At 43.3% G+C, this 115,212-nt stretch overlaps 4 protein-coding genes across 8 annotated transcripts; 2 read left to right on the plus strand and 2 right to left on the minus strand.

Moving 5' to 3' along the window:
• Positions 1 to 24,232: 24,232 nt before the first annotated feature.
• On the minus strand, positions 24,233 to 50,572 carry lrrc42 (leucine rich repeat containing 42). Of its 3 annotated transcripts, none has more exons than XM_041208880.1 (8): positions 50,427 to 50,572; positions 45,982 to 46,467; positions 43,828 to 43,959; positions 39,587 to 39,705; positions 37,548 to 37,636; positions 34,591 to 34,704; positions 29,568 to 29,643; positions 24,233 to 24,761 (listed from the first exon to the last, which is right to left on the minus strand). In XM_041208880.1, exons 2-8 carry the CDS (start codon positions 46,446 to 46,448, stop codon positions 24,508 to 24,510), a joined length of 1,251 nt encoding a protein of 416 aa, XP_041064814.1. In that variant the 5' UTR covers positions 46,449 to 46,467; positions 50,427 to 50,572; the 3' UTR covers positions 24,233 to 24,507. The 3 variants fall into 3 exon arrangements, with proteins under 3 accessions (XP_041064814.1, XP_041064815.1, XP_041064816.1); XM_041208881.1 differs by lacking the exon at positions 50,427 to 50,572 and adding an exon at positions 45,062 to 45,325 and having other exon boundaries at positions 45,982 to 46,113; XM_041208882.1 differs by lacking the exon at positions 45,982 to 46,467.
• Positions 50,573 to 50,636: 64 nt separating this feature from the next.
• Positions 50,637 to 59,954, plus strand: hspb11 (heat shock protein family B (small) member 11). 2 transcript variants are annotated; one of them, XM_041208974.1, is made up of 5 exons: positions 50,637 to 50,778; positions 55,743 to 55,849; positions 56,186 to 56,254; positions 56,368 to 56,411; positions 58,496 to 59,954. In XM_041208974.1, the coding sequence occupies exons 1-5, from the start codon at positions 50,684 to 50,686 to the stop codon at positions 58,601 to 58,603; spliced, it is 423 nt and encodes a 140-aa protein (XP_041064908.1). In that variant the 5' UTR covers positions 50,637 to 50,683; the 3' UTR covers positions 58,604 to 59,954. The 2 variants fall into 2 exon arrangements, with proteins under 2 accessions (XP_041064908.1, XP_041064909.1); XM_041208975.1 differs by lacking the exon at positions 56,368 to 56,411 and having other exon boundaries at positions 50,638 to 50,778.
• Positions 59,955 to 61,769: 1,815 nt separating this feature from the next.
• On the minus strand, positions 61,770 to 78,145 carry dio1 (iodothyronine deiodinase 1). Of its 2 annotated transcripts, XM_041208213.1 has the most exons (4): positions 77,370 to 78,140; positions 73,979 to 74,122; positions 72,444 to 72,643; positions 61,770 to 62,127 (listed from the first exon to the last, which is right to left on the minus strand). In XM_041208213.1, the coding sequence occupies exons 1-4, from the start codon at positions 77,698 to 77,700 to the stop codon at positions 62,062 to 62,064; spliced, it is 741 nt and encodes a 246-aa protein (XP_041064147.1). In that variant the 5' UTR covers positions 77,701 to 78,140; the 3' UTR covers positions 61,770 to 62,061. The 2 variants fall into 2 exon arrangements, with proteins under 2 accessions (XP_041064147.1, XP_041064149.1); XM_041208215.1 differs by lacking the exon at positions 73,979 to 74,122 and having other exon boundaries at positions 77,370 to 78,145.
• On the plus strand, positions 77,798 to 90,517 carry yipf1 (Yip1 domain family, member 1). The gene is made up of 10 exons (XM_041208212.1): positions 77,798 to 77,917; positions 80,032 to 80,110; positions 81,315 to 81,478; positions 82,508 to 82,588; positions 83,253 to 83,340; positions 84,461 to 84,577; positions 85,524 to 85,690; positions 86,758 to 86,940; positions 88,257 to 88,366; positions 90,025 to 90,517. The coding sequence occupies exons 2-9, from the start codon at positions 80,080 to 80,082 to the stop codon at positions 88,356 to 88,358; spliced, it is 933 nt and encodes a 310-aa protein (XP_041064146.1). The 5' UTR covers positions 77,798 to 77,917; positions 80,032 to 80,079; the 3' UTR covers positions 88,359 to 88,366; positions 90,025 to 90,517.
• Positions 90,518 to 115,212: the final 24,695 nt, after the last annotated feature.

Genomic DNA, 115,212 nt, shown 5'->3' on the forward strand with positions numbered 1-115,212 from the left:
GGAGAATCTAGCACCAGGGGTCACTGTTTAAAAATAAGGGGTCGCCCATTTAAGACAAAGATGAGATTTTTTTTAGGGTAACGTGTCTTCGGAGCCACCTTCCTCAAAAGCCAGTGGAAGCAGAGTCTTTGTTTTCAAGGCAAAGGTAGATTCTTGATAAATAATGGGGTGAAGGGTTACCAGGGGTAGGTGGGAGGCTACAGTCAGATCAGCCGTGATATTATTGAATGGCGGAGCAGGCTCGAAGGGCTGAGCAGCCTTCTGCTCCCAGTTTGTATGGATAGAAATTTGTTTTGGTGTGTATTGTATTGATAGGTGACCATATGGCAACTTGCTTTGTCATGTACAATGCCAGACCATGTTGAAGGCTTAGATGTAAAAATCAATGTCAGATTGCCAGCATTGAAGACCATAGTTCCAAATTTAACATTGGCAAGATGACCAATGAAAACCTCAAAATATTGTTTACATCTTGCACTGGACCAAAAGTTTCAATAACTTGAGAATTAAAAATAGTTTCTGTGACTTTTAAAGTGAAAAAGTATTGAAACTGGGTCAGATTTTCTCTCTAATATAACTCACCAACATCTGTACTGTACGCAATTTAATCTTGGGGCCTCTGAGCCCGGGCTAATGGAGATAACTCTCTAAGCAAACAAGGTAGATTGATAATTGAATAGATATGGCTGAAATAGATCATTTAGCTCCTAATTGGCAGAAAAGATTGAATAGACCCTGTTGCCTGATCCACTTTCTCAAATGAACAAAGAGCTGATATGCTGCCTCACTGAATTTTGAGGTGGCATTTGAAATGATCAGACTGATAAAATAAGATCTTCAGTGGCAAGTACATTCTTGGTGTCCAGAAAATAGTTGAAATGCATTCTAAATACGAAGATAATATTCGGAAACAAACTCATTAACCCTTTTGAGATTCTGTGATAAATTTAAGCCACAACATCTATTAATCTTCATTCCGAATTATAATTTGCTGACTATTTTCAGCCTTTAATTTCTCTGAATGGAAAAGTATTGAAAACAATTTCTCTCCTCCCTGGCTCCATGTTTGTGATGGTCAGTAAGTTTGACCTTGACACCCTTCAATTACTTCACCAGTTCCTAAATGCCTTTGTTACAAACATATCTCTTGGTTACAGCTGTGTTAGCTACATCATTCAAGTGATTTCAGTTCAGTGTGTCCTATAACTTTCCGCTGCCTAAACTGATGGATTTCCCAAAGCTATAACAAGAGTACACTTTTGTGATATGAACTGGATATTCTGTCTTTTATGCATAAAACTCTAATCACTGAAGGTAGCCTGACAAAACACTTGGTAAAATGAGGTACGTTCTGAATTGGTAAGCTGCTTCATTTCACAGTATGTGAACATAGCTATTACTGGAATTACTTTGTCTAATCAATATAACTTTTGCATGCTGCACAATGAACATGCTATACTCCCTTACTGAGAGATCTTATTTTACTTGAAGTTATTTTATCTCCCCTCTCACATTCTAACCTTATTCTCAGCATTGTTTTTTAAGTAACAAAAGTAACTAAATGTTTTCTGCCTCTTTTATGTACACTTCATAACTAGACAAGGATCTATGCCAGGAAATTTCTGTGGGGCACCCGTGACTTCTGGACACAATGCATTTGAAATGTTTACCAATTACTGGGACAGGTTATCTAATTGCTTATTGTCTACAGTCTTTGAGGAAACCATTTCAATGCATAACATTCAATGCGGTCTCCTCTACGTTGGAGAGACCAAATGCAGACTGAGTGACCGCTTTGCGGAAACCTTCAGTCTGTCCGCAAGCATGATCCAGACCTCCCTGTCGCTTGCCATTTCAACACTCCACTCTGCTCTCATGCCCACATGTCCGTCCTTGGCCTGTTGCATTGTTCCAGTGAAGCTCAATGCAAACTGGAGGAACAGCACCTCATCTTCCGACTCGGTACTTTATAGCATTCTGGCATGAATATTGAGTTCAACAATTTTAGATCATGAACTCTCTCCTCTATCCCCACCCCCTTTCCAATCCCCCTTTTTTCCAATAATCTATATAGATTTTTCTTTTCCCACCTATTTCGATTATTTTTAAATGTATTTCCATCCATTGTTTTACCTCTACCTTTTAGCCTATTTAGATCCCTTCCCCCCACCCCACCCCCACTAAGGCTATCTGTACCTTGCTCGTCCTGCTTTCTACCCTTAATGTCACCTATTAGCACATTCCTTAGACAATATCACCACCTTCAACACTTCTTTGTCCTTTTGTCTATGACATCTTTTGGTTATCTCCACCTATCACTGGCCCTCTATCCAGCTCTACCTGTCCCACCCACCCCTTAAACCAGCTTATATTTCACCTCTTTTCTATTTTTACTTAGTTCTGTTGAAGTGTCATACGGACTCGAAACGTTACCTGCATTCCTCTCCGCAGATGCTGTCAGACCTGCTGAGTTTTTCCAGGTATTTTTGTTTTCAATGCATAACAGATCAGCATTTTTGCCTTCTGTCTCAATGCCCTTTTGAAGCTTGTGTGAATACACTGCTTTGACTCCCAGCATTTTGCATATAACTTTTCCAAATCCATTCTGGTTAAAGGGTAAAAAACCCTTTAATGTGACAGTCCTATTCCAGCCAGTCATACTTGTGCTTTCCAACTTTTACCTCACCTGGTTGGGTAAGTGAACTTCTAAATGGAACCTGCATGCTCCTTATTGGGGGATTGGGGGGGGTGGGGGGGGGGAGGTGGTTGGTGGTGTGGAGGGAGTGGGGGTAGGTGTTAGGGTGGAGAGGCACTTAGCTAAATTTACTGCATAACTTTGCTTATCTGCAGAGATAGGAGTGTTTCAGTTTTATTTACAGATGTCCTTGAAGTTGAAGGCAGATTTAAATAGCTCAGGATAACTATTGTGCATGGAATACATGATGGAACTCATTGCTGGTTGACTATCCTCTGGTACATTCGGGTGTAACCTCACTTGCTATAAGAGTTGAAAGAAGAGGAATGAAATCTGTGCACTAATGGAGCTCCTTTCACAATCTCTGGACGTCCCAAAGGGCTTTACAGCCAATTAAGTATTTTTGAAGTGTAGTCACTGTTAAAATGTCGACACAACAACCAATTTGCAGACAGCAAAGTCTGATAAACAGCAATGTGATAATGACCAGATATTTGTTTTGGTGATATTGGTTGAAGAACAAATATTGCCCAAGACATTGGGGAGAATGTCCCTGCTCCTCTTCAAAATAGTGTAATGAGATTTTTTTTGTCCACCTAAGAGGCCAGACAAGCTAATGGGCAATAAAAAGTAACATTGGTTTAACATCTCATTGCATACCTCGAAGAGGACAATCTTAGTACTGCACTGAATTCTTGGGTAGTTTCATGAAGAGATATTAATGTCAAAAATGTTATTGGAATTTATTTTTAATCTGTGTCTATGTGTTTGAGTGTGCGTCTTAATTGGATTAAAGCCAGCTAGTCTGGGTGCTTTGATGAATAGTAGTTTGAGATGTTAATTGGGTAAACAGTAAGGAAGTTAAAAGGTAAAGTGTATATTTGCATTTGTTGAATAAAGCATTCAAGAGCGGGAGTAAAATCTTGCACCTAGCTGGGAGAAGCCAAGCAATGAGTTTATGTTACTAATAAAATTAGTGAGATGAAAATGTTATTGTTAGAAGATGTGAAGTTAAAAGCCTTGTGATACCATGGAAAGTTTACATTCAAAGGGGAAGCTAGGTATAAAGAGGAAAAGGAGATGGTGTGTGAAGTAGAGGCATTTAAGATCTAACCAGCCTGTAAGCCTCTGTGTCTGAAAAGGAACCAAATTGCTAGGAACCTCATTTTGAATTTGTACGGTCGAATGTGCTTTGCCTGGTGTCTGTTTATGTCTATGGATTATTGTTGCCTTGGTGAAGATTTACCTGGAAGTGATTAATTTGAGGATTTCTTTAAAAGTTATTATGGTAGCAATTTGTAGACATATGTATGTGTTTAATTTGTTGTAAATTAATAAATGTTTAACATAGTTTTATATAAAAATAAACCTCTTAAGGCTCGGTGGTCTTTGTTCTGAATTCAGAGCTGCATCTCAAATATACCAATGGAAATATAGGTTATGACAATTGTTTCAAGTTTTTTTTCTGGGATTTAAACAACTCAGCTTTTACCAACTGCTGTGTCATAACAGTAGATTCAAGGCTCTGGAACAGGGTTGAAACAACTGCCATCTGATTCAATAGGCAAATGTGTTACCAACTAAGTCACTAAGAAGGCATATGGAATACTTGACTTTATTAGCTGGGACATAGAATATAAGAGCAGGGAGGTTATGCTGGAATTGTATATAACGCTAGTTAGGCCACACTTGAGTATTGTGTGCAGTTCTGGAATCCGCATTATAGGAAGGATGTGATTGCACTAGAGAGAGTGCAGAGGAGATTTACCAGGATGTTGCCTGGGCTGGAGAATTTTAGTTATGAGGAGAGATTGGATAGACTGGAGTTATTTTCCCTGGAGCAGAGGAGATTGAGGGAAGACATGATTGAGGTATGTAAAATTATGAGGGGCATAGATAGGGTAAGCAGGAAGGAACTTTTCCCCTTGGTGGAGGGATCAATAACTAGGGGAAATAGATTTAAGGTAAGGGGCAGGAAGTTTAGAGGGAATGTGAGGAAGAACTTTTTCACCCAGAGGGTGGTGGGAATCTGGAACTCACTGGCTGAAAGAAGCCCTCATAACATTTAAGAAGTATTTGGATGTGCACTTGTGATGCCATGGCCTTTTTCTGTGCTGTAGGCCTCTATGACTCTAACCAACGACACAAACTAATTTTGGAAGGACAGCAATGTGGGATGGGGTGGAAGAGAGAATTTTAGCACTGCAAGTCATTTATTGCCATAGTAAAATAAAACCCTGGGTACAATTTAGTAATAATTCATGAAATGCCCCCTTCATTTAGAAACCCCCACAAGAGGCACTGTATAAATGACAGATTCTTTCCCAAGGCATAGGGCAAACTGGTGATTTTCAACAGTAAATGCCTATGTATTAATTGATTGCAGGTTTAGTTTGGTTGTTGTGTTGACATAGAATAAGATGCCACGAAATCAATCCAAAACTTTAGATAAGATCATTCAAACTGCAAACTTCTGCTCACGATCCTTTCAAGAAATGTGTTCAATTTCATGATAGATTCAAGGAAACTTTCACACTTGCTGAAACCAATGGAAAATTGCAGCCAAAGTTCTTGATGCTCTAGCGCAGGAAATCCGAAACGCAAATTTAAATCTCCAACAGCAAGTAGACAGAAATGAGGTATAGGAAAATTAGCTTTAAAAGTTCTACATTTGCCCTGTAACCCCTTTGTATTCAGACTCTTTCAGTTCCTCTCCTACCATAGTTCAACTGGGTGGTTCCATTTTTATAATACTGTAGGGTGTTTTTAGCAGTTGCTGGAGGCCCATGATCTGTGTGCTGCTGTACTGGACAATATTTACTTTGATAAAGTCCTGTCTCAAATTAAATCCATCTATTTTCTTTATCTGTGTTTCATTTAGTTACTAAGTGACAGACAAGCATTGAAAGAACTGAAATCGCTGGATTGCTGTTGCGAACCACAGCCTCCCCAGCAATACTCTAGTCGTGTGGCAGGAACCGAAGACAAATAAATTTAATAAGACTTACCCAGAAAATAACAGCACGGTACCAAAAAGAACCGATACCCTACAGTATTAGTATTACAGTGTTCAATGCAGCATTGTACATATTTTGCTAACATTTCCTACTTATGTTTTCCATTCTTTCAACAAAAAGCGAAGTTTTGATGTCAGATCTTTTGGTTCGACAATATCCATGGCATCCAACAATATCAAGAGAGGTAAACGTGGACAGTGGGAAATTCGGGCTGCTTTTGATTCAAATGCACCATGCATTTCATCGAAGGGTGGATTTTGTAGGAGAATGTGAATTGATATGTGTTTGTTCAGATTGTAGCTGCAGTTCCAGGTAGTGTTGCTGGATCTCTATCATTGTGATGCTGATACTGGGAGTTACTGTTGCTGCCTTGGCATGTGCTGTGGTCTTTGGCACCCGGAAAAATACTCCAAGTTAGATACACTGGCCAGGGCTTTCTGATTTGTGCCCAGATATCAGTGGGATCTGGGAATTAAGTAGCATTAAGGATGGTGGAAATTTTTAATTTAAGTGAGTTATGTCCATAACCACGTTAAGCCTGAGTACCCATGTCATCTTTTACCCTGGTTCACCCAAATTAGTCCCTTCTCACATTCTGGCCACGTCCCTACTTTGGCGTGGCAAGTTTCCGGTGATTGCACCCTGGCATTCACATTGTGTCCATCTCATGAACATTAATCATCTGTATCCGTAATGACTAGTAAATAGTTGAACAAAAACAAAAATACCTGGAAAATCTCAGCAGGTCTGACAGCATCTGTGGAGAGGGATACAGTTGACGTTTCGAGTCCGTGTGACCCTTCATCAGAACTAAGACATATAGAAATGAGATGAAATATAAGCTGGTAGAAGGGGGTGGGACAGGAGAGCTCGATAGGGGGCCAGTGATAGGTGGAGGCTAAGAAGAGATTGCTAAAGATGTCATAGACAAAAGGACAAAGGGATGTTGATATTATCTAAAGAATTTGTTAATGGGGACATTAAGGGTAGCAAGCAGGACAAACTAGTGGCAGATGGCCCTAGTGTGGGTGGGGTGGGGGGAAGGGATCGAAATGGGCTAAAAGGTGGAGATGAAACGATAGATTGAAATAAATTTAAAAATAGGAGGGAAAAGAAAAAAATATAGTTGTAAAAAAATAAATTATTGGAAAGATGGGGATCGGAAAGGGGGTGGGGATGGAGGAGAGAGTTCATGATCTGAAATTGTTGAACTCAATATTAAGTCCGGAAGACTGTAAAGTGTGGAAGATGAGGTGCTGTTTCTCCAGTTTGCGTTGAGCTTCACTGGAACAATGCAGCAGGCCGAAGATGGACATGTGGGCATGAGAGCAGGGTGGTGTGTTGAAATGGCAAGTGACAGGGAGGTCTGGGTAATGCTTGCAGACAGACCGAAGGTGTTCCGCAAAGCGGTCACCCAGTCTGTGTTTGGTCTCTCCAATAAATAGTTGAATCCTGACCCTGTTGTGTTTCTCCTGTTACTGCTGCTGTTGTCACTTTAAATTAGATTGATCTGAATAAATTACAGCAGAGTAGCGCACACTTTTTTGACTTCAATTGACTGCTGGTCACAGGAATTGTGCAGCAAGTGCTGATCAAAGCAGTTAATCAAAGCCAATTGAAAACGAAGGTCAGGAGTTTTAAATTAGTCAGTTGAAGAATGACTCATTACCTGACAATCCCTCTCCTCCTTACGATGTTAGAGAATGCCGTGTTCCAGTCACAAATTGACAACAATTGATTACACTGCTTGATTGCACTGATTCATGAGAGATTTTACTTTCAGGCTACGCTAACTTGTGTGGAAACCTGAGTGTAACTTCACTTCGCAAATCTGGTGTAGTGTTTTGCTGATTGTGCTCCTAGCGGAAACTCCATGTACAGTGCCTGTGAACGCACACGGTCATCCCAATCACAGGACGCAAGCCCTTGGTCTCACATCTCTCTAATCACTTCCACCTTCTCGCTTTATTCTAGTGTGCTAAAATGTTTTTCACCTGTCGTTTTCACCCTCTTTTCCGCTACTGGGGCTACACCCAAAAGGCAGGGGCAGCCTTTCAACACATGAATCTATACCAGGATCTAGTAAATCAATAGCATTAGACTTTTATATTGCTTTCCCCTACCCTAGAGTTTGTTAGCATTGTATCCACGTTGTATATTTGTTTGAAGAAAGCAGTCATACAAATTGTTTCAGGTTAGAAACTGTCCCTTACATTGTGAGTTCTACAGTAGCTGGAAAGGGAGAACATCTGTGGATTTACAATTGTTTATATTGCAATCCACTGTTTCAGGTTAGTTGCACCTTGACTGGGGAAGGTACACATGGGCCAGTGACAATAAGAGCCTAATGGATAGTCTCGGTTAGTCAACACACCAGCAGCCAGGAAACACATTTGCCTCTGCTGGTCGTATTTGTGTTGCCCTTAGCATCTGGAGCTGTCACTGCCTCTGTGGATCTGAAGCCTCTAGAGGCAGCATTGTTATCTCACACTAATACTGGCTGCAGAAAGAGGGGCGGGGGGTGGGGAAGAGTGAGAGAGAGAGAGAATGTAATAGAAAGGCAGTGGTAATCTCACCCACCAGAGAGATTAATCAGACTATGTGAAGCTGGTGTAGGAAACTGAGAAATAGGAGACTGGTGCAGTGGGTACCCTTTAAGAGGTTGTGACTGCTTCCTGTGTTAGGATAGAGCAGGAGCTTTGCAGTGTGTCTAACTATGCGTTACCTGATCAGAAATATTTGATATTGACAATAGTCGTCCATACAAAGTATTTTATTTCTAGCCCTAATATCCCCCTACCTCCTGCTGTGTATTAAATTTTCGATATTTTTATGTTCCTAATATGTATTGCAGAAAAAAAGAGGCTGTCAAAGCTTTTCATCTTGAACTGATCACGACAGATTTGCAAGAATACCAATTGCAAAGGGAACAACAGTTTATACTACATGAGAAGAAGTGTTGATGGGTTGGCAAATGGACCCTGGTAGAGGTGTTGTCATTGAGGATGCACCAGGGAACAATTAACTGCAAAGCTTTTCTTTAAATTCAAACCAGGCAGGTTGAATCTGATTGAATGAGGGAATGGCGGTCCCCATCTATTGTTTAGTTCAAAAAGGTTCAATGCATGGGCATGCTCCTTCTGCCCTGTGTGTGAATATATGTAGCTTCTAGCACACAAGTGAGCCACATTGTCGTCTTCAACAAAACAAAAGCTTAGGGTCAGCCATTCCCTGGTTCATTCCTCAGGGCAATGTCTTGGCCAATCAGAGTTGATCTGCCTGGTTTGAATTTAAATAAAAGCTTGACAGTAACTGTCCCCTGGTGCATTTCCATGGCAACACCTCTACCAATCAGAGTCCACTTGCTAACTAATCAGTACTCACTGCATGAGAAGAATGAATTGTTGCTACAATCTATCCTGATAAATGCAAGACAAAAAGCTTTGACAGCATTTCTTTATTTTCAGCAATACCCAAATTCCGTACTATCAAACAGCTCTTTGATTTAAATATTTAGTGTCAAACACTCTTTACTATTGTTTGATCTTTATAATTTTTTTCAGTGTCTGACTGTCCTCCGTGTGGGCCACAGTCCTGGAGCTGTGAGTCTGTTGTCTCTCAATACTGTAACTGCATTCCCAGACAACTGTGCAGGGATGATGTGCAGCACCATATGGATTGGTCAGATGAATACATCTGTCCTGCAAACTAATACCAGAAGAAGTGGGTACTAATAACATCACAAAGCAAAACAGCAGCCTGAGTAACAATAACACCATATTACTAAACCAGGACAACAGACTTACCTGTTTTGTGGTTCTTATACCTAAGGAATACATGTTTGATCTACAGATGGCTTTGGAAAATGCACCATATCACTCCATACACAATATTTTTAAGCTGTTATGGACTCCAAACTTACACATTTGCAAATCTCCCTGTTGTTGGCTTGTGATTAAGGTGGTTCAATATTGTATGTTAAAACGTTATCGATCCTTCAAAAACTCTAAAATACCAGTGTTGATCAAACTCCATGGATTTATGCCAATGTTTTTGCCTTGTCTACTGTTACCAAGGCCAGAATTTTTTGCTCGTCGGGCGGGCGCATGCCCGACTCAAACGAGCGTAAAATGACGGGTGACGATGTTGGGCGAGTGTCCCAACGTCATTGCGCACCCACATGATACTATGGTCGGCGAGTGCGCGCGGGAGTCGGCAGTGCACCCGCCGACAATTAAAAGGCCTATTAAGGCCATTAAAGTAATAAATAAGTTCTGTGCCCCGGGGAGCTGAGTGCGAACCTCTGCGCTCGTCCTCCTTCCCCTCCCCCACCACCACCACTACCACCACCCCCCCACCCCCCACCCTTCCCCCACAGACAGTGCTGAGCACTGCGGCACGTGTTTCACGTGGGATGGGCCTGAATTAGCCCGCCGGCGTGAAATCGGGGTGGTGGCCCAATTGCAGGCGGCTTCCCGACAGCTCCCGCTCACCCCCACCGAGCCCACCCGGCGAGGGCAAAATTCTGCCCTAAAGTTTCAGCTACTTCACAATTACATGTTCTAAAATGTTTCGTGTATTATGTCAAGTTTGCTTGATATATTTCGTGAAATGGATATTCATCTTTTGATGGAAGTGGTAGTAAAATATATTAGGCGTGAGGAAAAGCTTTTTAACACAATGGGTGGTTCGGGCCTGGAAACATGGTGGAGGCAGGTTCAATAAGGCATTCAAGAGGGCGTTAGATGATATGCAGGGGTATGGGGAAAAGGCAGGGCAATGGCACTTGGTCATAATGCCCAACTGGACAGCTGGTTCAGACAAGATGAGCCCAATGGCCTCTTTCTGTGCCATTAAAATTCTGAGATTCTGTATGCAAATTAGAAAATAAAACAGCATTTAATGAAGCTTTCTTAAGGTGTGAGAATACTTTGTACTGCCACATGGTAGTGTGTGTGTGTTTGAGTGTGTGGTTGGTGGAATTAATATGGAAAGCTGCCTTGAGGGGACCGAGACAGGCATTGAAATTGGTGGAACTCTCAGGACCAAACCAAATAAACTAAAAATTAGGGGACAAATTAATAGGCAGTCCCTTAAAGGGAAACTGCAAAAACAAAAGACAAAATTTAAAGGGAACTTACCAACATTAAGTCAAAATTGATTCGATAAACACCCCGGTCCCTGCGGTGCCCACCAAGCACTGAAGGCCTCGACGGTACTGGTGGACACCACGTGCTCCCTCTCCAGGGTCACCTGGCCGCGAACATAGCTGTGGAAGAGGGGCAGTCAGTCAGTCAGGTCGGATGGCTCCCTCGATCGTCCGCTGCCTGGACCTGTGAATGGCCAACTTGGCCAGGCCCAGGAGCAGGTTCATGAGGAGGTCCTCCTCCCTCCTGGCCCCCCCTCCACACTGGGTGCCCGAAGATCAGGAGCGTGGGGCTGAAATGCAAACAAAACAGAAACAAAACGTTTTCCAAGAAACAAAAAAGGGAGTGACGCCTACAACAACTAACATTTGTGTGGTCCACAGGCTCCACAAGCCGCAGAAACCGCAAGCGTCTTGGGAGTCCGTGAACCGACACATCCTACGGTTTGTACGGGACTGCTGTGTGCAACACCCTCCACCCCAGGTCCCTGATGGAAAGTGGGAGCACACCCCGTAGTGGGCCCTCCACTGGGGACCTCTGCTGCCGGACGGCAACAAAGCACGCTAGGGAGTGTCCAGGCAGCAGGCGAGGGCAAGGAAGTGAAGGATGTGCAGCAGCAGCCCATAGAGGAAACCCCTCCATGCCGTGCTAAAGGCATTTCCGCGAGGCAACTCAGGTTGCGGGGCTCTGGCTCCCGAGGCGGGGTTTGGGATTTGGAACTAATGTAGAATTCTGTCCGAACAGGGATAGAATGGCGTCCGGGCCAGGCACAACCATCCTAAGGTCATGGTTGGCATTGGTCGCGAGCCGGTCCACCGATAAGTGATGTGCAAACTCCTGTGCAATCATCCAGCCCGCTCCTCCGCCACCCAGCACATCCCCGATCCTGGTCACCCTGGCAGCCACAGCCCTCCCCTCTGCCAGCCACTGAAAGCGGCGGAAGCGTGGACTCCCGAGCAGCGACTCTCTGATAATAGCCGCTACTCCTGATGGCGGAGAACTGTGCGCGAGGCGACCATGTTCCAGACTTTGATCAGGACCCGGTAAAAGACAGGCAACGCCTACAAGGAACCACGAAGGCCCCTCAGGTCTGCAAGCAGGAGCTGCACGCCATAATTCAGGCCGCACACCTAGCCAGGGTGCAGCATCTCGGAGGGGGCTCGACGCAAAGATCAGTGACCAGCTGGTACCACAACATGGTGGCAATCAGCTGGTTTATGACCCCGGTAAGAGCACTCTGAACAGTCCTAACCAGCGCTGCAGGCGAATGGTGACTTTGGCCTCCAGTTCCTGCCAGTTCACCAGCTAGGATTCCACAGCAGTCCAGGAGGTGGACTCCCGGGTAGAGGAGGCGGGTCCTGCTCTAGGTGAAAGGCCTGAGCTCCTCGGGTAGGGGATCTGCCACTGACCGACCAGGAGTCCAGAACACTTGTCCCAGTTGATCCTGGCAGAGAATGTAGCAGAGTAGACCTCCTGGCAGTTGTGCAACCTCCGCAGGTCAGCCGGGTCGATGAACATGAGCATGTCAACGGTGTAAGCCGAAAGGACCACCCCGATGCCCGCGCAGAACAAATCCCAACAACCTCCTCCGCAAGAGGTGCAGGAAAGGCTCCATGCAGATAGAATACAATTGGTCAAGAGACAGAAGGTGCTCGTCAGACCAGTTCTCTGGGAAAAATGAATAATGTCCCAGACCAAATGTATATTATCAAAGATGGTGTGGCCCGGGACTGTGTAGGACTGGTCAGGGTGGATCATGTTGTCCAGCACGGTGCCAAGCTGAGAAGACATTACCCTGGTAAAGATCGTGTAATCTGTGCTGAGGAGGGAGACCAGTTCTTAAGGTGGCGGAGATCCCCCTCCTTAGGCAACAAGGCAATCACGGCTCTGCACCGCGAAAGGGGCATCCTCCAAGTTGTGATACTCTCCCCCAGGACCACCACCTAGACATCCCAGAATGCCCTGAAGAACTCCACGGTCAGCCCTTCCAGCCCCTGGGACTTGCCCCTGGAGAGACTGTTGAGGGCGCCGGTCAGCTGCCCCAGACTTATAGGGGAGTCAAGCTTTCCGGTGCCCTCCAGGCTGACCTGAAGCAGGTCCTCCCACAAAACTGCGAGCATCCTCACTGGACGGATCCGGAGAGAACAGGGCAGCGTAATAGTCTCAGGCGATGGCCCTGAGCCCTCCGGATCCGAGACAAGGGATCCATCGTCGGCCAGCAGTGTAAGGAGCTGCTGATGGACCCCGTGCCTTTTCTCCAGTGAGTAGAAGAAGGGGGAGCCGTGGTCCAGCTCCTTGAGGAACCAGATCTGTGACCTCAAGCACGCGCCCCAAGACCCACCGAACTGCAGTTCCCGCTGCGCGCCCTTCTTCTCTTCGTACCCCAGCCACAGGGCCAGGTCCATGTTGGGCTGACGGAGACGTGCCTCCAGGTCGAGCACCTCCTTCTCCAACTCCTAGACCCTGGATTTTCACCTCTTTGTTGACCCCCTCCCGTACTCCTGACAGAAGACGCGGATGTGAGCCTTGCCCACGTCCCACCATAGCCTCAAGGAGGGGAAGCCTCCCCACTTCCTTCTCCAGCCGGCCCAGAAACAACGGAACAAGTCCAGGAACCACTCATCCTCCAGCAGTGAGTTGTTAAAGTGCCAGCGCGTGGACCCTGTCCGAGTGTAGAAAGGAACGAGCTCTGCCCACACCAGATGGTGGTCCGTGCATGGCACCTGCCGCACAGAAGCCAACGGAAAGCAGGACACGAACGCCTTGGAAACCACCCCCCCCCCCCCACCAAGGATGATGCATTTGCCCGGGTCGATGGAGCCAAAATGAGCGGACACTTCTTCAAAGAAGCTTGCTTGCTGCTGCCCGCCCAGGGGAGCGTAACATTCGCAAAGTGAAGCACCACTCCCCTTGGGTGCCCCATAAGTTGCAGCAACCGGCCTGGCACTGGCTCCTTGATCCCCAAGATCTCCGGCTGAAAATGTGGGGCCAACAAGATAGCCACCCCGCCAGAATTGGAGGATAGGTGACTCGTGTAGACCCCCCCCTCATCACTCCAAGAGCCATTTCTTTGTCTCCCGGAATGGTATGGGTTTCCTGCAGGAAGCACACCGCATACTTCCCATCCCCGAGGACCGAGAAGCTCTGGAACCTGTGCTGGGCATTCCTGCTGCCTTTGATGTTGAGGCTGGCTATGGTAGTCTTCTGATAATGAAGTATGTGCTACCGTCACCTAATGCAAAGTGCAACAAGGAGAGGACTATTTTGATCCTTCCTCTCCTTCAAAAGCCCAGCGAGAAATGTGTGGACCCTCCTTTTAGCGTTCCGGTCCAGCCCAGGGGCTTTTAGGGCCTCGCGGGAGGACCAGACCACAAGAGGAAAAAAATGCCACTGGTCCAGGGCCAACTGGGCCCTGTCTCGGCGACCGCGATTACCCGCTAAAAAATCCTGGAGCTCCCGTAAAGGCATGGGGAAAATCGGTGGGGGGCGCCAGGGGATCCACCACCTCTCCCGACAACAACTCTAAGTCATCACCGAAACTCCATCCTCCTCCAGGTCGTCACCTCCCGCTTCCCACCCCTCCCCCGTATTGAGTACAGGGGCTGGTTTGGAGCTGCCAGTCGGCTCCACCTCCACCTCGATCCCATCCCCAGGATCAAGTGTGGAGGGGTCCTCTCTGGTCTTCTCTTGAGGATATGGGCCAAAGGGCAGCGGCAGCTCAGAGCCCCGCTCCACCCCCAAGGCACCGGGTTGCCCAGCGAGTCCGGATAAATCTCCGGACCTAGCACAAAGGCGCCCTGAGCTAGAGGTTTGGAGGGAGCGGGGAGACCTTCCTCGCCACCGCCGCCCAATGACCCAGAGGTCGGGGCCACGAAGGGACTGCTGCAGTCCCCTAGTGGGTCAGTTGGTACTTTGGGGGTACAAGATGGGTCAGGGTGGGGCACCACCACAAGGGTGATACCCTCACTGACCCCCGAGGGGCCCTGCTCAGGGGACTGCAGCAAGGGAACGGGAATTTGGGCTTCTCCTAGAGGGCAGAGTGAGGACTTATGGGGCGGAGATGCCACCACCAATTCACTGGGGGAGGGGGCACATCCAACCTCACGAGTCTTGGGAGACCTCCGTCCGCGAGGCCCCCGCCACCTCATCGAGCCCGTGCAGATGCTCTGCCCTCTGGGGTTTGGGCAGGTCCACCCTCTTCAATGGGACCATCAGCACAGGGTCCCGGAACCTGCGCGGGGCCCAGCACGTGGCGCTGAGGCACACATGGGCCCGGGAGCAGGCGCGGATACGTCACCGGGGCCAGATGATGTTTTTACCCCCGAGCTAGTGTTATCACGGGTCTGGTGGGTCATGTGGCGGGTCTTCCTCCGTGTCTTCTTGTGGCGCGGGGTCTCTTCTTCCTCCCGCCCGCCGGCCTGGTGGCACGAGCAGTGGCAGCGGGAGGAGCGGTGGTGCCAGCCGCGGCTGCCTGGATTGGCAGTGGGGCAGTTGTTACGAATGTGCCCCCCCCCCCCACACCTCCTTACAGGCATGGCACCGCACACCATCCGCAGTCCAGAAGACTCTGGAAGTGGGCCCCCCCCCCACTCATGTTCCACATTAAAGCACCCCCCCCCACCCCCTCCCCCCCACGCACTTCTCCCAGGCCAGACGGATAAAAACCTGGTGCCGGAGGAGTACACGTGTCGGAGAGCCGCACCCTTGAGGCCGAGCGGGGTCGACACAGCCCCTGACCTAACCTCCTCCAGGTGATGGAGGTGGGATAGGAGGGGCTCACTGGGGACAAAGGGTGGGACATTGGAAATGATGATTCTCTGGGCGGTGGCCTCCAAGGGTGCCAGGAACATCCCACCCACAGTGAGCCCCTTTTCCAGAGCCAGGTGCACCCCCCCCCCCCGCTCTGACCTCGAGAAAATGACCAACTTTGCCATACGTTTGAGCCGGCAACCCCAGACAGAGCTCTGGCGCGTGCCTCGATTGTCATTTCTTGGGTGGGTGTAGCTCTTCACCCCCAGAGCCTTGGTGAGGAGGCGGACGGGTGCTGGGGCCGCGGGAGCAGCAGGATCCACAGAAGCAGCTGCGCCCGCATAAATTTTTCTTGGGGGGCTCCGTCACTGGTGCCAGCACCGTTTCCACAGTCACCGGGAAGGTCCAGCTACAGGCGACGCTGTCGCAGCCACACCCACTCCGAGCTCTATATTCAACAATAACACACACACACACACCCCTTCTCCCCCAAGTCTCTGCAGCCGTCTTCCTCCGCCTACAAAACATATGACTGTCTTCAGCCCCCACCAAACAAACGTCCAGACACCCACCTCGGATGTTAAACTAAACAGTTCTTGGCTCCTGGCCTCTCTGTCCTGCATCTCTCTCTCACTCTCTCAGCCTGCAGGGTCCAGGTCCCCAGCAACACAGAGGATGGGGGAAGGCTTGAGGGAAGGCAGCAACACAATAATAGGAACAGCCCCTGGAAATCCCACAGCAGCAGGAACAGCCCCTGGAAATCCCACAGCAGCAGGAACAGCCCCTGGAAATCCCACAGCAGCAGGAACAGCCCCTGGAAATCCCACAACAGCAGGAACAGCCCCTGGAAATCCCACAGCAGCAGGAACAGCCCCTGGAAATCCCACAGCAGCAGGAACAGCCCCTGGAAATCCCACAGCAGCAGGAACAGCCCCTGGAAATCCCACAGCAGCAGGAACAGCCCCTGGAAATCCCACAGCAGCAGGAACAGCCACAGCCAGCACCAAACACAGCCACAGCACACAGCTCAGCAATAACGAGCTGCAACGGACACTAATCAGGATTTTTGTGACAAAGTCCGGGGGAGGGGTCAAAGTGACCAGCTGATTCCACAACATGGCGGCGATCAGCTGGTTTACGACCAGAACTCGACCTCAGTAAGATAGCACTCGGAGCAGTAACAATTTCTGGATTTTTGTGACAAAGTCCGGGGGAGGGGTCAAAGTGACCAGCCGATACCACAACATGGCGGCGATCAGCTGGTTTATGACCAGAAGCACAGCCTGGGTATGGGTGTTAATCACTTGTACGTAATGTTCACTTTTGTCAATAAACTCCTAAGAATGTCTCCCTGCCTGTGGCTCCTTGTTCTGATGATCAGTGTTCATGTCACTCAGATGTGAAACCTTTCTGCACAGGATAAAGACAGGTGTCTCAGTCCAGGGTCTCTCCCCTGTGCTTTGTGCAGCCTTCAGACCAAAGTGATTGTCCCGGCCTCTCACTCCCTGGAAACATTACTGATGCCTCCACATCGATGGTGCTGGTCATTGCTGCCAGAATGTCGTGGGCAGGCGTCACAGAGTTCCATCGTTCTCTCTGTGTGCTCTTAGCACCTTTTAAGGTGGGGCTAGCCCCCATCTCTTCAGCATGTGTGACTAGTGACACTGTGTTCCTGAAGGGGAAGGTGCTGAAGGTGGACAAAGGATCAGGTGCTTGTAAAGTTTCATGTCAGCATCTCTATGATATGACCCTCATCCATTGCACAAGCGAGTTGCCCTCCGCCAGACAGGAGTCAGACATTCTTAGAGGCTATGGGAAGATCTATGGAGTGTCCTCACTGCATGTTGTCATCGTCTTCCTGAAATCGAGTAACTATTAGGGCCTCCATTGCATCTCCATGACAGGAGCATTATCACAGAACGTATGTGCGCTGCCATAAGCCAGACTGGAGTCAAACATTCATAGATGCAATGTGAGGATGTTATAGTGTCTTCTCACTGCATGTCATCATCATCCTCCCGGGCCTCCTGAGCACACATGCCTCATCTGGCCAGTGCGATGGCCTCAACACCATCATTGTCACCCTCGAAGACCTCCTCACTCTCATCACCGTTGACGTCCTCAACGGAGAAGACCTCCAGCACCTGCGTCTCCTCTTTGGCCAGCTCCTCTCTCCGTTGCAGTGCCAGGTTGTAAAGGGAACAGAGGGATGATGCATGACACCCCCTGTGGACTATACTGCAGGGCTCCACCAGACCGGTCTAGGCACTGGAACCTCATTTTCAGCATCCTGATGGTTTGCTCCAAAAAGTTGAGAGTTGCAGCATGAACCTCTTTATACCGTCGCTCTGCTGCAGCCTGAGGCCATCGCATGGGTTTCATCAGCCACATCCTCTGTCATTGAGGAGCCACCCCAGCAGCTTCTGTGGACCCTGGAAGATGTCAGGGATCTGTGTCTGACTGAGAATGTAGGAGTCGTGGACACTCCCTGAAAACCGTGCGCAGACCTGCAGGATGCGTTTGTGGTGGTCGCACACCAGCTGCACATTCAGCGAATGGAAACCTTTGCGGTTGACATCGTTGACTGCGTGTTGAGATGGAGATCTGAGCGCCATGAGTGCAGTCGATGGCACCCTGCACCTGTGGGAAACCTGAGATCTGGGCAAATCAATCGCTCTTGTATCCTGGCTGTCCCGGTCCCGGGCAAAAGGCACAAAGTTGTGTGTCCTTGCAAAGATGGAATCCGTGACCTCATGGATGCATTTGTGGGTGGCGGATTGTGAAATACCACAGAGGTCACCTGTGGAGCCCTGAAAGGAGCTACTGGCATAGAAACTGAGTGCTGTGGTCGCTTTCATGGCCACTGGCAATGGATGCCCTCCACGTCCCTATGACGCCAAATCCTGTAGTAACTGGCAGCTGTGACTGATTAGTTCCCTAGACATGCGTAGTCTCCGGCGACACTGGTTCTTGGTCATCTGCAGGAATGAAGCGCAGCAGCTATAGACCCCGGGTGTCACTATGCGCCAACCAGCAATAGCTTGTTGTGGCTCTTTGGCAGCGTGTGCAGGACCCCCAGCCGCCCCTTCTTCCTGAGGGCGCTGCTCAGGCACCTCAGTCACTCTCTTCTCTGTCGTCTTTACTCTGCGTACACTACGAGGCATGCAGCTAGCTAGGTCACCAGTCTCCATGATCCTGATGTTCGACTCCTGAAGGATGAAAGAGAAAGACACATGGGTTAGCATGAATGTACTAAGACCTTCTCTTGGTTAAGTCTGAAGACCTGTTAACGCATCCCAGGGAGTGCTGACAGCCACTTGGATGACCAGAGATTAGTGTGCTGCATGGCTGCCTGAATTCCGTACCCAGTGGGCACCGTGGGGACTGGAGTGTTTTGTTGACCCCTTTAATCACATTTTGGTTTGAAGTTGTAAGTTTCCTTTAAATTTTGTCTTTAGTTTTACGGCTGACCTGAATTAGGGGCTGTGCTTGATTTGACCTCATTTTGTTGATTTGGTTTAATTGGTTTAACCTGAAAGATTATGGCTGCCTGAAACCCCACCTTCCTCTGCTCCACTCCACTTCACTGGTGGCAGCTTTGCCCCCTGGACTGCATGCTGTGCTCTCAACTCAAGCAAAGGCATTCTCCTAACCCGTGCTGCAAAGCTGCGCTGCTGGCTTGAATCATGGGGAGACTGATCCAAACTGGGATGATGACATTGCAAGGGGCTGTGAGCACCTCCACCAGTGACTGGTCCATGGCCAGCTTTAGCAAGTAGATTGTACAAAGTGACCTTAAAGTCCAACAGGGGTCCCTTGCGAGCGCTGCGCAACGTTACTATGTACTCACCTCCGAGTTCCCCTCAAAACGCAGCCCGTTAAGTGCACACCTTTCACATTCTGTTGTGAAACACTTCGGTGTGATTGGGACAGATGATCCAGTGGGAGATGTGTCCAGCGGGCTAGCCTTATGATAAGCAGATGTATTACAATGAGGTTCCTGGCATCTGATTGTGGGAAACATAGCCCACCATCAATGGGCTGAGCGGACGATCGCAAAGTGGTTTCATGACATTGTGAAACCGAGTTTTGGCCTTCTCATCATATTGTCTGCTTACGCCACCAAACACACCCGACACCAGCGGGCACGGACGATTCCGCCCAATATCCCTTGAGTAATTAAATTCAATGGGTTTGAAAGGACAGAATATGTTCAACACAGCTCCTTTAGCAGGAGAGAATATATTATGCATGGCACAGTATAAAATGCTTCTCCTTCATTGTACTTACCATGAACAGAACCATCAAAAATGTTAATCTCCAGGTCCTGATCAGATCCTCTTGATATAAGATCAAGATACAATCAAACCCACACATACAATTCAGGAATGGTAAAAACAATTTTGATTTTATATTAAAAAATGTGCAGTGCATTGAGAGTCAGACACACCGGTCCATGGAGCCGCAAACTGTGAAATTGTACTTAATTCCTCACCTCAATTGTGCATTGAGGATGTGCTACTAAAGAATCCATGGCTAAGCAAGGAAGTTAAAGATAACTTAAAGGCAAAAACTAAGGCATGCCAAATTGCAAAGGTCAGTGGCAGGCTGGAAGATTGGGAAACTTTTAAAGATCAACAAAGGGTTACTAAAAAAATAGTAAAAAGAGCAAAGGTAAATTATGAAAGAGAACTAGCGCAAAATGTAAAAACTGATAGCAAAAGCTTCTACAAGTATATAAAAGGAAAGAATGTAGCTAAAGTGAATGTTGGTCCCTTGGAGGACGAGACTGGGGAGTTAATAGTGGGGAACGCAGAAATGGCAGTGACGCTTAATCAGTATTTTGCCTCAGTTTTCACGGTGGAGGACACTAGTACCACCCCAATAGTAACAGGTAGTGCAGAGGATATAGAGGAGGAACTTAGAACAATCACCATCACTAGAGAAAAGGTACTGAGCAAACTTTTGGGATTAAAGGGTGACAAGTCCCTAGGACCTGATGGCCTACATCCCAGGGTCTTAAAGGAAATGGCAGCGGAGATAGTGGATGCATTGGCTATAATATTCCAAAATTCCGTGGATTCTGGAAAGGTTCCAGTGGATTGGAAAAATGCTAATGTAACACCCCTTATTCAAAAAGGGGAGAGGCAAAAAGTAGGAAACTATAGACCAGTTAGTTTAACGTCTGTGGTTGGGAAATTGTTGGAATCCATTAATAAGGAAGTAGTAATGGGGCATTTGGAAAGTCAAAATGCAATCCATCAGAGTCAGCATGGTTTTATGAAGAGTAAATTGTGTTTGACTAATTACCTAGAGCTCTTTGAAGATGTGACAAGCAAAGTGGACAATGGGGATCCTGTGGATGTAGTATATCTGGATTTCCAGAAGGCCTTTGATAAGGTGCCACACAAAAGATTAATACACAAGATAAGATCACACGGAGTATGGGATAATATATTAGCTTGGATAGAGGATTGGCTAACTAACAGAAAGCAGAGAGTTGGGATAAATGGGTCTTTTTCTGGATGGCAAGCTGTAACTAGTGGGGTGCCACAGGGTTTGGTCCTTGGGCCCCAACTATTTACAATCTATATTAATGACTTGGATTCAGGGATAGAAGGTACTGTAGCTAAATTTGCAGATGACACCAAAATAGGTGGGAAAGTAAGTTGCAATGAAGAAATAAGAAATTTACAAATGGATATGGACAGGTTAGGTGAATGAGCCAAAATTTGGCAGATGGAGTTTAATGTGGATAAGTGTGAGGTTATCCATTTTGGTCGGAAGAATAAAAAGGCAACTTATTATTTAAATGGGGAGAAACTTCAGAATGCTTCAGTGCAGAGGGATCTGGGTGTCTTCGTGCATGAATCATTGAAAGCTAGTACGCAGGTACAGCAGGGAGGCAAATGGAATTTTGGCATTTATTGCTAAAGGAATAGAGTATAAAAATAGGGAAGTGTTGTTGCAACTGTACAAGGCATTGGTGAGACCGCACCTGGAGTACTGTGTACAGTTATGGTGCCCTTACTTGAGGAAGGATGCAGTTGCACTGGAGGCGGTTCAGAGGAGGTTCACAGAATTGATTCCAGAGATGTGGGGCTTGTCTTATGAGGAGATATTGAGCATTTTATGCCTATACTCACCAGAGTTTAGAAGGATGAGAGGAGATCTAATTGAGGTATATAAGATGCTAAAGGGGACAGACAGAGTAGATGTGGAGTGGATGTTTCCCCTTGTGGGGCGTTCTGGAATGAGAGGACATAATTTTTAGGCTAAGGGCTGGTAGATTTAAATCAGAGATGAGGAGGAATTACTTTTCTCAAAGGGTCGTGAATCTGTGGAATTCACTACCTCAGAGGATGCCGGGACACTGAATAAATTTAAAGAGGAGATAGACAGATTTTTAATTAGTAACGGGTTGAAAGGTTATGGGGAGAGGGCGGGAAATTGGAGTCGAGGCCAAAATGAGATCAGCCATGATCGTAATGAATGGCAGGGCAGGCTCGAGGGGCTGAATTGCCTACTCCTGCTCCTAGTTCTTATGTATAAATATTTCCCTCACAGGCAAAATGACAGCAATGGCAACTCTGAAAAGGCCAGACTACTTGCCTTCTCTTTCGGCTGGCAGAGATCAAACACTCCCATCGCTTATCACCTTGCACTTAATTAGCCAGCAAACAAACAGTAAAACCTGATAAAACAAGAGGGCAGCCACAGCCGCTGCCACCACCACCACCACCCAACTCCACACAAACCAGGAGGTTTTAGACTCCGAACATCTATAGGTGTGAAATACTGGTAGTGACACCAAAAATCATGTCCACCATGATCCAAAGTTAGCTCACAATGAAAGATTGTAGTCCCAGCAGCCCTACGATTGGAAAGCAGTTTAAAAATTTGGATTAAAAAATTGTTCTCCCTATTTTTGGGTTCAGGCCCTTGACACCAACCTAGATCTCTCCTCAATTCTTTGGTGCGGCCCACTCACTTCCTTCACAAGGCCAGTACAACCAATTGCACTGGACTTAAGCCTCTAAATTTACTCCAGATCTCACCAAAGCTTAAACTCCCAGCATAGAAAGTCCTGCCCCTTTTGACACCAGCAAACATGTCAAGGGCAGACAGATTCCTTTCAGCCCAGATAAGGCTGCTGAGAAACCAACTGTGCTGGTTGGGCCCTGACTTATCCGAGTCACAGCCTATTTCCTGGCACTTCTGTTGTACCCCCACTGGAGTTACATTGTGAGTGCCCTGGAAGCCCGCTGTTTTGGAGACTCAGTTCAAATGTCCAGATCTCTTAGCTGGGGCAACAGTGAGCTTCAATTAGCCTCAGCACACCTTTCCTTCTTTTACTCTGCCCCAAACAGTTCCTTAACCCCAACCTCAGTACAATGCCTGCAATTTCATAGAAACATTGAATTAAACAGCTATTTGGTCCATTGTGCCTGTGTCAACTCCTTGATAGAGTTAAAAACACCTAGTCACCTTTGGTTCTTTTGCCAATTACCTTATACCTGTGCCCTCTGATTACTGACCCTTCTAGCACTGGAAACAGTTTTTTCTTATTCACTTTATCAAAATCCTTCATGATTTTGAACACCTTTATCAAATTTCCCCTTAACCTTTTCTGTCCAAAGGAGGACTTTGTACCAGAACAAGTCTTCCTACTTCACACATAAACCTCCCAATGGTCTCTCTCTGGATGAGATTAAATTTAAGCAGCAATTTCAAAACTACCCAACTTAATTCCGTGGAAGACACACAGCTAGCAAAGAGAAGGGGCTTTTATCCCAGCAGTCTAACTCAGCTTTTAACCAAGGTCTCAGGTGAAAAGTAAAACGTGCTAACTCACTGCACAAGCCTGTCACCTGATAATGCATCTGCAGATCATTGAATGAAGCCGTTCCTGAAAAATTGCATCAAAGTTTTGCCACGTGGTTTAATTCACATCTATTCAGAAATAATAGACATTTACACAAAATGAAATTATCCTCAAGGCATGAAACTTTAACTATCAACTTAAACTCAAGTCATATATTTCTTCATTTTAAGACTTAATATCTATCCAAATTCATCTTGAAAAGTCCAAGTGCTGCCATCTCAGACTTTATTTACAAACACCTTTATTACACTGGTTTTGCTTTTGTTTTGTTTTTAGTGAACATTGACAAGTCAGTGAAAAGGCAGGACGGAAATGTGCTCAGTGGGTTTCGATTCGATCCTGGATCCTTCTCTAAATAGGATCAATTTTCCAACATCGAGTACAGGAAGGCAAGGACCACAAGATAAAAAATGCATAGCAGTCCTTGAAAAGGGCTAAATGCTCAAAAAACATCAACACATATTGCCACTGCGGTGGTGAGATAAGAGATTCAATTCTTTCCTCCGCAATTGACCTCTGGTTTTAGCTGTACTACTACGGAGAAACACTACACAGAGGCCAGGCATCAGCCTGCAGGAGGAGTGAAAAATCAATGGACATGTCATCCTTGGGCTGCTGTGGGCTTCTCAGCAAAGCCATTTTCATTTATACCACATGAAAATAAAGACAAAAAGAGGCACACACACTCCCAGAATAAAAGAAAATTGGCAGTTGAGGGACTGTCAGTGGATCCAGCTTGTACAATCTAAAAAAATTTATTACTTGATTTCAGTTTATCATACAACTTGAAAAGCAATTCAACTCCAGAAACTAGGATAGGAAATATGTGTAATCAGAAACATTGCAACCTGACCGACAATACTTTCACCTTAGTCAGGCTGAGAAGGATGAATGTTGAAATTTTCAATTATGGTGCGATTCAGCTACCCCGGCCCTGTTAATGAGGGAGCTATCTAAAATCCTTTTCACACAGCTTGCTTGCAGAATAACTCTTTTAGGGCGACAGGTTTCTCCTCAATAACAGTTCAAAACGTCCCAATCATCCAAGGTCAGCTCAGCACGCTTGCGTTTCACAAGAGGGGAAGAACACCCAGTTACTTCAGCTTGTCCACCACTTCTCTTTCTGGCCCCTAATGTGGTGGTCACAGTGGACTCTGCACAGAGATCCTTACTGACTCTTCTGTGAAACTGCATCCTGATTGGCTCCTTGATTTGCTCAGCATTTGAAAGTCCATCAATTCCTATGTTGATCAATTTGTTTATTCCATCTAGGAAATAAGTGAAATTGATTATGCTTATGTGAATATTTTAAAGCATAATGAGAACTTGAAGTTATTTTACAAATTAATTGAATGGTGTGGCGCTGTAATAGGAGCTGGATAGAGATTGAATAATTGAATAATTCCTTTCATAGTAAATGTCATGGCAATGGCAGGGGAGATGGAAATAAACACAGGTCACAGGATTTCCACACTTGATTGCCATGCACAGATTATAATCGGACAGTAGGTGTATTTGGATAGAATTCCCACTCACAGTCACACCATCTCATTGCCTAGGCTTACATGTGAAGAATGGACATAGAGAGAGATTCTGGAGGGTAGAAAGTACCTGTCAAAGTGTTTCTCAACAAGAACCTGTATCTTTAGGAGAGAAAACAGGCAAACGAAAAACACACTTGAATTGAAGTTGATTGGTAGACATGCTGAATACGACATACATGGATGTGAAACACAGAGACTGATTCTATAATTAATGGCTCCCAGCACAGAGCCTTGTGTGACATGAGATATAGAATATTCAAAAAAGATACATTTCTGTTAGAAAGGAAAACTCTAAGGGAAGGATGCACCATCCAGGATTAACCAAGGAAGTTAAAGACAGTATCAAATGGAAAGATAAAGTATAAACTTCCGCAAAGATGAGTGGCAGATCAGAAGGTAGTGAAATGGATAGTCCTTGTCTCCAGAATGATATCAATGGTTTTGTTGAGTGGGCAGAAAAGTGGCAAATGGAATTCAGTCTGGAGAAGTGTGAAGTAATGCATTGGGGAATGTAAACAAAGCAAGGGAATACTCAATAAATGGGAGGATATTAAGAGGGGTTGAGGAAGTGAAGACCTTGGAGTGCATGCCACAGGTCTCTGAAGGTGGCAGGACAGATGGATAAGGCAAAGAAAGCATAAGGAATGCTTCCTTTATTAGATGAGGTATTGATTACAAAAGCAGGGATGCATTGCTGTAACTGTATAAAACGCTGGTTAGGCCGCAACTGGAATTTTGTGTAGCGTTCTGGTCACCACATTATGTAATTGCCCTGGAGAGAGTACAGAGGAGATTTACAAGAGTGCCAGGGCTTGAAAACTACAGCTATGAAGAGAGATTGGATAGGCTAGGGTTGTTCTCCTTAGAACAGAGGAGGCTAAGGGGCGACCTTATTGAGGTGTACAAAATTATGACGGGCATAGATGGGGTAGACAGTAAAGACCTGTTTCCCCTTGCTGAGGGGTCAGTTACCAGGGGGCATAGATTTAAGGTGATTGGTAGAAGGATTAGAGGGGACATGAGGAAAAACCTTTTCACCCAGAGGGTGCTGGGCTTCTTGAATTTACTGCTTAAATTGGTGTTGAGGCTGAAGTGCTCAACTCATTTAAAAAGGCACCTGGATCTGCACCTGAAGTGCTGTAACCTGCAAGGCTACGGACCAGGTGCTGGAAAGTGGGATTAAAAATGAGTGCCTAGCTTCTTTTTTCTCTTTTTATGGACAGCACAGACACAATGGGCTGAATGGCCACTTTCTGCGCCATAACTTCTCTATGGTTCAAATATTAGGCAGAATATAATGAACAGTAAAGAATGACTAAAATATTAATAAGGTGGGAGAAATTAAGATTAAGAGAGAAAGCTAGCTAGAAATATAAAAACAGACTTTCTACAGGATTTAAAAAGGAAAACGAGGTGGCAAAGTGAGCTCTAGAGAGTGAGAATGGGGAAATAATAATGGAAAATAAGGAAATGACAGATGGAACTGAACAGATATTTTGTGTCCGCCTTCACTGTGGAGGATACAAATAACATCCCGGAAATAAGTGGGCATCAAAAGGTGAAAGGGAGGGAAGAGCTTAAAACAATTCCAATTGCCAGGGAAAGGCTACTAAGAAAATTATTAGAACTAAAAGCTGACAAGTCCCCAGGTCCTGATGGACTTCGTCCTAGAGTCTTAAAATAAGTGGCTACTGAGATAGTAGATGCATTGGTTTTAATTTTCCAAAATTCCCTAGATTCTGGAAAGGTCCCACCAGATTGGAAAGTAGCAAATGTGAGTCCTTTATTCAAGAAAGGAGGGAGACACAGAGTAGGAAAATGCAGGCCAGTTAGCTTAACATCTGTCATAGGGAAATTGCTGGAATCTATCATTAAGGAGGCTATAGCAGGGCACTTAGAACATCTTAATGCAATCAGGCAGAGTTAACATGATTTTGTGGAAGGGAAATCATGTTTGACTAATTTATTGGAGTTCTTTGAGGAAGTAACAAGCAACGCGGATAAAGAGGAACCTGTGGATGTGCTGTACTTAGATTTTCAGAAGACATTTGACAAGGTGCCACATCAAAGGTTACTATGCACAATAAGAGCTTGTGATGTAGGGGATAACATATTAGCATGGTTAAAGGATTGATTAGCTAACAGGAAACAGTAGACATAAGTGGGTCATTTTTGGGTTGGCAAGATGTGATGAATGAAGTGCCACAGTGCTGAGGCCTCAACTATTTAAAATTTATATCAATGACTTAGATGAAGGGACCGAATATATGGTTGCTAAAATTTGCTGACGACACAAAGATAGGTAGGAAAGTAAGTTGTGAAGAGGGTATATGGAGTCAGCAAAGGGATATAGATAGGTTAAGTGAGTGGGCAAAATTTTGGCAAATGGAGTATAATGTAAGAAAATGTGAACTTGTCCACTTTAGCAGTAAGAATAGAAAAGCAGCATATTATTTAAATGGAGAGAAATTGTAGAACTCTGGGGTACAGAGGGATCTGGGTGTCCTGGTACATGTATCACAAAAAAGTTAGTATGCAGGTACAGTAAGTGATTTGGAAGGCAAATGGAATGTTGTTGTTTATTGCAAGAGGAATGAAATATAAAAGTAGGGATATTTTGGTACAGTTGTACAGATGTGGTGAGCACATCTGGAGTACTATGTACAGTTTTTGGTCTCCTTATTTAATAAAGGATATAAATGTGTTAGAAGCAGTTCAGCAAAGGTTCATTTGACTGATTCCTCATAAGATAACACCTAAGATATCATAATATCCCAGGTAAGATTGGACAGACTGGGCCTGAATCCACTGGAGTTTAGAAGAATGAGAGTTGATCTTATTGAAACAAATAAGATCCTGAGGGACTTGATAGGGTGGATGCCGAAAGGATGTTTCCCCTTGTGGGAGAGACTAGAGCCGGGGGACATAGTCTAAAAATAAGGGGTCTCCCGTTTAAGTAAGGAGAATTTTTTTTCTCTCAGAGGGTGGTGAGCGGTATTGTCATTTTGATAGTGTCACTGGACTGATAATCCAGAGACCCAGGGGTAATTTACTGGGAGCCAGGGTTCAAATCCCACCACGGCAGATGGTGGAATTTGAATCCAATCAAAATTTGAAATTTAAAGCACAATGATAACTGTGAAACCATTGCTGATTGTCATAGAAACCCACCCATCTGCTTCAGATTTACCTGGTTTGGCATCAGACCCACAGAAATGTGGTTGACTCTTAAATGCCCTCTGAACAAGGGCAATTTGCCTGGGCCCACATAATGAATAAATTTTTTAAAAAATTACAAAGAAACTCTTTGTCTACGGTGATTGAACATTTTGGAAAAGAACAATCAGCATGGATTCAGGAAATAACCTGGAGTTTTTCAAACACAATACTGACAATAGAAATGTTACTTGATATTTTTATTTGGACTCTCAAAGATTCTGAGGAAGTTCCAACTTGCAATTGATGGTTCAGGTAGGGAGTCACTAAATAGGATGTAAAGCATGATGCAGAATACACATGGTGTACAAACAGAAAAAATAAACTGGGACATTTTGGGCAGCAAGAAGCTATAAGATCCTTGCTATTTATAAACATAAGGCAACAACTTAGATAAGGGAATTGTAATTAAATCTCCCAGTTTGAAAATGGTGCTAAATCAGGAAATAAGGCCAATAATGAGAAACCATGCAACCAGATCCAGAGACATTTAGATCTTTCAGATAATTGGTCTATCTGGTAGCAGATAAAATTCAATGTAGTTATGTGTGAGATAATTAATTAAATAATTAATTAAAAATAAAAGTAGCAAAAGAAAGACTATTTGTTAAATAGGTTAGTGCACATTTGTTGATTAGGAAAGGGTTTTCAACAGATAGATCTATGACACTATTAGCTTAACTGAAGCTAAGCAATAAGATACTGAAATACAGAATACAAATCAGATGAGATATATTCTTGCTGTTAAAAGCTTGGACAATCCCATCTGGAGGTGTATGTTATTCTGTTCAATTAGAGAAATAAATTTATCCATAAGAGAATACAAAGATAAACAATGACGGCATCAGGAATTTAAGATATGGATGACATTAAAGAAGTTAGTAGAACTTACTCTGGAAAAAAGATCTTGACCTAAGTTTCATGATTATGAAGGCAACTGACAACAATGACCTCAGTGGATTGTTAATTATGGGGATGGATTCAAAGCAGACAGAATGAGAGTTATGTAAACAATTACATACTTTTCTCAAGAAAGGATTGAGATGTATGGTGAGAATATAGGTAGGTCTCATGGCAGGGAATATAGGAGTTGATCTATCAAAGAGGGATAAGCTTGTTGGCCCTAAGTTGTTCCTAAAAATTCTAATGTACCAACTACAATGTGGAAGCAGAGATCTACTGATGTATGCTGTTGCTCGTCAGAGCCATTTAAACAGGTTCCAATTTAATAGGATTTAGGGCTATGTTGGTTTCACAAGTATTCTCAATGATCAAGTCAGCAGCACTGTTGCACACTCCCTTCAGGATACTTACAGAATTGCTGTGTCATTGTTCTGCCCCTAACATTCTCACGTCGTCTAACAGACACACGTTCCCACTGATAAACCACCTGAAGTACAAAAAAAAAGAACTTAACAAAAATTCGACAAGTAAGCAAGAGAAACTTAATTGTTAAAAAAGTGAGCCAATTGTTTTCTGGGAAAACAGGAATGTGTCACTACAGATAAGAAAATGTGTTTCTGTCCCCCCAACAATAGTGGCTTGCTGGGTAACTTCAAAGGGCATGTGGAATCAATTAGGTAGTATGTGATAGGATCAAATGTAGGCCATACTGAGCGGGAATGGCACATTCCCTCGGCGTTAATGAATCAGTTGGGATCTTACAACAATCTGGCAACGTTCATAGTCATCTTTCTACTGCCAGGTCACAAATTACCAGGGCCAGGAATTTTAGGATGTTGGTGTTTCAGAGGAGCCTCATGGCGGGGCGTGGTGGTGGGTGGGTGTTGATGGAGAGGCCAGGGGTGAGTAAGGAGCACCCACAGGAGCCAGACTTCTTTGGGTTTGGGGCAGCCTGATGTTGAAAGGAGGCTGTTGAGGCCTGAGCACAGTCACTTTTCAGGCATCACCCTGCCCCTGAATTCCTCCTCCCTCCAACCCTGAAAGATTGAGGCTGGGTGGGAAACGACATTTAAGTGGTCATGAAGTGGCCACTTAAGGGCCTCAATTGGGGCAAAGAGGGGCGGGCCAGCCTAAGCCTTGCCCATCCTACTGTAAAATTGCAGAGGAGGCTGGGCGTGGGTGGGAGTCCAGTGCGAAGATCATCTGAGGAATTTTACAGGCACTTCCAACTCCCTCTGTCTTCAAACCCACCAGCGGGGAATATAAAATTCTGCTGTAGGTTTACGGAGTTCTACCTCACATTTAAACATGGTGAGATCTTAACTTACAAACTCCGAGTTGCACATCCTGTACCATTACCACTGCAGACATCTCTCCCTCAATTTGGGAACTTTACCCAGCAACTTTACTGGTGACTACTGAACCTCATCGTGGAGCTCTTCATGCTGATGCCATGCACCTGAAATAGAAAGCTCTTCATGCTTCAGTGTCAACATCGCTCTAATTATTGGCAATGTTTCTAGGGCTTCATCAATAATGCAAGTGGTCACTGCTTTGAATTGCTCCCTTGCCATTTGAACTTGTTTTAATTCGATGAGTTTCAGGCATTTGCAGGGTGAAACTTTTACAGCAGTAGACTTTTTTTTTATTTAGACTTTATTCTTTACGGGAGGATGGGTTTGCCTTGAAATTTAGTGAAGCAAGACTGAGCAATTGGAATAAGGAACTTGTTTTACATTGGGGAGGTAAAAACACTAAAGCATGAATATATATTTTTATTGACACACAGTTAAAAAGGGTAAGTTTTATCACAATGTTCATGCACATAATGGGTTGACAGGAAATGCAACTCCGCAGAGTGAAAATCTCTCAACTTCCCTCCCTCCCTCTCCGGCCTGATTCAACAAAAAGTCTACTGCTGTAAAAGTTTCACCCTGCAAATGCCTGAAACTCATCGAATTAAAACAAGTTCAAATGGCAAGGGAGCAATTCAAAGCAGTGACCACTTGCATTATTGATGAAGCCCTAGAAACATTGCCAATAATTAGAGCGATGTTGACACTGAAGCATGAAGAGCTTTCTATTTCAGGTGCATGGCATCAGCATGAAGAGCTCCACGATGAGGTTCAGTAGTCACCAGTAAAGTTGCTGGGTAAAGTTCCCAAATTGAGGGAGAGATGTCTGGCCATGGTAAAACCAGAGGCAAAGGGCATGCTAAGGCCAAGACTTGCTCCACCTGAGCTGGTCTCCAGTTCCCTGTTGGCCGAATCCACTGGCTGTTGCGCAAGGGTCGCTATGCCGAGTGCGTTGGTGCCGAAGCCCCCCATCTATTTGGCCACCATCCTCGAGTACCTAACCGCCGAGATCCTCGAGCTGGCCGGCAATGCAGCCCGGGACAACAAGACGACCCACATCCTTCCCCCGCCACCCGCAACGACAAGGAGCTCAACAAGCTGCTGGGAGGGGTCACCATAGACCAGGGTGGGGTCCTGCCCAACATCCAGGCTGTGCTGCTGCCCAAGAATAGGCCACCCCAGCAAGGTTTATGCCTGAAGAAGCGAGATCAGAAAAAGATCAACAGTATGTCTTAGCATCAACCTCAGAAGAGAACCCATACAGTTATATGACTTTGCTGAGCTTGTCAAATTAGTGGTTAATTTGGCAATAATATTATGCCATGGGCTAACAGAAAGACTTCATTTCACATGGGGCCATCACAGGCAGATTAAAAAGAGTGTTTCAACTTATTAATCAGGAGAGGATGGGAATTAGGTCTCAGGACTGAACTATTAAAACGTCCAAGTCTACAAATTGCAGTTTTAAAATCCAGTTCATATTTGTCAAAATCATAAAAACAAAAAACTGCGGATGCTGGAAATCCAAAACAAAAACAGAATTACCTGGAAAAACTCAGCAGGTCTGGCAGCATCGGCGGAGAAGAAAAGAGTTGGCGTTTCGAGTCCTCATGACCTTTCAACAGAACTAGGTGAATCCAAGGAGAGGGGTGAAATATAAGCTGGTTTAAGGTAGGGGTGTGTGTGTGTGTGTGTGTGTGTGTGTGTGTGTGTGTGTGTATGGGGGGGGGGGGGGGTGGGGAAGAAGAGGGGAGGAGGAGAGAAGTGGAGGGGGTGGGTGTGGTTGTAGGGACAAGCAAGCAGTGATAGGAGCAGATCATCAAAAGATGTCACAGACAAAAGAACACAGGAGGTGTTGAGGTTGGTGATATTATCTAAACGAATGTGCTAATTAAGAATGGATGGTAGGGCACTCAAGGTATAGCTCTAGTGGGGGTGGGGGGCATAAAAGATTTAAAAATAACGGAAATAGGTGGGAAAAGAAAAATCTATATAAATTATTGGAAAAAACAAAAGGAAGGGGGGAAGAAACAGAAAGGGGGTGGGGATGGAGGAGGGAGTTCAAGACCTAATGTTGTTGAATTCAATATTCAGTCCGAAAGGCTGTAAAGTGCCTAGTCGGAAGATGAGGTGCTGTTCCTCCAGTTTGCGTTGGGCTTCACTGGAACAATGCAGCAAGCCAAGGACAGACATGTGGGCAAGAGAGCAGGGTGGAGTGTTAAAATGGCAAGCGAAAGGGAGGTTTGGGTCATTCTTGCAGACACACTGCAGGTGTTCTGCAAAGCGGTTGCCCGGTTTATGTTTGGTCTCTCCAATGTAAAGGAGACCACATTGGGAGCAAAGAATACAGTAGACTAAGTTGGGGGAAATGCAAGTGAAATGCTGCTTCACTTGAAAGGTTGGGCCCTTGGACGGTGAGGAGAGAGGAAGTGAAGGGGCAGGTGTTACATCTTTTGCGTGGGCATGGGGAGGTACCATAGGTGGGGGGTTGAGGAGTAGGGGGTGATGGAGAAGTGGACCACGGTGTCCCGGAGGGAACGATCCCTATGGAATGCCGACAGGGGGGTGGTGAAGTGAAGATGTGTTTGGTGGTGGCATCATGCTGGAGTTGGCAGAAATGGCAGAGGATGATCCTTTGAATGCGGAGGCTGGTGGGGTGATAAGTGAGGACAAGGGGGACCCTATCATGTTTCTGGGAGGGAGGAGAAGGCGTGAGGGCGGATGTGCGGGACATGGGCCAGACACGGTTGAGGGCCCTGTCAACGACCGTGGGTGGAAAACCTCGGTTAAGGAAGAAGGAGGACATGTCAGAGGAACTGTTTTTGGAGGTAGCATCATCGGAACAGATGCGATGGAGGCGAAGGAACTGAGAGAATGGGATGGAGTCCTTACCGGAAGCGGGGTGTGAGGAGCTGTAGTCGAGGTAGCTGTGGGAGTCGGTAGGCTTGTAATGGATATTGGTGGACAGTCTATCACCAGAGATTGAGACAGAGAGGTCAAGGAAGGGAAGGGAAGTGTCAGAGATGGACCACATGAAAATGATGGAGGGGTGGAGATTGGAAGCAAAATTAATAAAATTTTCCAAGTCTCATCTCCCTCCGGGACACCCTGGTCCACTCCTCTATCACCCCCTACTCAACCTCCACCTATAGCACCTCCCCATGCCCACGGAAAAGATGTAACACCTGCCCCTTCACTTCCTCTCTCCTCACCATCCAAGGGCCCAAACACTCTTTTCAAGTGAAGCAGCATTTCACTTGCATTTCCCCCAACTTAGTCTACTGTATTTGTTGCTCCCAATGTGGTCTCCTCTACATTGGAGAGACCAAACGTAAACTGGGCGACCGCTTTGCAGAACACCTGCAGTCTGTCCGCAAGAATGACCCAAACCTCCCTGTTGCTTGCCATTTTAACACTCCACCCTGCTCTCTTGCCCACATGTCTGTCCTTGGCTTGCTGCATTGTTCCAGTGAAGCCCAACGCAAACTGGAGGAATAGCACCTCATCTTCCGACTAGGCACCTTACAGCCTTCTGGACTGAATATTGAATTCAACAACTTTAGGTCTTGAACTCCCTCCTCCATCCCCACCCCCTTTCTGTTTCTTCCCCCCTTCCTTTTGTTTTTTCCAATAATTTATATAGACTTTTCTTTTCCCACCTATTTCCATTATTTTTAAATCTTTTATGCCCCCCCACCCCCACTAGAGCTATACCTTGAGTGCCCTACCATCCATTCTTAATTAGCACATTCGTTTAGATAATATCACCAACTTCAACATCTGTGTTCTTTTGTTTGTGACATCTTTTGATGATCTGCTCCTATCACTGCTTGCTTGTCCCTACAACCACACCCCCCCAACTTCTCTCCCTCCACCCCCCACCCCACCTTAAACCAGCTTATATTTCACCCCTCTCCTTGGATTCACCTAGTTCTGTTGATGTGTCATGAGGACTCGAACTGTCAACTCTTTTCTTCTCCGCCGATGCTGCCAGACCTGCTGAGTTTTTCCAGGTAATTCTGTTTTTGGTTTGTCAAAATCATGTTGGAAAACTTCAACACTTCTACCAGACTCAGTACCTGCTCTGCCCAGCCTTCTGTCTTGCAGCACGTGTGCTTAAATTCCTCCAGAGGTTCCCCAGCAGGAAAGAGCGACAACTTACTCTGAATCGTTTGGATTGACGAACAATTGGGCTATTGCAAAGAAAAGTGAGAACTAATCAGAAACTTTTTTACACCATTAGCTTTCTATAATTGGGAAAATTAGATGGGAAATCTTAGCTGTCTGGATATATTAATGATGAGGTCTTATAGTAGCAGGAGGTGCATGCGTCAGATTATTGGAAGAAAACTGCACGAAACATTATAACATTACAATGGCTTGCTCCCCTGATGGTTCGATTTGTCAATATACCACCCAACATTACATAGACTGGGTTTACTCCCTAGGTTGTATTCAGGGTCACCAATTCTCTTGGAGAAAATTAAGGGGCATTCTGGAAGGGGATTGCATTACAGATGGGGTGAGTTGGGGATGGCGGGGGGAGAGTAGGCAGGGTGCTGCCAGAGCTGTGGGAGCAGGTGGCTGGGGTGCCAGAGCTGTGGGAGCAGGAGGCTGGGGTGCCAGAGCTGTGGGAGCAGGAGGCTGGGGTGCCAGAGCTGTGGGAGCAGGAGGCTGGGGTGCCAGAGCTGTGGGAGCAGGAGGCTGGGGTGCCAGAGCTGTGGGAGCAGGAGGCTGGGGTGCCAGAGCTGTGGGAGCAGGAGGCTGGGGTGCCAGAGCTGTGGGAGCAGGAGGCTGGGGTGCCAGAGCTGTGGGAGCTGGAGGCTGGGGTGCCAGAGCTGTTAACACAAGCAGATGGGAGCAAAACAGTTACTGCACAGGCACTTGATTTAAAGGTCTGAATTATGGGAAAAACATAATTACGGATGCATGTAGCCCGGGAATTGGAACAGTTGGCTCAATGGCAGGGCTGTTCTGTAAAATAAGGGATGGCTGTCACCCTGGTTCCACTGAGCTTGCTGATCTCTGCCAGGGCAGCAGCTGAGGAATTACAATTGGTCTCAGCTCCTTTGGACAAGTCAAGGAGGGGAAGATGGGAAGGGGAAATAAAGTCAAACTTCCTGCTCCTGATTCGCAAAGTCTGCCCACCATGTACAAAGCACAAGTCCGGAGTGTGATGGAATATTCTCCACTCGCCTGGATGAGTGCAACTCCAACAACACTCAAGAACCTTGACACCATCCAGATCAAAGCAGCCCACTGATTGGCATCCCATCCACAAACATTCACTCCCTCCACCACCAACGTACAGTAGCAGCAGTGTGTACCAGCTACAAGATACACTGCAGGAACTCACCAAGGCTCCTTACACAGCACCTTCCAAACCCACAGCCACTACCACCTAGAAGGACAGGGGCAACAGACACATGGGAACACCAGCACCTGGAAGTTCCCCTCCAAGTCACTCACCGTCCTGACTTGGAAATATATCGCCGTTCTTTCACTGTCCATGGGTTAAAATCTTGGACCTTCCTCCCTAACAGCGCTGTGGGTGTACCTAGACCACACTGACTGCAGTGGTTCAAGAAGGCAGCTCACCACCACCTTCTGAAGGGCAGTTGGAGATGGGCAATAAATTATGGCTTGGCCAGCGACGCCCACATCCTATAAGAGAATTTTTAAAAGTCAAATAAACCCCAGTGGGAATCGTGCGTCCGGACATTGAACGAGGACAAAATCAGGTTCGGCAGGTGCTGTTCTCTACCAATAAGTAGACTGGACTGCCAATATTCACAGGACTTAGATAAGAAAAACAGTCACTTGGGCCTGTTACCAAAACATAGTTGGTACACGTGGAACCATACTGTTAGAATTAGAGCCTTCGGAAGAGGAGGGAGGAAAAATGAAATCAAAAAGGCGGAGCATCAGGGTTAGAGCAAGTATTACGTAGAAATAATTATAGGGTAGTAATCGGGCAGAGGGAGTCAGATCAGAAACTCCATGAGAATAGCTTGAGCAGTTTAACTGTCACTCAAACAAAGAGATTAAATTACAACCTGAAGTAAAAACAACTTGTGCTTTTGTAGTGTCATGAACTTAGTAAAAGATCCCAAGGTGCTTCACAGGAGTGTTATCAATCAAGATTGTACACTGAACTATATAAGGAAATATCAGGGCAGATGACCAGAAGTTTGCTTAGAGGTAGTTTTAAAGGAGCATCTTGAAAGAGAACGAGAGGTGGGAAGGAATTCCAGTGCCGAGGGCCTGGGCAGTCGAAGGCACTGTCGACAGTGGTAGAGTGGTTAAAGTTGGAAGGTGCAAAGAACCAGAATTGGAGGGTTGCAGAGATCGCAGAGGACTTTATGACTGGAGGAGGTTACAAAGATAGGGAAGGATGAGCAATTTTATAACGAAATCATTGCCCAACCAGGAGCCAAAGTAGGCTTCTGTGCCAGTACTGCGGTGTGGCTAGTAACTTACTATGCTAGTAAGCATAGGGGTGGTGGGTAAACGTAACTTGGTGAAAGTTAGGGTAAGGGAAGCAAAGTTCTGGATGAGCTCATGTAGGGTGAAAAATGGGAAACTTACTAGGAAAGCATTGGAATAGGCAAGACAAAAGGTAACAATGCTTGGATGACTGTTTAGCAGTAGATAAGCTGAGGCAGGGGCAGAGTCAGGCAGTAATATAGTGGTGGGAGTAGGCAGTCTTAATGATGGAGTGGAAATGTGGTCAGGAGTTAATCACAGACAGCATGCTTGCAAACAGTTTGGTTTACTTTGGATTGTAATTAAACATATTTACTGTTTCACTTGACATGTGAATTTGATTCAGTCTTAAAGAGATTTTTTGTTGCCAATTTTCTAAATGTTATGTATTCCAGATATGCGATGGTGTTAGCAAGTCAGATATCATTAAATCTGTAGCTGATTTCAAAGAAATTTTGTATCAAATATATAGTATAAAAAGGGAGCAATTTCAGTTTGGATACCCACAGAGATAACGGTATATTAAATTGGAAACTCTATCCATCCTCACCGTAACACAAGTTCCTGAGATATCGAGAGCCCTCAGCTTTGAAAAGCAGCACAAATATCCCATTCCATGCTCACTGATTCTGGGATTATCTGGTGCAGAAGAAACAACAGTGGAGGTAATAATTGATTTCTGTTTAAAGAACCTACTGTGAGAACTCTCTGAACGAATGTTAATCTATGAGATGTTTTAATTTATTAAGTCAATTGACAACATCCCAGAAGACTGATTTTGCTTTATTCCATAATTTGTGCTAGACAAAGCTGTACAACCTTTTTGTATTTGTTCTTGGGATATGGGGGACTGGCATTTATTGTCCATCCATGATCCCTTCATCTCAAAAACTTATCTAAACATCAACCACACTATGTGGGGCTGTGAACCAACTGGGTTTTTTCAGCAATACTGAAGCTTTCATCGTGATGCTTTCTGGTGCCAGCTCACAAGTTACTCAATTTATTGAATTCAATTTCATACCTTGCCAAGTTGGGATTGGAATTCTGATCATTGAATTGCTGGTCTGTAACCACTACACTACCATACTCAATTTCATGCAACACTATAATTTTTCAGTGTAGTTTGTACAGAGCTTACATACAGAAGTGACGTCCAGATTTAAAAAAGACTTGCATTTAAATAGTGACCTTCACACTATAAAGTTCCAAAGTGCTTTATAGTCAATTAAGTACTTTTGAAATGCAGTCACTGTTGTAATGTAGGCATTATGGCACCAATTTGCACACAGTAAGGTTCCACAAATAGTAATGTGATAATGACCAGAAAACTTGTTTGTGATATTAACTGAGCGATAAATATTGGCCCCAGACTTTATCGAAACAGTGCCATGGGGTCTATTACATCCACTGGACAGGGGAGGCATGGTTTAGTATCTCACCCAAAAGACAGTACCTTCGATAATGCAGCTATTCCTCAGTACTACACTGGAATGCCAGCTTGATTTTTACATGAGAACTGGAGTGAGATTTGAATCCATAACTTTCTGATTCAAAGTGGAGAGTGCTACCCACTGAGCCAGAGCTGACACCTAGGTTAGTGTACTCTAATGTGTTAAAGCTTCAGTCCCCAAGATATTATCCTGAGTTATTACAAATGACAAGCATTCCCTAACATTATGATAATTTCAGCACAGGACAAGACTGAAACCTGGAAACTCCTGGTTTGTATTACCACTGTGGACTATGTTCCTACCACTGAACCATCCGCAAAGTCTCATCACTGCAAAGTAATGGTTAATTCACTTCATACTGATTCCCTTTTTTGTAATGCACGTAACTAGAAATAACTAGCTTCACAAGCACTGAAGATCCAACCTTGGCTCACCTCTGAGTTAGAAGATTGTGGACTGAAGCCCTGCCCTGGAGATTTGAACACATAGTTTAGGCTGACACTTCAGAGAACTGAGGTGCTGTCTTTTGGATGAGATATTAAACTAATTGGCTCCCTAATAGCAGCAGTGACTACACTTTAAAAGTACTTAATTGGCTTTGAAGTGCCTCGAGAAAGGCTATATACACATACATTCACACTTACATGTTGCTTTAGGTAATTCAGTACCTAATTGAATAGCGATGTGGTGAAGTCAGAATTAAGCTGATTTATTTCTTCCATAATGCAGGGGTGACAAAATTTCAATTATGGCATCACAAAGTATTTTAATTCCGGTAGAATTCATGCATCATCTACAATTGGTATCCTTACAAAGCTATTTTCATTTTAAGGAACTGGTAAGGACTGACTCTAATCAAGAATAAAAGGACATCAAGATATAAGTGCTGTCATTACAAAATGTACGCAGTCTGTTACAGTACAATGAAAATCAAGTAAAGAACTTTCTGCCAGCACAAATACAGAAAATACCAAGGTTAATACTTTCCTACAGACATACACAAAATGTAAAGTTAGAAAAAAAGGAATGTTGAAAATGCACAATAGGCCAGCCAGTGTTTTGCACTGAAAGCCTTTTTTAAATCTTGTCATTGCAAAAAGTCAACCAGAGTTATCTGGAATGTCTAGAAACTTACTGGACAGATCCAACACTTCCAAATTCCCCAAACCTTTCTTTATCACTCGGACAGGTGCAGTCATTTTCCGCAGACCAGAATCTGAAAGGCCGTTATCCCCAAGGTATAAGCAGATGAGACTGCAAGAAGAAAAGGCGACAGTGAAGGTTACTGTGGAGACTAAGGAAAGGAAAAACTTTTTTACAACCATTTTATCATCTAACACAAAAAAATAATAAATTTCTGTTTGTGGTGGGGTCACTTTTATTTATTTGTCACAGGATGTGCTAGCAAGGCCAGCATTTATTGCCCATCCCTAGTTGCCTTTGAGAAGGTGGTGGTGAGCTGCCTTCTTGAACCACTGCAGTGCATGTGGTGTAGGTACACCCACAGTGCTGTTAGGGAGGGAGTTCCAGGATTTTGACCCATGGACAGTGAAAGAACAACGATATATTTTCAAAACAAAAAATAAAAAATACCTGGAAAAACTCAGCAGGTCTGGCAGCATCGGCGGAGAAGAGTACAGTTGACGTTTTGAGTCCTGATGACCTATATTTCCAAGTCAGGATGGTGAGTGGCTTGGAAGGGGGCTTGCAGGTGGTGATGCATCTGCTGCCCTTGTCCTTGTAGATGGTAGAGGTTGTGGGTTTGGATGCTGCTGTCGAAGGAGCCTTGCAGGAGTTGCTGTAGAGCATCTTGTAGATGGTATATACTGCTGCCACTGTGTGTCTTGGTGCAGGGAGTGAATGTTTGTAGATGTGGTGTCAATTAAGCAGGCTGTTTTGTCCTGGATGGTGTCGAGCTTCTTGAGTATTGTGGGAGCTATACTCATCCAGGCAAGTGGAGAGTATTCCATCACACTCCTGATTTGTGTCTTGTAGATGGTGGACAGGCTTTAGGGAGTCAGGAAGTGAGTTACCTGCCACAGAATTCCCCGCCTCTGACCTGCTCTAGTAGTCACAGTATCTATATGGCAAGTCCAGTTCAGTTTCTGGTCAATAGTAACCGGCAGGATGTCGATAGTGGGGGATTCAGAAATGGTAATGCCATTGAATGTCAAGATGATTAGATTCTCTCTTGCTGGAGATGATCATTGCCTGGCATTTGTGTGGTGTGAATGTTACTTGCCATTAATAAGTTCAAGCCTGAATATTGTCCAGATTTTGCTGCATATGCGCACAGACTGCTTCAGTGAGGAATCACGAATGGTGCTGAGCATTGTTCAACCATCAGCGAATATCCTCACTTCTGACCCTATGATGGAGGGAAGGTCATTGATGAAGTAGCTGAAGATGGTTGAGCCTAGGACAAAATACCCTGAGGAACTCCTGCAGCCGTGTCCTGGGACTAAGATTGTTGACCTCTGACAACCACAAGCATTTTCTTTTGTGCTAGGTACAACTCCAACCAGTGGACGTTTTTCTCCCGATTCCCATTAACTCCAGTTTTGCTTGGGTTCCTGGATGCCATACTTGGTCAAATGCTACCTTGATGTCAGAGGCAGTCACTCTCACCTCACCTCTGGAGTTCAGCTCTTTTGTCCATGCTTGGATCAAAGTTGTAATGAGGTCAGGAGCTAAGTGGCTCCGGCAGAACCCAAATTGAGCATGTCAGTAGATTATTGCTGAGTAAGTGCCACCTCACAGCACTATTGATCACACCTTTCCATTACTTTACTGATGATGGAGAAGAGACTGATGGAGTGGTAATTGGCAGGGTTGGATTTGTTCTGCTTTTTGTGGACAGGACATACCTGGGAAATATTCCACATTGCTGGATAGATGCCAGTGTTGTAACAGTGATGGATAAGCTTGGCGAGGAGTTCAGGTAATTCTGGAGCACAAGTCTTCAGTATCATTGCTGGAATGTTGTCAGGGCCCATAGCCATTGCAGTATCCAGTGCCTTCAGCTGTTTCTTGATATAACATGGACTGAATTGAATTGGCTGAAGACTGGCTTCTGTGATGCTGGAGACTTCAGGAGAAGGCTGAGATGGATCATCCACTTGACACTTCTGGCTGAGGATGGTTGCAAATGCCTTATCTTTTCCACTGATCACTGATGTGCTGGGCTCCCCCACCCCCCCAATCATTAAAGTTGGGGATATTGGTGGAGCCTTGTCCTCCAGTGAGTTGTTCAATTGTCCATCACCAGTCACAAGTGGATGTGACAGGACTGCAGAGCTTAAATCCATTAGCCAAGGACTGCTTAGCTCTGTCTATCACTTGCTATTTGGCGCACGAATAGTCCTGTGTTGTAGCTTCACCAGGTTGACTCCTCATTTTTAGGCATGTCCGCCTGCACTTTTTATTGAACCAGGGTTGATCCCCCCGGCTTGATAGTAATGGTAGAATGAGGGATACGCTGGGCCATGAGGTTACAGATTGTGGTTGAATACAATTCTGCTGCTGCTGATGGCCCACAGCACCTCATGGATGCCCAGTTTTGAGTTGCTAGATCTGTCCGAAATCTCTTCCATTTAGCACAGTGGTAGTGCCACACAACACAATGGAGGGTATCCTCAATGAGAAGATGGGACTTCGTCTCCACAAGGACTGTGCAGTAGTCACTCCTACCAATACTGTCATGGACAGATGCCTCTATGACAGGTAGACTGGTAAGGATGAGGTCAAGCGGGTTTTCCCCTCTTGTTGCTTCTTCTGCCACCCGCCGCAGACCCAGTCTGGCAGCTATGTCCATTAGGACTCGGCCAGCAGTGGTGCTACTGAGCCACTCTTGGTGATAGACATTGACATACTCCACCTAGAGTACATTCTGTGCCCTTGCCATCCTCAGTGTTTTTTCCAATTGGTGTTCAACATGGAGGAGAACTGATTCACCTTCTGAGGGGACAGGGCAGGGATTGCAGCAGGTGGTAATCAGTGGGAGTTTCTTTGCCCATGTTTGACTTGATGCCATGAGACTTCATGGTGTCCAGAGTCAATGTTGAGGACTACCAGGGCAACTCCTTTCTGACTGTATACCGCTTTGCCAACACCTCTGCAGGGTCTGTCCTGCCGGTGAGACAGGACATACCCAGGGATGGTGATGGTGTCTGGGACATTGCCTTTGAAGTATGATTTGGTGACTATGACTATGTCAGGTTCCTGCTTGACTCATTTGTGGGACAGCTCTCCCAATTTTGGCACAAGCCCCCCAATGTTAGTAAGGACTTTGCAGGGCTGGGTTTACTATTCCGGTGGCTGGGTTGAGGCCAGATGGTCTGTCCGGTTTCTATCCTTTTATACTTTGTAGCAGTTTGATATAACTGCGTGGTTTGCTAGGCCTTTTCAGAGAGCAGTTAAGAGTCAACCACATTGCTGTGGGCTAGGAGTCACACGTAGGCCAGACCAGGTAAGGACAGCAGATTTCCTTCCCTAAAGGACATTAGTGAACCAGAGGAGATTTTACGACAATCAACAATGAGACTAGCTTATTTTTAAATACGACAATTAAAGTTTACAAGGAAAGACATTAAAAAAACTATTTTATGAAGGTGGACTGTTAAGCTAGGGAAGGGGAAATTGATTGTATCACAACATTTTACAGAGTTGATGAGTTGTGTGTCAGTAGTTTCTTGGCTCTTGTGTCACTCCCAGCAAGTGAAAAATTTAAGCAGAAACAGAACTGTGTGGCCTGGATTAAAAGGGTTCGAGAGTCACAAATGAGCAGTTTGGATATCCTGCAGGAGAGGACACTCTGAAGGTCTCATAGAATTGAGCTGTTCAGTCAGGGTTGAATTTAAATCTCACAAGCAAATACTTGTTGTTATATAGCTTTTGGGAATGCTGTTTGATGAAGGACATTACAGGTTGGACACACTAAGGTTACACATTATGAAAGAAAGTTAGTTTTTCAAATATCTGAAATGAAGTAAATACATTTTGTTAAACATTTAATATAGCTGAAACCTATCATGAGAATCTGATAATAGCATGAACATACAGGAATCAGTTTCATTGTAAGAGGTTTCATCTGTTTATGCCCCAGTTGTTTAAGCTTTATTGAGAAATCTTTAACAGCATTATTTCTGCTAAGTTACCCACCCTAATTATGCCCATGAAAATGTTCACACAGCTAGCATGAACTGAGTGGGTATCATGCCCTGCTTTTGCCCTGGAGCTGTCAAGTCATTTAAGGACTTTTGCGGTTAAAGTGTTGATTCTGTTCAGGGTGTGAGATAATGTAATGAGGATATCTTTTGCATGGAGTTGACAAACAGTTCTCAGCGTTTCTGTTGTATCCACTAACACATACTGTACCTTGCTAAGGTTTCAGATGTCAAGTGCATTAGGAGCTCATGTTCATCCCCCAGCTTACAGCTCGACAGATCCAGGCACATCAAACCACGAAAAGACTGGATTTCTTCCAACTTTTCTGACACCATTAAAAATCTGCAACGATATAAGGCACCTTTGTAAAACGCTGGAGTGAATCTGGTCTCCAAGGAGATGAAAGATATCCATGCCTTCAGTGGTACCGCTTCATTGCATTCCCAGGCCAGCTACAAAACAGGTTTGGTAAAGATTTCTCTACTTAGACCCACCTTGACAATTGAGCTAGGGGCACAGATAGCGGAGATGGTGGCAAAGTAATCCAGAGTCACCATCCCTGGTGGCATGGGTTCAAATCCCACCACAGCAGCTGGTGGAATTTAAATTCAATTACTAAAATCTGGAAATGAAAGCTAGTCTCAGTAATGGTGATCATGAAACTATCATTGATTGTTGTAAAAACCCCATCTAGGGCATGAATGCCCATTAGGGAAGGAAATTTGCTGTCCTTACTTGGTCTGGCCGACATGTGACTACAGAAAAACAGCAACGAGGTTGACTCTCAACTGCCCTCTAAAATGGCCTAGTAAGACACTCAGTTCAGGGGCAATTAGGGATGGGCAACAAATACTGGCCTTTTCAGTGGCACCAACATCCCACGAAAGAATAAAGAAAAAATTGCAACTGACAATATTCTTGATGAACACCATATTCACCAAAAGTTATTCCATCAATTATATTTTTCCCTAATAAAAACCAAATGACTGGCAATAATGATTCTGTTTATAACTATTTTTAAAAGAAGGATCTTAATTTTGTTAGTACTGAGAAATGGAACATTTTCCATCTTGAACACTCAGTGCTCTTTGGTCAGACACTTGTCGTGGTACAGAGTAAAGTCCTTCTGCTCTGCCCCAGCAATGTGTTTCAGAGTAAGCCTTTTTGGTTCCCCACAGCAGCCATACTGGTCTTTGACCAACAGTCAATTAGAACCAAATTAGGAGCAATTTTGTGTTATAGGCCTCTCTCCAATTGCAAGTGAATTGAGATTGCCCAAGGTCAAGTTGATTTCAAGCGGTGCTCTTACAGTCAGAAAACAGTTCATCAATTTAGTCTTGACTAGTTCAGACCCTGGTCCAGGAATGAAATACAAGTGTCTAACACCACAGAACACAGTCCTCAAACTTTAATGATTTTGTCAGAGAAGTGAGATGTGACTTACACCTCATTCATTTCAGTGCTGGTAACCAAACTGGAGTGGTGCTACAGTGCAGAGAGACGTTGGTTTTATTGCTTCACTTCACTTGGGTCCTTGATCATAGCTGTACCATGACAGAGCAGCACCTGGCCTGCATAAGGCATCTAAGCAGCAAGACCAGAGAGAGCAGTCACCTGGACACGTGTGCGCATGTCCCAATAACAGCAATTGGCAGAACCTTGGAGGCAGATCACCTGTCTGCCTTCTCAACTGTGGTTGATCCCTAGACTAATGACAGCAAAAAATGGAAAACAATATGCAGTGGACAAGAGAAAAGGAAACGTTTTCAAACCATTATTAAAGATTACTAAATTACAAAACACAATTCATTACATAATAATCATTGGACACTGCCAGTCTATAATGAAGCAGTTGTATTGTACTGTGGAACACCAAAACAACTTACATCTTTACCCAACTAATTTTAGCACCACTTGAAGATGCATTTTCATACTGGGGAGTATTGAGAGCTCTCAAGTACCTTTTTCAAGTGGCTATTCTTCATGTGTAAGAAACTGAGTGACATCAGGCTATTTGATGGGGTTGGAGGAAGTACATTACAGTCAAGCCCAGCTATTCTCAACTGGTGTCCGCTTCTGTCTACCTTCCAAAAGCAGCCACCAGATAGCAACTGGACTTTTTACCCATTTTCCCCTCCCTAACTTAGGGAGCACCAAGGTCAGTTCTAGTCCCACTAACTGAAACAATGACTGCAAATGTTGGAAATGTAGCAGGGTCGGTCAACATTTGTAAAGAGAACAGACAAGAAACGTTTCAGGTGCAGACTTTTTCTGAATGGTGCTGACATGGGGGAGGGGGGGGGGGGTGTTGTTGTGTCTGGAATTCTCAACATTGCCATTTGGATCAGATAGAAAAGATTGTACCTGTCTCGTAAACACAGGGATTGGAGCACGAGACTTCCATAAGCCTCACTGAATTTAAGTAGAGCCTTTGTACTTGTGTCGGGGTCAACAAATTTCTTCCTTGCTTCCACTGCAATGAAAAGTTTTTCAGCAATCTGCTCAGGAAAGCCAATTAATGAGTCAACATGCTGTATGTTGTCGGCTATAAAACCAAGCACTACATCAAAGAGCAACTTGGGAGAATAGCGAAGATTCCCTGCCTTAGTGTATGTGAAGACAATATGATCAGTCCTGCAAGTGCTTGGCTTGTCTCCATCTTCAATACACAGTTTAACAGTGAAGCCCTTTTGAAACAGTCGCAGTGACCTGGATTTTTCAGTGCTCGCCTTCAAGTTTGAAGCACCATTCAACAGGTGAAGTTGTCCCTTTTCACGTACATAGATAGGCCCAAATTCAAATGCAGGACTTGTACTGGTGTGTGAAGACATTGGAAGACAATCTGAAAAACTAAACATATTTTTTCAAAATAATTCTGTAATGTCTAAATTTGCTTAACATTTAGAACATCAAGTAACAAAATCTAAAAACTTGATTCTCATAATTCAGAGCATATTTTTAAATATTACATTCTCTGGTGAATGGTTTATACTCCCATCCCCTGCTTTATCTATTCTTGGTGCTAAGACAATGGCAACTGTTCATTTTTTGCAGAATCCATTCCTCCTGTTTCAAAACTGATTCCAATGCTGCACAAAAGTGAACACTTCCCACCCCGCACTTCAATCTTCTAACCGTACAATCAGTTGTCTTAATTTTCCTCTGTCAGTTTGGCTTTACATGTGCACATGTAGTCATCATGAGAATTCTAGGCTTAGCTCTTTTTCACTTTCTTCTTAGTTCCTCATGTTCCTTTATCAGTCCTACCAACAGTGAACTTCACACAGACTAGAACCAGTGATAAGAAAAAGGAAAACCTTGGACTAAAAAAAGAGGTTTCAAGTGACTTTTTACAGTGGAAAAAGATTGTAAGAGGTTTAGGAAGGGAGGTGCAGATTAGGGCCATTGCTGCAGCTCTGACATCAATAGTGCAGTGAATGTGTGACTGTTTGTAGGGTTTACAAAAGGCTGGACTTCGAAGGAGGTGCAAGTCTAGTGAAAGCTGCAGAGGTAGTATGGATGGATCCATAAAGATATTTGTACAGAGGATGAGGCTTTTAAATTCAATGTACCAGGGACAGGCATAGTCATTGCCAAAGCAACAGAGATTCTGGCATGGGCACAAAGCCAATGGCTGGGATTTTCCGGCCCTGTCATGGCAGGATCCACTGCAGCAGATTCAGCGGCCCAACCAAAAGTCCATTGACTTTCGGCGAGACCGGATGATCCTGGCAGAGGGTGGGGTGGGAAAATACCACCCAATTAGTTGAGCAATGCACTGGTTAGATCCAGAGTTAAGATTCTGCCATGCCAGACCGTCACCTTTCTCACCAGTGGCTCTAAGTGTCACATTGTTAAATGAGACCCCCAGTGCTGGGGTGTAAGCATGGCAGTTGAATGAGAATCCATCTTCTTATCTTTAGTCTCTTGGCACTCAACCCTAAATACAACACTTACCTTCAATGGCAACCTGCTACCACCCGACCAAACAAGCCAGTAGAGATTATCAAGGGAGGTCTGTTGGGAAATTGGAACTTAAAATAAGATTGAATGCAAGCAATAGTGCTCATGGAGGGTGGAAGTCAGGAGGCTGATAAAGAAACATTGAGGAATTTGAGTTTTAATTAGGATTTCAGCAAGTGTGGAAGAAGACAACAATGTGATGGTGGAAATACTGATGGATAGACTATAGAGATTGAAACTCAGTTTAAGATTGAACAAGGTGTCAAGGTTGCATGTAGGTCCTTTCACAATACTGGTATACAAAAATGTGAGAAAGAAGATCAAAATTCACATTCATTAAAATAAACGGGCAAGAGTTTTATTTAATTCTTCAACTTCGTAATAACAGTGAGAGATAGGGAGAGACAACAGTGCTGGGAATTGGCATTTTTAAAAACAAATCCCATAAATTGACTTCAAAACTTGAGATGACAATGTTAAACTTACATAATAGAAACAATTCAAGATGTTCAGGACAACATGCAAAAAAAAAAGACATGAACTGATCTTTAATCACATCCCTTTGTGCTCAACTTCATGGAAAGGCTTTAAAAGGATTACCAGACATACTACTTCAAAAGGGAAATAAACAGGAACAGTCAGGGACGAAAACAGAAAGTTTTGGAAAAACTCAGCAGGTCCAACAGCTTCTGTGGAGAGAGACAAAGTTAACGTTTCAAGTCTGCATGACCCTTCTCCAGAACAGTCAGGAATTCACTCTCACTTCTAGCTGATCCTGATAATGGTTATTATGTTCAAGGACAGGCTCATCCAACCGGTGGCCCCCGAAGCCATTATATGTGGCTCCCGGAGCCACTGTTTAAAATACCAGCAAGACAGGTAAGTGAATCTGAAGATTCTGCAAGGGCCTGCTGCTCCAGTCACAGGCCACTCCTCTCCCACATTTGCTGGGAGAGAAACAGCCTGTGATTGGAGGAGCAGCGATCATTGTCAGCGGTGAGTGTGCAGAGGAAAAAGTGGGAGGAAGGGAGAGAAAGAGCCAGGGAGATTGGGGGTGGGGGGGGGAGAAGCCAGAGAGATTTGTGGGGGGTTTGCAGGGAGATGGGTGGGGGGATGAGCCAGGGAGACTGGAGGGGAGGGGGATAGGGCCAGGGAGATTGGGGGGAGGGGTGAGGCAGAGGAAGAGACTGGTTGCAAGGCACAGGTGGGAGGCTGATGGAGGGAGCGCATGACAGCTGGGTTGCGTGGGCAGAACGGACGTGAGTGAGGGGGAGCAGGCATGTAGAAAGGGAGAATGCGTGGGGGGGGGGGGCCACGGGGAGAGAGGGGGAAGAGAGGGTGCCCGCACCGAAAGGGGGAAGAGAGGAGCACGAGAGACAGAGAGGCGCGTGCATGTGAGAGAAATGTGTTTGTTTGGCTCATTCAGTCTCAGGATACACACTCAGCCCCACACACCGACATATACTCACACCCACTCATATAGTGGGTGAGGGTGAGTGAGTGAGCTAGACACGCGCGCACACACCCACCCTCTTATAACCTAATGGTAATTTTTATTAACCACTTTTTAAATTAACAATTTATTGCTTTGACGTTGCTTTATTTGTGCTCAGCAAGTTTTTTTGTTTTCTTCACATTGCAACTTTCTTCTAGAAATTCATGTTTAATGTTGTGCCAAACCTTATCTTCCTGAAATCTGCTCGTCGTCCCTTGAGTGAGAAAAAAATTGGCAATGTGACATCCCCCTCCCCCCCCCAGCTAAAAGATTGGACAGGCCTGCTCTAGTACACCAGCCACAACATAGTTTTGCTAGTCTTGTATCTTGCTAGTCCTTTGTGACACATCCATTTCTTTTTCCCCAGAATTGCTGGCTACACTCTGATCACATTGTTTTCCTATCAGATTGTTTGTTTCAACTGCCTTCTGATATATTATCTTTAATTGCAATGGAGTACATTTTCAAATGCCTTATATATTGGTGTCCATCTTTGAGTGGAAGTGAATCATCACCAAGAGAATATTGATTCCATGTGCATGCAGGATGTGGTCTCAGTTTGATCTATCACATCTGTGCCGTCAAATGATAAAATAATATTAACGTCCTTTACTCTTGACATTCACATCAGGTCAATTTTAAACTTAACCACTAAAGTCTCTCCCCAGACACTCATATGGTCTGTTTCAGTCTGAGGGAGGGCGGAATCAGGGAGAGGGATAAAGTCAGTGCCAAGGCAAATTATATTTTGGCAGGGTTTCCAAAAACAATTAGTTCAGCCACTGACTGGTTAGATGCAGAGTTCAGGCTTTCACCCTAGACTAAACCTCCCAGCTCTCACCAAATGTCACATCCTGAAAATCAGCCCCCCCCCAGGGCTGGGGGAAGGAGCACAGTGCTGGAATGTAAATCCATCCCCCTCTCCTAAATCTCACCCCACCCCCCCAACCCCCCCCCACCTCCAACCCCCACCCCCCACCCCCTCCAACCACCACCCCCCCCACCCACAACCCCAACTCCCACACCCAACCCCCACAACCACAACCCCCCCCCCACACCCCCACCCACCCCCCCACACCCCCCACCCCAACCCCCCCACCCCCCACCCACCCCCCCCCCCACCCCAACTCCGCCACACCCCCCACCCCAACTCCGCCACACCCCCCACCCCAACCCCCACACACCCCCCACCCCAACCCCCACACTCCCCACACCCCAACCCCCACACCCCCCACCCCAACCCCCACACTCCACCCCCACACCCACACCCACACCCACACCCACAACCCCAACCCCAACCCCCAGTCGATATTTCTTGAAGCAACCCCCAGTCACCGAGTCCAACACTTACCCTCGACGGCCACCTGCTACCCCCCGGCTAAACAGTTACCAGGACCCCCGGCTGAGCTGTGAAACGCAGCAATTTTACCAACGCTCCTGCTTCCTGGCAGCTCATATGGGGATGAGCACGGAACCATGAACCGGACACTGGGGGGCGGGGAGGTGGGAGGGGTTAGGGGGAGGACCGGAAGTCTAAGTCGGACACGGGGGGAGGAGTTATGGGAAGGACCGGAAGTGAGCCGTTGTTGTGGTAACGGGGAGGCCGAGATGAAGCGCGACTTTGGTTTGATGGTGGCGGGGACGCAGGTCGCACTGGTGGCGTCCGGAGATGAGAAACATCCGCCGGAGAACATCATCGACGGGTGAGGGCCTGGGCCTGGGTCTGTCGCTGTAGCTGTGGCTGTCCCGAGTCAGGGGGACAGGGAGTGCCCAGGGTATCAGGCTCTTGGCCCGGCTGATGGGTCCCTTCACTCCAACAACAACAACTTGTATTTATATAGCGCCTTTAGCATAGTAAAACAAAGCAAGGACACGATGGGGATGGGGATGGGGGTGGGGTTAACCCGTAACACTCCACAGGAGTGTTATAAAACCAAAATCTGACACCCAGCCACATGAGAAATTCAACACAGGTGGCCAAAATCAGGTGGCTTTTATGGAGCCTCTTAAAGGAGGAAAGAGAATTAGGGAGGAAATTCCAGAGATTAGGGCTTTGGTAGCTAATGGCGCGACCACCATTGGGAGAGCGGTTACAATCAGCTCTGGTCAAGAGGCTGGCATTAGACAAATGCAGATACCTTGGGAGGATTGTGGTGCTGGAAGAGATTGGGGATATGGGGTGAGACCATGGAAATAATTACCCAGATTTTTGTGGTGAACTGTCAGGGTTCTCTGTCATTACCCCATCTGAAACTGACTACAACTTCAGGATGTAATGTAATGCAATGCAATCCTGAAGTTGTGGTCTGTCATTCAGGGCACCACCACCATCGGCTGTGCTGTGGCCTCCACCCACCCAGAGCTAACAATCATTGAAATCGGTGAGAATTTCGAGTTTCCCACATCACTGTTAAAAGCCCATAAAAAGTTACACCTTGTTCATTCCACTGCTTTTTGTTTCTTGGTTGGGATGCCTGTGAAAATTCTTTAATGTGATTGGCTGGTTGGACAGCCTGATGATATCACTCCAGCTCCATGCTGGGAATGTCCAGTAAGGAATGCTACAAGCGGTTGTAAGAAACAAAAAGAAGTGGAATGAAATCCATTTAAACATTTTACTAATCACATCACTGTTAAAAACCCAGTTACACCTGACTGAACAAAGTGTAACTGTTTATGGGTTTTTAATAGTGATGTGTGAAAATTGAAATTCTTGCTGATTTCAATGCTTTGGATGAATAGAGGCCACAGCACAACCTGTGGTTGCCCTGATTGCATTACGTCCTGAAGTTGCAGTCAGTTTCAGATGGGTAATGATAGAGATAGAGCCATGGTATCCTTTACGTCCACCTGCCAGAGCAAACAGGACTTCTGCTTAACGCCTCATCCAAAAGATGGTATTTCCGGCAGTGCAGCATTCTCTGAGTACTGCACCAGAGTTTTAGCCTTGATTTTTGTGCTCAAGTCCTGGATTGGGCTTGAATTCAGAATCTTGTGACTCAAGGCAAGAATGCTACCGACTGAGCCGAGGCTGATAAGAAGAAGAATTTTAAAACGGTGCTTTACTGAACTGAGAGCTGGTATATGCAAGCCCCCTCCAGCCTCAATTCCATGCCTCCCAGATCCTCCCCCAATCCTACCCCACCTCCCATATTGTTGATACTGGTTTCCAGCAGACAGCTTGCATGTGACTCCCCCCATTCCCCTGGCTTGGTATTTTTTCACCATAACGGATGGCTGAGATCAGAAACTCGGTCTGCAGGGCAGCAGGGAGGGAAAAACAAAATCACTATTCTCTAGTGAGTGTTCCTGAATGATGTTAGTACAAAGCTGGATGCAGGTTAGTACCTACCCTCTTGACTACCCTGAGTAAATAAAGAGATTACCCCCAAATGAAAAATATGATCAACTTTACCCAAGAACAAATGAATTAGGAGCAGGAGTAGGCCACTCAGCCCCTCGAGTCTGCTCCGCCATTCAATAAGATCATGGCTGATCTGATTTCAACCTCAACTCCACATTCCTGCCTACCCCGATAACCTTTCACCCCCTTCCTTATCAAGATCTACCTCTGCCTTAAAAATATTGAAAGATTTTGCTTCCACTGCCTTTTGAGGAAGACAGTTCCAAAGAGTCACGACCCTCTGAGAGAAAAAAATTCTCCTCAGCTCTGACTTAAATGGGCAACCCCTTATTCTTAAACAGTGCCCCCTATTTCTAGATTCTCCCACAAGAGGAAACATCCTTTCCACATCCACCCTATTAAGGCCCCCCAGGATCTTATATGTTTCAATCAAGTTGCCTCTTACTCTTCTAGAGTCCAGCAGATCCAAGCCTAGCCTGTCCAACTTTTCCTCATAAGACAATGCCCCCCCCCCCCCCCCCCCCCCCCCCCCCCACCCCCACCCCCCCCCATCTAGGTATTAGCCTAGTAAACCTTCTCTAAATTGCTTCTAGCACATTTGCATCCTTCCTTAAGTAAGAAGACCAATACTGTACACAGTACTCCAGATGTGGTCTTATCAATGCCCTGTATAATGAAGCATAACCTCCCTACTTTTGTAATCAATTACCCTCGCAATAAATAATGACATTTTATTAGTTTCCCTAATTACTTGCTATACCTGCATACTAACCTTTTGTGATTTATACGCTAGGACACCCAGATCACACTGCATCTCAGAGCTCTGCAATCACTCACCATTTAGATAATATGCTTCATTGTTATTCTTCCTGTGAAAGTGGACAATTTCACATTTTCCCACATTATACTCCATTTGCAAGATCTTTGCCTACTCACTTAACTTATGTATATCCCTTTGTAGCCTCCTTATGTCCTCTTCATAACTTACTTTCCTACCTATCTTTGTGTCATCAGCAAATTTAGCAACCATCCCTTCGGCCCCTTCGTCCAAGTCACTTATATAAAGTTGGTCCCAGCACTGATCCCTGTAGCATACCACTCGTCACATCCTGCCAACCAGAAAATGACCCATTTATGCCAACTCTCTTCTTTCTGTTAGCTAGCCAATCTTCTATCCATGCCAATATGTTCCCCCCACACCATGAGCTTCTAGTTTCCTCAATAATCTTTGATGTGGGCACTTTATCAAATGCCTTCTGGAAATCTAAGTACAGAACATCCACCGGTTGTTACTACTTCAATGAACTCCAATAAATTGGTTAAACATGATTTCCCTTCACAAAACTATGTTGATTCTGCCTGATTACCTTGAATTTTTCTAAGTACCCTGCTATAACACCTTTAATAATAGCTTCTAACGTTTTCCTTATGACAGATATTCCTGCTAGTTTCCTGCTTTATGTCTCCCTTTTTGAATAAAGGAGTTACATTTGCTATTTTCCAGCCCCGAATCTAGGGAATTTTGGAAAATTAAAACCACTGATCAACTGTCTCACTAGTCACTTCTTTTAAGACCCTAGGATGAAGTCCATCTGGATCCTGGTATTTCCAACTTTGCTGATGACAAAAAACTTGGTGGGAATGTGAGTGGTGAAGAGGGTATTGAAAGGCTTCAAGGTGATTTAGGCAAGTTGAGTGAATGGGCAAATACATGGCAGATGCAGTATAATGTGGATAAGTGTGAAGTTATCCACTTTGGCAGGAATAACAGAATGGCAGAGTATTGTTTAAGTGATGATAAATTGGGAATTGTTGATGTACAAAGGGACCTGAGTGTCCTTGTACTCCAATTACTGAAAGCAAGCATGCAAGTGCAGCAAGCAGTTAAGAAGGCAAATAGAATGTTGGCCTTCATTACAAGAGGACTTGAGTACAGGAGCAAGGATGCCTTATTGCAGCTGTACAGGGCCTTGGTGAGACCACAACTGGAGTAGTGTGTGCAGTTTTGGTCTCCTTACCTAAGAAAGGATATACATACCATAGAGGGAATGCAGGGAAGGTTCACCAGACTGATTCCTGGGATGGCAGGATTGTTGTATGAGAAGAGATTGGGTCGACTAGGCCTGTATTCACTGGAGATTAGAAGAAAGCGGGGGGATCTCATTGAAACGTATAAAATTCTGACACAGCTGGACAGATTGGATGCAGGGACAATGCTTCCTCTGGCTGGAGTAGTCTAGAACAAGAAATCACAGTCTCAGGAGACAGAGTAGGCTGTTTAGGACTGAGATGAGGAGAAACTCCTTCACTCAGATTGGTGAACCTGTGGAATTGCCTACCACAGAAGGCTGTGGAGGCCAAGTCACTGAATATATTTATGAAGGAAATAGATAGATTTCTAGACTCTAAAGGCGTCAAGGGGTATGGGGAGTGGGAGTATGGCATTGAGATAGAGGATCTGCCATGATCATATTGAATGGTGGAGAAGGCTTGAAGGGCAAAATGACTTACTCCTGCTCCTATTTTCTATGTTTGTCAGCCCACAATTCCAACAATTGCTCAGTACCACTTCACTGGTGATTGTAATTTTCCTGAGTTCTCCCCTCCCTTCCATTTCCTGATTAACAGCTATTTCTGGGATGTTACTTGTATGCTCTATAGTGAAGACTGATGCAAAATACCTGTTCAATTCATCTGCCATCTCCTTATTTTCCATTATTAATCTTCCAGACTTACTTTGTAGGATCAACGCTCACTTTGTTAACTCTTTTTAAAATATCTGTAGAAACTCTTTATATTTCTAGTTAGTTTTCTCTCTTACCCTAATTTTCCCTCCTTATTAATCTTTTAATCATTCTTTGCCATTGTTAATATACTATCCAATCTTCTGATCTGCCACCCATCTTTGCACAATTATATGCTTTTTCTTCAAGTTTGATACTATCTTTAACTTTTTTAGTTAACCACGGATGGTGGGTCCTCCCCTTGGAACTTTTCTTGTTGGAGTGTATCTACAAGAATTACTAGGTCATAGCCCAGAAGTTGGAGCAGAAACTGACTGATTTCCCTTTCTCCTCCTAACTATCTACTGCCTTGGGATGTTTTATTACATTCAAGGTGTTATATAACTGCAAGTTATTTTTGTCTAGGCTCAGACATGAAGAATGACCACCTCTACAAGGACTGACCGGTGGTTGCTACTGTGTAACTAATCAAACATGGATCAGATGAGACTTGAAATTTGCAAAAACAAAAATACCAAGTCTTAGAAATATCTAAGATCTCTCATACTTCTGCTTACAGTAATACAGAAACATTTTGGATCACGACAGGAATGTTCCCGCAAGAATTTATCCTAAGTTTTGCTAATCTTATAAAAATTAGCTCTATGAAAATTCACTGTTATAATGGTAAGATCTTTACTGTTTATTAATCACGGTTAAACAGACTAAGAATTTGTGATGAATGGGCTATTTTACCTAGTTCTATACATGTATAAAATAGAATGCAATGAACAAAAGTTTTTAATTATTTGTGAACATTGCCAAATGGATGAAATTCAGGTACAGTGAATAAATATTCAGTTTTGAGAGACGGGTGTATTACTAGATATTTTTCAGTGTAAATGCATATGAGTAAACATGTAACTGCCTTGCTAATGTTGATTAGAATACAGCAAGACAGAAGGTACTCAAAATAATTAGAAATCTTTCAATAATAAGTTTCTATTTGATTCATTGTTCCAGTGCGCAGCCTTAGTATTGAGAAAAGTGTTGCAAGAGATCCAGTAGATTTTGAACCTTTAACTAACAGTGGTAAGTGTATTCAACAAACATTTTACTGAAATCACCAGGATTACTGTGGAAAAGAATTGCTCTGTTCAAGTTCATTTGGTGGTTTTCATCTTGTGGTGCTGTCTTTTTACCAGAACTTGAGCACTCTGAGGAACAGCTTCAAATGGAGGAATTTACAGTAAGTACACATTATCTCCCAAAAAACTTAGATAGTATATTACTCTGTATGAAATGATTATAGATAGGTAGCTCACCTACTAGAGAACTAGTGAGCAATTTGATTTCCTGGGTGCCACTGAAGTTCTTGATCTCTACAGCACTGTTGCAGCAAGCTTCTGAGTGAAGGCCAATCATCTTCCCATGTTGGAAAATGGGGGCAATTCAAAGAATGTTGTCCCACATGCACTTTATCAACTTTTAACAGCTAGTTCAAAGTAATATTCTAAGTTGGGGACAAAATAAAAAGGATTGAGGTGGGGAAGAACTGGAAGGAGGCTCAAGTGAGGCATAAACACTGACATGGACTGGTTGGGCTGAATGGCCTGTTTATTTGCCATACATCATATGTAATCCTGTGTAAGAATATACATATAGTTGTTTGGTCATTCAGAGCTTGAGTACTGCTGAAAAAAGACGTTGTGTTGAAGATTTTCATCTTGCACTCATCAGGACAATCGCAAGAATACCAATGTCAGAGGAAGCAGCAACTTTATACTGTATGAAGAAAGAGTGATGATTCGTTGGCAAGTGCAATCTAATTGGTAGAAGCGTTGTCATGGAGAATGTACCAGTTAATGGTGACTGACAGTTAACTGCCAAACATTGTTTGAAATTTAAACCAGGCAGCTTGACGCTGATTGATCAATACATTGCCTGGAGGAATGAACTAGCGAATGGCTATAACTTATTTTGTTTAACTGAAACAGGCGCAATATGTGTACATGTTCTTTCTGTCTGTAAAGAACAGGGCCCTGTCTATTAATACCTGTAGCTTCCAGTACACGCAAATGCACCACACTGCGAGCCCAAGTGACAATCTTAAATTGGTTGACAGATTAATTTTTAGCACAGAGGATTATTTAACAAATGTCGTCCAATCGCGGAATCACACCTAATGTTGGACACTGTGTTTTGAGTGTTGTAAGCATACCTTGCCCATTGCGAACAGCGGAAGGGACATGCTGTTTGATACTATATGTGAGATAGGCAGAACGTCTTTTTGGCTTGACGGCAGCATGCTGTTAGTGGCAAATGCCACTTGTGTTGCTACTGCATTGTAGCAGTGTGAGACAGCTAGCTTCACCTGTTGCTCTGATTTTTGATATGCCTTGCCCTTCCAGAGTAATCTGAGGTAGTGTGGGCACTTTTCAGGGCCAAAGTGACGTCCTTAGGTCCATTTGTGAGTATGCGTGATATAGAGCTACCCTGCTCAGATCATTTCATGCTGTACATCATATGCAGCTAAACAAAATAAGTGATAGCCAGTCACTGGTTCATTCCTGAAGGGAATGCCTTGACTAGAGTCAAGCTGCCTCATTTATATTTCAAACAATGCTTGGCAGTTAACTGTCAGTCACCATTAACTGGGGCATTCTCCATGGCAACGCCTCTACCAATCAGAGTCCAATTGCCAATCAGTCAGCACTCCCTTCTCGTGAAGTATAAAGTTGTTGCTTCCCCTGACATTGGTATTCTTGCGATTATCCTGATGAGTGCAAGACGAAAAGCTTCAACAGAGTATCTTTTTTCAGCAATCTCAAGAATATACATCTTAAATATTGATAAGTATGAGAAAATGTTGCTCTGACTTTTGCATTATATATAATAGAAATAGTGCCATTTCATTAATTCAACCAAATAAAGTTTGATTTTTATCCTCAATTCTCTACAAAGGCTGAATCCTTCTGGGCAACAGCAGCCTCCAGCACCTAGCCTGAATAGACACTATTTATACATAAGGATTGACCAGTGTAAGAGCTGAGATCTGTTCTTATCCCATGAATGTGTTTTCCAGTTGTGTTCACTGAACAGGAGCAGGAATTCTGACTGCTTTTTTCTTAACACAAACATTAAAGTCAATTGTAGTGCCCCTCCGTTCCATTGGTTCTAATGATCTGAGCACAGAACAGGAATCAAAACTGGCACCTTCTGGTCTACGTGGCTCTGTAATGCACTCGGCAGCATCTCAACATTAAGCTAATGTAAGAGCAGTAATTTAAAAAAAAAAGAAATGTGAATTAACAAAGTATATTTCCTACGCAGCTGGAAGGAACCAGTGCCACACACCTACGATTTGTCATAAGATCTGGTTTCGATCACTTTGTGTCAGTACACAAGGTTACAGTGGAAGGTACAGAGGAAGAGACTTGAGTCTACACAGCACAACTGGTGCAAAACAAGATCTTCAAATATGAAACAGTGAGGCTGCACAATGTTACTCGTGTAAATATTTTGGCAGTATTTGTTACAAAGCATAATTATTGAGTTGTTATTCTTGTGAATAAATTCTTTTTGTTTTGCTACAAAATATCTTTGATCAACATCTGAATAGTCCATCACAACTACTACGAGATCTCCATGTTCGACTGTCAGAGGGTCTTTCTCTGGTACGTGATTATTTTCTGACACAAGAATCACTCTGGACCCACTATCAGTACTTGCACTGCACTTTCTTACTTTCCACTCTTTCACCCGATGCTGCCAGTCCATGGACTTTGTTTATTTGTTACCATTCTGAACTTTCAACCAGTATTTAAGCTTCCGAATTGAATATATTCATTTCAGTTTTGTTTACAGCTATGAATTGGATAAGTTTTATATTTAAAACAATTTACAGTATTAAATGTAGCATAAATATTCTGCTCCCTTTAGGGTAAATAATCTTTTCCACAATATAATGAAAACAATCAAAAAAATTTGTTGAGTAGTAATTATTTAATAGTACAGAATATAAAACTTCATCCCACTGATTTACATGATCTTAACTACATTTCAGAACGTCAGGCCACAGCTTTCTCCAGTTTGGGCTGTAAGCTTCATAAACAATATAGCTAAAAATCATTGTACTTGTAGTGATTGACCTTATTCTATAGGTTTTGACAAATATAGCATAAAATGATGAATATTAAATGTTACATGATTTTCAGTTCTTAATGCTGGAAAGTTGAATAGCAGGATCTGAAGAATTGACACTTTCTAACTAGAATTCAGTTACTTTGTTGCCCAGGATTTTAAAAAAATGTCAAACTCTGACAAAATCTTGTCTACTTTTCCAGCTGGGAGGGTCAGATATTGGAGACAGCGGTTGCTCCACAATTATTAACACTGGTTAAAGTAAGCAACACTTCTCCAGGGCAATATCGTTGATACTTGAATATTACAAGAATTTTTACTTCAGCGACTAAAGGAAAATTTAAAGGGGCAATTACTCAGCCCTGTCTAAAGAGTGGCATGCTGATAAATATTGTTGCCTTTCCTAATTTGTTCACCTTGTTTAATTCCTGGCCACATTAGAAGTCTTTTAATATCATTTTCAGACAGTAGTTGTATTTCAGCAATTTAGTTTGGATTTGTGTTTTGTCAGAAACAACAAAAAGTTACATCAATTCAAATAAGTAAGTAGGGTCAGTGAATTATTTTTTTCCAGTAATATCAACTTCATTTGTAATTCTGTTGCTTTTTGAACTGTACAGGATTTATCAAATGCATTGATTTTTCTGAAGCTGTTTACCATGCTGTTTTCATTAGTTATTTAAATTTTGATTCCTTCATTGTTTGCTTTTTTGGGGGCTTTTTTTACTTTTGTTCTTTATTGGATCCAAAGGTCTTTTTCAGCACTTGGCCTAATTTCTGGTCTGTTTCATGTAACTGCTCATTGCTTCAGTGAAAATGTTCATTTAAAACAGCTCAAATAACATAAAATTTTGTAGAAATATTATATTTACATAGAGAAAAAGATTTTTGAACAATTGATTAAGACATTGCACTATACATAGACTAAAGTTCAAAGCTTTAAAAACAATTATATCATATAGTAGTCAAATTAATTGAAGTAGTACTGCAAAGAAATCACAACTAAGTGAGATTATTTATTTTAGTGTAATAGTTTCCTGAATATGGAACATGATATACACATCCTTTTGGATATAACACATGATTATGTGAACAATGCAAGTGGACAGAACCAGGATTTAAGAAACATTTCTCCATTTTCTGATTTACTTGTAAGTTTGTGAAATAATTTCAGTATAAGAATGGAACCATGTTTCTAGGTAATTTATATGTTTGCTAAATGCACTTCTAGTCAGTTAGTAGTACAGAACTTGAGTATTGCTGAAAAAAGAGACATGTTGAAGCTTTTGTCTTGCACTCATCAGCTACTTGCCTTGAGCAACATGAATGGTATTTGCCACTAACAGGATACTGCTGTCAAGCCAAAAAGACGTTCTGCCTATCACACAAATGAGTAATGTGGTATATGAATTTCAATGCCAGTGTGATGTTAGCTATGTAGACCATATGTCCCAAATACTGGTGGATTGTATCAAACAGCATGTCCCAGCCACTGTCTGCAATGGGGCAATATAAAGACCATACCCAACCAGCCCATGTTTGCAAAACTCAAAACACAGTGTCCAATTTTAGATGTGATTCTGCAATTGGACAAAATTTGCTAAATAATCCTGTGTGCTAAAAATTACTCTGACAACCAATTTAAGATTGTCAATTGGGCTCGCAGTGTGGCGCATTTGGGTGTGCTGGAAGCTAGTATGTTAATTTATAGAGCCCTGGTATTTGCAGACAGAAAAAACGTGCCATTCGCTGACTCAGGGCAATGCCTTGACCAATCAGGGTCTAGCTGCCTGGTTTAAATTTCAAACAATGGTTGGCAGTTAACTGTCAGTCATCATCACTGGTGCATTCTCCACAGCAACACCTCCACCAATCAGTTCACTTGCCAACACTCTCTTATACAGTATAAATGGTTGTTTTCCCCTTATATTGGTACTCTTGCAAAGTGTCCTGATGAGTTCAAGATGAAAAGCTTTGGGTCTCCTTATTCAGCAATATGCACTTATACAAAAAAATGTTCTTAATTTTGATCAGCCCAGCTAGAGAAAATGGAACAGAGGCAAGGGGTTACAGATCCTGTTTTGGGTTGCGTAAGGGCCAGAATAGCACTTCTAAATCTTCCACTCTAACTATCAAGCAAGGTTAGTACTTTACAATTGGAACTTGCAGGAATATATGAACCTTGTTCATTTTGGAATAAGGTTGTGCCTGTTTTTCTCAGGTTTTAGTTTAGTATTACCAGTGCTGAACATTATAGAACATTACATGTAAACTGTTCATGTAACATGATTTTTTTCTTATGTATCCCCCAGCCTCTCCCCCCTCCGCCCCAAGCCCCTTTCCTCCCCACAGCCCCCGGCTCCTTTCCTCCCCACACCCCCCGGCCCCTTTCCTCCGCACAGCCCCCGGCCCCTTTCCTCCGCACAGCCCCCGGCCCCCCCCAGCCCCTACCCCTACCCAAGATGGAATTTACTGTCCTAGCTTTCACTGACTAAATCTTAGACTTATTACAATTGATATGAAAACATAAAGTAAGCATTAATCAAATACTAAGATGTCTTTCTTCCATATTCAAATTATCAAATCCCAGTCACTAATTTAAAACTGAGAAAATCATTATCAATATGGAAAAGAAACCTTCTTTGATTTACTTTTATGTATTATATCGTTTCCTTGTATTTGACAATGTCCATGAAAGCTCTCTCTCAAAATTACACCGGTGTTTCCTGGTGTTAATGGTTCCACCATTTAGTGGTTTAACTTAGATTTTGTAAAACTAATCGTACTTCTTCTGGTTTATATCCCCAGGGTCCCAAATCACCCTGAAAAACAAAAATGAAAACAATTATAAACAAGCATAGATGAAGTTAAATGCACTTTGTTTCTTCATCTCTCTGCCAGATTGATGATTCATCATTGGCTTACCTTGTTTGTGACCCAACATCCTCCAGAACAAATACCTACCTTATTCTAATCTTCTCATCCGTGCAATTGTGCTAATGGTGATTATTCTTTTGCATTCACAAATCCCCAGTATAAAACACTAAATAAAATACTGCCCATTTTCTGTTTCTATAAATTCATGTGTACCCTTTCGTGATAAAAATTCTAAATAAAAATGGTAAAAACACAGCTGTACTCAGTAGTTGTGGTCAGTCCTAATGTTGGGGGCTGGTTAGCTTAGTTGGTGAGATGGCTAGCACGTATTTCAGAATAACTCAACAGTGCGGGTTTAATTTCTGTTCCAGCCGAGGTAGATTTGTGACCTACCTCGTTGTCCTGCCCCTGAGAGTGGAAGGCAATGGCAAACCACCAATAACAAAAACTGCTAAGAAAATGGTTCCGGATGAAGCATCAGCAGACAGTGAACCAGGGACCAGCAGAACACACGTGACATGACATTATCAGTCCTAATACAGAACATTTTACTTTAAGCGTACATAACTAATTTTAGGAATGCCACTGACCACAACGATTGTTTAGCTACATACTGTGTATAAGCGAGTGCTTCAGAGAGGCTTTAACAAACAACATTCTTTTGTCATAAGTCTATGAGTGGAATTTCCCCATCCCACCCACGGCGGTTTGTGACGGAAGCGGAGAATCCAGCGGCAAGCGAAAGGTCAGAAATCCACTGGCATAAAAACAGTTTGCAATTCTCCTGATGGTGGGTTGGTTATCCTGCTGACTAGTGGGGTGAACATTTGCATTCATTAACATCTAATGAATGCTCATTAAAACCGCTGCTCGTCAGAATCTTGTCACGCCTTCCAATCTTGCGTCAATCTTGCCAGCGGGAAATTACGTCGGCCTCAAACCTGTTTGAAAAGGGGTGGCGTGCACAAGTCGGATCTCAGTTCACTGGTAACTTCGAGGTGAGTGCAACATACGTAGCCTTCCTGCCATAGTGCTGCACTGGTCTTGTTGCGATGGAACGCCACATTGCTGGGGCTGTAGGGTTGGTCTGCTCCTACTCTTTGTCTATGTTGTCCTGAAGAACACCACTGTGCTGTGGCATTCTTGCAGACCTCCACTTTCAGAAACTGGCAATTCAACCGAGGGTGGGCTGTGAGGCAAGGGTGGGGTTGATGAACACAAGGTGGGCAATGCGGAAGGAAGACTGTGGAATGGCAGTGAGGGGGAAGGGCAAACATGAGGGGGCCTTTGTGAGGTTGCCCTCTAATTTCTTGTTGCCACAGGAGTCTGCTTAGAAAGAAAGGAGGAAGACCTTGTGATGAAAGCCAATGGCTTCATTAGCACTATAAAAGGGCTACTCAGAACTCTGGCTTAACATCATAGTTGCTGCATCTCAAGAGTAACACATAGGAATTTATAATTTGGAAATGCAGACAATAGTGAAAGAGACAAGCTGTATCCTACATGACATTCCAGCAATGAAGGCCTGTCACCTTTTTACCAGATTTGATACTCGTAACAAGCCAAAAGACATCCACTCACAGCAGACATATGGAAACACCACCACCTGGAAGTTTCCCTGCAAGTCACTCACTATCCTGACTTGGAAATATATCCCCGTTCCTTCACTGTCACTGGGTCAAAATCCTGGAGCCCTCTCGAACAGTACTGTGGGTGTACCTACACCACATGGACTGCAGTGGTTCAAGAAGGTAGCTCACTTTCACCTTTTCAAGGGCAATTAGCGATGGGCAATAAATGCTGGCCTAGCCAGTGACATTCACATCCCATAAATGAATTTAAAAAATGATTGGTTATTAATTGGCATCAGAGATTGGAGCACAGAATTAGGTTGTGCCACTCATCTCAATTAAACGTTAGCATTCCGCACAGGGCTCAAGATGTGTGTGCTAGTGTCTCAGGGACAAGCCACCATGCAGGTAGGGCAGGAAAAACTATGGACCCTTACAGTTTCCATACTTTTCATCTGAGCTTCACTCTCTTGCCCCTTGAATGACTTCAATGTTTCCTTTCAGAGAGAAGGCAAAAGCATATCTGGATCCAGGGCTCAATGCTGCTTTGTCAGGGTCCTAATGCAATGCAGGAGGTGAAGGAGGGAGAGGCGACTCAGTGTGCAGCTCCAGCAGGAGGGACATGGTTAAGTGGAGCCAGAGCATGAACAGGAGGACAGACCCAGACAATCAGACTTAGGGTTTATCGTAGAAGAGTCTCCTATTTACAAATGAGTGAGAGGCAATACCATGCACTTCTGCACTTGTTCCGAGCTCTGGTGCATCACATACGCCACATTCTTCATGAAGACCTGATGCCATGTGTAGATGGAGGGTATCCCCTGCCAGTGGCTTTGAAGATGATCGCAACACTAAATTTCTTTGTCTCTGGTTCTTTCAAAGGATCAACTAAGGATGCCTATGCGGCATCTCTTAGTCCGCAACACATCAATGCATAAAGGAGATCACAGATGCTCTTTACAGGAAGGCCCATCGTTATTTCAGGTTTGCTCTTGATGAAGATAGCCAGGCTGCAAGATTCACCGCCATCTCAGGCTTCGCTAGTGTGCAGCGTGCAATAGAGTGAACCCATATGGCTATACGGGCTCCACGGCAGCAGGCCCTAATGTTTATAAACCACAAGGGCTATCATTCCATCAATGCAAAACTGATATTGATCACCGGAAGCACATGCTGCATGTTCATGCATGGTATCCTGGGAGTTGCTATGACTCCTACTTCCTGAGTCACTCCCAGGTGCCTGAGATTTTCAAGGGGCCATTACATCTGCAGGGATGGCTGCTTGGGGATAAGGGGTACCCGCTGAAATGCTGGCTGATGACATTGGTGCATCACCCTCAGAGTCCTTCCGAGGAGAGATGCAACACTGCTTACAGCTCCACATGATCCCTTATAGAGCAGACCATAGATGCGTTTCAGATGCTTGCACTGCTCAGGTGGCTCACTCCAATACACTCAGGACAGGGTTTCCCACATCATTGCAGTGTGTGATGTCCTTCACAATATGGCAATGCAAAGAGGTGACCCTGTGACAGAGAATGAACTGGAGAAGGATGAAGATCCAGAGGCCCAGGAACCTCAGGAGGCTGCTGAGGGTCAGTATGAGCACAATCACGCCATGGAGGAAGGAAGATGTGGAAGATGTGCCCGTGATACATTAATTGCTAACAGGTTCCAGGAAGGGCAGAGTTAAGTGAGGGAATATGGTCATATCTCTCCTAGCCCTCAATGACATTTCTCAGAGGATGTCCACCCACTTGCAGTGAGAAAGAGTCCCCATTCACACTTGCGCGTTCTGGCCTCATGAATCACCAGGCATGATCTTTGCTTTGGTTCGTGGGGCCGTGTGAGTGAACTGACTCTGGGAACTGAGAGTCCACTGAGGAACAAGTGTGTTGTGAGAGAAGATTTGAAGCTTTTGTCACCATCTAATGATGCAAGCACTGCTGCGACTGAGGTGTGGATATCCCTAGACATCGCCTCCTTCTGTGCATGTATTTTCTTCTGCCACTACCACTGAGGAGACAGAAATACCTCTAGATTATCAATGCTGATGAGCTGCCCTCGCTCAATGGTGTTCCTTGAAGAAGGATTAGAAATGCTTACATCACACACTTCAAATAGAGATTTAAATACATCAGCCTGACATCACACAAGGGTGCGGAGACTAGTTCAACTGAGGTTAACATCACAGGAATGTGAATCTCGCAGTGAGACACCATCACTGAGTGGGAGGGAAGCTAAACCTCGAAATAAGAGGATTCCAAAGAACAAAATCACAACACCTTCAGTTGACAGGAACATTCACATAACCATCAAATGTATTTACAAAAGTGCCATTTCTTTACATGTATAGCACACCTGTGACATAAGCCTTTTCTTAATTTTCCTAACTTTACCACCAAGCCTGGGTGCAGCCCCAATATCCTGCTATGTCCTGATGTCTGTGATGACTGGAGACCTAGAGGGCCCCGGCCTGATAAGGGTCACCTGTTCAGGGGCAGAAGCGCCCTGAGAAGCTGGAGTGGATGAGGTCACAGACAGAGAGGGCTGTAAGTGGCTGCACACCCTTGGATTGTCCTGAGAGGAGTCCCCTGGGGTATCTGGCTGATGCTCATCTCCATGTGGGTGCCTGAGGGTCCCGCCCTGACTCCTGCAGGAGATGGCGCACCTGGAGGGAGGTCAAGGTGCCTCGCCCCCATGTCGCCTACCAAGGTCTGTGGCCATGAAGTGCAGGGCCGAGCACAAATCCGGCAGGACCCACTGGACCAAGGTCTCCATGGTGGTTGCCATGGTGACTGAGGAGCTCGCATGTCAGAGCCACGACATCAAACAGAGCGTGGATGGACTTCTCCATCGTTCGCTCTAGTCTGCTGAGTGACTCTCGAGTCTCTGGTGATGTTTTGCCCATTGTATCTCCACCATTGAGTTGGGGGCCTCTTCCAGAGGCTCATCATCTGACTTGAACTGAACGGGTGGCTGGTGTCTAGCAGCCCTCTGAGTGCCTGGGCTGTCCCTGCCTCTGACTGCTTTGGAGACATGTCAGTGAGATGTTCTCCAGAAAGTGAGCCCAAGCCTAATCTACAACTGTGCCCCACTGACGTGTGTCACTGAGCTGGTGGAGAGTGCATGTAAGTGCTGTGACGGTTCTTCCAGAGCTTCCTCTTCAGGCGTGGTCTTGGGGTTCACAATGGTGCTCGACTTGCTTGGGGCCCTTGATCTGCTAGTGTCTGGAAAATAGAAAATGGAGTTTCAGTTAATGAGCATGAGCTGTATAAGACTGCATATGACTCACTGTGATTGTCAGGATTTGATGAGGTAATGGAGCTGTGATCTGTCCTAGGTTGCTGGGAGAGGCCAATCTCTCCTTCTCCACACAAGCAATCCCTGTTCTCCCCAGCCAGCTCGGCTGCAGCCTCGTCAAACTCGCTGAGGGCAATGATGTTGGTCGTCCCTCTACCATTCTGCGATCTCTCACGCCTGTTGTGTGCCAGCTTGGCCTGTATGAAGAAGAAAGAAAGGCATGTGGTGAGAAGCGATGGAGCAGAGGTTGGGTGAGATGCATGTTCTGTGTGTGGTGAGGATGGAGTCTAAGCAACATGACAGATGGGATGGTGGTGAAGTGAATGAGTGTTGATATATGTCCCCGACTAATGGTTGTATGAGATCCCTGAAGTGAGTAGCTGTTTGAGTGCATGACGCCATGATGAGTGTTTGATATTGGCGGGAGTTGAAGGATGACTTACCCTGATCATTCATCCTCTTCCTGCACCGGATGACATTTCAGCCGCAGTTTCCAGCAGCGCTGACCTGCTCTGTGATGGCTTCCCAGGCCGGAGAGGTAAGGCTGCTGCACTTCCTGCAGCCATCCCTGGGATACAGGAGTTGACTGTGTGCCTGCACTCCTCAGGTCAAGACATGGAGGGCCTGATGGGTGAAGCGGGGTATTGCCTTCTTCTTGAGGTTCTCAACCTTCTTTTACTCACTGCAAGACATCCCTGCATGTGTCTGCAAGACAGGCGGGCTGGAGAGTGTGAGATTATGTGTTGGACTGGCCTTTAAATATGGCACCGGGATCTTTGACCCCACCAGCCAATGGCGGGCAGACGAATCAGCTCCCAACCCGCCAGGTGATTCAGCCCAATACTTGCTTGTGCATAATTAATGGCCCTCCAAGCGCGGAATTGGGCACGAGTTCCCACCATTCCAGCCAGCGGGCCTCACTTAGTCTCATCAATGGAAAATTCCACCCTATAGTTTTATTTAAACTTTAGTTTAATTATGTTGATTATACTGCTACAATTGGATTGAAGATTTTATGCGAAGTTTTATAATAAAACTTCTATACCAGTCCGTCATTTATATTGTTATTGTTGAGCTGATTTTCTTTTTAGCGTCTGGTTAAGTGTCCTATTTCCTTCTTTCCTACTTCCATTATTTAGCAATTATACAAAAATCTACCCCACATTTCAATTTTCTCTCCAAACACAAAAAAAACAAAATTCTAGCTAACTCCAAATATATATCCCTCCAAAAATAAAATTCCTAGCATAAAAAAATCTAAAAGCTTCAATAATTCAGAAAATTAAATCCATAAATATACATATAAATTTACCTAATAGGTAAATTTCAGGAGATCAGGATGTCAAATCAGTTTGGGTGGAGATGAAGAATATTAGGGGGTAAAAGTCATTAGAGTGGTCTACAGGCCCCCTAACAGTCGCCACAGTTTAGGAGAAAATCCAAGAGAAAATATTGTGTGCTTGTGATAAAAGGACGGCAATAATCATGGTTGATTTTAATCTACAACATAAACTGGAAAAATCAGATTGGCCGTAGTAGCCTGAATGAGGAGTTCTTAGAATGCTTTCGAGGTAGTTTCTTAGACCAACATGTTCTGGAACCAACCAGAGGGTAGGTTATATTAGATTTGGTATTGCGAGGCAGCTTTAATTAATGACCTCAGGGAAAAGGTACCCCTCGGTAGCAGCAACCACAATATGATTGAATTTTACATCCAGTTTGAAAGGGAGAAGAGTGCGTCTAAGACTAGTATCTTAAACTTAAATAAGGGCAGGTTGAAAGCTGAGCTAGCTAAAGTGAACTGGGAAATTAGGCTAGAGGATAGATCAATAGAGAAGCAGTGGCAGACGTTTAAGGGGATATTTCAAAGTATTCAGAAGAAGTACATACCTACTATAAAGAAAAATTCTAAGGGGAGGACCCACCATCTGTACTTAACTAAAGATTTTAAGGAAAGCATTAAACTTAAGGAAAAAGCATACAACTCCGCAAAGATGAGTGGCAGGACAGCTGATTGGACAGAATATAAAGAACGGCAGAGAATAACTAAAAGGTTAATCAGAAAGAAATTAGAGTATGAGAGGAAGCTAGCTAGAAATGTAAAAAATGTATAGCAAGAATTTTTACAGGTATTTAAGAAGGACAAGAGTAAGTAAAGTGAGTGTTGGTCCTCTAGAGAGTGACAGTGGGGTGTTAATAGTAAATAATAAGGAAATGGTGGAAGAAATGAACAAATATTTTGCTTCTCTGTTCACTATAGAGAATACAAAAAACATTGCAGTAATAGCTGCAAGTCAGGTGAATGGGAAAAAGAAACTTGGTGAAATTGAAATCACTGGGAAATGGTATTGAGCAAATTGATGGAGCTGTGGGCTGGCAAGTCTCTGGGTCCCGATGGACTACATCCTAGGGTCTTAAAAGAGGTGGCTAATGAGGTAGCTGATGTGCTGGTGTTAATTTTCCAAAATTTGCTAGATTCTGGAAAGGTTCCAGCAAATTGGAAAGTAGCAAAGATAACCCCTCTGTTCAGGAAGGGCAGGAGGCAGAAAACAGGAAACTATAGGCCAGTTAGCTTGACTTCTGTCATGGGGGGAAATTTATTCGAATTGATTATTAAGGAGGCTATAGTTGGGCACTTTGAAGAGCTCAAGGCAATAGGGAAGAGTGAGCATGGTTTTGTGAAAGGAAAATCATGTTTAACCAATGTATTGGAGTTTTTTGAAGGAGTAACATGCACAGTGGATAAAGGGGAGCCTGTAGACATACTGTACTTGGATTTTCATAAGGTGCCACAAAGATTATTACAGAAAATAAAAGTGCATGGTGTAATGGGTAACATATTAACATGGATAGAAGATTGGCTGGCTGGCAGAAAGCAGAGAGTATGCATAAATGGGTCTTTTTTTGATTGGCAGGATGTGATGAGTGGAGTCCCACAGGGGTCTGTACTGGGGCCTCAATATTTTACGATTTACATCAATGGCTTAGATGAGAGGAGTGAAGACATGGTAGCTAAATTTGCAGATGACACAAAGATAGGTAGGAAAGTATGTTGTGAAGAGGACGTGGGGAGTTGCAGATGGATATAGATAGGTTGAGTGAGTAGGTAAAGATCTGGCAAATGGAGTTTAATGTGGAAAAATGTGAAGTTGTTCACTTTGGCAAGAAGAACAAAAAAGAGTATTACTTAAATGTAGAACAGCTGCATAATTCTGAGGTGCAGAGGGATCCAGGTGTTCTAGTACATGAATCACAAAAAGTTAGTATGCAGGTACAGCAAGTATTTAAGGCTAATGGAATGCTATCCTTTATTACGACAGTGATTGAACATAAAAGTAAGGATGTTATGCTTCAGTTATACAGGGCGTTGGTGAGACCGCGTCTCGAATACTGTGTGCAGTTTTGGTCTCCTTATTTAAAGAAGGATGTAAATGTATCGGAGGCAGTTCAAAGGAGGTTTACTAGATTGATACCTGGAATGAGTGGGATGTCTCATGAGGAAAGGTTGGACAGACTAGGCTTGTTTCCACTGGAGTTTAGAAGAGTGAGGGGTGATTTGATTGAAGTATACAAGATCCTGAATGGCCTTGACAAGGTGGACATCGAAAGGATGTTTCCTCTTGTGAGTGAGTCCAGAACTAGAGGGCATTATTTTAAAATTGGGGTCACCCTTTTAGGACAGAGATGAGGAGAATTTTTTTCTTTGAGGGCTGTGCGACTTTGGAATTCTCTGCCTCAGAAGTTGGTGGAGGCAGGGTCACAGAATAAAGAACAAAGAAAAGTACAGCACAGGAACAGGCCCTTCGGCCCTCCAAGCCTGCGCCGATCATGTTGCCTGTCAAACTGAAACATTTTGCACTTCCGGGGTCCGTATCCCTCTATTCCCATCCTATTCATGTATTTGACAAGCTGCCTCTTAAACACTACTATCGTACCTGCTTCCACCACCTCCTCTGGCAGCGAATTCCGGACACTCACGTCTCTCTGCGTAAAAAACTTGCCCTGCACATCTCCTCTAAAGTTTTCTCCTCTCACCTTAAATCTATGTCCCCTAGTAATTGACTCTTCCACCCTGGGAAAAAGCTTCTGACTATCTACTCTGTCCATGCCACTCATAATTTTGTAAACTTCTATCAAGTCACCCCTCAATGTCCCTCGCTCTAGTGAGAACAATCCGAGTTTCTCCAACCTCTCCTCATAGCTAATAACTTCCAGACCAGGTAGCATCCTGGTAAACCTCCTCTGCACCCTCTCAACGCCTCTATATCCTTCTGGTAATGTGACGACCAGAATTGCATGCAATATTCCAAGTGTGGCCTAACCAAGGTTCTATACAGCTGCAGCATGACTTCCCAGTTTTTATACTCAATACCACTGCCGATGAAGGCAAGCATGCCATTTGCCTTCCTGACTACTTATCCACCTGCGTTGCCACTTTGTGACCTGTGGACCTGTACACCCAGATCCTTCTCCCTGTCGAAGCACTTAAGGGTTCTGCCATTTACTCTATAATTCCTACCTGTATTAGACCTTCCAAAATGCATTACTTCGCATTTGTCCGGATTAAACTCCATCTGCCATTTCTCCACCCAAGTCTCCAACCGATCTATATCCTGTTGTATCCTTTGACAATCCTTTCACTATCTGCTACTCCTCCAACCTTAGTGTTGTCTGCAAACTTACTAATTAGCCCAGTTACATTTAATAAATAATATTTTTAAGGCAGAGGTAGATTGATTCTCGGGTTATTGGGGTTAGATGGGAATGTGGAAATTGAAACACAAGAAGATCAGCCATGATCTTATTGAATGGCTGAGCAGGCTCGAGGGGCCGAAAGGTCTACTCCTGATCCTATTTCTTATGTTCCCTGTCAGGCCTCATGACCATCACAGATGCTCTGTACATCTTCTCCTGATTGGTTATAGTAATCTAACCAAGATTTGTCTGAACAGCTAATGCTTGATTCAAGCAATAAGTGTGAAGAATGGCCAAGTCCCCAGCTATTTGTTTCTTAGGTGATGGGAGTTGGTAAATAATAAAAATAATTAAAGTTTTGAGCTAAGGTTGTGAGCATATTGCTGCTTTTACTCTTTCTTTTTGACAGCATGGTTGAGAAAAAGAGACTGAGAGCATAGCAAGATAACAAGTACATCAGAAGTACGATTTACAGCAATTAAATTATAGCAGTTTTAGAGGGTGACTGACATCTATGCAATTGTTAGCCAGCATGAATTGGCTTCCTCAGGAAAATTAGTGAGCCAGAAATCAAATGCATTATTCTGTGTTCCATGGCTTGGGCACAAAGAAAATATCAACTCAAAATCTAATAGCAAAACCATTAAATAAATAGACATTCATTTCATCATGAGTGTTGAAATACTCTTTACCTTGTAAATGATTTTACCATTGAGCACCACATATAGTCTTTCTGGCATAGCTGCATACTTAGCACTAGTCACATTATCCATTGTGTCCACTACCACTGGACAGGGTGGTTCCTCATTTAGCAATAGCCTTGCTGCGTCGAAACGATCACTTAACGTTTGATGTTGTTTGATATCAACGTTGTTTTCAAAAGCCCAGCCATCTGGAATGGAAAGCAACAAAATTAAGCAACTATTGAAAAGATTGCACCACACCTGTTATTTTGCAATAGATGATATAGAAAACAGTAATTTCTCAACTTGGGAGTGAGTAGAACTAGACAGACTTGATAGAAACCAAAACACTCCAAACTTTATTTATTTATGTAAAGAAGAAAGCATAACAGGTGACATTTAATCTGATAGGAAACCTAGGTAAAGGGCCTAAATGCATTCTACTGGATACTACCAGGATTGGTAAACACAGGAGAGACTAAACAAGGCAGCAATGGTAGGGGGGGCACCAAGCTTTGTTTTATATTTCTTCCCATGCTAAAGGACATGAACTCTCACCAGGATACAGTTCCTGGAATAGCAGCCACACTTGAAACACCCTGTCCAAGTGACCATTATCTGTTTATGAGCCACGACAAGATATGCCTACAGGCTGGTTAACTGTGGAGGATATTAAGCTGAAAATATTACAGCTGTACCCAATGTTGTCTTCAGCTGTTTCCATGCACAGGCACTTTTGTAAAGGAGTCACTGCAAACTAATCAGGAGAGGGAAGCACTGTAATTCAGGGATGTTTCAGATAATTACAGTTCCCATACTATTGCTCCAGCTGAGATCAGCTGTACTCACTCCTTGAATTTGAAAGCTTAGTACAATTACAATTAGTAGTGGTCAATGCAATGAGCTTTTATTTCTACACTGAGAAGGATGAACTTCACTGAAATGATAGACAAATCTCTTCCTGTTACATCCCCTAGTTTTCTCCCTCCTCAAGACAAATACTTGTGGAGTGCATGCTTTCATAGTTGGTAGCTGTCCTCTGGCACAGTGCCCAAGTAACATTCCTTAATAACTTTCACCTAGTTCTGTTGAAGGGTCATGAGGTCTCGAAACGTCAACTCTTTTCTTCTCCACCGATGCTGCCAGACCTGCTGAGTTTTTCCAGGTAATTCTGTTTTTGTTTTGTATTCCTTCATAACTGCCTAAAAGGCAAGTATTCTTGAGGTATTTGACCATGATACTCATCTAACATCAAAACACATTTGCAATTTCCAACTTGGTTCATTGGCTAGTGATCAGTAGGAGAATCCTACAGGATTTATTTCCTTAGCTAACTGACTGGCATGAACCAGCTTCAGCTGGAATCCACTAGCTAGCAGTCTGGGGAAGTAACCTAGGACCTACCTGGAATATATACACTCAGTATATTGAGCAAAGCATCTGCCATCTAGCCTTCAGTTAAAAATGGAACATACAGTTTTAAAACAGTTCAATGAAGATTAGCAAACTCAAAAAATTATTTTTTGCTGGGAATATATTTGTACCTGTGGCATGAGCCTCCTGAATGTAGATAATGAGGAAATCGGCTACATGGATAAACTCCTTGACAAGCTGCTTGAACTCAGCAAACTTAAAAAGAAATGGGGGTCAGGAGCAGCTTCCAAAATTCAACACCAGTGGTCTATTATCTAGAAAGAAAAACATGTCAATCTATGAGTGTTGATATATAGGACGGAGAGAGTTAAAGTCAGCCTAGCAACAAGATGAAAATAAAGCTATCAGCTAGTGTGTTCAAGATTGTAGCAACAGAAAAGTTGCTGAGGTGTGCTGAACAGAGAGATAATATGAGTGTGGAGAAGCTTTACTCAGAGTTATGCAATAGATTAACAATGTGCAGTGAAATGACCAATCCAGAGAGAGAAGGAAAAAAATTCCAGTTTACTGGGAAAAATAATGAATAAATATAAGCATTTTCTTTTTTCTTAAATTATGCTCCAACTGCTCTGCTTGTATATTACCATTATTCTTTACCTCAACATAAAAAGTTAGTTTTAAGAAATAATTGTAGAATAAGGAATGTTTGTAATCACTAATTGACTTTATTATGAGTCAAGGGACAATGCAGTATAACAATGAGAGTTAGAGCAGTCTACATGCAACTCTTAAACATACATTACCTACCACACCAAATCCTGTAAGCTGTATACAATGAAAATAATGCATAAGATACTGTAACTAAATAATAAAAGGGATCTTTTTCTTCTAATTTTTATTTGAGGACTTTTGTCAATGTGAATTACAATATTTGGCATAGGGACCCTAGGGGAAGATGAGATTTTTTACTTCTGCAGCAAGTTGTCTTGATTGGGAAGGCATTGTCTGAAAGGGTAGATTCATTAGTAATTCTTCAAAGGAAATTGATATATATTTGAAACTGTATAGGGAAAGAGCAGGGGAGTATAATTAATTGGACAGCTCTTTCAAAGAGTTAATACAAAGATGTGGCCAAATATCTTCCTTCAGTGCTGTATGATTCTATGAACACAAAAGCATATATATCCAAAACGTAGCTAAAAAACTAAAACAGTAACTTTGCCATAATGAAACAAACTATGGCTGAACGAAATGTATAGCTTTATATTAGTTATCTTGACGAACAAGTACATGCCATACAGATCTGGCATATTCTGTTGGGTAAGGCTTTTTAACCACAATGCGTTTACCCAGGGGGAGCCTTCTGCCATATGTTAACTGTCCTACTGGGCATGTGGGAGCGACACTCCCTCTCCCTTGCAGGTAAGAACCTGGTCATCAGATGCAAGGTGCTCCTGGTGTTGCTGTAGGCCTGGCCCATACCACACTCTTCACGAGTCATCTGCCATTTTACCTGAATACTGAAAATGGACCATGTCTGCAAGGACACATTGTACAGATCTCTAGATAAAGGGGGGGGAAAATACCTAACGTCAGCTGTATCATGATGGCCACTTTTGTGTGTGGCTGATCAAGCTGTGTAAACATTTCAGGTAAATGACATTTCATTAGAACACATGATAAATGTCATCGATCTGAAATATTAACTCTGTTTTTCTTCACAGATGCTGCCTGATCTGCTGAGTATTTACAGCAATTTTTTTAAATTTCTGGTTTCCATTATCTGCAGTATTTTGCTTTTGTATACAACCAGAGGGTTTTCCACAGATTTCAGACCCTTATTGTACTGTGGTGGGAGGGTCTTAGAGAGTGGCTTTTCCCCATTGTGGCTTTGCAGCAGCTGTCCCAAGCTTTAGTATGGTCCCTCAGGACGTAGTCCTGGACCTTGGAACATGCCAATCTGCAAAATTCGGTCGTTGACAAACAGCTCTTTGCACTGGAAGACCAACAAGTTTCAGGCAGTCCAAAGAGCATCTTTCACCAAGTTGATGGTCCTCCAGCCACAGTTGATGTTGATCCCGGTGTGCGTTCCTCAGAACTGCCCTTACAGCACAGAGCTACTCAGGATGGCCATCAACAAAATCTGCTGCATATTTTTCCAGACCTGATTTGCAAAGGCACTTTCCAGGAGATGGACAACTGTCTCTTCCCCACTGCAGCCACTTCGAGGGAAATGTGCAGATGGGATGAGATGCCAGGTGTGCAGGAAATATCTGACCAGGGAGGGCTCTTCTCATCAGCCAAGCTATGCCCTGGTGTCTGTTTCAAAGTTTTGATGATGAGGCATTCTGCTAAATGATTTTGACAGTCTGCTCTGGGAACCATCGAAAGGATCCACCATCTCCTTTTCCTGCAGGGCCTTGAGGACATTACATGCAGAACACGCTTAATGGACATGTGGTCAAAAGTGTTTTGCTGCATAAACTTTTCCATGAGTGACAGGTAGTGTGGTACAGAAAAACTGAATGGAGTGTTCTGTGGCAATGTGGCCAGACCCATCCTTCGCAACACCGGGAACAGGTAGAACCTCAGCACGTGGTGACACTTAGTGTTTGTGTACCCAGGTCTATGCACAGCTTGATGCAGCCCTACACAAAGGTGGCCACCAGAGTAAGGATGATGTTAAGTACAAAACCCCCACCCATCCAGTATTGTATACTTGATTGCATTTCCCCAGCATTGAGTAGTCTGCTGAAGTGCCTCACCCTGTTTGTGGGCATATTTGTCTGAATTATATTACGGATTGGAGATAACTAAATTCCTCAAGAGCAGCTGTACTTTGTTGCACAAGATATAGAAGCTAGGGAGGGACACACTTACATAAGTTATTTATGTAGAGTCCACACAAAACTGAATTTGTTTACCTTAATCTTAAATATAAGATTGTTAAGTATAGTCAAATAAAAACAAAAAGTGCTCGAAAAACGCAGCAGGCCTGGGAGCATCTGTGGAAAGAGAAACAGACCAATATGACTCTTCTTTGGAACAGGCTGTATATGTCCGGCTAACTCAGTATAGCTTTATCCCCGCACATTTTCGGATTCATTCCCATAATCATACTATGCTTTTACCATCCAGTTACATTTTAAAACCACAGATTACACAGAATAGGTTAAATGCATTTGGTGGAAGTCCAAAAACCTTGAGCATGTTACTGCTGTCAGGAGAGTTCCTACTGTTATCACGTACCTTTAACGCTAAGGTTTACTGTTTAAGGGTGGTCGAGTTGTACTATTAAGTGTTAGAGTTAATCTGCAGACAACTCTATCTTGGGTGGAAACATTAAGTTTATTTACAACATACTCAGCAGCTACTACATGTGTGCTTTCAACTCCTGCTCTATCTCTACACAGTTCTGATGAAGAGATATACGGACTCGAAACGTTAACTCTGTCTTCCTTTCCACAGACTCTGTCTCTACGCTGACTGCTGAGGCAGCCTGCACTACTCTTCTACTGGTTACTATAACATTTACTGCAGTTATGTTTGATTAAAACATACCTTTCACAAAATCAAGTACTTTATGTTCTTTGTTCTCCAAATCAATGACCCGTGTATTGGGAGCAGACAAACCCTTAAAAGCTTCATCTCCACAATTCGTTAGTAGGTGACTAGCCGCGACCTTAACAAAACGGAAAGTGAAGAATGTTGGTCCCCAGTCTTCATATTTGAACTTTAGGTTTTGCGACATGGTGGTTTTCAACCCATTTTTTAACACGAACCTCTTCACGGTTTCGGGAAAGAAGAGGAGCATAACTTTGCCTATGAATGTCTGCACGCAAAAATAGACCAACAGGGTCAGTGTCTCCATGTAAACAGCCAATTTCCCCATGTCAGCAGAGGGCTCTTGCTCACTCTGCTCTGTCTGGAACAAACACACAGGGTTCGCCTTTCAATCGCGGGACTGAACCTACATCATTTCCGCGGGAGCTCATTGGGCGGAAGAGTTGGGGGGGGTGGGATCCCAAATATTAAAGAGGCGAAACCTGAAATTCATTTGACGCAGGCGAAAGGGAAATGTATTGAGTGGAGTTCCGGATAAAACCGAAGTGAGTAAAACTGCGGAGTCCAGAGGACAGAAAATAGTTGTGTGGTCAACCTTCGCCCTGCTGTTGGTCAAACTCAGACCCAGAAATTAACTTGTGGGGGAGAGAGGGATCCAGCGGGGGAGAGAGGGATCCAGCAGTGTGGCCCGGTCGGGAGAGAGGGATCCAGCGGGGGAGAGAGGGATCTAGCGGGAGAGAGGGATCCAGCAGTGTGATCCAGCCGGGGAAGATGGATCCAGCGGGGGAGAGGGATCCAGCGGGAGAGAGAGAGGGATCCAGCGGGGGAGAGGGATCCAGCGGGAGAGAGAGAGGGATCCAGCGGGGGAGAGGGATCCAGCGGGAGAGAGAGAGGGATCCAGCGGTGCGGCCCGGCCGGGAGGGAGTCACTGACAGGCCGGGGTGGGGTGGGGGGGGCAGAGGGACGGTTTACCCCTCGGCCTACTGAAGGCTGCTGGGTGGGACAGTCCTGTATCTCCGAACCCCATCCGGCCTCCCGGATCCGGGCGGGTGTAAACACAGGCCGCTGCCCCCGGGAGGGGCGGGCCCGCGGTGAGGAGAGGCCTGGGGCCTGGGGGCCTGTCTCCGTCTCCATGCCAACGCGGCGGAATTTGATCCGATCCGTGGTAATAAAGGCCGCGGGGGGGCGGGGGGGGGGGCGGGGTCACCATGGTAACCACCCTCTGCACTCCCTGCCCCACCCCCCCCCCTCCCCTCCCCTCCCCCAGACCCCGTGCCCCCTGGAGCTGCCCCGCTGCACCGCCCCGGTGTGCGGATTGACGGTTAATAATTCCCCAGGACAGGACCAAGTCTGTCAAAAGGCAGATTGAGTCTCAGCTCACCCCAGTGGGGATGATAATGTGAAACCCACTGGACCCGGCGAGGAAGAGGGTTGGGGTCCGACAATTGGGCATAAAAGGTTCTTTTCTATTGCATTGACGGTAGATTTACCGTCTCTCCCGCCTCCGCTCCTTGCCTCAAGCAGTTTAGCAAAGGGGTCAAATGCTAACCTTCAAATCAAGCCTCCTTGGCATTCACGGTGGCACATCGTTCAGTGGTACGTTCTCCAGTGGAAGACCAGTGCGGTCTCAGCACAGGGACACCACCAGATGCAGCCTCACGAATTTCCCACAAACGAGCTTGACCACATGAAGTTAACTGGTTTTGCTGGTTGAGGTTTTCATTTGCTGAAAGATTTTTTTTCTGCCACAAGAATCGAGGCAATGCTTTGAGACCCTACAATCATTCTACCATTGCTGTGGCGCAAGCCAGGGTGAATGCTTTCAAGAGGAAAATTATTCAATTTAGATTGGACAGTTTCTGGTGGCTTCTTATATTGAATGATATTTTTTTGCCAATTCTCTTTGCTCTCATGAGGGCATTGACTCCTTTGCCAGGGTACCGTTCCACTGGTGCCACTTGCACTCATTACTGATCCAAGTGGTCGCTCCTCATATGTGATCCTGGATGGTAGCCGTTGGCAGTGAAGGTGTCACAGTTGAGTTGTATCGTCCTTATCTACTATCTCACGCATGCAGTTCTAGCAAGAGTCACTGGTTTAAGGATCAGAGGTGGGAACTCTGCCATTTGCCTTTCCCTGCACTAGCTGTGTTGAAGTCAATTGTAACACCCCTCTGCTGCCCAACTGAAATTGGTTAAATTAACATTGCCCAGGATTAGAACCAGTGACTTTTTGATCAGTGTAGTTGAGCCTTAGTCATCACTGGGGGAGCCAATCCTGAAAATTATTTTCACATATTGTGTTGCATGTGTAACAATAGTACAAGAGTGCTTAATCTAATATGTTATCAGGATATTAGCAATGTAATGCATTCTTCATAAAGACCGCCTGACCAGCTAAAAAGAATGCTTGGTCACAACATGGGAACAACATGTTAAAATGTGAACCCATTTGGGGCTTTTTGCCAATTTATATCACATAATTTTTAAATCAAACTTTGTGATGTTTCTTTTGGATTTTTTAATACATATTACTTTGGATATTTTAAAGCAGGAAATATTCCCGTGCTTTGTGTTAAGGGAGGTTTTATGGTGGTCTGAATGTAGTGTCATCTCTTACTGCACTGAAATGACTGCATGACTGTATTTTTATTTTGCAGACAAAAAATCTTTTTGTTGATTATTTGATAGTTCTAACAGTCAAGTAAATGGCAGCAGCAGATGATTTACAATTTCAAGGTAACTGAATTTCATGATTGGTTTTTGAATGCAGTGATATTTGCTTTAATTTTTTTAATCATCTATGATAACTGTCTAAGCCCCCTTAAACACAAATCATATTTAATTATCTTCTGAAGCTATTTATGTAATTTGCTTCAGTGGCTTACCTTAAATATTTGTCATCTTACATTGGAAGCAATTCTACCTTCCCTCTTTTTTCACTACCAATTTTTAAATAAAGCTCCTATTGAAATCTTCAAGATGAAAAGATTGTCTGGATCAAAATTATCAACCTCCTCATTGTTTTTTAACACTTCTGAATTAATTGAGTGTGCTGAAGTGCTGTACAAAGAACAAATCCAAATGTTCCATTATACACATCTACCTCTGTACAAAATTTACTTCGTTATCACAATTCTTCAGTAATAATTTTTATGTCAACATTTATAATATAAATTGATATATAAATATTTCTAATAGGAAAAGCAATTTTTATTATGGATAAAACCTATCCACCTGTCATGCTGTAGCTGCAGGCTTCCCACCACTGATGGCGTGCCATTCAAATCCATCTGCCATTTTTAATTTCTTTACCTATTATTCATTTTCTTCCCTCTGATTTATTGAGTGTTTCGGACATGATTTTTGGGATGCTCACATAATATTTGGGGCAACTGGAAATCCATTACCCATTTCATTGGGTACTTGCTCACCTCATTTTTGACCAGCATTCGGGTCATAATCTAATTAATTTCCAATCTGCTGTTTTCTGCCCCATCTAGCTTTTGAAGAACTGATATTCTTTACAAATGCTTCGTCCTCATCTCTTCCCATCTCGCTTGGTGGGCCTCTCTGATTTATAATATTTAGATGCGATAGCAAATGAAACCCTATTTTTAGTTCAAATATTGGAAACTTTAGTTTCTTAACTTTATTGTTGATAAGTGCATAGTGCTTTGAAAGCTGCTAGTGAAATGTGTGAAAGCTGGCTATTGGTTCTAGGGAAGGGAACAGTGACAGCAAAGATAAGAATTAATTCATTATTAGCACCCTGCATTAATTCAGTATTTTTTTTGGAGTGCCAAATTCCACATTAAGATAACTTGCTTCATTAATTTATAACAACAACTTGCATTTATATAATGTATTTATCATAGTCTAATTTTCCAAATGGTTTATAATATTTTGATATTCTTTTGCTCTTTTATATGTTGTATAATAGAGTTTGATGATGCCACAAACTTGCTGGCAGCAAATCCCGATGCCACCACAATAAGCATCACGGACACCAATGATAAACCTAAAAATCAGAGAGGCCCACCAGGAGAGATGGGAAGAGATGAGGATGAAGATTTGCTGGGGAATGAAGACTCTGATAAAGCAGAGGTGAGCAACTTTATAAAATCAAAATGCTGCAGATGCTGGAAATCTGAAATAAAAACAGAAAATGCTGGATAAACTCAGCAGGTCTGGCAGCATCTGTGAAGAGAGAGAGAACAGAGTTAATGTTTCAAGTCTGTATTACTCTTCTTTAGAGCTAAAGAGAAGTAGAAATGTGATTGATTTTATACTGTTTAAGAGGGGCTGGAACAGGGTGAAAGAGATAAACAGAAATCCTGTTGGAGAGAAGAGCAGTACTTCTTCAAGGTAGGCACTCCTAGAAGAGAAGTGACAGTATATTAAACACTAAGATAAAAGCAAAATACTGTAGATGCTGGAAATCTGAAATAAAAACAGAAAATGCTGGAAAAACTCAGCATGTCTGGCAGCATCTAATGGGGAGGAAAACAGAGATAATATTAACATTTCAAATCTGTATGACTCTTCTTCAGAACAACTTTATGAGCAACTTTATGATGGCAAATGTACAAAAGGTATATTTATGTTGTGTATCCCAAAATATAAAATTATTACATTCTTAATGTCTGTAAAAGAAAAACATTTGAATTTTAGGAACAGGAAAAGTATATTAGATCTAACAACCCAAATCTTTTCCACTGATCAACCCACCTGAATATTTTAACATGAAAACCCTGACTGCAGTTTAGCTCCAGAAATGCATCCAATTATCCTTTCAGCCGCCTGCTCCATTGGTCTTCAATCAGTTTGTCCTTCCATCTGGTTGTTGATTCCCTTACTTGTAATGTTACATTAGAAATGAAAAGTGGTTTGTTTTCTTTTTTATTTATCCAGAAAGAAGAACCATTATATTGTTGATTGCTATTAATTGTAAATTTAATTTGAATTCTGACCAGCTGTGTTTCTGGCTAATAGCTCCTCGATTTGTGCTTCCTGGGAAAAAATGGCATTTCCCAGAACTGAATTGTCTGATTTTTTTTGTTGTAAAGAATAGCTGATTATAATTTATTCGAATCTTTGTAACCCAATTTGCCATTACATTTTTTTTCTTCGCAGTTGCTGGCAGGACAAAAGAAGAGTGCTCCCTTTTGGACATTCGATTATTATCAAACATTTTTTGATGTGGACACCTACCAGGTAGGCACAGAGTTTAGTTCTCCACCAGGCATTATGTCATCTTTAATAATAAAAATGGGAGCACTTTAACTAGCATGTGATTTTATTTTAGTTCTCTCTCCCTTTTCTCCCATCCTCCCCACGTAAGCACTGATTTGTATTGTGGTTTGGTTCTACTGTGCTAGCAACCTTCTGATACGTTATCGAAATGACCATCGTCGTGTGTCACTCTCGGCAGTGAGTGGTAACAGATCGTTGCATTGTGGTGGGCGTCAGTCTGATCATTCACATTCAAGCAGGCAGTGATCTGGAAAGGAAATCTTTGCTTATTTGTTTCCCCAGGCCTGCATAGGGCACTATGTTCAAATATAAAAGCAAAATACTGCGGATTGCTGGAAATCTCTGAAGAAGAGCCATACGGACTCAAAACGTTAACTCTGTTTCTCTCTCCACAGATGCTGCCAGACCTGCTGAGCTTTTCCAGCATTTTGTTTTTATTGTACTAAGCTCAAATGTGATGCGTCAACTGCCACTGTGCCTGAAATCAGCTAACTCAGCAGTAACTAGTGGTCAGCTTAAATTTATTTTAGACCTCTCATTAACAACATATTTAGTAGGGTTGAAGCATTGACATAGCAATAATGTTTGAATTAGAAGAATTTGTCATCTTATTTCTGCATAATAGGTGTTGGACAGAATAAAAGGTTCCCTTTTACCACTGCCTGGCAAAAATTTTGTGAGGTTGTATATCCGCAGTAATCCAGATCTTTATGGTAAGTGTGTGATTTGTAATGGTTATTAGAAAAGAATTGTTTGTTTTAAAGTAAACTACATGACTACTCAATGCCCTATTTCTACTTTCAAAACAAATCTATCCTATCTCTCTCTCATACACAATATGTAAGCAGAATTTTCTAATACTGAATAAAAACATAGAAAATATTTCGGCCCAATAAATCTCAATTTGGTGTATTTTCTGGAAATAAAATTTAAATCTGGATGCAAAAATGTTACTGCACTTGTCGAGTTGAAAATGTAGCTGAGAGTCCCAATGTTTGATTAGGTGACTGCAGTCAAAGGTGCAGAACCAAACGATGTAGAGCAGGAAGGTTCTAGATTGAGTCTGGCCATTTCCAAATTTGCTGAGCTCAGTTAGGGGGCAACAGCAGAGGTCCTAGAGTTGCCTTTATTAAGTTGTTGCTGGATAACAACAACTTGCAACTATATAGCATCTTTGACATCAAGATATTTCACAGGAGCATAACCAGACAAAGATTGATACCAAGCCAAAGAAGAAGTCATTAGGACAGGTGACCAAAAGCTTAGTCAACAGGCTAGATTTTAAGCAGGTTTTTAAAGGAGGAGAAGTGGAGAGGCTTGGGGGAGGAATTACAGAACTTGGGGCCCAGGTGGCTGAAGGCCTGGCTGCCAATATAGGGGCGAAGGAAATTCCGAATGCTCAAAAGGCCAGGGTTGGAAGATTGTATGGCTGGAGGATGTAGGGAGGGTAAAAGACAAGAATGAACTCAGGAGAGGAGAAAATCATAGACAAATAAATAAGTTCAATTACAACTTATTTTTCTTTGTTATGCCGTGCCTTTTACTCAAACTTCCCAACAGAAAATGTTGATATTGAAAATGTATTTAAGTATTGTACAGAATTATAGTCCATGATTATTGAATCAATGTCTATATAAATTAGTATGCATTAAATAACAGGAGGCGGAAGATCCATGACTATTCAGTTTGTGAAAGTTTCAAAAGTAAAGAGAATTACCGTTCTGTAATATTTATAATTATTGGAAAATACATTCGACTGTACAAAGGTGTTATCCTGTTATTTGGTATTAAGAAGAAAATAAGAGCTTTCTTTTTGAAATTTGTCTTAATTAGGCCCCTTCTGGATATGTGCCACACTGGTGTTTGCAATAGCAATAAGTGGCAACCTTGCCAATTTCTTGAATCACAATGGCCAGCGTGGTTATCGCTATGTACCTGAATTCCATAAAGGTAAGGGAAAAATACCTGGGCTTCTTTGATATTTAAAAATGATTTAATTTTAAAATATTCTTTAGGAGGCACAGCGTGTGTAATATCAACACACGGTACCAAATAATGAGAAGTTCTGTGTACTTCCAATTCCCCAAATTACCAACCTCGGCCATTCCATCTTGAATAGGAACTGAATACTTTTTACTACAGCAAGGGAGCGACCTCACCCAAGCAGTTAGTGCACTTTCCTGAGGTTGATTTTAATTGGAATTGGCAGAGCCTTTCGCCAGGGACATGAATCGATATCTGAAAAAAGAAATGTGAAAGCAAATGGAGTAAGGACAGGGGAATTGTGCTGTGGATAGCTTTTTCTGAGAGCCAGGCCAAGTGCAATTAGTTTATTGGCCCTTTTCTGTTTGCAAACTTCTACAGCTAATTTTTTCCACAGTAATATGAGACAAAATGCTAGTAATTTATTAAAACTGTTCTGCCCTTCTAAACTTCCTCTTCCAAGAAGCCCTCAATTCTATTATTATGATGAAACAGAATTACATTGTTCTCTTATTGTGGTGAAATTATTATCCAAAAATAGGGAAAATCAGAGTGCTAATTTTTCTTTGTTTAACCAATATGTATTTTGAAATATGTTTTGGATTAATGAAAACTGGGTTCCCCAGTCATAAAATATCTAATCTCTATTATGTGATGAACGATTTTTGTGCTTTTTTTTTAAAGAAAACATTCATTTCAGATCAATCACTGGACACAGCCACAGAATAGTAATTTTTTTAGTCAAAGTATGTAATCCTTTTCAGACCAAATTCACAACATCGTAAAAGCTTCGAATAAGAACTTGAGATTGTGTAGTCACTAACAGTATTACAAACATATTGTATTTAATTTCTCTACTTTTAAGGATTTCAGTCAATAGCACATTTGTAGTAACTAATACATCTCTTTGTAGTTTCTATAGCAGCTACAGCAATCTATACCTATGCCTGGCTTATTCCTCTCGCTCTCTGGGGCTTTCTGATGTGGAGAAACAACAAAGTGATGAACATCGTTTCATATTCATTTCTGGAGATAGTGTGTGTCTATGGATACTCACTGTTTATTTACATTCCCACTGCTGTAAGTATAGCTTTGTTTTTATAACCCAGGCAAGAGTGAGTTCAGTTGGGAGATAGTGTGACAAGTCTTGACGCCAACAGAATAAGAAAAGCCTGCATGAAATAACACATTTGAAACTTAGGAAGAATAAGCAAGTAAAGCTCAAAGCAGCACTAATCGTAATATCAATGAAGTATAGAAAGACAAGAATGGTTATTAGCATCGGGGGCTCAGGTCCTGTAAAATAGTGGAATTCTTTGGTTCCAGCTATGATATTTAAGCTGATTATAGTTATTACTTATAAAAACAAATATTACTTGTTAGGGAGGCTGTGAACAGACAGTTGAAGGAGTTGCAGATGAGCTGATCAGAGATAGATGATTCTGCACTCAGTTGGATTGATTGGACTTAAATACTTTGCCCCCTGATGTTGGACTGTAGGTTCCGTAACAAATAATAGTTGGGTGATTAAAATATTCTTGGAAAATCATCATCTCAGGCTAACCTTAGGGTATTTGGCCCATGCTTTCTGCTTAATCATGTGTGCAAAGACCGAACTGAAATTGATCATTATTTGGATACCAGCCTCAAACCTGAAACAATTCTGAAATCATATTCAATCTGAGATGGGGAGCTGGACAGGTCAAAGGAAGAATTGGAAGGCTGGCTGCAACAGTGGGAGGATAATGGATTGAAGGACGTCTTGAATGTCAATGCATTTCTGAGAAAAGATAGTTTCTAGAATTACTCCAAGTTAGGATTTTGTCATTCTAGGGGATGTTGCTAATGAGGATGCCTGCATATCAGGATGGTTTTATTGATTATGAGCCTGAATTTTAACTACAGGCAAGAGTTATGTGGGCAGAGGCTGAGCCAGGCAACAAATCGTCTGATTCTCCATGGTGTGAGGCCAAGGATGTCCTCTCTGGATCCACAGTAGTTATTACTGCACAAACTTATAACTCAAATTACAGTTTTTCAGAGATCTAATCAACTTGACTGTTGTAAAGAGGAAGAACAAATACATTTATATTGTAGACTCAGAATAGCTCTGGTGTGAGGAAATAACTTCTCTCCGTGTATTGCAGGTACTGTGGATTATTCCGAACGAGATAGTACGTTGGATCACGATAGTGCTGGCCATGTGCCTTTCAGGCACTGTGCTGTTAATGACCTTTTGGCCAGCCGTCCGTGATGATAACCAGAGAATTGCCATAGCAACCATTGCAGTCATTCTGATCCTTCATGCCCTTCTTGCAGTTGGCTGTAAGGTAATAAGTTGCTCCACTGAAAGCACTTGTTTATTGATGTTTCTAAAAGAAAAGTTGTTACAAAATCTGAAGATGAGTTTTGCAAAGTGCTTTTTTGCTAAGTTTCACATTAACATAGTAAAATTGTAAATTGGGATTATTTCCAGCCGCCATCCATTTCTTTAGACCTCCACAAGTCCAGCAAGTTTTTCCATTGACCTCATCTGAGTGCTATGTTCCACTTGTCAGCAGAGATATTTTCCCAGTGCTTGGACTGAGCTAGTGTGACACAAGCTGGTTCCAATACTGAGCAATTAACACTCAAAATAAACTGGGCAGCAAACAGCTTTGGAAGATTTACAACGTCTCATCCCATCTTTTGAGAAGTGCTGTGGTTCTTTAAACCTTCGAATTTGTTTGTTTAACTTCAATTTCACATGATCAGATTTCTTCAATTGTAGCACTATTCATATTTTGTAGTGGCGGTTTGAAACTAATGCACAGGGTTTGTAATGTTGTGTTCAAAATAGGGAATGCTGGAATTGTACCAGCAGATTCACCTCAAAGGGAAAGCTAACTAATGTTTTTGAATGGGATCCTTTATTAATTTTTTTCAGATGCTGATTGAATTGTTATGCAGTTCCAACATTTACTATTTTCATTTCACGTTTTTAGATTTTACATCTTTTTGTTTCTATAATTTTGTTTTGTGGTTTTTGTCTAAAACATAAAACAGGTGTCAGATGTGGCCCAGTTGGTAGCTTTCTTGCCTCCGAACTAAAAGGTTGTGGTTTTAAGATCTGCTGCAGGACTTGAGCACAAAAATCAAGACTGACACTCCACTGCAGTACTGATCGAGTGCTGCACTGTTAGAGGTGCCTTCTGCCGTCTTAGTGCCATGGGATCTTTTACATCGCCTATTTCGAAGAGCAGGGGATTTATCCCTGGTGTCCTGGTCAACATGAATTATATCAATATTATATGGTCATTATCATTTTGCTGTTTGTGGGAGCTTGCTGTGTGCAAATTGGCTTCTGTGTTTCCTGCATTTACAACTCTGACTACAGTTCAAGAAATACTTCATTAACTGGAAAGCAATTTGAAATGTCTGGTGGCATGAAAGGAGCTAGATAAATGCAAGTCTTTTTTTCTTTTCTAATGTGATGTAGGTTTTAGTGAACCTACTTCAAAGAAATTGTCATTTTCTGACTACAACACAAGCATAATAAAATCTAGTGGGCCACATGAACTCACCCAGTATATGTTTAAAAGGGAAAGGTTTGCTTTAATATTTAGATCTATAGGACTTTTAAAATGGTTTTGTTGCTATTCCCCAGGCTTATTTCTTTGATCCTCCAGAAGAAGTCAAATCTCCATCTGACCCCACAACCACCACTGCAACCATTAATGGGACTAATTTGGTTTCCCAGAAAACATAACCTGCCAGGTGAGTGTTTCCATAGCCTTATACCCTGGGAAAGAGGGATTGGTACTGGGTGATTGATTGGCAAAGGAATGTAATTCTGTCATTTCAACTTGATTGTGATTGTTTTAGCTTTAATTGCATTGAGTTTCTGCCTTAGATACGGTCCAGAAATTGGCTGGTGGTTTCTAATTTAAAAATCTTAATAAAGTAAGCTGTCCAATGACTCAGTGATTAACTGCGCCACCCAATGTACTACTGACCCATGCAAAAGAGGAAGATCCCATGCCTATGCTGACTTAGCTGATCTCAGTCAGGACAATAGCAGATGCTATTTAATTGGCTACAATATTTCAGGACTAGAGAGTGAAAAAAATATCAGTTGAATTTCTGTCCATCATAACTTTGCAATAATGCCCAGTGGAAAATGTTTATCGGTGAATGCCAGATCAAGATCAGGCTTGGCTTTGATGCACCCTAAAGTGGAATAGCTGCTGACATTTGAAGTTACTATCAGATCAGCCATGATCTTATTAAATGGCGGAGCAGGCTGGAGAGGCCAAATGGCCTCCTCCTCCTTGTTCATATTAACTCTCCATTGAACCCTACCCCAGCACTTTCAGGAGAGGAGAAAATTTGAAACTAAGATTTGATATGATTGTTTAAACTCCATTCAGTTGACTGTCTACACATGCAACATGTCTACCTTCTAAAACTGACCTGTGTTTCCAATTTTTAAAAAAATGTAACTTCTCAAAAGTTATCTTCTTTTTCTTTTGAGATTGTTAAATTAAACTGTCATAATTGCTTCATGAGTGCATACGCAAAGTTTTGCTGAGTTTCAAGACTCTTGGATCTAATGTGAGGAGTGGAGAGAAAGATTTTAAAATCTACAGGTTCTTAGATTAGAAACTCAACAACCAGGTTTTTTGATTTGGTCAGAAGTTATGAAAATTAATAAAGTTTATTTTATAAAATATAGTCCCCTGTATGTTCTTTATTCTTTGTACTTGTATAAAAGTTACCTGTGCCTCTTCAGCAGCAGTTACTCAACAGTTTTTGGTGAGACAATGATACACCAGGAGAATAGGGAAGCTTAGTAATTGGTTCTGTTTCACTATATACAATGAATTCTCCCATCAGTGAAGCTTTCATTTGATGATCTCATTGCAAAACCTTTTTACCCTCTTTTGTCAAATTTTAAGCTAGGATGTTTGAAAATGAGAAAACGTTGGTATTTAAATAATCTTATTATGATGTGATATCAGAATTTTCAGAAACAGAGAAAGCCATTTGTCCGAATAAACTCATCCATTTCGATTGATAGCAATTCCACTTCCTAATTCCTCACCATAATTCCTGGATTGCATTTCTCTGCAGAAACATATCTAAATGTCTCTTAACCTAAACTATTTTTACCATTTATACAGTAAGTTTCAATGGCCACATCTGCTAACTTATGCTACAAGTCTGTTATCCTTTGTATAGAAATAAAAGTATCTCTGACTACTTAACTTGCAAGATGTTTCTTGCTCCAAACTTCCAAAATGCTGAACTGAACCCAGTTCACCATGGTGAAAATGTGCTTGCTTCAGTATTTTAGCAATTCATTCATAATCTTGAAAATTTCAAAAGTCAGCTCTCTGCATCCTTTGTGACAAACTCCCTGTGTTTGCTTACAGATTTTTTCACCGATGTCTTGGTAATTGTTTAGCCTGAAGAGACTTCCCAATCAATGTAACTTGGGTTACATAATTAAAGAAAAACTTCAAATAAGTATGTTCAACAGAACACCAGGACACTTGACTGTTGCAGAGCTTCAAACTGACTAAACTCTAAATTAAGTTTTGGGATTATTCTTACATTGCGGCTGCTTTCATTATCTGTTCTACTTTTCCATGGTCTTAAGAAAGATGCACTTGTTACAGACTGTAAATATTTTTCTGAGACTCCACAAATTAATTTGGTAAAACCTAATTTGATTATTGTCTTTCTTAACAAAGAAACCAAATACTCTATTATTGACTATTAATGTGGAGATTCACTTAGTTGTGCTAAATGCATATATTAGCAAATTACTACATGTTTTTGAAAAGCTGAACTTTATCCAAAAAGACAATGTTCATCTTCACACATGTACATTAAGTAGATTAAATTTATTGTTATGTTTCATGATTTTGTGTAGAATTTCATACAGGGGTAAATTTCAAGAACAAAATTCAGATATATGTAAGCACATCCTGGGCAAATAAATAGAAAAACTACACATATAACATTGTGGTGATTAAACCATTACATGCTTCTGAAACATTGCCCAGATCTGGAAGAAACGAAGAATCAAGCAACATTTCATAGATTCAAACATTGTCCAGTAGATAATAGATCCTCTCCAGTTTCGAAATGTTCTTCTATTCTCTCTTTTAATAGGAATTCCATTATTTTCCTACCACTAATGCTATCCGTCAGTCCCCTGGCACTACACCTTTTTCGAACGAATCATTAAGTATGTGTAGTAATGCCTCTGTCACCTCTTCCCTAGGTTATTTCAAAATGTGTAGATGCAGTCAATCTGGATTAGGGGTGTTATCCCCTTTGAGTTTGTTAAGTTTATTCAATACATCTTTTTATTTTAAATATACCTAATTGCTCATCTCATCATTCAATATTATGTCTACCTGTTCTATCTTCCTGGTAAGTACTGAAGCAAAATATTTTTTTTTGAAAAATATACTTTATTCGTAAAATATCTGAAAGAACATTGCAAATCATTTCTAAATCGCCATCACAAAAAGTGCAATCATATTCAACTTTTGCACATGGATCACAAGGTGCTTCAATACAATCAATGAATATGACAGTCATTTCAATATGGTCATTACAGACAGTCAGACATTGCAATGGTATTGGAGTTACCAACATACATCATGTTGCACTCTGAGGTGCTTCAATACAATTGTAATACAATTAGTATTCAATGCACACATTTATTGTGAACCGTACAGCCCGAGGGGTCTATACCTTTCCCAGCCCCTCGGTGCACTATGGCAGAAAGGTCTTAGACAGCGACCTTTCCCCATTGCGCCTTTGCTGTGGCTGCCCCAAGCTTTAGTGCGTCCCTCAGCACTAGGGACCCAGCACCTCAGCACAATGTTCCCTGGACCTTGGAATGTGCCAGTCTGCAACACTTGGTCGGGGGCAACTCTTTGCACTGGAAGACCAACAAGTTTTGGGCAGACCAAAGAGCGTCTTTCACCGAGTTGATGATCCTCCAGCTGCAGTTGATGTTTGTCTCGGTGTGTGTCCCTGGGAACAGCCTGTAGAGTACAGAGTCCTGTGTCACAGCACTGCTTGGGATGAACCTCGACAAAAACAACTGCATCTCTCTCCAGACCTTCTGTGCAATGGCGCATTCAACAAAGAGGTGAACAACAGTCTCTTCCCCACCACAGCCACCTTGAGGGCAACGTGCCGAGGGGGTGAGATTCCTGGCGTGTTAGTAGGATCTGACTGGGATGGTCTTTCTCACCACCAGCCAAGCTACATCTTGGTGCTTGTTGAAAAGTTCTGGCGATGAGGCATTCTTCCAAATGACTTTGACAGTCTGCTCGGGGAACCAGCCGGCAGGATCCACCTTTTCCTGCAGTATTGCAGCAAAATATTTATTTAACGTTTCTGTCGACTATAATTATCTGTGGCATTATCCTATCTATCCCTTAATGGTCCTCTTCCAACCAGTCTTCCTTTTTTATTGATGTGTCTGTAAATTATTTTACTATTTTGTTTTATGTTACTTGATAATTTAATTTCTTCGATCCTTTTTGCCTTCTGAATTGTTTTTTGACTTCTCTCCTAATCTCTCAATATTCTCTCTTATGGTGCACTTCTCTGCTGTCTTTGTACTTAATGTATTCCACTTTCCTCACCCTCAACTGTTCCCTTATATCTTTATTCATCCATGGTGTCTCACTAGCATCAAAGAAACTTCAGAATGTCCATCTGTTCTTGCATCTCCAGAACCAGCTTTGGCTTCGAGATAACAGTCCCTCTTTCCCTAACCTCAACCACCCCTGGGCCCACAAACAGAAAACCAACCATGTATTAAGTAATAGGAAAGAATGCTTCCTGAATACAAAACTTTGGTAACGATCGACTTTTATTCCAGTGCACAGCAAATATGAGCATCACTGGAAAACTCCCAAGAAGAAAGTGACCTTAAAATCCCTTACTGTAAATGAGCAAAATAAAAACAAGCAAAGGGTAAAAAATGGAAGGAGTGTAGGGGTAAGAATATATGCTTATGAACAGATGAAAAGGCAGATTGCCCATCTTTGAGAAAAGCTAATCTTTCTTTTCGAACTTGTTTTCTCTCAGCCTGAAGGCAATGAAAAAGATAGAAAGACCTTGAATTTATATAGTACCTTTCGTTGTCTAAGGCCATCAAAGTGCTACACAGCCAATTAAGTACTTCTGTAGTGTAACCTCTGTTGTAATGTAGGTAATGTAGCAGCCAATTTACACACAGTAAAACCCCACAAATAGCCATGACATAATAACCAGATAGCCTGTTTTAGTGTGTTGCTTGAATAATAAATCAAGGTATTGCAGAATTCCCCAGCTTTTTCAGTAGTGCCATGAAATTTATTTACATCCAAGCAGGCAAACAGGGACATTGCAGCTCATTCATTTGTAAATCTATATTCTGTACTTGTGATCCAGATGGATGTACCAGTTTGACTCACATCTAGTCTCGTATATCTGCACACCCCTTTTGAATGTTTCAGTAGAATTGAGACTCGTTACCTTTGGTTGGCAATTTCTGAAGTTGTGCTTTAAGTTACTTCTGACATTTGTTTCAACATGTTGGGGAGTCTATACTTTTAAGGTTGGGTATGCTTTCATCTTAAATATCTGTTTGGTAGTCTGTAACATTTGAAGAAAAAGAAATCCAGCTTGAAATTTAAAGTATGAAATGTTAGCTATGACTCAATGATAACACTCATGTCTCTGAGTCATAAGGTTGTAGGCTGAAGTCTCCCTCCAGAGCACAGACTTGAGGCTGACATTCCGATCCAGTACAGAGAGCCTGCTGCGCTGTCGGAGGTGCTGTATTGCAGATGAGATGTTAAACTGTCTCAGTGGATGTAAAAAAAAACGGTAGTGGAATTTTCCCCAATGCCCTGGCTATTATATATTCTTCAACAGAATCAGAGTGCAGAAGAGGCTTTTCAGCCCATCGAGTCTACACCGACATGTGAGAAACATCACTAAGATATATTATCTGATAATTATATTGCTGCTTGTGGGATTTTGCTGTGTGCAAGTTTGCTGCCGCGTGCCCTACATTATAACAGTGACTTCACTTCAGAATTACTTAATTGCCTGTAAGATGCTTTAGGCTGTGCTGAGGTCATGAAAGAATCTATATAAATGCAAGTCTTTAGTTTGCTTTTTTCCACCTCATTTGATAGTTACAGTGCTTGATGTAGTATGTCTCATGTTTGATTTTTGCTCAAATGCTAAATTACCTGATATCAACCATGGCACAATTGGCTCCAGCGTTTCATGGCCAGCAAAGAAAAAAAAATCAGCTGGATTCTTAGCTGTGATCATTATTCAATTGCCGTACTACAAGGTAATGTGTGTTTATGTCAGTCCAGGGCAGGCCTGGGCCTGTCTGATGCCCCACAGTTAAACAGCTTTTTAAAGCTATCCGGGTTCACAGGTTGGAAAATTTTTCATTATGTCTTCTGGGAATGAGCGCAATACTGGCAAGGTTTATTTATTGCTCATCCATAGGTGATAGGCCAGAGGACTGGAGAACAGCTAATGTGGTTCCGCTATTTAAGAAGGGTTGTAGAGATAAGCCAGGCAACTGTAGAGATAAGCCAGTAAGTCTCACGTCAGTGGGAGGGAAACTATTGGAGAAAGTGCCGAAGGAGAATATCTATCTCCATTTGGAGAGGCAAGGTTTGATCAGGGAGAGTTAGCATGGCTTTGTCAGAGGGAGGTCATGCCTAACAAATTTGATTGAATTTTTTGAGGTGACCAGGTATGTAGATGAGGGTAGTGCAGTTGATCTAAGTTTATATGGATTTCAGCAAAGCCTTTGACAAGATCCCACATGGGAGACTTATAAAGAAGGCAAAGGCACATGGGATACAGGGTAATTTGATAAGGTGGATTCAAAATTGGCTTAGTTGTAGGAGGCAGAGGGTGATGACAGAAGGATGCTTTAGTGACTGGAAGCCGGTGTCCCGTGGCGTACCTACCACAGGGATCTGTGCTCGGTCCCCTATTATTTGTCATTTATATAAACGACATAGATGACTATGTGGGGGGTAGGATTAGTAAGTTTGCGGATGACACAAAGATTGGCCGGATGGTTAACAGTGAGGTTGAGTGTCTTAGGCTATAGGAAGATATGGACGGGATGGTCAAATGGGCAGATAAGTGGCAGATGGAATTTAACCCTGAAAAGTGTGAGGTGATACACTTTGGAAGGAGTAATTTGACAAGGAAGTATTCAATGAGCGGCATGACACTAGGAAGTTCTGAGGAACAAAGAGACCTTGGCATGTGTATCCATAGATCTCTGAAGGCAGAGGGGCATGTTAGTGGGGTGGTGAAAAAGGCATATGGGACTCTTGCCTTTATCAATCGAGGCATAGATTACAAAAGTAGGGAGGTCATGTTGGGAGTTGTATAGAACCTTGGTGAGGCCACAGCTGGAGTACTGTGTGCAGTTCTGGTCACCACATTATAGGAAGGATGTGATTGCACTGGAGGGGGTGCAGAGCAGATTCACTGGGATGAAACATTTAAGTTATGACAAGAGGTTGGATAGACTTGGGTTGTTTTTGTTGGAGCAGAGAAGACTGAGGGGCGACCTGATCGAGGTGTACAGATTATGAGGGGCATGGACAGGGTGGATAGGGAGCAACTGTTCCCCTTAGTTGAAGGGTCAGTCACAAGGGGGCATAAGTTCAAGGTGAGGGGCAGGAGGTTTAGGGGGGATGTGAGGAAAAACTTTTTTACCCAGAGGGTGGTGATGGTCTGGAATGTACCACCTGGGAGGGTGGTGGAGGCGGGTTGCCTCACATCCTTTAAAAAGTAGTTGGATGAGCACTTGGCACGTCATAACATTCAAGGCTATGGGCCAAGTGCTGGTAAATAGGATTAGGTAGGTAGGTCAGGTGTTTCTCACGTGTTGGTGCAGGCTCGATGGGCCAAAGCGTCTCTTCTGCACTGTGATTCTATGATAACTATCATCAGTTCATTAATGCCCTTTAGGGAAGGAAATCTGCTATCCTTAGCCAGTCTGGCCTATGTGACTCCAGATCCACAGCAATGTGGTTAGCTCTTAGCTCCCCTCTGCAATGGCCTAGCAAGCCACTCGGTTCAAGGGAAATTAGGGATGGGCAACAAATACTGTCCTTTCCAGTGATGTCCATATCACATAAAAGAAAAAAAATAGATGCCTTTGCAACTGAGTGGCTTGATTCTGACAGAGAAAATTTAACCATCTTAACTTGAATCTCCAATAAAAGCAAATTTAACCATCAGCTCTTGACATTAAACAGCATTACCATTGCTGAATCCCCTGTCACCAAGATCCTGGAAGTCACCCTTGACCAGAAACTTAACTGAATCAGCCATATAAATATTGTGGCTACCACAGATGGTCAGAAGCTGGGAATTCTGCAGAGAGTAACTTGCCTCCTGATTCCCCAAAGCCTATCCACCATCTACAAAGCACCAGTCAGGGGTGCGTGAATGAATGAACAATATTCAACCAAGCTTGACGCCAGCCAAGACAAAGCAGCTCATTTAATTGGCACCCCATCCACCACCTTAGACATCGAGTCCTTCCACCACTGACGCACAGTGCTGGCAGAGTGTACCATCTATAAGATGCATTGCACCAATCACCAAGTCTTCTTTAACAGCACCTTCCAAATCTGTGACCTCTACCACCTAGAAGGACACAGCTGATGGTAAATGTTGAGCTGTTCAAACCCCAGAGGGAAACTTGGAAACAACTGTCATAACCTATTTTTCAATTTGTATGTTTTGAGATGCAGGCTTTGAATTCAGTAGTAATAAGACCAATGAGTCTCAAGAGGTTTTTTTTATAAAACTAAATTAACATTTGTTAATACAAGAAAGATTGTAAACACATACATATATCTAGAAAATTACTACTATAATAACTTCAAAAATCTCCTAGTTAATCCTCTGTTAAGGCAACAGTAAAACACAGATTTAAACAGACCCCTGGCAAAACACACTCTGGACAGTCGAATTCAAAATAAGTTTCTTTCAGCTCAGGGTCCTTGCAGACAGTGGCTTGAGGCTTACAAGCCGGAGGCATATTTTCCTCTTTGAATGCAAATTCTCATTGTATCATTAGGTCTTTTGAACTTCACCTAACTATAAAACCCCTTTCATAGCACCAATTTTATTAGTAAGCTTTGCAAAAATAAACATTATTTAGCTTCTTCTGGCTGGTTTTAATTTCACCAATTCTTTTGAAAGGTTTATTTAAAATGCAAATTATGCCCTTTTCACTTCATTGTAACTTTCCTACATTTACCTAATTACCATTTGAAACCTACTTTTCTTCATCAAAGACCCTAGCGCAGCTGGTTTTAATTCAATTAACACACACACACACACACACATAGATAGACACAGACACCATAAAACTCTATTTTAAAATCATTTCCAATAATGTTATAGACATTATTATATCTTGACAGTATGGGAACACCACCACCTGTACATTCCCCTCCCAACAAGGCACCAATCTGACTTGGAACTATATCGCTGTTCCTACAGTGCCACTGGATCAAAATCCTGAAACTCCCTCCCTACAGCATTGTGGGTGTACCTACACCACATGGACTGCAGCGGTTCAAGAGGGTGGCTCACCACCACCTACTCAAGGGCAATTAGGGATGGACAACAAATGCTGGCCTAGCCAGCGTTACTTGCATCCCATTAAATATTTAAAAAGAAAATTGAGTCTGGTACTGGAATGTTATGTAAACCAAACTGGGGGGGAAGGAGGAGGTGACAAATTCCCTTGACATAAAAATACAGAAGAACAGCAACATTCAGAGTCATTTTGCTCATACTAGCCCACAAATTACTGTATTAAATTCACAACTCCTCAGCTGAATTTGAATTCCTGACTTGTCCTCAGCACTGTAGGGATTACATAACCCAGCAGCAACCTGGTTGAGGTTCTGAACTGTAGACAGCACCCATGAACCCTTCTGCTACCCAGCTGACAACGATGAGAAAACTCCTCACCTGAGGAGAAAATTGGAAGGGGGTGTGCTGGTGGAAGAGAAATTCAGCTGTTGCAAAAAGTGAGCGAGGTGATGCCAGATTTGACTTTCTAACTTGCGGTTGGCACAAAGCTCTGGCACTGCCACAATCTACTGTTACTCTTTGGTATTTATATCTGAGGTGTACTCTACCTACTTGACAATCACTGCAATTTGAGCTGGATATGTTAGTGGCTGGGGAAAAAGTAGGGTTCAATTCCTACAAAGGTCAGAGCTTCCACTGACAATGAACTGAAAATCAATCAATCAGGAAATAACTGACCGGTTCTGTCCACACAAAGTGCCTCTCTCTAAAGAGAGACCTTTTTCACATCTTGGATGAAACAAAAAAAGGAGTCAGGTATGAAAGTGCTTAAATCTTTTCACTTGTTAATGATTACAGCCTCAAATTGCGTACAATGCAGTAAATCACAAAATTGAGGATTCTGGTAAAAAGACTAGTGAAAATATCATTGGAAACAAGTGCAGATTTAGGGACCACTTTACACATTATAATTAAGTGTGAAAGAATTTCAGGATATTGGTAATCAGGTAACACTTGGATATCCATGATTCTACTTTTCTAACCTTTAACAAACTATAGAAAGTAGTAGGGTGGTAATTGGGGCAGAGCTGGGGAAAAGCTGCCAGGATTTCAGCATATCTTCATTTCTGGTAGGGAGCTCAGCTGTGTAAATGTGAGGATAGAGCTGAACTTAGCTACCATGTCACCCCTAAAGGAATAGAACTGAAAAGTAGAGAAGTTATGTCAAACCTGTATGGAACCTTAGATAAGCTAGGAGTGCTGTATGCAGTTCTGCTCTCCACATTATATTAAAAAAAATGTAGAGGCATTGGAGAAGATGCAAAAAAGATTCAAAAGAACGATACCAGAACTGAGAGGATATACTTATTCGAAAGGATGAACAGGCTGGGGCTCTTTTCTGTACAAGATAATGAAAGGGTTTGTTAGGGTAGATGGACAGAAAATGTTTTCACTTCTGGGGGAGTCCAAAATCAGAGGTCATAAGATAGTAACTACTAAATCCATTACAGAATTCAGGAGAAAATTCTTTACCTAAAGAGTGGTCAGAATGCAGAATACACTATCAACCGTAGTAGTTGAGGCAAATAGCATGGATGCATTTAAGGAGGAGCTAGTTAAGCACTGGAGGGAGAAAGCAACAGAAGAATAAATGAATTAGGGTGGGAAGAGGCTCCTCATAGATCAGTTGGGCCAAATGGGCAGTTTCTGTGCTGTACACTTGATGTAACAATTTAAGTCTGCTGATAGTGATTGGCCAGAAACCATGGGCCCATACAGCAGCAGTCAATACTTTGGGGACAGAGAAGAGACTAAGAGGCACAGAAAACAGAACTTGTCAAAAAAAAAGGAAATAGCAATGCATATATTCTCTAATATAAACGCGGCATTTTAAGAACTGCAGTAAAGCAATCTATCACGGGTTTACTAAGCCATTCATTGGCAAGATTATCTCATATAGGACAGAAGAAGCTATTTTTGCTAAACGGTATCAAATAACTAACCTTCACCCCACCCCCCTGGTGGCATTCCGCAGAGATCATTCCCTCCAGGACACCCTGGTCCACTCCTCCATCAGCCCCTACACCTCAACCTCCTCCCACGGCACCTTCCCATGCAACTGCAAGTGTTACACCTGCCCTCTCCTCACTGTCCAAGGGCCCAAACACTCCTTTCAAGTGAAGCAGCATTTCACTTGCACTTCCTTCAATTTAGTCTACTGCATTCGTTGCTCCCAATGTGGTTTCCTCTACATTGGAGAGACCAAACGCAGACTGGGTGACTGCTTTCCAGTACACCTTTGGTCTGTCCGCAAGCATTACCCAGACCTCCCTGTCACTTGCCATTTCAACACACCACCCTGCTCTCATGCCCACATGTCCGTTCTTGGCCTGCTGCATTGTTCCAGTGAAGCTCAACGCAAACTGGAGGAACAGCACCTCATCTTCCGACTAGGCACTTTACAGCCTTCCGGACTGAATATTGAGTTCGACAATTTTAGATCATGAACTCTCTCCTTCATCCCCACCCCCTTTCCGCTCCCCCCCCCCCCCTTTTTTTTCTCAATAATTTACATAGATTTTTCTTTTCCCACCTATTTCCATTATATTTAAATGTATTTCCATCCATTGTTTTATCTCTACCTTTTAGCCTTTTTCGATTCCTTCAACCCCACCCCACCCCCACTAGGGCTATCTGTACCTTGCTTGTCCTGCTTTCTACCCTTAATTAGCACATTCCTTAGATAATATTATAACATATATATATATAAAACAAAATTATGAGGGGTATAGACAGAGTAAATGCGAGCAGGCTCTTTCCACTTAGATTAGGAGAGATAAACACGAGAGGACATGGCTTTAGGGTGAAAGGGGAAAGGTTTAGGGGGAACATTAGGGGGAACTTCTTCATTCAGAGAGTGGTGAGAGTGTGGAACAAGCTGCCATCTGACGGGGTATATGTTCTAAAGATTTAAGAATAAATTGGATAGATACATGGATGGGAGAGGTCTGGAGGGTTATGGACTGGGTGCAGGTCAATGGGACTAGTGGAATAATATTTTGGCACAGACTAGAAGGGCCGAATGGCCTGTTTTCTGTGCTGTAGTGTTCTATGTTCTAATATCCCCACCATCAACACCTCTTTGTCCTTTTGTCTGTGACATATTTTGGTTATCTCCACCTATCACTGGCCCTCTATCCAGCTCTACTTGTCCCACCCCCTCTCCTCCCAAACCAATTTATATTTCACCTCTCTACTATTTTTACTTAGTTCTGTTGAAGAGTCATTCGGACTCCAAACGTTAACTGTGTTCCTTTCCGCAGATGCTGCCAGACATGCTGAGTTTTTCCAGGTATTTTTGTTTTTGTTTTGGATTTCCAGCATCTGCAGTTTTTTGCTTTTAACTGAACTCATTACAGAAATATCGAGACACCCCTCTGGAAATCACCAACAGGGCATTAACACTAAATAACACTTATTCCTGGTCGGTACAATGGTCATTGATTCAGAAATGCTTATCATTTTAAGCCTGCTTGATTCTCACGGTGGAGTGCTGTTTATTTTCATTAGCTTTTGAACATTGAAGGAAGGGAATGTTCAGAACAAAAACAGAATTACCTGGAAAAACTCAGCAGATCTGGCAGCATCGGCGGAGAAGAAAAGAGTTGACGTTTCGAGTCCTCATGAACCTTCAACAGAACTAGGTGAATCCAAGGAAGGGGTGAAATATAAGCTGGTTTAAGGTGTGTGTGTGGTGGGGGGGTGGGGGTGGGGGGTTTGGGTGGTGGAGAGAAGTGAAGGGGGTGGTGTGGTTGTAGGGACAAACTAGCAGTGATAGAAGCAGATCATCAAAAGATGTCACAGACAACAGAACAAAAGAACACAGGTGTTGAAGTTGGTGATATTATCTAAACGAATGTGCTAATCAACAATGGATGGTAGGGCACTCAAGGTATAGCTCTAGTTCGGGTGGGGGGAGCATAAAAGATTTAAAAATATTTTAAAATAATGGAAATAGGTGGGAAAAGAAAAATCTATATAATTTATTGGAAAAAACAAAAGGAAGGGGGAAGAAACAGAAAGGGGGTGGGGATAGAGGAGGGAGCACAAGACCTAAAGTTGTTGAATTCTATATTCAGTCCGGAAGACGGTAAAGTGCCTAGTCGGAAGATGAGGTGTTGTTCCTCCAGTTTGCGTTGGGCTTCACTGGAACAATGCAGCAAGCCAAGGACAGACATGTGGGCAAGAGAGCAGGGTGGAGTGTTAAAATGGCAAGCGACAGGGAGGTTGGGGTCATTCTTGCGGACAGACCGCAGGTGTTCTGCAAAGCGGTCGCCCAGTTTACGTTTGGTCTCTCCAATGTAGAGACCACATTGGGAGCAATGAATGCAGTAGACTAAATTGGGGGAAATGCAAGTGAAATGCTGCTTCACTTGAAAGGAGTGTTTGGGCCCTTGGACGGTGAGGAGAGAGGAGTGCTGCTTCATGCTCTCATAGGGACTTAGGAAAAATGTATTAATTTTGCTTCCAATCTCCACCCCTCCATCATTTTCACGTGGTCCATCTCTGACACTTCCCTTCCCTTCCTTGACCTCTCTGTCTCAATCTCTGGTGATAGACTGTTCACCAATATCCATTACAAACCTACTGACTCCCACAGCTACCCCGACTACAGCTCCACACACCCCGCTTCCTGTAAGGACTCCATCCCATTCTCTCAGTTCCTTCGCCTCCGTCGCATCTGTTCCGATGATGCTACCTTCAAAAACAGTTCCTCTGACATGTCCTCCTTCTTCCTTAACCGAGGTTTTCCACCCACGGTGGTTGACAGGGCCCTCAACCGTGTCTGGCCCATCTCCTGCGCATCCGCCCTCACGCCTTCTCCTCCCTCTCAGAAACATGATAGGGTCCCCCTTGTCCTCACTTATCACCCCACCAACCTCCGCATTCAAAGGATCATCCTCCGCCATTTCCGCCAACTCCAGCATGATGCCACCACCAAACACATCTTCCCTTCACCCCCCCTGTTGGCATTCCATAGGGATCATTCCCTCCGGGACACCCTGGTCCACTCCTCCATCACCTCCTACTCCTCAACCCCCTCCTATGGCACCACCCCATGCCCACGCAAAAGATGTAACACCTGCCCCTTCACTTCCTCTCTCCTCACTGTCCAAGGGCCCAAACACTCCTTTCAAGTGAAGCAGCACTTCACTTGCATTTCCCCCAACTTAGTCTACTGCATTCGTTGCTCCCAATGTGGTCTCCTCTACATTGGAGAGACCAAACGTAAACTGGGCGACTGCTTTGCAGAACACCTGCGGTCTGTCCGCAAGAATGACCCCAACCTCCCTGTCGCTTGCCATTTCAACACTCCACCCTGCTCTCTTGCCCACATGTCTGTCCTTGGCTTGCTGCATTGTTCCAGTGAAGCCCATCGCAAACTGGAGGAACAACACCTCATCTTTTGACTAGGCACTTTACAGCCTTCCAGACTGAATATTGAATTCAACAACTTTAGGTCTTGAGCTCCCTCCCCCATCCCCACCCCCTTTCTGTTTCTTCCCCCTTCCTTTTGTTTTTTCCAATAAATTATATAGATTTTTCTTTTCCCACCTATTTCCATTATTTTTAAATATTTTTAAATCTTTTATGCTCCCCCCTCCCCTCTAGAGCTATACCTTGAGTGCCCTACCATCCATTCTTAATTATCACATTCGTTTAGATAATATCACCAACTTCAACACCTATGTGTTCTCTTGTTCTGTTGTCTGTGACATCTTTTGATGATCTGCTTCTATCACTGCTTGTTTGTCCCTACAACCACACCACCAACGCCCCCCCCCCCAACCCCAACACACACACACACACCTTAAACCAGCTTATATTTCACCCCTTCCTTGGATTCACCTAGTTCTGTTGAAGGGTCATGAGGACTCGAAACATCAACTCTTCTTCTCCGTCGATGCTGCCAGATCTGCTGAGTTTTTCCAGGTAATTCTGTTTTTGTTTTGGATTTCCAGCATCCGCAGTTTTTTTGTTTTTATCTAAGGGAATGTTCAGAGTTTGATGGGAGGAAAAGACACAAGGATTTATTTATCTTCGGAGAAGGTCCCTACTGTTGTTTGATAATAGTATGAGCACAATACGGGGAAGGCGTCTAGATTTACTGTCAGTTAGTGAGAAGTAAAGGTGTGCAGAGTTTCAGCATTACATTGTTATCATTACTAAGCCATTAGGTCCAATTTCTATTCGACACGGGCCCAGTCGGTGTGGAATAACATGCACCAGACCCGAGATCTCAACAGCAGCTTCAGACTAATCGGTGGAGAACTACGAGCTGGAATCTAATCATTTTCTTCACCTACCTGAAACTAATTTTACACGATTCAAACTGAATAATTTAAAAGGCTCTTGAGGTATGTTGGCTGATATACATTTCAAGTGGGCTAAATTAAGAATCGTGAAACGAAATGAGACGCTGAGGCCATAAATCTGAAAGGGAAATTCAAAATGTTTGTAATAAAAGTTCTGTATAAATGGTGAGTAAGCTTTTCCTTTGACATTCCTAATGAAGAATGTGGCGCATTTCGGACACATGCGCACTAATAAAATATACTAAGGACAATTTTTATCCCCGAACCATTTTCTGACATAAATATCTAACGCAATATCTTATTTTCCGTAAGAAGAAGCCGTAGTTCTCAGTAAAACACAAGGAAACGATCAACTATCCGCACCGGTTAACATTATCTGTAACAAAAACAGAATTACCTGGACAAACTCAGCAGGTCTGGCAGCATCGGCGGAGAAGAAAAGAGTTGATGTTTCGAGTCCTCATGACCCTTCGACAGAACTAAGTAGAAATAGGAAAGGGATGAAATATAAGCTGGTTTAAGGTGTGTGTGTGTTGGGTGGGTTGGGGGGGAGAGAAGTGGAAGGGGGTGTGGTTGTAGGGACAAGCAAGCAGTGATAGAAGCAGATCATCAAAAGATGTCACAGACAACAGAACAAAAGAACACATTGGTGTTGAAGTTGGTGATATATATCTAAACGAATGTGCTAATTAAGAATGGATGGTAGGGCACTCAAGGTATAGCTCTAGTGGGGGTGGGGGGAGCATAAAAGATTTAAAAATATTTAAAAATAATGGAAATAGGTGGGAAAAAGAAAAATCTATATAATTTATTGGAAAAAAAAGGAAGGGGGAAGAAACAGAAAGAGGGTGGGGATGGAGGAGGGAGTTCAGGACCTAAAGTTATTGAATTCAATATTCAGTCGGGAAGGCTGTAAAGTGCCTAGTCGGAAGATGAGGTGCTGTTCCTCCAGTTTGCGATGGGCTTCACTGGAACAATGCAGCAAGCCAAGGACAGACATGTGGGCAAGAGAGCAGGGTGGAGTGTTGAAATGGCAAGCGACAGGGAGGTTTGGGTCATTCTTGCGGACAGACCGCAGGTGTTCTGCAAAGCAGTCGCCCAGTTATCTGTGCCGCGTCTGTGGGCAGCATTGTGTCTGCTAGGCTACAAGGGCAAGCCTGAGGTGCAAGGGCACCACACGAGGTAAATGCAAGAATTTATTGGTGAGATCAAGGTTGGGTTGCACAAATCTGTAAATCGCATAAGGAGCAAAAGATTGAGGGAGATAAGGAATTCCACGGTTTGGTATAGAAATATTAAGCTCCCAGTGAATCTTGACATGGAGATGTAATGTAATAATGCATTGAAAGCTATGGAGAAGATGAAGAGATTTAGCACAATATCAGGGATGGAGAGGTTTTAGTAATGAGGAGGGAACAGCAGGAACGAGGGCAGTTGGAGCAAATAGATAGTTTTTTTAAAAAAAACATTCGGCACAGGAACCTCCAATAGCTCATATTATTCATGTTCCTAACTAGCAAATGCAATATCATGTATTATAGACAACCTTCCCACGAGTCAATGGGTTTCTGATTTTATTTGCTATGACCCCCAGATCCAGTTGATGTTACTGTTTTAGTGAACGTAAGCAGCGTTCACCTGTTGGCCAGTTAGTTACACCTTAAGGAGATCTGCCCCTTGTTCACTAGAATGAAATACTCAATGACTTGTCTACATTCAGGTAGCAAAAAAAAAAATCCTAATTCCCTTAAGTGTGCAACAAGATTTATCCACTGAAATATGCAGAAGTGATAGAATTTTACAGCAGAGGAGACCGAACATTCGACCCATCATATCTGTACAGGTTCTTAATCCTATCCCCTGACCTTTACCACATCCTTTTACTTTTTCCTCTTGTTCTAATATTTAACTATTATTCTACTACTATATTCACTGGAAGAGAGGTTAAGAAATCTGATGGAAATGTTCAAAGTGATCGGGGTTTTTGATTATTTAGAAGGAAGACATTCCCACAGACTGGGCAGGTCCCCATAAATTTCAGATTAACACCATAAGAACAAGGAGGGAGGTTAGATTTGCTTTTAATATCTGCTAATTGTTAGCTTATGAAATGCCCACCCAGCAACAGCGGATGAACAGTTAATAGTTAAATATTAGAATAAGAGGAAAAAATAAAAGGATGTGGTAAAGGTCAGGGGATAGGATTAAGAACCTGTACAGATATGATGGGTCAAATGGTCAGTCTCCTCTGCTGTAAAATTCTATCACTTCTGCATATTTCAGTGGATAAATCTTGTTGCACACTTTAGGGAATTAGGATTTTTTTTGGACACCTGAATGTAGACAAGTCATTGAGTATTTCATTCTAGTGAACAAGGGGCAGATCTCCTTAAGGTGTAACTAACTAACTGGCCAACAGGTGAACGCTACTTATGTTCACTAAAACAGTAACATCAACTAGATCTGGGGTCACAGCAAAAAAAAAAATCAGAAACCCATTGACCCGTGGGAAGGTTGTCTATAATTCATGATATTGCATTTGTTAGTTAGGAACATGAATAACATGAGCTATTGGAAGTTCCTGTGCCGGATGTTTTTTTTTAAAAAACTATCCATTTGCTCCAACTGCCCTCGTTCTCTATAGTCCTTATATTCCCTTCTAAGTCCCATGTTTCTAAGCATCCATCCAATTCCCTTTTGAAAGTTATAATTGAGTCTGCTTCCAGTACCCTTTCAGGCTGCGCACACCGGATGACGGCAACTCTTTGCCTCAATAAAATTCTTCGAATTTCTCAAGTAAAAGCAGAAAATGCTGGAAAAGCTCAGCAGGTCTGGCAACCATCTGGAGGTGAGAGAAACAGAGTTAACGTTTCGCGTCTGTATGACCCTTATTGCTTTTATCTTCGAATTTCATGACAGGTTCATCTCCATGTCCCCTGCTTATCGACCTTTCTTTCTCCCAGCGGAAACAGTTTTTGCCAGCAGTAATCGAATGGATCGTTTAATATTATTTTCAAATAAATGTGAAGGGACATCTCCAGATGACTGGATCTGTGGACAGTAATATTGTAATTACAGCCAGTGAGCGTTTCACGGTAAATAAATAACACCAGGGGGTTTCTTAAACCTGGGAAGAGTTCTATTTTTGAAATAGGACCAAAGTTAACAGGGGCGGATGTGCAATGTTTGTGCCACATTCATTTATCTATGATTGTCCCAGCCTCAGATTTGAAATGCCCGGCTCAAAAAAGGGGACGCCCGGGTATCAGTTCCACACAGAAACTCGCCGACGACTAAGTCTGAAATCAAGAAGCTCTTACAACAGGGAGCGAGACGAAGCGTCGAGGAGAGGGGAGATCAGCCGAGATAAACTTGCTGACGATGCAGAGGTCGTCGAAAGCTGAAATCCGTGAACTGAAGGAGATGATCGACAGCCTGAACTCAGAGAACAGAAGCCTGAACACAACTCCAATCCGTGCTGCAGTTAGACACCAACGCCAGACTTGGGACCAAGCTGACCAGGGAGGCGGCGAAAGAACTGAAGAGGGGGGCAAGAACAAGGCAAGAATCTCCTGCAAGAAAATACCAGGTTAAAATCAGCAAATAGGTCAACTGGCAGCGGATTTGGTTCCGGCGGAAAACGTCAGGAAGCTTTTGGAAGATTAAAAAAAAACAGAAACAGAATTACCTGGAAAAACTCAGCAGGTCTGGCAGCATCGGCGAAGAAAAGAGTTGACGTTTCGAGTCCTCATGACCCTTGAGCAGAACTCAATAGTCTGACAGCGGCTCAGAGTCAGTTAAAGAGTCTGACTGACCGAATTCAGAGAGAGAGAGAGAGCAAACCCTGCGGATTAACCGCTTCTTCAGGCTGCAGAAATCTCACCAGACTTTGGATAAGTGCACCCAGACCATCGCCTCCCTCCCCATTTCCAGGAGGATTCAGAAGAGAAACTCCGAAGATACGACGAAGCAGCAGGTGCTGTACCAGCGGACGGTGGGAACGGAGCAAAGGTTTGTGGATCGGGTGTCGGTGATTCCCGAAGAAAACCGAGGCAGCAGTTCAGCAGAATCATCAACAAGTATCTACAGAATTTCCCCAAACTGAGGAGAGAAATCATCTTGTTTGTGTAGAGAGGGGTCCTCAAATGATCAGCGCACCCACTACCTGGATACGAGATATTTGTATTTAACAAAGAAACGTGAGTTTTCAATGTGTGTTTATGAAACGTGTAAAGGTTTATTGTTTCTAGAGAATGATTTGGCTTCCATTTGAACGAAAAGCGAATAATCCCATGCGCCTGCATATTTTAATCTTCAGCAATACTATAAGATATCCTGTAAAGTAAGACCGGTTAAAATAGTTTTCTAGTGAACTAACTCGGGTTGTCATCAACTTATCTGAAATATGCCACTCGAAATCAACTACAAATGAATGACAATCCTTGTTAAAAGAAAAGGACTTGCATTTATATAGCGCCTTTCACGACCTAAAGTGCCTTGCAGCCAAAGGAGTACTTTTGATTTGAGGTGTAGTCACTGTTGTTATCAAAGAACAGCCCCACACACAGCAATACAATAATAACCCGATCATCTGCTTTAGTGGTGCCGATTGAGGGGTAAGTATTGGCGGAACACTGGGAGAACTTTCCTGATCATTGAATAGTGCCATTTTAAGTCCACCTGGGCAGTTTAACTCCTAAAGAAGACACCTCCAACAGTGCAAATCTCTCTCGATGCTGCATTGCAGTGGCAGTTTAGAGATTTTGTGATCAAATCTCTGGAATGTTTCTCCTATTTGTTGTCTTAAATGTCTTTACCTTAATCTTATCCCAGTGCCCTCTTGTTCTATATCCCTCAATAAATGAATATAGTCTGCTTAACTGCTCTGTCTTACCCACCATCATTCTATAAACATCTCTATCAAAATACCCCCTAATCTCGTCTGTCCCACCAGAAACAGGATGAGTTTTATCCATCTTATAAATGGAGACTGCAGCAAATTCCAATCTGATCAACTACAATCGAAATTGAAAGATGGCTACAAAACATTAGAAACATGAGGATAGGGCTTGATGAAAGTTTCTTGGGGTGGCACAAAGTGGAAGGTGATGTCCCACAAGGATCTGTATCTGCGCTGTGTTACGATCCACTTAGAGAATGATAATGTTTGCAGAGAGATATGACTTTCCCAGTGACCGATACCTGCCCCACCAGGAAGTGCCTTCCAGTGTCCTTGTAAAAATCCACTCAATATCCTGACCATAATTGAATCGGCTTCCATTAGCAAGGCCCCTCTGGTGACTCCTGGGTCTTTAAATCGCCACAGGTCCCACCTCTTCAAACAGGGAACCTGTTCTCACGCATTCTGCTTGGTGGTTAAACAAAAAAAAGTCTCCCTGTGATTGGCACAGCAGCTGCTGATTTCGGTCTTCCCCTCCAGGTGTCTCTGAATGACTGAGGCTGTGGGCAGAATCATCCCAGGTTTGCACTAAGTGTCGTAGCAGGCGGATAAAATGATGTTTTACCCACCGGTCGCAATGGTGGGTTTTCAGATTGAATGGTCCCCAGCCTGCCCCATTAGTTAGGCATTCCAGGGAAACACAATGTTTCAATGGTGGGTGGGCTCTCATTCGCCCACCACGCCATTACCTCACCGCTTCATCATGCCAGGCACTATATTTAAAGTCCAGCCACGTGGACACATCTCAGTGCTTCCAGCCCTTGACTACTGCAGGGACGATGTCCATGAAAAGCAAAAAGACTGCAGCCCTTAGGTTTAGTGAAGCATCACTGGAACGTCTTTTGGGCGCCTTGGAGGCCTGCCATGATGTCCTCTACCCCCGCTCTGGCTGCAGGATGGGCAGTGGCACGACCGACCAGGCTTGGGAGGTGCTGGCAGTGGTCAATGCCAATGCTGCAGAAGAGGTTGGCCATCCAATACAGATAGAGGATGAATGATCTCATCCGTGCAACCACCTCATCATTCTAAACTCTCACACTTAAGCCCATCACACATTCACTGGATCTCAGTCACTGCCATCTCAAAGGACATCACCACCTATTTTCACACACATACCCTCATGTCCATCTGGCCTCGTCTCCTCTGCAGACTGTCTCCTCAGCCTTCACCACCTTGAGGCCACTTGCACTGATCAACATGAGCCCCCACACATACCCTCCTTCCCCAGTATAGCCATCGTCCTGCAGACCCTTCCCTTGCTCGAGGCCACTTCTCCCCCTTCACCAAGCAAGCCCTAGCCCCTCAGCCATTGAAAAGCTACCCACATGTGCCTGCTCTGGTAGGTGGAGGCCTGCCATGATCCTCCCTAAAAGTGATGTGGTCCTGGCGCTGATCACTGAGTGCTGACCGAAGCAAGGTAGGCAAACAAACCTTGAAGTCCTGAGCGAAGTGCAGCTTGACAGGTGCTGTTGTGAAACACATCGGCGGGTGGACGATCCAGAAGAGCAAATGATTCTGGTGGGCAGGCCTAATAATGATATGCTGATGCATTACTGAGGTTGCTGACATCCAATGGCAGAGAATGCAGCCCGCCAAGCAGACGATTGCAAACTGGCTTCATGCTGTTGAGACACCGATCGCACCATATTGTCCACTCATGCCACCGAACATGCCTGACGCCAGCGGGCACAGGAAATCCCGGCCTGTGCGTCTGGGTCCAGCAAGACCAGCTGCCCTCCTTTTGTCTCAAGGTGCGAAAGCTGGCACTCGGGTTTCTATGAGTTTCAACCTAAGCCTCTGGGCCCATGGCAACCAAATCACATGGGCAGATTTCAGCATGATTACCATTCCCAATTCCAGGGCTTTCTGCCTTACTTTAAATTAGCAGAGACACTTTAAACATAACCATCTTATATAAAGTCTCACATTCGTAACACCACCCCCCCCTAAAATTAGAAAAAATGCGTTACTTTAATAATGATTTTTCTATAACATTATCAAAATATAACATTGTAAATATTTTAGCCGCATCATATTCCATACAGCACAAGTAACATTCTTTCTCCTTTTGTCACATTTCACCATTAAACATCTTATCTTGGCAACATTATAGTGCTTAACTTATAATTAAAGAGTAAAAAGCTTTCTGGTTGTGACCAGGTGAGGCTCAGACTGCTGAGGGTATGAAGAAGAGCTGAAGAACTGTAGCTCCTCTGTCCTCCCACTCGTGATTTGTCTCTCCGCAGTATGACAGGTTTTTGCAATTTTTTTTTAAAAAAGAGCTTAAGGAAGTGGAGAACCCACTCCGTGGACCACATAACCATCCGCTCACTTAGATTCTCTCTCATTTGATGAACTTCCTGAAGAGAAGTTTTGCACAACTATTTTCCAATCCCCAAAATGGAACTGGACACAAAAAACATGGGTTCAAAATTCCCCTCCAAAGGAACTCTTCACACTCAGATCTTAATGCCTAACCCAATATTATACTATTCAAAAAAGTTAGGAATTATGTTATAATGAGCATGTATACATGTACATCCAGGATCAGTCACTATTGCACTACAGCCAGTGTACCAAAGTAACAGTGTATCATTCCACAGCACCTGCTGCGATCTGAAAAATACATTTGATGTCAGCTCCAGCATGTGTCCAATTGTGAGATTATTTCAAACGGCTGGGAACCACAAGACATAACACCCAACAGCAGTAAACTGTCAATGCCTCATCCTTCCTTTAACCAGAAAATAGTCTTGGGGACTCAAGCTCCTGGTTGGAGGTTTCTTTAAAAACCAATCTTCATATTAGGAGCTGCATCCATTGACGTGACCATCAAGGTCTTCATGTTAAAAGTCATCAATAAAAGTAGTGACATGAGTTAATAAAGCACTGGTATTCATTTCTAAAGAGATAAAATTAAAAAGCAGGGATGATACGTTAAAATTGTGCAGAACCTTGGTTAGACAACACTTAGTATTGTGAACAGTTCTGGTCTCCATACTATAAAAAAGGATATACAGACTCTGGGGTAGATACGTGGAAGACCTACTAAAATGTTACCAGAACTGCGAGGTTATATCTATCAGGAAAAATTAAACAGGCTGAGTATTTTTTTCTATGAAGACAGAGGTGACCTGATTTTGAGATTGTGAAAGGGTTTGATAGGGAAGAAATGGAGAAGATATTTCCACTTGCAGTGGAGAACAGAAGCAGGGAACATAAATTCTTAAGGATTCTTACCTTCTCTTGATCTTTTCATTGAGAACTGTCGGCGCGACATTAGTCGTCTCAATTTCTCTGCTCCTCTCACCGATTCTAACCTGTCTCTCTCTGAACTTACTGCACTCAACCTTAGCTTCTTCCTTGAACAGAGGCCCGAACAATCCCCATCCACCACTACTCTCCTCCGTCTGGCTGAACTTGTTCTCACGCTGAACAATTTCTCCTTCAACTCCTCTCACTTCCTCCAAATAAAAGGTGTGGCTATGGGTACCCGCATGGGCCCCAGCTATGCCTGTCTCTTTATGGGGTATGTAGAACATTCCTTGTTCCAGTCCTACTCCGGCCCCCTTCCACAACTCTTTCTCCGGTACATCGATGATTACTTCGGTGCCGCTTCATGCTCTCGTCGGGACTTGGAAAAATTTATTAATTTTGCTTCCAATCTCCACCCCTCCATCATTTTCATGTGGTCCATCTCTGACACTTCCCTTCCCTTCCTTGACCTCTCTGTCTAATCTCTGGTGATAGACTGTCCACCAATATCCATTACAAACCCACCAACTCCCACAGCTATGTCGACTACAGCTCCTCACACCCCGCTTCCTGTAAGGACTCCATCCCATTCTCTCAGTTCCTTCGCCTCCGTCGCATCTGTTCCGATGATGCTACCTTCAAAAACAGTTCCTCTGACATGTCCTCCTTCTTCCTTAGCCGAGGTTTTCCACCCACGGTGGTTGACAGGGCCCTCAACCGTGTCCGGCCCATCTCCCGCGCATCCGCCCTCACGCCTTCTCCCCCCTCCCAGAAACATGATAGGGTCCCCCTTGTCCTCACTTATCACCCCACCAGCCTCCGCATTCAAAGGATCATCCTCCGCCATTTCCGCCAACTCCAGCATGATGCCACCACCAAACACATCTTCGCTTCAGCCCCCCCATCGGAATTCCGTAGGGATCGCTCCCTCCGGGACACCCTGGTCCACTTCTCCATCACCCCCTATTCCTCAACCCCCTCCTATGGCACCTCCCCATGCCCACGCAAAAGATGCAACACCTGCCCCTTCACTTCCTCTCTCCTCACCGTCCAAGGACCCAAACACTCCTTTCAAGTGAAGCAGCATTTCACTTGCATTTCCCCCAACTTAGTCTACTGCATTCGTTGCTCCCAATGTGGTCTCCTCTACATTGGAGAGACCAAACGTAAACTGGGCGACCGCTTTGCAGAACACCTGCGGTCTGTCCGCAAGAATGACCCCAACCTCCCTGTCGCTTGCCATTTTAACACTCCACCCTGCTCTCTTGCCCACATGTCTGTCCTTGGCTTGCTGCATTGTTCCAGTGAAGCCCAACGCAAACTGGAGGAACAACACCTCATCTTCCGACTAGGCACTTTACAGCCTTCCGGACTGAATATTGAATTCAACAACTTTAGGTCTTGAGCTCCCTCCCCCATCCCCACCCCCTTTCTGTTTCCCCCTTCCTTTTTTTTCCCAATAAATTATAAAGATTTTCCTTTTCCCACCTATTTCCATTATTTAAAAAAAAAATTTTTTTTTAATCTTTTATGCTCTCCCCACCCCCACTAGAGCTATACCTTGAGTGCCCTACCATCCATTCTTAATTAGCACATTCGTTTAGATAATATCACCAACTTTAACACCTATGTGTTCTTTTGTACTATTGTTGTTGACATCTTTTGATCATCTGCTTCTATCACTGCTTGTTTGTCCCTACAACCACACCCCCACTCCACTTCTCTCTCTCTCTCCGCCCCCCACACATACACCTTAAACCAGCTTATATTTTAACTCTTTCTTGGACTCGAACTCAAGTTCTGTCGAAGGGTCATGAGGACTCGAAACGTCAACTCTTTTCTTCTCCGCCGATGCTGCCAGACCTGCTGAGTTTTTCCAGGTAATTCTGTTTTTGTTAACATAAAATATATATCCAATAGGAAATTCACGATAAACTTCCTTGCCTAGTGAGTAATTAGAATGTGGAACTCACTACCACAAGGAATGGCTGAGGCAACTAGCATCAAAACATTTAAGTGGCGGCTAGATTAGTACAAGAGCGAGAAAGGAATAGAAGGAATTGTTAACGGGATTAGGTGAGTGGGGGGATTGTGTGGAAACACCGGCATGGACCTGTTGGGCCAAATGGCCGGCTTCTGTTCTGTAAACAATATTGTATTGTATTCTGTAATATTGGGAGCAACATCCAGTGACCTGGATGGCAAGATGTGAAACATTGTTCTGTAATTCAAAGAGCTACACAGGCTTGTTTAGTTATTAAATTGGTAGAATAAATGGGTGTATTAATAGGCACAAAACTCTAAGTTTTACCATCTTGCTGCCATTTGAAGGACTCACTCCCATGAGGATGCCAACCACATATTGTCCTTGTCAGCCTGGCAGCCATCCAAAACACAAGTGTAGAGCTACCAGCAATAAGTAGGATCCCTGTCAACTGAATAAAGGGCAGACACCTAATTACCATCAGCTTTCCTAAAACTGAGTCTTAGGAAGTGTAATTTATCACTTCATAGAACCAATTCTATCTTCATCTTTTCATTGTAAACCATTGATAAAGAGCACTCCTAGAGTTGCTAGTCCTAATTCGACTTAGATAACCAAACAGCTAATATTGGAGTAAAGGCAAAAACTGTTGGCAATACTCAGGTCTGGCAGCATCTATGGAAAGAGAAACAGAGTTAACTTTATTCCCATGAAGGTCATCAACCTGCAATGTTAATTCTGTTTCTCTCTCCAAAGATGCTATCAGACCAACTGAGTATTGCCAGCAGTTTGAATGTGAAAGAGCAAAAACTATTATATTTTAAGCCTTATTGTACCATTGGAAACAATTATTTTTGTAATGGACTGGGGCAGGCAGCTATAACTTGATTGATTTAATCATTTTTGGCAAAGCTTGACAATTTGGTTTCCTGTCCAAAGTGTTTTTGAACCTCGTTGATAGAGGCAGTCATAGCTCACTCCTTTATCATAACATGGTTGTATTTTTCTACATTTTAGTGCTCCACTGCCCTTTGCACTACATTTGTAATGGTCTTGGGACCACTTAAAATAAAGTTTTGAGACAATTTGAGTGTTTAATAAACTCTTGTAAACTTCTCTCTAGATGATACTGTCTCTTTCGTTGCATCTTTGGGTAAATTTTACTTCCATACTACTTCTTTTCCTTCATTTTGTCACTTAATTCCACAACCATCAATGGCTTATTTCCACACTTCTCAACAGATCGTCTTTTTCCTGTTTCTGAGTTCAGCTTCCATATCCCAAACATGCAATTTTGTACCAAGTCTTTCTATGGAATTACGTCTTCTACTTCTGGAGTTCAGAGAAGGCACTGGAGAATAACTGACTCTGCTCCCACCTATATTATTACTATTTCCAATATATTCTCACGTTCCTG

Source organism: Carcharodon carcharias, chromosome 16 (assembly GCF_017639515.1).
Source record: "Carcharodon carcharias isolate sCarCar2 chromosome 16, sCarCar2.pri, whole genome shotgun sequence".
Taxonomy (NCBI): domain Eukaryota; kingdom Metazoa; phylum Chordata; class Chondrichthyes; order Lamniformes; family Lamnidae; genus Carcharodon; species Carcharodon carcharias.

Coding starts and splice junctions, on each gene's coding strand:
- lrrc42 (XM_041208880.1), bottom strand. CDS start 46,448: ATGTCTTCACACACCAGTACAAGTCCTGCATTTGAATTTGGGCCTATC. Junction 43,960..45,981: donor TCCCTGTGTTTACGAGACAG/GTACAATCTTTT, acceptor ATATCGTTGCAG/ATTTTTAATGGTGTCAGAAA. Junction 34,705..37,547: donor TCTCAGGAACTTGTGTTACG/GTGAGGATGGAT, acceptor TCTTTGCAATAG/CCCAATTGTTCGTCAATCCA.
- hspb11 (XM_041208974.1), top strand. CDS start 50,684: ATGAAGCGCGACTTTGGTTTGATGGTGGCGGGGACGCAGGTCGCACTG. Junction 56,255..56,367: donor TGAACCTTTAACTAACAGTG/GTAAGTGTATTC, acceptor TCTTTTTACCAG/AACTTGAGCACTCTGAGGAA. Junction 56,412..58,495: donor TTCAAATGGAGGAATTTACA/GTAAGTACACAT, acceptor TTTCCTACGCAG/CTGGAAGGAACCAGTGCCAC.
- dio1 (XM_041208215.1), bottom strand. CDS start 77,700: ATGGGGAAATTGGCTGTTTACATGGAGACACTGACCCTGTTGGTCTAT. Junction 72,644..77,369: donor AGTACTTGATTTTGTGAAAG/GTATGTTTTAAT, acceptor TTTCCATTCCAG/ATGGCTGGGCTTTTGAAAAC. Junction 62,128..72,443: donor ATGGTAAAATCATTTACAAG/GTAAAGAGTATT, acceptor TTTGTTTTTCAG/GGTGATTTGGGACCCTGGGG.
- yipf1 (XM_041208212.1), top strand. CDS start 80,080: ATGGCAGCAGCAGATGATTTACAATTTCAAG. Junction 81,479..82,507: donor AAGACTCTGATAAAGCAGAG/GTGAGCAACTTT, acceptor TTTTCTTCGCAG/TTGCTGGCAGGACAAAAGAA. Junction 84,578..85,523: donor TGTACCTGAATTCCATAAAG/GTAAGGGAAAAA, acceptor ATCTCTTTGTAG/TTTCTATAGCAGCTACAGCA.